The sequence below is a fragment of the Ammodytes marinus genome (genome assembly GCF_949987685.1).
Source record: "Ammodytes marinus genome assembly, chromosome: 5".
Lineage (NCBI taxonomy): Eukaryota > Metazoa > Chordata > Actinopteri > Uranoscopiformes > Ammodytidae > Ammodytes > Ammodytes marinus.
This window is the reverse complement of record NC_137234.1, coordinates 21230482-21338753: the sequence shown is the minus strand read 5'-3', so window position 1 is coordinate 21338753 and position 108272 is coordinate 21230482. Positions and strand designations below refer to the sequence as shown.

Below are 108272 nucleotides of genomic sequence, written 5' to 3'. Positions count from 1 at the left end.
TTAAATGCGTGCTATCTATTTTTTGAAGGGCGAGCCTTGTGGGAGGTGCCATTTTCTCTTTATGCCTTCTCATTGCACAATCATAAGCGGTAGGCTATCCCAGAGTGTTGCAGTCAACACAAAAGACGACTATCATGAAGTGCCGCGCAGAGCAAACTTTGTTATTTTTAGTGTCTGTTTTATTCTTCTAGCCTATGTCGCTGCAGACCTAGGCCTACAGGGTAATAACGGTAAAACTAATCAGGTTTATTTGCACAATGGCATCGGCGAGAACAATTTGCATGCATTGCTTTTAGATGTTGATCTGACTGCACTAGATGAGTACACTTTCACTTGCAGGCTATAGCCTCGTCCTCCTGTTACTATGACTGAATCCATTTTTTAAATTGACGTCACGTGTCACCTTAATCGAAGTTAGCCTTACTTTAGCAAAGAGTGGTATAAGTCATTGTGTAAAAAGTTGTGGTGAAGATGTGTTCTTTATACTTTTTTTCCAGCAATGTTTGGCAGTTTATTTGACAAATACATTTATATTACACAATTATTCAACTAATACATTTTTTGTGATTTTAGTAACAACTAACATTATTCAGCTATGTGTTTCATCACTAGCTATTTTGTCGCTATAAATAGGCTACGAATAGAAGAGATACACATTGCAGTGTAATGTCCCAATTCTGATGCATTCCTGATCATCCTGACAGCACCTGAAGTCCACACAAAGCAGCCACGCATGTGAGTCATCCATTTGCTTCAGTTCTGGCCCACTTAGAGAGCTCACGTCCAATGTCTTATTGATGAATCATGCCTCTTTTTCAGGTGCATTCAAAACAAGCAGAACATAATACAGAAGATATGCTTGAACTCCTCGGTGGATTGTTAAATATACAAGACATTTCTGAAGACTGTCCAAGCTCCAGTGAGTTCCAGATTATAGTCTTTGTTATGTTTGATTGAGATTCCCATGAGCTCAGGTAGAATACAGTCAAATTGTTATTTATGCTTTGTGTAAAAGATCAAGGTTGTTCATTATCTTACCAGGTCATGGTCTGGATCCATGGTGGAGGGTTTTCTACAGGTGCAGCTTCACTACAGTATGATGGCTCTGCCCTGGCTGCATACCAGGATGTGGTTGTGGTTGCGATCCAGTACCGCTTGGGACTTCTTGGCTTTTTCAGGTAAAAAGACTCGAGTCACTTGACACTATGTGAATGGACATAAACAATCTTTACACTGTATAACTTTGGATCTGATCCATAAAAAATATAATTTGGTCGTTTAATTGCTAATTTTAAAGTAGCTGCTAGACCACGTGTCAAACTCCAGGGCCAAATCTGGCCCCTTTCAATCTTTTATGAATTGATGAACTTGAATCGATGAAAATATGTCAGTTTTCTGAGGGCTGTAAATAGACCAATCTATGTTGCTAAATAGCATGCTAATATTGATCACTGATTGTGTCAAGTGTCTAAGGATGAATGCTAACATTATCTGGTTTCTAATGTTTGCCTTAAGTTACAGTTTAGCCCACCCTTTTCCTTTCCGATGTTGGCTTTGCATTTCATTACCAATGTAAAGTGTCATAAATAGTTAACACTGGTGCTGTGTCATGATTCCTAAAAAAAAAAATTCAAACCATGAAATGAAGTGTTTGACGCTCAAACATTTCTGGGGGAGCACCCCTTTACCCCCCACCTATAATTTGTCCCCCCAAATGTTGAAACTAAACCTAGCCTATGTACAGTATGAAGGCTATATACAATATAGTTATAGATATGTTGTTTTTACTTCTTGGATTATATAGAAAGCATGTCAGTAAACTACATGGCTGGCCCGGAGTGTGATTCTCATTTCTTTGAGTGGCCCTTTGTGAAAATGAGTTTGACACTCATGTGCTAGACTATAATTGCATGGTTTACCTAGCACCGGAGATGAGCACGCATCAGGGAACTTTGCACTCCTGGACCAGGTACAAGCTCTGAGGTGGGTCCAGCAGCACATTCACAACTTTGGAGGCAACCCTGGTTTAGTTACCATATTCGGGGAGTCCGCTGGTGGCATAAGCGTTTCCCTTCTGGTAAGGATAAATTATCAGAAAAAGCACAAAATAAAACCTCTGATTTTTCTTTTATCACTATTATATTGCTTAAAAGTTACCACTGCAGAGCCTTTTATTTTGTTTGTTGTTGCTGTTATCAACAGCTTCTCTCGCCGTTGACCTGCTTCACCGTGGCATTGCTGAGAGTGGTACTGCTGGGATAGATGTCCTAGTTTCAAATGACCCTCTACCAATGGCAAAGGTTAATTGTCAGCATTTTTATTTTTGATTGATAACATTCTTCCGTGCACATTATTGAGAATATCCCAACATGACATATTAGATTTCTCTAAATTGCCGCAATGGATCCCACATTTCTGTCCTCAGATGATCGCCAACATGTCTGGCTGTAAGTAAGTTAACTTTATTTATATAGCGCCCTTCACAGACCAGGGTCACAAGGCGCTTCACAATACACATTTTATACATACACTCAAACACCGATGGCAGTAGCTGCCATGCAAGGCGCTGTCTGAACCATCGGGAGCAATTTGGGGTTCAGTGTCTTGCCCAGGGACACTTCGACATGTGGGTAGGCGGGGAATCGAACCTCCGACCCTGCACTCCAGAGGCAAACTCCCTACCCACTTCGCCACTGCCGCCCCTGTAGCCTCGAAAGCACGGAGAAGATGGCTGACTGTATGAGAAACCTTGATTTAGAAACTATTTTGACGGAGGTGAGCGATTGTATGCAAAAATGTCTTCATTTCTGCAAGGTGTCTGTGGGTTTTTATGGCATATTTTTCTCTCAACTTGTTCTTTTACACATTTTGTTCTCTCCAGAATGTACAAATACTTTCTCCTATAAACGTTGATGGACACTTTCTGACAAAACCTGTGCCTGACCTGTACCAGAAACATGAACTTTTCACCCTACCCTTCATGACTGGCGTTACTAATGATGAAGGGGGCTGGTCAGTTCTTAATGTAAGTATATTGGCTAATTTGCTACTTAAATGTACACGATTGAAAAGCTTTGAAATGCTGTCTTTGTTTTTGCATGTTGTGCTTTTCTGACTTTCCTTAGCACATTAATCCTCCAAACTGGACCGAGGGAATGGATAGGGAGCAGGTTGTGGCCATCATGTCCACGTTTGCCACTAATGTAAGACTGACGCTGCAAGAAATGACCATATTGCTTTGTTTCATAATGCTCCAGACGCTCTGACGGATGTGTTGCACATTTTCTTCAGCCCGATCCTGCTATCAGCCTAAATGTAATGGTCGATGAATATATTGGAAGCGGTGAAAATCGTGTGAAAAACAGAGATGGCTACACAGAGGCAGTTGGAGATATAATGTTCAATATTCCAGCCATTGTGACTTCTAATGCCCACAGAGGTATGCCATCTACAGAAGAAAATGCAAATGTATACATGTACCATTATTCCAAATTTACTGTCAAACAAATGTCTGTCACCAAGATATATCACACCCACGTGTCTACTACTAGATGCAGGTGCTCCCGTATACCTCTACCAGTACCAGCACGCTCCCAAATTCCTGCAGGAAAAAAGACCAAGCTGTGTTGGTAGTGACCATGGAGATTAAATATTTGCAGTGTTTGGATTCTGCTTTACAACTACCCATGTTTCATTAGGCGGTGAGTGCGGTATAAACATCCCTATTTCAATAGACCACTAGGGATCTGGATTTTTCCATGGGTTGGGTTCCATAGTAAGTGTTTGACCAGATTACGGTTGCACATCTTTTTTTCAGATCTATGCACAAAAGAGGAGGAACAGTTGGGCCAAACCATGATGAGCTACTGGGGCAACTTTGCTCGCACCGGGTAGGAGTTTCTCATGTGTGTGTGTGTGTGTGTTTGTGTTTGTAGGTCTCCTAACGGGGATGGCCTTGCCCACTGGCAAAAGTATGGAGTGGATGAAGATTACTTGGAAATTTACCTAAAGGAGCAGTTACCTAGGAAGCACCTGAAGAAGGACCGGTTTGTCTTCATCACTCAGACCATCCCGGAGAATAATAAATAATGCGATAACAATAGTAATGATTTACCAAATTAAGAGCATTTCTTTAAACCTATACAGAGCAGCACTGTCCGTAAACTTAAAGGACTCTATGTTGCACCCCATCTCCTCCTTCTGTTGTATCAAAGTATTGTCCAACCCATCCTGCTCTACTGTTCCATCTGTTTCTTTAACATGCTCACTGTCAAAAACCAGGTCAAACTCACGTGTCACAAACATTGCTGCCAAATTAATCGGTCTCCCCACACCCACACTGTCAGAGCTCAATGTCTCACGCATCGCATTTACAATAGCACAGGACAACACTCACCCACTCAACTGCCACTTCACTGTCATGCCCTCCGGACGCAGGTACAGGTCCCTGTTGTGCCGGAGGGCTCGCTATGGCAAAAGCCTGGTGCCTGCAGCCATAGCAGCCCTCAACAAAAGGCCAAGATAAATCACCCCAGTCCCACCCTGTTTATATATCCTGTATGTATGTTTACTTTGTGTCTGTCTATTGTCTGTCGGCGTGCAGCCCATAAATGTACATGTGATGTGGAAAAGAATTTCCCCATGGGGACAATAAAGTCTAAAGCATACATTTTATGGAATTTTGATAGATTCTTTATAAAATGTATCTTCATTGAATTGACAAAGGTTTTTGGTTTTTGATTTTAGCTTTTATTTATCTCGAACAATCAACAATATTTAAAGAAAAAAAAGATAAAAACAAACATAGATAAAACATCCAATTATGTCAAAGAACAAAAATGCATTTTTATTGCAGGTTATACAAAAACCTACATAACAATACAAATTCATAGAACAACATACAACAACCAACGACAATACACTTTAACTTCATTCCATTTAATTTTTTAAGGTGTCTTTTCTGTATAGGGATATAACTGTTTTCTTTTATCTATTTTTGAACTGTAAAATATTAGGCTATGACTTTGTTTGTCTGTGTGTGTGTCATGGGGGGCATATATTCAACATAATTTTTAATTTAAGATAGCTTCAGGGAATAGTTTCATAAAATCTAAAAGCCCCTAAAGAAAAATATAAAAGTATGGTTCCTAATTCATGAAATACCCCTCTACTGTTTATTCACATATTTCATATATCTTAATAGCCTGATCAGAAGCTTGAAGCTGTTGTTCTATTGTGTCATGTTCTGCTGGTTACAATCCTACTCAATATCGTCAAAATATGTAATGAATTTTTTGTATTTCCTTCAATATAAATTTAATCACCAGTTTGATCTTGTAATTCCTTTATATTAAGCCAAGTTAAAGTATTGCTGTTAAGGTTGCTATGGAAAATAATCGATAGCTCTCCACGCAAAGGGAATGTCCATCTCCTGTAGACGTTCTGACCTGCAGGCTGCGCCATTGAGCTTTGATTTCTATGTGATCTGCTCTCATACACAGTCAGGTAGAGTTTGTTTATAGAAATATTCTGTAGGCCTACATAACTTTAGGTTAATGTTTCTGTTAAATGATTAAGGCCAAGCTCATCACAGGCCACGCCACTCACGCAGTAGGGGAGAACAAGGTAATGTGATTTATCGGGTAATGTGAGACACCCCCTGTATCTAGGCAACACATTTTTGGTCATTTGAGCATTATGTTTTCAAGCCCCTCTCATTTCCCCTTGGCCATGAAGGAGAGGACCTCATGGTGCTGTTGTAAGAATGTTTTTTTCACAAAAATATTTTTTTTGCACTTAAAAGTAAAGGTTCTTGCTGTCAACTTCATCAACTGTTGTGCCAAAGCAAATTGATTCAAGTAGAAAAATTTCTATCATACATGTTGATGAACTACCAACATATGAAACCATGTGATGATGCTAACTGAAGATTAGCCTGAATTTCTAAGAGAGGTCTTTTTTCTCAAATTGTGGTGGTGGGGTAAAGTGAGGCAGTCTGTGCCCTCTTTTAATGAATCCATCATATTTAAGGTAGCAAGAAGACTAGTTTGAATAGAGCCAATGTGGGCCGGAGGTGGGGGTTGAATGGTTGAAGGGGTGTCAGCAAGGGCATGGTTTGGCAGGTATGAATGTTGGGGACAAGAGAGTGACTTTTAACATCAATGGACTCTAAGTAATGTGTCTTTATTCAATGAATGATCCCAATAAAGCAAATGCAGAAAAGTATTAATCAAAGACTCAAAAGATGGAAAATGACAGGTGTGTCTAGTCCTGTGTTCTGGGTCCCAGACTGTTCTAGCTGGTTCTGATTGTCCTTAGCTCTGACCCCCAGTCACTAGCTGGCTCTAAGGGTCCTATGTTCTGACCCCCAGACTGTGTTTTAATCTAACTGGTTCTATCTGTCATTTAAATGTTAATTAAAACATTATGAATTATATGTTGTATTTGATCAGAGTTACTTTCAAGTGTTTAGGAAAAAATTTGCTTAATTGACCAAACCCCATGATTCTGTAACTAGTCCGACATTAGTTCTGGAATATGTGGTTTTCAAGCTAGCTGTCAGGATTCTAACTGTTACAACAAGTGTTGTTATGGTAGTTTCAGAGTGGAAAAAGTAAGTGGATCGGTGTACCCCCTTGATTTCTCTGGTCTGTCTCAGTTTACCCCTAAACTGGGGTAAAGTAAGACACAAGACAACTTTTTTTTAAACAATCATATTTTCCCTGCCATTCGTCCTGAATACATTGTGATCATTTCCATTGCTAGGGAACATCCTGAATTAATGGGAAATGTGTACATTTGACTGATAAATCATTTTAGCTTGTTTAGAGGGGAGCAAATGTAAAAAGTGTCTCACTGTACCCCACTCTCCCCTAAATCAGATTGCCTTGAAACACAGGTAGGCTACATGAGGGTGCTCTTAAAATACGATAGTCTGGCTAACCTAAAATTTGTAGGCCTATCTGTCGTGAACGCGATCAAACTCCTCCCCTCCCCCTTCCCCTCAGCAGGAGACAACAAAGTACGCGCTTGTGGTTGATACGGTTTGATCCAGCTCACAGTGTTGCTGCACACACTTGCATGAACTGAAAAACTTTCACAACAAACTTAAAGCAAAAGAAACCTATGTAGTAGGCAATGCAAAGCTATGTAGTAGTTTTGGTTACCTTATTGTAAAGTGTTACAGTCCGTAATCTTATTTAAAGGAACCTAAAACAATATCGACATGGACTGATTGATTTGGCCTGGTGGGCAGATTATACAATGGGTAGAAAATGCTTGATCATGGTGGTGGCCAGTGGAACAAGAAAGCGGAAAAGTATTCTCTTTGACCTGTTGCTGCGTTGTAAACATGGGTTGTAAAGCGGCCGAATGACGCTATCTCGTACATTTGCGTAGCCTACTATCCCGGTCAAAGTTCTGAAGAAAGGTGGTATTTCCTCAGGCTATCACAGACTGCTGCAGTCAACACAGACACGATCATCATGAACTGCCGCGCAGAGCAAACTTTGTTCTGTCTAGCGTCTGTTTTGTTCCTCTATGTCGCTGCAGACCAACACGGTAAGTAGGCTATGAAAAAACTAATCTGGTTTATTTGCACAATGGTATCAGCGAGAACAATTTCCATGCATTGATTTTAGTGCTGTTAACCTGAGTAGGAATTCCCTTGCAGGCTATTAGCATATCCCTCCTTTAACCTTCATATACAGGTGGGGTCATTTCAGACCCCAGAAGTAAACATCTAGTCACAGAGAGGTTTAATTCTATCACTCAAATTGTTCATGACTTTGTCAATAAATTCCTTCCTCGTGAACTACTACTTCTCTGCTCATTTCTGCTTTAAAAAAATTGATGTATTGGGGTCCCCAATTTGTATTTAGTTTATCTTTGCCATAGTATTGTTTTATTAACATTAAACACTGATATTCCCCTAAAACACCAATGGTTTGCACCAGTAGTTTTTGCCTGGGGGTCTCTAATGAACCCAGTCGGTGGTCCATGTATGTAAAATATGTCAGTAGGATGAGTGTTGAATGTACAGTATGTCTCATTGGACTGAATCCATTTGTTAAATTTACGTCACATGACACCTTAATCAAAGTTACCTTTCACCTATTGCGGAGAGTGGAATTAGTAATTGTGTCCAAAGGTGAAAATCTTATCCCATAGGCTAATTGTTCATTTTGCTAACTTCATTTTGATGCAGGATGACCTTGGGAATGGCTGTGGTTGTTTACTATACTCAATGTGGTGTCAAATTGACAGAAGTATCATCATTTATTTATTTGTTCTTCTTCCTTTAGAACCTTGGTCTTTATACTTGTACACATCATTTGTAATGAAGGCTGATCATATTTTACTCACCAGGTTACAGAAGGGCCAGTAGGGCTACACCTTTTGAGTTAATACGCAACTCACGATTTAGTTTTTTTTTTAAACTTTTATTCTGATCCTAACAACTTATTTCAGGATCAAATGCTCATGATAACACTTTTATGACTCAATGATTCATGACATTATAAAACTGCATTCAGTGGGTCAAAGTTGAGCCAAGGTGTAATCAGAATGGCCTTATAGCCTGGCATTTTCAAATAAGCCTAACTTGTTTTACCTGTCCAAAACCACAAGATATTCAATTTCCTCTGATAAAACAGTAAAACAACTGGCCCTAGCAAATTTTAGGAGGGAACAAGCAATGTTGTGCAGTTTATTTGACAAATACATTGATAATTACACAATTATTCTATTAATACAATTTGTGTGGTTTATGGAACAGCTAACAAATTATTCAGCTATTTGTTTCATTGCTGTATTTGAGTTACTTATACAAAAAGCATGGAAAACAGTGCTGTAAAGCAGATGTTTCACATAGCTCTACCTGGCTGAAACAAATTGACGTATCTGACACTTGTCCACTTGTATTAAAATAGTCACTTGGTTCTAAATAGGCTACACATTGAATACATCTTGCAGTGTTACATCATAATTCTGATGCATTCCTGATTATCCTGACAGCACCTGAAGTCCACACAAAGCTTGGGGCCCTGAGGGGTGAGTATTTGAGTGTAAAGGGGACAGAGACCGGGGTCCATGCCTACTTAGGCGTCCCATTTGCCAAGCCGCCCGTGGGCCCTGCTCTGAGACTGGCTGCACCTCAGCCGGTGGAAGGATGGGAAGGAGTGAGGGATGCCACCCAGCAGCCATGCATGTGAGCCATCCATTTGCTTCAGTTCTGGCCCACTCTGAGAATTCTCGTCCAATGCCTTATTGATGAATCTTGCCTCTTTTTCAGGTGCATTCAGAACAAACAGTTCACAATAGATCTGATGCAGAGCTTCATTGGAATGTTGCTGGAAATCCCAGACATTTCTGAAGACTGTCTTTACCTCAACATTTACACTCCTGCAAACAGAGCTCCCAGTGCTAAGCTCCCAGTGAGTTCCAGATTATAGTCTTTGTTTAGTTTGAGATTCCCTTGAGCTCAGGTAGAATACAGTCAAATAGTTATTTATGCTTTGTGGAAAAGATCAAGGTTTTTCTTTCATTATCTTACCAGGTCATGGTCTGGATCCATGGTGGAGGGTTTACTAGTGGTGCAGCTTCACTATATGATGGCTCTGCCCTGGCTGCATACCAGGATGTGGTTGTGGTTGCGATCCAGTACCGCTTGGGACTTCTTGGCCTTTTCAGGTAAAAAGACTCAAGTCACTTGACACTATGTGAGTGGACATACCATTTTTTACACTGTATTACTTTGGATTACTTTTGGAAAAATATAATAGTATAAAAGGGTCACTTGAATTGCTGATGTTAGAGTAGCTGCTAGACTATAATTGCATGTTTTATCCAGCACCGGAGATGAGCACGCATCAGGGAACTTTGGACTCCTGGACCAGGTACAAGCTCTGCGGTGGGTCCAGCAGCACATTCACAACTTTGGAGGCAACCCTGATTTAGTTACCATATTCGGGGAGTCCGCTGGTGGCATGAGCGTTTCTCTTCTGGTAAGGATCAATTTTCAGAAAAGGACTGAATAGAAACTCATATTTATTTTTTCTTTTATTAGCACTATTATGTTGCTTCAAATTTACCGCTGTCCACAGAATTTTTCATTGTTTTTTGTTGCTGGAATCAACAGCTTCTCTCACCGTTGACCGATGGCCTGCTCCACCATGGCATTGCTGAGAGTGGTACAGCTGCAATAGATGTAATCGGCGTAATTGACCCTCTACCAGTGGCGAAGGTTAATTGTCAGCGTGTTTATTTTTGCGTGAAACATTCTTCCGTGCACATAATTGACAATATCCCAACATGACATATTATATTTCTCTAATTTGCTGCGATGGAACCCACATTTCTGTCCTCAGATGATCGCCAACATGTCTGGCTGTAGCCTTGAAAGCACGAAGAAGATGGCTGACTGCATGAAAAACCTCGATTTAGATACTATTTTGACATTTGGGATGGTGAGATATTGTATGCGAAAATGTCTTAGTTTCTGCAAGGTTTCTTTGCAATAGTTTTGTATGGCATCTGTATTTCAACTTGTACTTTTACACATTTTGTTCTCTCCAGGATGTAGCAGTTAATTGTCCTATAAACGTTGATGGACACTTTCTGACAAAACCTGTGCCTGAGCTGTACCAGAAACATGAACTTCTCAAAGTTCCCTTCATGACTGGCGTTAATAATGATGAAGGGGGCTGGTTACTTCCTGCCGTAAGTGTAATGGCTACATTTCTACTAAAATGTACACGATTGAAGAGCTTTGCAGGTGGGGCTGTGAAACATGCTTACTTTGCTTTTGCATTTTGTGTCTGACTTTCCTTAGTTCTTTGCTCCTCCAAACTGGACCGAGGGAATGGATAAGGAGCAGGTTGTGGCTGTGATGTCCATGTTTGCCACTAATGTAAGAGTGACACTGCTAGACATTACCATATTGTTTTGTTTCATCATCCTCCAAATGCTCTGACAGATGTTTTGCACATTTTCTTCAGCCCGATGCTGCAATCGGCCAAAATTTTATGGTCGAGGAATATATTGGAAGCGGTGAAGATCGTGTGAAAAACAGAGATGGCTTCACACAAGCAGTTGGAGATATAATGTTCACTATTCCAGCCATTGTGACTTCTAATGCCCACAGAGGTATGCCATATGCATCTTCATAAGAATATGCAAATGTATCCAAGAACCATTAGAACCATTATTTGATATTTACTGTCACACTCTTTCCCAAACAAGATATAATCACACCCACATGTTTACTACTAGATTTGTTATTACGTATATTTGCTGCTTCTGGAAGTCAAAATGTCCTGCGGATCAATATAGTATCTATCTATCTTTCTAGATGCAGGTGCTCCCGTGTACCTCTACGAGTACCAGCACGCTCCCAAATTCCTGCAGGAAAAAAGACCAAGCTTTGTTGGCAGTGACCACGGAGATGAACTTTTTGCAGTCTTTGGATTCTGCTTCACAACTACCCATGTTTCATTAAGTGGTGAGTGTGGTATAAACATCCTAATTTCAATAGACCCTGAGTGTTTTGTCTTTGACGAGATTACATTTAAACATTTTTTTTAAGATGCATGCACGGAAGAGGAGGAGCAGTTGGGCAAAACCATGATGAGCTACTGGGCCAACTTTGCTCGCACAGGGTAATTCACTCTTGTAATAAGTTACAATACACATTGATATGAGACAAAGCTGTTTCAAATGTGTGTGTGTGTGTGTGTGTGTGTGTGTGTGTGTGTGTGTGTGTGTGTGTGTGTGTGTGTGTGTGTGTGTGTGTGTGTGTGTGTGTGTGTGTGTGTGTGTGTGTGTGTGTGTGTGTGTGTGTGTGTGTGTGTGTGTGTGTGTGTGTGTGTGTGTGTGTGTGTGTGTGTGTGCACACGTGCGTGTGTTCGTAGGTCTCCTAACGGGGACGGCCTTGCCCACTGGCCACAGTATGGAGTGGATGAAGAATACTTGGAAATTGACTTAAAGGAGCAGTTACCTAGGAAGCACCTGAAGAAGGACCGGTTTGTCTTCATCACTCAGACCATCCCAGAGAAGATCAAGCAACACAAAGAGAAGATGGAGCACGGTGAGCTGTAGAACGGTCACCTCTCTTGTATCTGTTCCATCAGTTTTCTTAATGATTTTGTCTTGAGCCGCAAGCAATATAAAATATTAATAATAATAATGCCAAAAAAAATGCCGTAAGACATTTGTTAAAACTGATGCGATAACAATAGTAACTAGAACTGCAAGCAGTTTTTACCGGGGGCCAAGCCTCCGACGCAACTCGTCGTCAAGCGCCGTGCCTGCCGCTCACTCCACAGAACCTGTGGATGTAAAGTTTTTGACCGTGGGATGTTCGGTGCGGGAGTTGTATAGGTATCGCTGTTTACGGATGAATTTCGCGAAAGTGCCACGGTGGAACGATGCAGCTCAATTCACAGAACAAGTGGATGTCAAGTTTTTTAATGTGCGATGTGTGGTTGGCGAGTTATGAGCAAAAGCAGATTGTCAGCCTTGACAAAATGGCGGCCGGAGCTAATTGCACAATGTAATGTCAATGGACATGCTAGCTGAGATTAGCATCCCGCCTTTTTTCTTTGATGGACAAAAAAATTATCTAATTTTATTAAAAAGTCCCTTACACATTAATATTTCTTGGCCATATTTTTTATATAGACTCGTGTATGCCCCTTGATGGTTTCCCGTGAGTTTTAAGAAAATTCCTCTGGCCAATTAGGAGATATAAAATTTCCTAATTTATGGCGCCCCCTTATGGCGAAAATGTCAAATTTTTTTATTGAACGCAATTAAGGGTAGCCCCAACATATGTCTAAAATTTGGACTTGATCCGACTTATGATTTTGGATTTATGAATTTCTACGTAAAACGTAGCTAATCAACAAATATTTAAAACGCTACCGTTTCGTTATCCATGGTCGGATCAAAATCATTTTACATGATTTCTTTCCGTGTTGGTCGGTAGATGTTCTGTGCAAAGTTGGGTGTCAATTGTGCAAAAATTGTGGGAGGAGTAGCGAAAAGTCAATTAGGAGATATAAAATTTCCTAATTTATGGCGCCCCCCTATGGCGAAATTTTCCCAATTTTTTATTGAACGCAATTAAGGGTAGCCCCAACATATGTCTAAAATTTGGACTTGATCCGATTTATGATTTTGGATTTATGAATTTCTACGTAGAACGTAGTTATCAACAAATATTTAAAACGCTACCGTTTCGTTATCGATGGTCGGATCAAAATGCTTTAGCATGATTTCTTTCCGTGTGGGTCGGTAGATGTTCTGTGCAAACTTTGGTGTCAATTGTCCAAAAATTGTGGGAGGAGTAGCGAAAAGTCAGTTTTACAGTTTTTGCGATTTTGCGAAAAATCTATAATATCGCAAATGGGCGTGGCCTATGCCAAATGATGCAGCTGACTCCAGTGCATCTGTGGATATAAAGTTTTTGACTGTGGGATGTTCGGTGTGGGAGCTATGACGTTTTCCTTGATATAGCGCCACCTAGTGGCCGGCATGTCTGAATTTTTTTGTCTGCGTAGTCCGGACGGACCTGGATCTAGTCATGCAATTGGCATGTCTGCACCCTTTACGGTTTGGGCTGTGCACGCAGTTTTAGGGGGGTAAGTATAATAATAATCCTTACAAAAACAATAGGGTTCCCTGCCCGCAGGGCTTGGGAACCGCGTTGCTCTGCAAAACGCGGTCCCAGCTCCTGCTCGGGCTTGGCCCCCTAATAATGTTCCAAATTAAGAGTTTTTGTTCTTTTTGAAACCTATACAGAGCAGCATACATTTTACGGAATTTTGATAGATTCTTTCAAAAATGTATCTCCCATCTCCATAGAACTTACAAATGTTTTTTATTAGGGGGCCAAGCCCGAGCAGGAGCTGGGACCGCGTTTTGCACAGCAACGCGGTTCCCAAGCCCTGCGGGGCTGGGAACCCTATTGTTTTAGTGGCGATTATTAGGGGGCCAAGCCCGAGCAGGAGCTGGGACCGCGTTTTGCACAGCAACGCGGTTCCCAAGCCCTGCGGGGCAGGGAACCCTATTGTTTTTGTAAGGATTGTTATTAGGGGGCCAAGCCCGAGCAGGAGCTGGGACCGCGTTTTGCACAGCAACGCGGTTCCCAAGCCCTGCGGGGCAGGGAACCCTATTGTTTTAGTGGCGATTATTAGGGGGCCAAGCCCGAGCAGGAGCTGGGACCGCGTTTTGCACAGCAACGCGGTTCCCAAGCCCTGCGGGGCAGGGAACCCTATTGTTTTTGTGGCGATTATTATTATTAGGGGGCCAAGCCCGAGCAGGAGCTGGGACCGCGTTTTGCACAGCAACGCGGTTCCCAAGCCCTGCGGGGCAGGGAACCCTATTGTTTTTGTAAGGATTATTATTATTATTTTAATTTTTCTCCGAGTAAAAGTGGTGCTGCAGCCCAAACCGTAAAGGGTTGGGACATGCCACTTGCATGACTAGTTCAGACCCCCGGCCTCCCGGCCTACAACAAAATTCAGACATGCCGGCCACTAGGTGGCGCTACAACAAAGGAAAACGCGTTTGGGGTCATAACTCCCACACCGAACGTCCCACAGTCAAAAACTTTATATCCACAGATGCACTAGAGTCAGCTGCATCATTTGGCATAGGCCACGCCCATTTGCGATATTATAGATTTTTCGCAAAATCGCAAAAACTTCAAAACATATTTTTCGCTACTCCTCCCACAATTTTTGGACAATTGACACCAAACTTTGCACAGAACATCTACCGACCCACACGGTAAAAACTTATATAAAAGACTTTTGATCCGACCATGGATAACGAAACGGTAGCGTTTTAAATATTTGTTGATTAGCTACGTTTCACGAAAAAATTCATAAATCCAAAATCATAAGTCGGATCAAGTCCAAATTTTAGACATATGTTGGGGCTACCCTTAATTGCGTTCAATAAAAAATTCGGAAATTTTCGCCATAAGGGGGCGCCATAGATTAGGAAATTTCATATCTCCTAATTGGCCAGAGGAAATTTCTTAAAACTCACGGGAAACCATCAAGGGGCATACACGAGTCTATATAAAAAATATGGCCAAGAAATATTAATGTTTAAGGGACTTTTTAATAAAATTTGATATTTTTTTTTCCGTCAAAGAAAAAAGGCGGGAATGTTAGCATGTCCATTGACATTACATTGTGCAATTAGCTCCGGCGGCCATTTTGTCAAGGCTGACAATCTGCTTTTGCTCATAACTCGCCAACCACACATCGCACATTAAAAAACTTGACATCCACTTGTTCTGTGAATTGAGCTGCATCGTTCCACCGTGGCACTTTCGCGAAATTCATCCGTAAACAGCGATACCTATACAACTCCCGCACCGAACATCCCACGGTCAAAAACTTTACATCCGCAGATTCTGCGGAGTGAGCGGCCGGCGCGGCGGTTGACGACGAGTCGCGTCGGAGGCTTGGCCCCCGGTAAAAACTGCTTGCAGTTCTAGTTAGGGGGCCAAGCCCGAGCAGGAGCTGGGACCGCGTTTTGCACAGCAACGCGGTTCCCAAGCCCTGCGGGGCAGGGAACCCTATTGTTTTTGTAAGGATTATTAGGGGGCCAAGCCCGAGCAGGAGCTGGGACCGCGTTTTGCACAGCAACGCGGTTCCCAAGCCCTGCGGGGCAGGGAACCCTATTGTTTTTGTGGCGATTATTAGGGGGCCAAGCCCGAGCAGGAGCTGGGACCGCGTTTTGCACAGCAACGCGGTTCCCAAGCCCTGCGGGGCAGGGAACCCTATTGTTTTTGTGGCGATTATTATTATTATTATTATTATTATTATTTTAATTTTTCTCCGAGTAAAAGTGGTGCTGCAGCCCAAACCGTAAAGGGTTGGGACATGCCACTTGCGTGACTAGTTCAGACCCCCGGCCTCCCGGCCTACAAAAAAATTCAGACATGCCGGCCACTAGGTGGCGCTACAACGAAGGAAAACGCGTTTGGGGTCATAACTCCCACACCGAACGTGCCACAGTCAAAAACTTTATATCCACAGATGCACTGGAGTCAGCTGCATCATTTGGCATAGGCCACGCCCATTTGCGATATTATAGATTTTTCGCAAAATCGCAAAAACTGCAAAACATATTTTTCTCTATTCCTCCCACAATTTTTGGACAATTGACACCAAAGTTTGCACAGAACATCTACCGACCCACACGGAAAAGAATCATTCGAAAGAATTTTGATCCGACCATCGATAACGAAACGGTAGCGTTTTAAATATTTGTTGATTTGCTACGTTTTACGTAAAAATTCATAAATCCAAAATCATAAGTCGGATCAAGTCCAAATTTTAGACATATATTGGGGCTACCCTTAATTGCGTTCAATAGAAAAATTGGACATTTTCGCCATAAGGGGGCGCCATAAATTAGGAAATTTCATATCTCCTAATTGGCCAGAGGAAATTTCTTAAAACTCACGGGAAACCATCAAGGGGCATACACGACTCTATATAAAAAATATGACCAAGAAATATTAATGTGTAAGGGACTTTTTAATAAAATTAGATATTTTTTTTTTCCGTCAAAGAAAAAAGGCGGGAATGTTAGCATGTCCATTGACATTACATTGTGCAATTAGCTCCGGCGGCCATTTTGTCAAGGCTGACAATCTACTTTTGCTCATAACTCGCCAACCACACATCGCACATTAAAAAACTTGACATGCACTTGTTCTGTGAATTGAGCTGCATCGTTCCACCGTGGCAGTTTCGCAAAATTCATCCATAAACAGCGATACCTATACAACTCCCGCACCGAACATCCCACGGTCAAAAACTTTACATCCACAGGTTCTGTGGAGTGAGCGGCAGGCACGGCGCTTGACGACGAGTTGCGTCGGAGGCTTGGCCCCCGGTAAAAACTGCTTGCAGTTCTAGTTATTATTATTATTATTATTTTAATTTTTCTCCGAGTAAAAGTGGTGCTGCAGCCCAAACCGTAAAGGGTTGGGACATGCCACTTGCGTGACTAGTTCAGACCCCCGGCCTCCCGGCCTACAAAAAAATTCAGACATGCCGGCCACTAGGTGGCGCTACAACGAAGGAAAACGCGTTTGGGGTCATAACTCCCACACCGAACGTCCCACAGTCAAAAACTTTATATCCACAGATGCACTGGAGTCAGCTGCATCATTTGGCATAGGCCACGCCCATTTGCGATATTATAGATTTTTCGCAGAATCGCGAAAACTGAAAAACTTATTTTTCGCTACACCTCCCACAATTTTTGGACAATTGACACCAGACTTTGCACAGAACATCGACCGACCCACACGGAAAGAAATCATTCGAAAGAATTGTGATCCGACCATGGATAACGAAACGGTAGCGTTTTAAATATTTGTTGATTAGCTACGTTTTACGAAAAAATTAATAATTCCAAAATCATAAGTCGGATCAAGTCCAAATTTTAGACATATGTTGGGGCTACCCTTAATTGAGTTCAATAAAAAAATTGGACATTTTCGCCATAAGGGGGCGCCATAAATTAGGAAATTTCATATCTCCTAATTGGCCAGAGGAAATTTCTTAAAACTCATGGGAAACCATCAAGGGGCATACACGACTCTATATAAAAAATATGGCCAACAAATATTAATGTGTAAGGGACTTTTTAATAAAATTAGATATTTTTTTTTTCCGTCAAAGAAAAAAGGCGGGAATGTTAGCATGTCCATTGACATTACATTGTGCAATTAGCTCCGGCGGCCATTTTGTCAAGGCTGACAATCTACTTTTGCTCATAACTCGCCAACCACACATCGCACATTAAAAAACTTGACATGCACTTGTTCTGTGAATTGAGCTGCATCGTTCCACCGTGGCAGTTTCGCAAAATTCATCCATAAACAGCGATACCTATACAACTCCCGCACCGAACATCCCACGGTCAAAAACTTTACATCCACAGGTTCTGTGGAGTGAGCGGCAGGCACGGCGCTTGACGACGAGTTGCGTCGGAGGCTTGGCCCCCGGTAAAAACTGCTTGCAGTTCTAGTTATTATTATTTTAATTTTTCTCCGAGTAAAAGTGGTGCTGCAGCCCAAACCGTAAAGGGTTGGGACATGGCACTTGCATGACTAGTTCAGACCCCCGGCCTCCCGGCCTACAACAAAATTCAGACATGCCGGCCACTAGGTGGCGCTACAACAAAGGAAAACGCGTTTGGGGTCATAACTCCCACACCGAACGTCCCACAGTCAAAAACTTTATATCCACAGATGCACTGGAGTCAGCTGCATCATTTGGCATAGGCCACGCCCATTTGCGATATTATAGATTTTTTTCAAAATCGCGAAAACTGCAAAACTGAGTTTTCGCTACTCCTCCCACAATTTTTGGACAATTGACACCAGACTTTGCACAGAACATCTACCGACCCACACGGAAAGAAATCATTCGAAAGAATTGTGATCCGACCATGGATAACGAAACGGTAGCGTTTTAAATATTTGTTGATTAGCTACGTTTTACGAAAAAATTAATAAATCCAAAATCATAAGTCGGATCAAGTCCAAATTTTAGACATATGTTGGGGCTACCCTTAATTGCGTTCAATAAAAAATTCGGAAATTTTCGCCATAAGGGGGCGCCATAAATTAGGAAATTTTATATCTCCTAATTGGCCAGACGAATTTTCTTAAAACTCACGGGAAAGCATCAAGGGGCATACACGAGTCTATATAAAAAATATGGCCAAGAAATAGTAATGTTTAAGGGACTTTTTAATAAAATTAGATATTTTTTTTTCCGTCAAAGAAAAAAGGCGGGAATGTTAGCATGTCCATTGACATTACATTGTGCAATTAGCTCCGGCGGCCATTTTGTCAAGGCTGACAATCTGCTTTTGCTCATAACTCGCCAACCACACATCGCACATTAAAAAACTTGACATCCACTTGTTCTGTGAATTGAGCTGCATCGTTCCACCGTTGCACTTTCGCGAAATTCATCCGTAAACAGCGATACCTATACAACTCCCGCACCGAACATCCCACGGTCAAAAACTTTACATCCACAGGTTCTGTGGAGTGAGCGGAAGGCACGGCGCTTGACGACGAGTTGCGTCGGAGGCTTGGCCCCCGGTAAAAACTGCTTGCAGTTCTAGTTATTAGGGGGCCAAGCCCGAGCAGGAGCTGGGACCGCGTTTTGCACAGCAACGCGGTTCCCAAGCCCTGCGGGGCAGGGAACCCTATTGTTTTTGTGGCGATTATTATTATTATTATTATTATTTTAATTTTTCTCCGAGTAAAAGTGGTGCTGCAGCCCAAACCGTAAAGGGTTGGGACATGCCACTTGCGTGACTAGTTCAGACCCCCGGCCTCCCGGCCTACAAAAAAATTCAGATATGCCGGCCACTAGGTGGCGCTACAACGAAGGAAAACGCGTTTGGGGTCATAACTCCCACACCGAACGTCCCACAGTCAAAAACTTTATATCCACAGATGCACTGGAGTCAGCTGCATCATTTGGCATAGGCCACGCCCATTTGCGATATTATAGATTTTTCGCAGAATCGCGAAAACTGAAAAACGTATTTTTCGCTACACCTCCCACAATTTTTGGACAATTGACACCAGACTTTGCACAGAACATCTACCGACCCACACGGAAAGAAATCATTCGAAAGAATTGTGATCCGACCATGGATAACGAAACGGTAGCGTTTTAAATATTTGTTGATTAGCTACGTTTTACGAAAAAATTAATAAATCCAAAATCATAAGTCGGATCAAGTCCAAATTTTAGACATATGTTGGGGCTACCCTTAATTGCGTTCAATAAAAAATTCGGAAATTTTCGCCATAAGGGGGCGCCATAAATTAGGAAATTTCATATCTCCTAATTGGCCAGAGGAAATTTCTTAAAACTCACAGGAAACCATCAAGGGGCATACCCAAGTCTATATAAAAAATATGGCCAAGAAATAGTAATGTTTAAGGGACTTTTTAATAAAATTAGATTTTTTTTTTTCCGTCAAAGAAAAAAGGCGGGAATGTTAGCATGTCCATTGACATTACATTGTGCAATTAGCTCCGGCGGCCATTTTGTCAAGGCTGACAATTTACTTTTGCTCATAACTCGCCAACCACACATCGCACATTAAAAAACTTGACATCCACTTGTTCTGTGAATTGAGCTGCATCGTTCCACCGTGGCAGTTTCGCGAAATTCATCCATAAACAGCGATACCTATTGACGACGAGTTGCGTCGGAGGCTTGGCCCCCGGTAAAAACTGCTTGCAGTTCTAGTTATTATTATTATTAGGGGGCCAAGCCCGAGCAGGAGCTGGGACCGCGTTTTGCACAGCAACGCGGTTCCCAAGCCCTGCGGGGCAGGGAACCCTATTGTTTTTGTAAGGATTATTATTATTATTTTAATTTTTCTCCGAGTAAAAGTGGTGCTGCAGCCCAAACCGTAAAGGGTTGGGACATGCCACTTGCATGACTAGTTCAGACCCCCGGCCCCCCGGCCTACAACAAAATTCAGACATGCCGGCCACTAGGTGGCGCTACAACGAAGGAAATTGCGTTTGGGGTCATAACTCCCACACCGAACGTCCCACAGTCAAAAACTTTATATCCACAGATGCACTGGAGTCAGCTGCATCATTTGGCATAGGCCACGCCCATTTGCGATATTATAGATTTTTCGCAAAATGGCGAAAACTGCAAAACTGACTTTTCGCTACTCCTCCCACAATTTTTGGACAATTGACACCAGACTTTGCACAGAACATCTACCGACCCACACGGAAAGAAATCATTCAAAAGAATTGTGATCCGACCATGGATAACGAAACGGTAGCGTTTTAAATATTTGTTGATTAGCTACGTTTTACGAAAAAATTAATAAATCCAAAATCATAAGTCGGATCAAGTCCAAATTTTAGACATATGTTGGGGCTACCCTTAATTGCGTTCAATAAAAAATTCGGAGAATTTCGCCATAAGGGGGCGCCATAAATTAGGAAATTTTATATCTCCTAATTGGCCTGACGAATTTTCTTAAAACTCACGGTAAACCATCAAGGGGCAAACACGAGTCTATAGAAAAAATATGGCCAAGAAATAGTAATGTTTAAGGGACTTTTTAATAAAATTAGATTTTTTTTTTTCCGTCAAAGAAAAAAGGCGGGAATGTTAGCATGTCCATTGACATTACATTGTGCAATTAGCTCCGGCGGCCATTTTGTCAAGGCTGACAATCTACTTTTGCTCATAACTCGCCAACCACACATCGCACATTAAAAAACTTGACATCCACTTGTTCTGTGAATTGAGCTGCATCGTTCCACCGTGGCACTTTCGCGAAATTCATCCGTAAACAGCGATACCTATACAACTCCCGCACCGAACATCCCACGGTCAAAAACTTTACATCCGCAGATTCCGCGGAGTGAGCGGCCGGCGCGGCGGTTGACGACGAGTTGCGTCGGAGGCTTGGCCCCCGGTAAAAACTGCTTGCAGTTCTAGTTATTATTATTATTTGTACCTCCCTAAAACTGCGTGCACAGCCCAAACCGTAAAGGGTGCAGACATGCCAATTGCATGACTAGATCCAGGTCCGCCCGGACTACGCATACGACAAAAATTCAGACATGCCGGCCACTAGGTGGCGCTACAACGAAGGAAAACGCGTTTGGGGTCATAACTCCCACACCGAACGTCCCACAGTCAAAAACTTTATATCCACATATGCACTGGAGTCATCTGCATCATTTGGCATAGGCCACGCCCATTTGCGATATTATAGATTTTTCGCAAAATCGCGAAAACTGCAAAACTGACTTTTCGCTACTCCTCCCACAATTTTTGGACAATTGACACCAACGTTTGCACAGAACATCTACCGACCCACACGGAAAAGATTTTTTCAAAAGAATTTTGATCCGACCATCGATAACGAAACGGTAGCGCTTTGAATATTTAGTAATTAGCTACGTTTTACGTAGAAATTCATAAATCCAAAATCATAAGTCGGATCAAGTCCAAATTTTAGACATATGTTGGGGCTACCCTTAATTGCGTTCAATAAAAAAATTGGACATTTTCGCCATAAGGGGGCGCCATAAATTAGGAAATTTTATATCTCCTAATTGGCCAGAGGAATTTTCTTAAAACTCACGGTAAAACATCAAGGGGCAAACACGAGTCTATAGAAAAAATATGGCCAAGAAATAGTAATGTTTAAGGGACTTTTTAATAAAATTAGATTTTTTTTTTTCCGTCAAAGAAAAAAGGCGGGAATGTTAGCATGTCCATTGACATTACATTGTGCAATTAGCTCCGGCGGCCATTTTGTCAAGGCTGACAATCTACTTTTGCTCATAACTCGCCAACCACACATCGCACATTAAAAAACTTGACATGCACTTGTTCTGTGAATTGAGCTGCATCGTTCCACCGTGGCAGTTTCGCAAAATTCATCCATAAACAGCGATACCTATACAACTCCCGCACCGAACATCCCACGGTCAAAAACTTTACATCCACAGGTTCTGTGGAGTGAGCAGCAGGCACGGCGCTTGACGACGAGTTGCGTCGGAGGCTTGGCCCCCGGTAAAAACTGCTTGCAGTTCTAGTTAGGGGGCCAAGCCCGAGTAGGGCTGGGACCGCGTTTTGCAGAGCAACGCGGTTCCCAAGCCCTGCGGGGCAGGGAACCCTATTGATCTTGTAGGGATTATTAGGGGGCCAAGCCCGAGCAGGAGCTGGGACCGCGTTTTGCACAGCAACGCGGTTCCCAAGCCCTGCGGGGCAGGGAACCCTATTGTTTTTGTGGCGATTATTATTATTATTATTATTATTTGTAGTCATCTAAAACTGCGTGCACAGCCCAAACCGTAAAGGGTGCAGACATGCCAATTGCATGACTAGATCCAGGTCCGGGCCGTGTACGCATACAAAAAAATTCAGACATGCCGGCCACTAGGTGGCGCTACAACGAAGGAAAACGCGTTTGGGGTCATAACTCCCACACCGAGCGTCCCACAGTCAAAAACTTTATATCCACAGATGCACTGGAGTCAGCTGCATCATTTGGCATAGGCCACGCCCATTTGCGATATTATAGATTTTTCGCAAAATCGCGAAAACTGCAAAACATATTTTTCGCTACTCCTCCCATAATTTTTGGACAATTGACATCAAAGTTTGCACAGAACATCTACCGACCCACACGGAAAAAAAAATTGCTAAAGCATTTTGATCCGACCATGGATAACGAAACGGTAGCGTTTTAAATATTTCTTGATTAGCTACGTTTTACGAAAAAATTCATAAATCCAAAATCAGAAGTCGGATCAAGTCCAAATTTTAGACATATGTTGGGACTACCCTTAATTGCGTTCAATAAAAAATTTGGAAATTTTCGCCATAAGGGGGCGCCATAAATTAGGAAATTTCATATCTCCTAATTGGCCAGAGGAAATTTCTTAAAACTCACGGGAAACCATCAAGGGGCATACACGAGTCTATATAAAAAATATGGCCAAGAAATATTAATGTGTAAGGGACTTTTTAATAAAATTAGATATTTTTTTATTCCATCAAAGAAAAAAGGCGGGAATGTTAGCATGTCCATTGACATTACATTGTGCAATTAGCTCCGGCGGCCATTTTGTCAAGGCTGACAATCTGCTTTTGCTCATAACTCGCCAACCACACATCGCACATTAAAAAACTTGACATCCACTTGTTCTGTGAATTGAGCTGCATCGTTCCACCGTGGGACTTTCGCGAAATTCATCCGTAAACAGCGATACCTATACAACTCCCGCACCGAACATCCCACGGTCAAAAACTTTACATCCGCAGATTCTGCGGAGTGAGCGGCCGGCGCGGCGGTTGACGACGAGTCGCGTCGGAGGCTTGGCCCCCGGTAAAAACTGCTTGCAGTTCTAGTTAGGGGGCCAAGCCCGAGTAGGGCTGGGACCGCGTTTTGCAGAGCAACGCGGTTCCCAAGCCCTGCGGGGCAGGGAACCCTATTGATCTTGTAGGGATTATTAGGGGGCCAAGCCCGAGAAGGGCTGGGACCGCGGAATGCAGAGCACCGCGGTTCCCAAGCCCTGCGGGGCAGGGAACCCTATTGTTTTTGTTGGGCCTTTTATTATTATTATTATTATTCCATGTTTAGAAGTGGTGCTGCAGCCCAAACCGTAAAGGGTTGGGACATGCCACTTGCAGCACTAGTTCAGACCCCCGGTCTCTCAGCATACAAAAAAATTCAGACATCCCAGCCACTAGGTGGCGCCACAACAAAGGAAAACGCGTTTTGGGCTATAACTTCCACACCGAAAGTCCGACAGTCAAAAACTTTACATCCACAGATGCCCACAAGTCAGCTGCATCTTTTGAGATAGGCCACGCCCATTTGCGTATATATACATTTTTCGCTACATCGCAAAAACTGTGTCAGTCACCAAAACATACTCCTCCTACAGTTTTCGCCCGATTTGGACGAAACCAAAAGCATTATGCTCTACCGACTCCCACGAGCAAAGGAAGGTCAAATAATTTTTCTATGACCATCGGAAGACCAAACGCTAGCGCTTTAAAGATTTGCGCAAATCCCTTAAAAAAAAAAAAAAAAGGGATTTTCTTGAAACTCAAGGGAGCCTATCTTTGGGCGTAACTGAGTCTATACAACAAATCTGGCCAAGAAATTCCTATGTATGCCGGACTTATTAAACAAATTAGTTTTGCACTTTCACTTCCTGTTTCGAACTATTTGGCGGGAAAATTCAAATAAGTGGAGAGGTTGACAATTTCATTTTGCTCATAACTCCCCCACCAAACATCGCACATTCAAAAACTTGACATCCACTTGTTTGGTACATTGAGCTGCATCTTCCTATCTAACGCAGTTTTGCGTATGTCATCCATAGGGGGCGCCAAAAGCAAAGAAAACGCGTTTGGCCCTATAACTTCCACACCGAACATCCCACAGTCAAAACCTTTATATCCACAGACACAAGTCAGCTGCATCTTTTGGGATAGGCCACGCCCATTTGCGGGTGGGATTTTTTTTCGCTACATCGCAAAAACTGTGTCAGTCACCAAAACACACACCTTTCGGTCTACAACTCCCAAACCCAACATCCCACATTCAAAAACGTATATAGAGTGTGTATTTTGAAGCCAACTGTGTTGCTCTACATTATATCTCCATTTAATTGTTCTCAGTGCTGTTTAACAACTAGCAAGGCCTTCATTTACTGCACAGTGCTAGCTAGGAGGTTGATAATTTTTATTTTAATAGCCAAGCAGTAGGCTAGCCTACTAAAGCTCAGGCTGCACAAATTACACCAGGTTACTACTGAACATATTTACAACATAACCCTACAGTGTAATGTAATAGAATGATTTTAACCAAAGCATCTTACATCTTCATTCTTCCAGGCAAGAATAGCTGGAGTGAGAGAGGAGAAAAATGAAAAAGGAGAAGACAATACTTCAGAGAGAAGGAAAGTCGGAGCAGAATAAAGCCACAGAAAGACAAGTGAAGGAGAAAAAGGGAAAATAAGAAATTCATGTGAGCAGAGGGTCTGCCTGAAGTCCCAGCCTAAACTACTGTATTTTTATCTACCACAATAGATTATTCAATTTGCCACTTTGTTTCATTTTTTTGTGACATGTCAAAATGCAAAGGTGATGCAGCATATCAGCCTCCCATACCACCCTGCCAACACCTCTTGTAAGTTGTGCCACAAGAGAGAAAACCATGGGGTAAATTGAGCCATAGATATATATCTCATAAACTGTAAAGCAAGACAGATCCATTACACAACCACTTATTTAAGTTCTATTTAAGGTTTATTTAAAGGAAACAATTTTCTTAAGCAAGGCCTGGCAGATCTAATGGTTTTACCTGCAGAGCTCACAATGACAAAGTCACCATCATCATCTTTCTGGCCATCTGAACTCTCATCAGTGGTGTCGTTAAGTGGAATGGAGATGTCACTCTCTTCTGACCTTTTGGTGACCAGCGTATACAGCCATGCCAATGGCACAACTCTCAGAAATGTACTTTGCACTAGTTGCTCCGCCCTTGTAGAACCAACTGCCACCTGACAAATGTGATTCCCCTTCCATTTATGCTTTTAAATCAAGGCTCAAAACCCATATGTACACCCTGGCTTTTCCTCCCCATTAACTATCTTACCTCTGCACTACTATCTTTGTTTATATGTGGATGTCTAGGCTTTGTCTTTTATTTTGGTTATTGTTATTTTACCTTCATTATTTACCTACTGAATGCACTATGTACAGCACTTTGGACAGTGCAAACTGTTATAAATGTGCTTTTAAAGAAACATTTTACTTACTTTCTTATTTATAACTCACCCCAGGCCCTCTGGCACAAATCACCCCATCCCCAGAATTTTGGATAATAAGCATGATGCAGCAGTTTAGGGCTGACATCGTGCTAACCATATAGACACAAAGTGTAGCATACTAAAGCACTAAAACATGTGTCAAATGTTTTCAAACATGTCTATAATTATTCAGACACAATAATCAAAAAACCTGGATCATGTCAATTTGACTTTGAAAGGCAAAAAAAAACAGTATGAGTTAAACGGGTGGCTCTTCTTAAACATATGGTCACATCCAATTTCTTCTACGGTTTTCTAGAAACCACTATATATATACATTTTTTTCATACAGAGTTTTGATGTATTTGTTTCATTATTTTTGTCTGTTGTGGGTTTAAAAAAAAAAAAAAAACACACACAGTGCTCCTTCTGTTTCAATAAAGTTAATTTGAATTGAATTGTAGTGATATACTGTATGTATTTAAAATTTTAACAGTGTATACATTAAAAAGACATTAAAGCTCAAGTAGTCTAATTGTGCTGAAGATAGACAATATACAATAAAATATAATTTACAAAATCATTTAAGAATATTTAATTCAGAAGGCAAAGGTTTGAAAAACGTCACTTCCTCTCCAACCGGAAGTGACGTACCGGCACTATATAAACCCCCGCGAAGCATTTTTCGAATTGATTCTGGTTTTGCCTGGCAAAGCAGAGTCTAACTGAGAGAGAGAGAGAGACACACAGACACACACAAACACACGGAGAGGAATATTTTCGAGACCAAAAGGACGAGAAGATATCCTAAAGCAGCCTGTATATCACAGGTTGTTTTCTAGAGAATCACCGATCTCATCTTTGAACGGTAAGAAAAGTTGCTAATGCTAACGTGTTTGCTATGCTAGCAGTTGCATGCGTGTTGCATGTAGGCTACGTGCACTGCAGGCAGTCTGTTATGATTAGAGTTAGCGGTTAGCATGTTCAACAGCATTGTTGTATTGGCCAAACAGCTGCCGTTTAACATTTGTATTCTTCGAATCCACTTTTAATAGGTAATTCAGTCAAATTCGCCACAAACGGGAAACTCGCCAAACTCCATTCAGAAATCTGTCTATTCAATGTGGGTTACATTGCATTTGCCAAACCCCGTCCAGAAATGTACATTACTCAATTATGTCTTTATAGTAAGGTCGGTTTTATACATTCGGCATTAATTAAAGCATCTGAAAGCATGTTAGTATATTAAATTTTAACTGTTTAAGAAATGTCCCTCAAGCTATCAGCAATGCGAGAGTGTGAGTGCACACTTCCTGTTCGTATCTGCTTCAAAATAAAAGTAAACCCACGATTGGCTATTATCGTGCTTTTAATGTGAAGGTGCACAGGAAATGATCTGTTTGCACACGCTGTACTTTACTAAAAAGAGCCGTGGCTGGCTGTGCCGCTGTCTTTTTAAAGTTCAGCTTGACATTTCAAGACTCATGTGCTCATATTTATTATTGTTTTAAATGTCCTTTTTAATTTCATGCATCTTATTTGTTGTTTGCTATTTTGTTATGAGCATGTTAGCTGTGTGTGCCATTTCAACACACTTGTTCTCCTAGTTATAGTGGTGTGTGTGTGCCTCTCCGTTTGTCTGTCTGTCTAGCTCTAGGGCAGCGTGTGTGTTTCTTCTCAACGGTGAATTGCTATGGTTAAGTGATTTTTAACGAGCGTCATGGGGCCACAGAGAGTGAGTGTGTGTGTGTGTGGTTTTGTGTAAGTTGCTTCGGCTAAAGTCTGTAGTTTTAATGCTAGCTGCAGCCGATTCTGCAGTTAAGGCATTCAGTTAAGGAACAGTTTAAGGGATTTTTAACTAATGGCATGGGGCAACTGATTCTCCGTTGTTTAACCTCTTAAATCGCCACGGTAAATGCCCATTCATTTGTCTAGATTATCTAAGAGAGTCTAAACATTCTTTAAATATACTGGACTAGAGTATCACAGTGAGGCTATACATTATGGAAAATAGCATGCATCGCGATTTCTCTTAGCTCGTGTGTGTGTGTGTGTGTGTGTGTATGTGTTAGTATTGTGTAAAGCCTGTTGGTGTGTGTGTGTGTGTGACACTGGCTTTTTTTAATGCAAATTGAACTTGTAGCTGGAACAAGTTGATTAGTATTCTGTTTTTAGAGCATGTACACTAGAGCAAGTGGTTTGTGTGAGCCTGATTTTAAGACAACAATATTTCCCATTGGTTATGCTTCCAACAGCTCGGAGGAGTTGTTACTGTGGGTTTTATTTATTTTATGTTGCCTGTTTATTTTATGTTGCCTATATATATATATATATATATATATATATATATATATATATATGCTGCCTATATGTTGTGTGTGTATATATACAGTGCCTTGCAAAAGTATTCATACCCCTTGGAATTTTCCACATTTTGTCACATTAAAACCACACACGTACATTTAATTCACTGGGATTTCATGTGATACACCAACACACAGTGGGGCATCATTGTGAAGTGGAATGAAAATTAAATATGGTTTACAAAAATATTTTAGAAATAAAAAACTGAAAAGTGTGGTGTGCATAAGTATTCAACCGCCCTGAGTCAATGCTTTGTAGAACCACCTATCGCTGCAATAACAGCTGCAAGTCTATTGGGGTATGTCTCCGCCAGCTTTGCACATCTACAGGCTGACATTTTTGCCCATTCTTCTTTGCAAAATAACTCAAGCTTCAGATTCAGCATCAGATTGGATGGAGAGCGTCTGTCAACAGCAATTTTCAAATCTTTCCAGATATTCTCAATTGTATTGAGGTCTGGACTTTGACTGGGCCATTCTAACACATGCTTTGATTTGAACCATTCCATAGTAGATCTGGCTGTATGTTTAGTCTAGTTGTCCCTCTGGAAGGTGAACCTCCACCCCAGTCTCAAGTCTTTTGCAGACTCTAACAGGATTTTCTGCCCTGTATTTGGCTCCATCCTTCTTCCCATCAACTCTGAACAGCTTCCCTATCCCTGCTGAAGAACAGGACCCCAACAGCATGAGGCTGCCACCACAATGTTTCACGGTGGGGATGGTGTGTATAGGGTGATGTGCAGTGTTAGTTTTCTGCCACACATTGCACTTTGCATTCAGGCCAAACACTTCAAGTTTGGTCTCATCTGACCAGAGCACCTTCCTCCAACACTTGCCACACGCCAGCAGGGGACACAGCATATTCAGATGAGACCAAACTTGAAGTTTTTGCCCTAAATGCAAAATGCAATGTGTGGCGGAAACTAACACAGCACATCACCCTATACACACCATCCTCACTGTGAAACATGGTGGTGGCAGCATCATGCTATGGGGATGCTTTTCTTCAGCAGGGACAGGGAAGCTGTTGAGAGTTGATGGGAAGATGGATGGAGCCAAATACAAGGCATAACACCTGTTAGAGTCTGCAAAAGACTTGAGACTGGAGTGGAGGTTCACCTTCCAGAGGGACAACTAGACTAAAAATACAGCCAGATCTACTATGGAATGGTTCAAATCAAAGCATGTGTTAGAATGGCCCAGTCAAAGTCCAGACCTCAATACAATTGAGAATCTCTGGAAGGACTTGAAAATTGCTGTTGACAGACGCTCTCCATCCAATCTGATGCTGAATCTGAAGCTGCAGCTATTTTTTAAAGAAGAATGGGCAAAAATGTCAGTCTGTAGATGGGCAAAGCTGCTGGAGACATACCCCAATAGACTTGCAGCTGTAATTGCAGCGATAGGTGGTTCTACAACGTATTGACTCAGGGGGGCTGAATACTTATGCACGCCACACTTTTCAGTTTTTTATTTCTAAAAAAAATTTAAAACCATATTTCATTTTCATTCCACTTCACAATGATGCCCCACTGTGTGTTGGTCTATCACATGAAATCCCAATAAAATAAATGTACGTGTGTGGTTTTAATGTGACAAAATGTGGAAAATTCCAGGGGGTATGAATACTTTTGCAAGGCACTGTATGTATCACACACACACCATGACCATATATATATATATATATATATATATATATATATATATATATATATATATATATATATATATATATATATATATATATATATATATATATATATATATATATATATATATATATATATATATATATATATATATATAATTAACAATTTCTAATTTTACCAGAGCCCTGTCATGGTGTGTGTGGTTTAGTATTGTGTACACTGAGACGGTGATAGATGCAGGACAGCATTCACCTCAAGAAGGCCAATGCTAGCGCTGTGTGTGTGTTCACACGTGTGTTGGTTGTCATAGGATTACGTGTGTGTGTGCAGCAATTGACCTTGGTTGAGGACGCATATTAAAAACGAATGGTTGTATTCTTATAGTCAAGTAATACTTTTTTTTGCTTTACATCATAGATGCCTCGTCTGAAGAACGCACGGCGCTCTGAGGCTTCGAAGAAGATTTGGGTTGATCGCAAGGTTGAGGACTTTTTACGTGTAGAGTCGAGGGCCTTTGTTCCACGTAAGTAAATGTGAAATGTATGCACTGTTCAATTTTTTAACCTTTTTTTTATTCCCAGCTTTTCTGGTATGCATGTTTAATTGATCTCTGCAGGTCCAACAGTTTGTAAATATTTTTTAATTGTTCCTTTTGTGTGAAATTTGTTTTAATAGCTCGTGGAACTGGGCGACGGCATGCTGTGAAGCAATGGCCGATTTCCCCCTTCACTGGGAAAAGCCATAAGTTGATTTTACCAGCTGAGTCGCCGGACAAAAAGGTAATATTGTTGTACATTTTTTTTTAAAGAAAATATTTGATATTTTGTTTTATTTAATGTTGATGTTTAAATTCCTATTTTGTTGCAGGTTGTCCTTGTTATTGGGGCTAGCCATCTGCGGGCCATTGCAGATGGCTTTGTGACGATCCCTGAGGGACGGCTGTCCTTCGGAATCATGTCCACCCCGGGAGCAGCTGCATCAGAGCTCCGAACTGAGCTCCTGAATGCGGACATCCCGATCACCCCTGATATTGTGTGCCTGATGGCCCCGTCAAACAATATCACGGCGACTCCAAGCATTGATGTTGCAGGAGACCACTTCAACCGGCTCCTGAGAACAGTCTGCGACCGTTTTCCTAAGGTAGTTTTTCTGTTGCATGTATATTATTTTGGTGTATGTTTTTAGGTAATACAGAATTACGTTTATTTCATGACAGACTATTTAAGAAACATTTATAGTGTTTAATCAAAAACCATTGTGCTTTTCAGGTGTTCGTGTTGGACTTCGTCCCGCGCATCAACACCGAGCAGGCTCCTCAGGAATTCCTGAGGCAGAGATTTCACCAAGTGGCAACCAAACATGGTATGTTAAAATACTAAAGTCACCTTTACTATCACGTGTAATATGTATAAGGTTTTAATAATTGTTTTATGCAGGTGTCAAGTATTGCCACATTGCGGAACATTTCCCGCTGGACTCCCATGGCTTGTGGAGTCGCGATGGCGTAAGTAACATTGTTATAACAAATGGCAAAAGTTACAAATTCATCCAGTCATTTTAATATAACAAAACGGTTTATCTAAAAAATGAAATATCCCTTTTGCTTTCTCATCATCAAAGATACACCTGAGTGATAATCTGGGTATGCCGGTCCTTGTGCAGTTGCTTTGGAACTTCTCCAATCAGCAGCTGGAGGCAGACACACCTCCACCCATTACACCTCCGCTTGCGGTTCCTCCCAGGTCTCCCCTGCCGGTGAGATCATTCACAACCCGGGTGGTTGTGAAGGGAGAAGTGGCTCGTCCTCCTCTTGACCCGTTCAAAGAGACAGTAGTTGGACGACGCGGCAAGGTGAGAATTATACACTTTGAAGAGTTTTAATCTTTACTCATGGGGAAAGGCTACACTTATTAAAACACATATTTGTCCCTATGTTTTTTATAGCGAAGCCAGCCTGAGGATTGGGAACTGCCTCAGGACTGGGACACACCTGACAGGAGATTCCTTCCACAGGAGGTTTGTACACTTGTTTTATAGCTGGAAGAAAGTTAAACTATAACGAGGAGTACATTCGTCGGTTCATGTAAATGCTTTGCCTATAAGATGAGAATCAAATGTCAATGCCACTTTTTTGCCTTTCATTTTATTAGGTTTGGTCACCACCTGTGGTCCTTAAGGAATGCTCTGTCGTACTGAACCCTGTACTGTTCAGTACCGAGAAGTTGGCGGCCGTCGATCTCAAATTTCCTTCCGACCTCGACAGCCTTGTGTATTCTGCCGTTGGGGACAGCAGTGGAAAGGTTATTTGTGTGATTTTAATATCATCTGTTGTTGAATGTATACATGTTTTAAAAGTGCCTGTAATTTCATATGACATGCTCATTTGTTATATCTCATTAAGTGTTATGATTTCTTTACTCTTCCTTATAATAGAAACGGAAGGTGGCACCTCGGAGAACACCAGCGCTCTCCAAAGTACGGCGGGCAAAGTCTGAGGTTGGTCATTTTTCAGTGCTTAAGCTATTTGTTTTTGGTAGAAACGGCAGCAAAATTTAACACCAATTTAAAAAGAATACTCCTACATACTGTTCATATTATGAATTCTTTTTTCAATGCTTTAATTTCTATTACTATCTAGAAAACCTCTGCTACTCCAAGGGTTGTTCCTCCCCCGTCGTGTGCCATCCACTCTGTCATTACAGTTGAACCGACCTCAGCGGACGAGCTGTCTCTGAGTGATGAAGAGTGGCCGACGCTTCATCGAGAGGTATTAATTGTAAAAGAATGTGAAAAAAATGTATCCTTCCATACATGGCTATATTGAGTGACAGGTTATTTCCTGGTACAAAATACGGCTGTGGTGGTAGATGTTTTTTGACAAGTAGATTTGATTTTCTTCACAATTCATGAAGTCTGAGGTTGGTCATTTCAGTACTTAAGCTATTTGTTTTTGGTAGAAACGGCAGCAACATTTAACACCAATTAAACACAATACTCTTACATACTGTTCATATTATGAATTCTTTTTTCAATGCTTTAATTTCTATCTACTATCTAGGTTGTGCCTCCGCGTCGTGTGCCATTGACTCGTAACAACAAGGTAATTTGGATGCACAACACACATCCATAATATGATTGCACAGATTAAATTTAAAGGGTGCAGTATGCATCTATGCTACCATTCATTTTTTTTATGTTAATATTTCATTTAGTTGGCTGCAATGGGTGACGTTGTTCCTTCCGACCTTGGAAGCCCTGTGATCTCTGACGTTTGGAGCGGCATTGCAAAGGTAATTTGTGTGATTTTAATATTAACTGTTGGTGATGCCTAGATATATTCTAAGTGCCTGTGATCTTGTATGGCATGCAATTAGATGGTAAAGATAATAACATTGATTGATTATAAATGGCATTTCTCAAAATGTAAGTTTTACAATGTATTTTCTCTTCCTTATTATAGAAACGGAAGGTAGCACATGAGACACCTGTTGTCTCTGAAAAATGGCGGGTGACCCCTGAGGTTTGTAATTGTTCAGTTATTTATGTAGTTGTTTTTTGGTAGGAACATTTCACAAGAGAGAGTCCAACATTCTGTGCATACAAGGTATTGTTTTGCCAATGATTTAATTACAATTATTGTCCAGGCATTGAAAATCCCAGCAACTGAGAAACCTTCAAAGCTGGTGCCTCCCCCCCGTCATGTGCAAGCTGCCGTTCCCACCTTTCTGGAGAGCAGTGTTTTCATGCATACAAGCAAGGTAATTAGCATACACACTCGTGATATGCTTGCACACATTCAGTTTATAGAGTTCTGCATTGAACAATACTACCATCCATGTTCTACTATAGCTTATGTTTTAGTTTGAAAAAAATTGCAACTTGATATGCCATTGGAGGAAATCTTACTTTGCCACAGGCAAAGACAAACTATATTAGAGGAACGGTTAGGAATAGAGCAATGGAGTGAGCAGCAAGAACAAATCACACAAGAATACAATAAAAATAGGTTTAAAAGTTTGGCTAACAAATTCTATTTACGTTAAAAAAATCATGTTTGTCTGCACATATTTTTGTGGTATGGAAATTTGGGTGAAAGATGGAGCATGTAAATGTTCTGTGTTTATGTTATGTTATATGTGTTGTGTACTGATTATTACAATGTTTGATGATCAGATGTTTTTACTCTGTCATTACAGTTGAACCGACCTCAGGGGGACGACCAGTCTCTGAGTGACAAGTGGCCGGTTCTTCAAATGGAGGTAATAATTGTAAAAGAATGTGAAAAAAATGTATCCTTCCATACATTGTTTAAAACGTGTAAAACCTTCTCATGCTTTCCTTGTAGTGAAAAACGGTTTTGCTCTGGTCCATGGTTGGTTACTACAACACGCATCAAATGTCTATTTCAGTCTGTTGCACAGTGTTGTCTTCACTTTTTCAAGAGAGAAAAATCCTTGGTTTTATTTTTTGCCTGGACCTGCGATGACAACTGCCACCAAAATTAATATGGATATGTTTCAATTCTAAGTGCCCTTTTTATGAATGGCTTGCGTGATCCCAATGTAAACTATTGGTTAAGGCCTTCTTTTATTGAACTTGACTATTAAGGAAACCACAGAAGAACATATTCCTCATTGTCTGTTATGTTTCCAGGAGCCATGTGATGTTGCCCCTGCCATACCACTTACAACAGGTCACGTGAGTTTTGACAACCCCGGGTGTACTAAAGGATCATTTGATCAGAGCGACGATAGATTCGGAGAAAATGCAGGCAAGCAGTGCGCGACGAATAGTATTGCGGCGATTACGACCAATGTCACAAAAAGCATTTTCAAATGGAAAAAAAAACAAGTTAATCAGGTATTAAAACAAGGTGATGGGTTGTACACAACTATGATAGGAGAAAATACCATCAGTGCAGCCAACACCACTGGCTATATTTTCATTGACGAGCTACCCAGACAGTGCGTATTAAACCGAAAACAGTTTAGTTTGGAATATTCCGATAGTTTCACCGGAGACATCGATGTTGAGGATTATGACGCTACTTTAAAAGACATAGCCATGCCTTTGGACGTTGCTGTTCAGATGGCACTGCTGGAAGCAGACACATTCTTGCTAAACGTAAAACAAAACGTATGCGCAGTTTTCAAAGAGGACTCTGCTTATGCAGTCTTTGACCCACATTCGCGTTGTACCTGGGGTTCGGTTGCACCGGATGGAACCAGCATAGTAGCGCGCTATGATACTTTGGTCGAGTTATACAACCATATCAAGAACCTCGTCAACTCCTTATACGCAGACGATCCAAATTCCCCAAACAAATCTTTCGAAGTCACAGCTGTGAAAGCTGTTCAAGTAAACGCGTCGTTATCCGCTTCTGATACCGACAGTGACTCGGATGTCTCTCTACCTTCCGTAACAGATGATACTGATCTTGCAGTAAACACAAATGTTCCCCGTGTCATTGAGGAGCCTATAGCCATCACTTCTACACGTGACGCTACTGTTGACACTGACAGTGACTCAGATGTCTGTCTAATTTCCGTAACGGATAAAACTAATCTCGCAGTAAACGCGTCTATCGCCCCTGTCACTGTGGAGCCTGTAGCCGACACTTCCACATGTGACACTAATGTAAACACCGACGATTCAGATGTCTGTTTACTTTCTGTAACAGATAGCCCTAATATCACATTCAAAGGATTGACATTAGGCGAAAAAAACAGAATCTGCACTAAACTTAGTATCGTACCTAGTTTAGATAAAAATATAGTTGTACAATCCTTTGTAATGGAACAGCCCCAACCATGCAAAACCACACCCATTGAAGGCGATGGCAATTGCTTCTTTCGCTCTCTTTCGTCAATATTTAGTGGTATAGAGAATAATCACAAGGCCTTTAGAAAGGCTGCAGTCAAGCAAATAGAAAATAATCCGCGTATTTACAGTACTTGTCTGAGACAGGAATTTTTATCCGTGGAACAATATCTCAGGGACTCAAAAATGAAATATGTTGGATCATGGGCAACAGAGTTAGAAATACAAGCTTCGGCAGATTTTCTCTGTGTCGATATTTACACTTACAGTCAAAATAAATGGATAAAGTTTACGGCGAACATTGAGCAAAATATGAGAAAAGCAATATATCTGAAACACTGCAATGAATGTCATTATGAACCAATTGCATGTGTCAAAGAAATAAACTCAATAACATGTGTTAGTTTGATTACCTTTAGTCAAATGCATCACGCAATGTCGGAAAGTGTTGTACTTTCACCACGCAAATTTACTAAGCAGGACAAAAGACATCAAATAAAAAGATATGCAGAGGATACTGAATTTAGGCAAGCGAAAATGTTAAAATCCATACAGAAATATGCAACTGACGGTGAACATAGTTTAAAAGTTAAAGCAAGTAGTGTTCAAAAGTACGCCTCAGATCCACTGTTTAAAGATAAAGTTAAAACAAGTAGTGTTCAAAAGTACGCCTCAGATCCACTGTTTAAAGATAAAGTTAAAACAAGTAGTGTTCAAAAGTACGCCTCAGATCCACTGTTTAAAGATAAAGTTAAAACGAGTAGTGTTCAAAAGTACGCCTCAGATCCACTGTTTAAAGATAAAGTTAAAGCAAGTAGTGTTCAAAAGTATGCAGACAATCCTGATCATCGTGATACAGTCATAGACTACAATATAAGCAAATATAATACTGATCCAATTTACAAGTCATCTATAGACGGGCGACGTAAACAAGGACGATCTGAAATAGCATTACAAAAGCAAAACATAGACTTTGTTATCGAGCAGTTCCAGGAAAAGGTAAAACATGGGCCAGATTACGTTTGTTGTGTCTGCCATAGATTATTGTTCGTAAATCAAGTTATTCACTGTCAAAAATCTAAATATTCAGATAAGAGTCCAGGTGTTGGTGCAATAGCAGAGAAATGCATCACTTCTAAATACCTCCACGAATGCGATGATGCATGCGATAAACAGTGCATAGTAAAGCACTCAATTGCGGGCAAACTGTGGATATGCCATAATTGTGACGGTAAAATCCGGAAAGGAACAGTTCCTCAAGAGAGTGTAGCAAATAATATGGGGTTAGATCCTATTCCCGAGGAGCTTCGCAGACTGAACTCCTTGGAACAACATTTGTGTGCCCGTAATATTCCTTTTATGCGACTATTACCCCTCCCCAAGGGGGCTCAACACAGCGTGAGTGGACCCATAACTTGCGTCCCTTCAAACTGCGAATCGGTTACTTCGGTTCTTCCTCGTTTAGAGAGTCAAGATCTAATGATCCGCATCAAATTAAAAAGAAAATTAACGTACAAGGGCCACTACGAATACCAATATGTGCACACGCAAAATATCCATCAAGCATTACAAAATTTAATATCTAACAATAAATGGTACCAAGATGTACACATTAATAATGTTTGGACAAACCCCCTAGAGAAGGATAAATGCATTCCTGAGGATGTTAACATAGCCACAGATAAAAACAAATCGGACCATATTAAAGAGGTAGCTACGACAAAAGATAATTCTGGCGAGGTAAAAGACGGTGATGTAGATGATCACATTTATGTTGGCCAGCAGTATGGAGTTCACTTGGACACCTGTCTTCAGCCCATCGATATAGCACAGGAAGTTTTAGATCAGCATTTCGACAGTGTTTTGTCAGTGGCACCTGCACAAGGTAACAGTCCCGTTAGGTTGCTGACAGATACTAGCAATGAAGCTAAGTGTTTCCCTGTTCTTTTCCCAAAGGGGACTGGAACTTTCCATGAAGATAGGCCACACAAACTGACGCTCGCTAGATATCTAAATACGAGGATACTTAATGCGGATGGTAGATTTAGCAGCAATTTAGATTATATATTTTATGCCCAGTACTTGTCTGAGGTCAATCAAGTTGTATCAAGTGTGTCTATAGCATTGCGTAAAGGCCATCATGGAGGGGAAAACATTAAAATTACATATGCCGATCTTTCAAACAAGGACTTTGTTAAAAATCTTTTAAAATGCGACATGGGTTACAAATTTTTAAAACCAATCAGGGGTACACCAGTTTTTTGGGCTGCTTGTCAAAAAGATTTGATGGCTCAGGTTCGTCAATTAGGGGTCCCGACATGGTTCTGTTCTTTTTCATCGGCAGATTTACGCTGGACAGAGCTAATGGAGGTTTTCGCAAAAACGCAAAACGTAAAAACCAATGTAAAAGACCTGGATTGGTCACAAAAATGCGGTTTACTGAAATCAAATCCCGTTACCGCCGCGAGGATGTTTGATCGAAGGTTCCACTGTTTTTTAAAAGAGGTTCTCATGTCCCCGGCCAACCCGATTGGTAAGATCGTCGATTACTTTTATCGCGTCGAGTTCCAGCAAAGAGGCTCTCCCCATACACATTGTCTGTTCTGGGTTGAGAATGCCCCCAAAATAGGCAAAAATACCGACCAAGAGGTCATAGACTTTGTTGATAAATACGTCACTTGTAGCCTTCCCCCTGAAACCGATCCCATGTTTGAGGTAGTTTCCAGTGTGCAAAAACATAGTTCCAAACATACAAAGTCTTGTAAGAAGAGAGGCACACTGTGCAGGTTTAATTTCCCACGTCCTCCTAGCAACAAAACATTCATTTGTAAAACCGAGCAAAAGCGCGAACAAACTAAAGCGGAAAAAACAAAAGCGGAAGCGGATAAACGTAAAGCAAAAGCTGTATTGGAACGAGTAAAAGAAGCGCTTTCAAATAAGGAACTGACATTTGCCACTGTAGATCAACTGTTTGATCATGTCGGAATCGATCAACAAACGTTTGAGACAGCCTACAGATTAACCACAAATAAAAATAGTGTTGTGCTCAAAAGAAATGCCTCAGACGTGTACATTAACCAATATAACAAAGATCTTTTGCGCTGTTGGAACGCTAACCTCGATATCCAATTTGTTTGTGATGCGTTTGCGTGCGTAGTGTACATAATATCGTATATTTCTAAAGCTGAACGGGAAATGGGATTATTGTTGAGGCATACCCAAAACGAAATAAATACCCACGGAAATGTAGAAGCTAAACAGGCCCTCAACAAATTGGGAAGTGTCTTCCTCCATAATAGAGACATATCCGCGCAAGAAAGTGTATACAGGGTAACAAACATGAGACTGAAAGAAGGCTCAAGAAAAGTAACTTTTGTTCCTACCGGCGATAATATCATCCGCATTTGTCAACCTCTCAATCTGATCCAAAAAAAATCACAACAAGGAGACACTTCTAAAGATCAAATCTGGATGAGTAGTATAATCGATAAATACCAAAATAGGCCCAAGTGCGCTGAATTTCAAGACATCTGTATAGCTACATTTGCGTCAAAGTACAGGGACGTATACGGAATTGAGAAGTCCAGCAGTGGTGCCATCAAATTAGACAATGGTAACGGTTTTGTTAAAGCGAGGACAAGGACAGATGTGGCAGTTGTTAGGTACGCTCGTTTTTCAGAAGTCAAAAATTCTGAAAAACACTACCAAAGCTTGTTGCAGCTGTTTTTGCCTTATTACTCTTCCGATCAGTTGAAGCCAAAACCGTACAACAGTTTTGAAGAGTTTTATAGAGCCGGTCGTATCACCAATAGTAACAATGACACCCTTTCTGTAAAAGAAGTTGTTGACCTGAACAGATCCCAATTTGAGGTTCAAGCAGAGGAGTTGGACAGATGTCGAGAAGTTGTAGAGCAAATTGGTACTCAAGAAGACGCGTGGGCAGATCTTTGTCCCGAAACAGAATTGGAGCGCGATGAAAGTTTAGACGAAAAAGCTGCCGCCAATCAACCGTCTAATAATGAGAGGGAAGACATTCCTGACTTACAATCAGACCCAGCTAGTAATGTTTCAATTGAATTTGCAGCGCTAAAAATTCCCCGATCTCAGGCTTTAAATATCATGCGCACATTAAATGACCAACAGGTCCAAATATTTTACAAAATACGAGAGTGGTGCCTCGATAAAGTCAATGGGAAAAATCCTGACCCATTTCGCGTATTTATTTCAGGAGGAGCAGGCACAGGCAAATCGCATTTAATCAAAGCTGTGTATTACGAGTCATGCAGACTGTTGGCAGGAATGTCAAGCAATCCGGATGATGCACATGTTTTACTAACGGCACCTACTGGTGTAGCGGCATATAATATTAACGCGAGCACAATACACAACAGCTTCGCTATCGGCGTTAACGTTTCCTTACCGTACCAACCTCTGCGGGAGGAAAAAATCAACACATTGCGCGCCAAACTCAAAGACTTACAAATCTTAATAATTGATGAAATTTCGATGGTTGACCATAAAATTTTAACTTATGTCCATGGCAGACTTCGGCAAATCAAGCAATGCGCAGATTTTTCCGCGTTTGGTAACGTCTCCATTATTGCCGTGGGGGACTTTTACCAGCTACCTCCAGTTAAAGGAAAACCTCTTTATAAAGAGCAGGCGGTGACTGACCTTTGGGAAAATAATTTCAAATATACTGAGTTAACAGAAATAATGCGTCAAAAAGACAGAGCCTTCGCCGAGACACTAAATCGAATTAGAACTCATAAAAAAGGGGAAAAACTTGATGTGCAAGATGAGGCCTTAATTAAACAACGTGAGACAGGCACGGGCGAATTCACAGAGGACCTTCACATTTTTGCAACAAACAGTGCAGTAGACATTCATAATGTAAATATGTTGCACAAAATAGGCTCAGATATTGTTGAAATACAGGCTCAAGATTACCAGAAAAATCCTCATACAGGACAACTTACCAAAACAAGTGCACGTAGTTTAGATAAAGCATCTTACTTAAGTAGACTGCTATGTGTGGGTCCTAAGGCTCGTGTTATGCTCATCAAAAACATAGATGTTTCCGACGGTCTTGTTAACGGAGTGTTTGGCACAGTTTGTAAAATCACACTTGATGGAAACGGCTCCTTTCCTAAAAACATTTATGTCAAATTTGACGATGACAAAATAGGCCGAAAAGCTAGAGTAAAATGTCCATGTTCAGTGCCAGAACTTAGAAATGCGACTCCAATATTTGCTGAGGAAGATAAAGTACAAAACGGTGGAGTTAGACGTCAATTTCCATTACGCCTAGCCTGGGCTTGCACAATACATAAAGTACAGGGTTTAACTTTAGATAAAGCGGTAGTCTCCTTTAAAAAAATCTTCTCAGCTGGCCAAGCGTATGTGGCCCTAAGTAGAGTAACCTCCTTAGAAAATCTCGTTATTTCAGATTTTAAAGCCACTGCAATATATTCGAGAGATGACATTAAAGACTCCATAGATAAAATGGAAACATTTATTCAGGCTCCTTTAGCTCAAACAGGTCTGACTCTCAAAGTTTGCTTGCACAACATTCAAGGGTTAAATGAACACATAGAAGACTTTAAACATGATAACAGAGTTTTGGATGCAGACATCATTGGCCTTACAGAAACATGGCTGCAACATGACACACCAGTTAAGAACATTGCAATGCCTGGGTGGACATTTCATCATAAAGTAAGATCCAATTCATACAGTAACACGGAGATGTTCCACAATTTAGCAACAGGACAGCATGGTGGAGTCGGATTCTATCACAAAGACCACATCATTTGTGACGTTCTAGATGTGCCGTGTCTTGATTTAGAAGCCATTATTTTTAATGTTCGGCCTACAAATTACAATGTTATCGTCCTGTACAGACCGCCATCTTACAACATAGGCTTGTTCAAAAATAACCTCGCGTCTGTGGTCAACCAATTGGATAAACTTTCAGGGGGTAAAATAATAATGGGGGATTTCAATGACAATGCTCTAGTTTCCAAATCTGTGGAAAACTTTATGCAGCAGCACGGTTACATCCAAATAGTTACTTCACCGACGACGGATAATGCAACACTGATCGACCACGTTTACATAAAAGACATTAATCCCGATCATGTTAAACTAAATATACTGTCGACCTACTACAGCTATCATGAATGTATTTCCCTGACATTCCAACTAGGCAGCTAGTGGTGTACTATTCCGATATTTAAATCATGTATAAAGGTTTTCCCATCAATCATGACTTTTTTTTCTACTTTAATCAAATGTATGGAACATAGTCAAATCGTAGTAAAAGATATTAATCTCGATCATGTTAAACTAAATATACTGTCTAATTACTACAGCTATCATGAATGTATTTCCCTGGCATTCCAACTAGGCAGCTAGTGGTGTACTATTCCAATATTTAAATCATGTATAAAGGTTTTCCCATCAATCATGACATTTTTTTCTACTTAAATCAAATATATGGAACATATTAAAATCGTAGTACATGTACATTTTAGCTATCTTTGATCCAGTGGCAATCCACTCCTCCTTTTTCCGTCCTCAAAGCACTGGTCAATACTGTGCATTTTTTTACTGCAGAGAGTAAAAACCCCAATGGAGACATTGGTGGGAATCTGTAAATAAAAACAAAACATAATTGTAAAGTTAAGAAAATGGGTTGTATGGCAACAATCACATGAACTTCTCCAGCCAGTGATGAATCGGCACAAGACCAAAGGTAAGATTATATTTATAACTTAAACTACTAATTCAAAAATTTCTTTTGATCAAATCTTATTACTTACTAACATGTTTTTTTTCCCAGTTTTGCCTCTCAAAATCCAACCCCACGTCCACGTCGTGAGAGGTGTCCACAGTGTTGTTTCCAGGTCCATCCAGGCCGCTGTCTGGATGGACCTGGAAACATGCTGGCCAACGGGGCTCTGGTAAAGCAAAGTCAGTCATTTATTTCTTACAGGTGGCGCTACGATGAAGGTGAAACCAGTTTGGTTTACGCATTGATGCTGGCTGAGGCTTCATCTTTTGACCAGACTTGACAGGTATGTTTGGTTTGTGACCTTCGCCTACTAACAGCAAACTTCACACATGTGTTTGTCCTATTGTTCTCAGGTTGGTTCTGCATTTTCGTTAAATTGCTCCATAATGGGGTGCCAAAAACACAAAAAGTATACATCTCCTTATCCACTTGAGCATCTTTCTCTGCGATTGTTTTGCCTTTTGGTCTATAACTCCCAAACCAAACATCCCACGTTCAAAAACTTTACATCCCCGGATTCCGTGAAGCGAGGGGCCGGCGCCGCGGACGACCACGCCCGATCCCGAGTCGCGTGGGAGGCTTGGCCCCCGTTCACAACTGCTCGCAGTTCTAGTTATTATTATTTTTCCTTACGTAAAAGTGGTGCTGCAGCCCAAACCGTAAAGGGTTGGGACATGCCACTTGCAGGGCTTATCCAGGTCCGTGCCTGGTACGCAGACAAAAAAATTCAGACATGCCAGCCACTAGGTGGCGCTACAACAATAAAAAAACATGTTTGGGGCTATAACTCCCACACCGAAAGTCCGACAGTCAAAAACTTTATATCCACAGATGCCCACAAGTCAGCTGCATCTTTTGAGATAGGCCACGCCCATTTGCGTATATATACATTTTTCGCTACATCGCGAAAACTGTGTCAGTCACCAAAACATACTCCTCCTACAGTTTTCGCCCGATTTGGACGAAACCAAAAGCATTATGCTCTACCGACTCCCACGAGCAAAAGTAAGTCAAATAATTTTTCTACGACCATCGGAAGACCAAACGGTAGCGCTTTAAAGATTTGCGAAAATCCGTTAAAAAAAAAAAAAAGAGGGATTTTCTTGAAACTCAAGGGAGACTATCATGGGGCATACCTGAGCCTATGGCAAAAATATGGGAAAGAAATTTTTATGTGGGCCGGACTTATTAAAAAAAAGAGTTTTTAATTTTTTTTGCCTGTTTTCGCCATTTTCTAAGTCTTTAGGCGGGAAAATGGGAAAATTCAAAAAAGTGTCTTTACAATGGAGAGGTTGACAATTTGATTTTGCTATAACTCCCCAACCAAACATCGCACATTCAAAAACTTGACATCCACTTGTTCGGTACATTGAGCAACATCTTTCTATCAAACACAGTTTTGCAAATGTCATCCATAGGGGGCGCCAAAACCACAAAAAGCAAAGAAAACGCGTTTGGGGCTATAACTTCCACACCAAACATCCCACAGTCAAACACTTTATATCCACAGATGCCCACAAGTCAGTTGCATCTTTCTACATAACACAGTTTTGCGAATGTCATCCATAGGGGGCACCAAAACCGCAAAAAGCAAAGAAAACGCGTTTGGGGCTATAACTCCCACGCCGAACATCCCACATTCAAAAACTTTACATCCCCGGATTCCGTGAAGCGAGGGGCCGGCGCTGCGGACGACGACGCCCGATCCCGAGTCGCGTGGGAGGCTTGGCCCCCGTTCACAACTGCTTGCAGTTCTAGTTATTATTATTTTTCTCCGCGTAAAAGTGGTGCTGCAGCCCAAACCGTAAAGGTTTGGGACATGCCACTTCCAGGACATATCCACGTCCGTACCCCGTACGCAGACAAAAAAATTCAGACATCCCAGCCACTAGGTGGCGCTACAACAAAGGAAAAGGCGTTTTGGGCTATAACTTCCGCACCGAAAGTCTGACAGTCAAAAACTTTATATCCACAGATGCCCACAAGTCAGCTGCATCTTTTGAGATAGGCCACGCCCATTTGCGTATATATACATTTATTGCTACATCGCAAAAACTGTGTCAGTCACCAAAACATACTCCTCCTACAGTTTTCTCACGATTTGGACGAAACCAAAAGCATTATGCTCTCCCGACTCCCACGAGCAAAGGAAGGTCAAATGATTTTTCTACGACCATCGGAAGACCAAACGGTAGCGCTTTAAAGATTCGCGAAAATTCCTTTAAAAAAAAAGGGGGGGGGGATTTTCTTGAAACTGAAGGGAGACTATCATGGGGCATACCTGAGCCTATGGCAAAAATATGGGCAAGAAATTCAGATGTGGGCCGGACTTATTAAAAAAAAGAGTTTTTCAATTTTTTTGCCTGTTTTCGCCATTTTCTAAGTCTTTAGGCGGGAAAATGGGAAAATTCAAAAAAGTGTCTTTACAATGGAGAGGTTGACAATTTGATTTTGCTATAACTCCCCAACCGAACATCGCACATTCAAAAACTTGACATCCACTTGTTCGGTACATTGAGCCGCATATTTCTATCTCACGTAATTTTGCGAATGTCATCCATAGGGGGCGCCAAAACCACAAAAAGCAAAGAAAACGCGTTTGGGGCTATAACTTCCACACCGAACATCCCACAGTCAAACACTTTATATCCACAGATGCCCACAAGTCAGCTGCATCTTTTGAGATAGGCCACGCCCATTTGCATATGGGATTTTCTTTCGCTACATCGCAAAAACTGTGTCAGTCACCAAAACACACTCCTCCTACAGTTTTTGTCCGATTTCGACGAAACCAAAAGCATTATGCTCTACCGACTCCCACGAGCAAATGTTGTGTAAAGAATTTTTCTACGACCATCGGAAGACCAAACGGTAGCGCTTTAAAGATTTGCACATTAGCTACCTTTAACAAAACTGCTCCTAAATCCAAAACGATTTATCCTATTAACACCAAACTTCACACATGTGTTTGTCCTATGGTTCTCAGGCTGGTTCTACTTTTTCCTTAAATTGCTCCAAAAGGGGGCGCCAAAAACACACTTGAGCATCTGTCTCTGCCATTACTTTTGCCTTTTGGTCTATAACTCCCAAACCAAACATCCCACATTCAAAAACTTTACATCCCCGGATTCCGTGAAGCGAGAGGCCGGCGCCGCGGACGACGACGCCCGATCCCGAGTCGCGTGGGAGGCTTGGCCCCCGTTCACAACTGCTTGCAGTTCTAGTTATTATTATTATTATTATTCCATGTTTAGAAGTGGTGCTGCAGCCCAAACCGTAAAGGGGTGGGACATGCCACTTGCAGCACTAGTTCAGACCCCCGGTCTCTCAGCATACAAAAAAATTCAGACATCCCAGCCACTAGGTGGCGCCACAACAAAGGAAAACGCGTTTTGGGCTATAACTTCCACACCGAAAGTCCGACAGTCAAAAACTTTACATCCACAGATGCCCACAAGTCAGCTGCATCTTTTGAGATAGGCCACGCCCATTTGCGTATATATACATTTTTCGCTACATCGCAAAAACTGTGTCAGTCACCAAAACATACTCCTCCTACAGTTTTCGCCCGATTTGGACGAAACCAAAAGCATTATGCTCTACCGACTCCCACGAGCAAAGGAAGGTCAAATAATTTTTCTACGACCATCGGAAGACCAAACGGTAGCGCTTTAAATATTTGCGAAAATTCCTTAAAAAAAAAAAAAGGGCATTTTCTTGAAACTGAAGGGAGACTATCATGGGGCATACCTGAGCCTATGGCAAAAATATGGGCAAGAAATTCCTATGTGGGCCGGACTTATTAAAAAAGAGAGTTTTTAAATTATTTTGCCTGTTTTCGCCATTTTCTAAGTCTTTAGGCGGGAAAATGGGAAAATTCAAAAAAGTGTCTTTACAATGGAGAGGTTGACAATTTGATTTTGCTATAACTCCCCAACCGAACATCGCACATTCAAAAACTTGACATCCACTTGTTTGGTACATTGAGCTGCATCTTTCTATCTAACGTAGTTTTGCGAATGTCATCCATAGGGGGCGCCAAAACCACAAAAAGCAAAGAAAACACGTTTGGGGCTATAACTCCCACACCCAACATCGCACATTCAAAAACTTTACATCTCCGGATTCCGTGAAGCGAGGGGCCGGCGCCGCGGACGACAACGCCCGATCCCGAGTCGCGTGGGAGGCTTGGCCCCCGTTCACAACTGCTTGCAGTTCTAGTTATTATTATTATACTTCGCCGCATAAAACTGTGTCCACAGCCCAAACCGTAAAGGGTTGGGACATGCCACTTGCATGACTAGTTCAGACCCCCGGCCTCTCGGCCTACAAAAAAATTCAGACATGCCGGCCACTAGGTGGCGCTACACCAAAGAAAACGCGTTTGGGGCTATAACTCCCACACCGAACGTCCCACCGTCAAAAACTTTATATCCACAGATGCACTGGAGTCAGCTGCATCATTTGGCATAGGCCACGCCCATTTGCGATATTATAGATTTTTCGCAAAATCGCGAAAACTGCAAAACATATTTTTCGCTACTCCTCCCACAATTTTTGGACAATTGACACCAGACTTTGCACAGAACATCTACCGACCCACACGGAAAGAAATCATTCGAAAGAATTGTGATCCGACCATCGATAACGAAACGGTAGCGTTTTAAATATTTGTTGATTAGCTACGTTTGACGAAAAAATTCATAAATCCAAAATCATAAGTCGGATCAAGTCCAAATTTTAGACATATGTTGGGGCTACCCTTAATTGCGTTCAATAAAAAATTTGGAGAATTTCGCCATAAGGGGGCGCCATAAATTAGGAAATTTTATATCTCCTAATTGGCCAGAGGAATTTTCTTAAAACTCACGGGAAACCATCAAGGGGCATACACGAGTCTATAGAAAAAATATGGCCAAGAAATATTAATGTTTAAGGGACTTTTTAATAAAACTAGATTTTTTTTTTTCCGTCAAAGAAAAAAGGCGGGAATGTTAGCATGTCCATTGACATTACATTGTGCAATTAGCTCCGGCGGCCATTTTGTCAAGGCTGACAATCTGCTTTTGCTCATAACTCGCCAACCAAACATCGCACAATAAAAAACTTGACATCCGCTTGTTCTGTGAATTGAGCTGCATCGTTCCACCGTGGCAGTTTCGCGAAATTCATCCATAAACAGCGATGCCTATACAACTCCCACAACGAACATCCCACGGTCAAAAACTTTACATCCACAGGTTCTGCGGAGTGAGCGGCCGGCGCGGCGGTTGACGACGAGTTGCGTCGGAGGCTTGGCCCCCGGTAAAAACTGCTTGCAGTTCTAGTTATTAGGGGGCCAAGCCCGAGCAGGAGCTGGGACCGCGTTTTGCACAGCAACGCGGTTCCCAAGCCCTGCGGGGCAGGGAACCCTATTGTTTTAGTGGCGATTATTATTATTATTCTTATTTGTCGCCGCTAGAACTGTGTCCACACCCCAAACCGTAAAGGGTGCAGACATGCCAATAGCATGACTAGATCCAGGTCCGTGAAATCTCAGCATACAAAAAAATTCAGACATGCCGGCCACTAGGTGGCGCTACAACGAAGGAAAACGCGTTTGGGGTCATAACTCCCACACCGAACGTCCCACAGTCAAAAACTTTATATCCACAGATGCACTGGAGTCAGCTGCATCATTTGGCATAGGCCACGCCCATTTGCGATATTATAGATTTTTTGCAAAATTGCGAAAACTGCAAAACTGACTTTTCGTTACTCCTCCCACAATTTTTGGACAATAGACACCAAACTTTGCACAGAACATCTACCGACCCACACGGAAATAAATCTTGCTAAAGCATTTTGATCCGACCATCGATAACGAAACGGTAGCGTTTTAAATATTTGTTGATTAGCTACGTTTTACGAAAAAATTCATAAATCCAAAATCATAACTCGGATCAAGTCCAAATTTTAGACATATGTTGGGGCTACCCTTAATTGCGTTCAATAAAAAAATTGGACATTTTCGCCATAAGGGGGCGCCATAAATTAGGAAATTTTATATCTCCTAATTGGCCAGAGGAATTTTCTTAAAACTCACGGTAAAACATCAAGGGGCAAACACGAGTCTATAGAAAAAATATGGCCAAGAAATAGTAATGTTTAAGGGACTTTTTAATAAAATTAGATTTTTTTTTTTCCGTCAAAGAAAAAAGGCGGGAATGTTAGCATGTCCATTGACATTACATTGTGCAATTAGCTCCGGCGGCCATTTTGTCAAGGCTGACAATCTACTTTTGCTCATAACTCGCCAACCACACATCGCACATTAAAAAACTTGACATGCACTTGTTCTGTGAATTGAGCTGCATCGTTCCACCGTGGCACTTTCGCAAAATTCATCCGTAAACAGCGATACCTATACAACTCCCGCACCGAACATCCCACGGTCAAAAACTTTACATCCACGGATTCCGCGAAGTGAGCGGCAGGCGCGGCGCTTGACGACGAGTTGCGTCGGAGGCTTGGCCCCCGGTAAAAACTGCTTGCAGTTCTAGTTATTATTATACTTCGCCGCATAAAACTGTGTCCACAGCCCAAACCGTAAAGGGTGCAGACATGCCAATAGCATCATTAGTTCAGACCCCCGGCCTCTCAGCCTACAAAAAAATTCAGACATGCCGGCCACTAGGTGGCGCTACAACGAAGGAAAACGCGTTTGGGGTCATAACTCCCACACCGAACGTCCCACAGTCAAAAACTTTATATCCACAGATGCACTGGAGTCAGCTGCATCATTTGGCATAGGCCACGCCCATTTGCGATATTATAGATTTTTCGCAAAATCGCGAAAACTGCAAAACTGACTTTTCGTTACTCCTCCCACAATTTCTGGACAATTGACACCAAACTTTGCACAGAACATCTACCGACCCACACGGAAAGAAATCTTGCTAAAGCATTTTGATCCGACCATGGATAACGAAACAATAGCGTTTTAAATATTTGTTGATTAGCTACGTTTTACGAAAAAATTCATAAATCCAAAATCATAAGTCGGATCAAGTCCAAATTTTAGACATATGTTGGGACTACCCTTAATTGCGTTCAATAAAAAAATTGGACATTTTCGCCATAAGGGGGCGCCATAAATTAGGAAATTTCATATCTCCTAATTGGCCAGAGGAAATTTCTTAAAACTCACGGGAAAGCATCAAGGGGCATACACGACTCTATATAAAAAATATGGCCAACAAATATTAATGTGTAAGGGACTTTTTAATAAAATTAGATATTTTTTTTTTCCGTCAAAGAAAAAAGGCGGGAATGTTAGCATGTCCATTGACATTACATTGTGCAATTAGCTCCGGCGGCCATTTTGTCAAGGATGACAATCTACTTTTGCTCATAACTCGCCAACCACACATCGCACATTAAAAAACTTGACATGCACTTGTTCTGTGAATTGAGCTGCATCGTTCCACCGTGGCAGTTTCGCAAAATTCATCCATAAACAGCGATACCTATACAACTCCCGCACCGAACATCCCACGGTCAAAAACTTTACATCCACAGGTTCTGCGGAGTGAGCGGCAGGCACGGCGCTTGACGACGAGTTGCGTCGGAGGCTTGGCCCCCGGTAAAAACTGCTTGCAGTTCTAGTTATTAGGGGGCCAAGCCCGAGCAGGAGCTGGGACCGCGTTTTGCACAGCAACGCGGTTCCCAAGCCCTGCTGGGCAGGGAACCCTATTGTTTTTGTAAGGATTTTTTTTATTATTATTATTTGTACCTCCCTAAAACTGCGTGCACAGCCCAAACCGTAAAGGGTGCAGACATGCCAATTGCATGACTAGATCCAGGTCCGTCCGGACTACGCATACAAAAGAATTCAGACATGCCGGCCACTAGGTGGCGCTACAACGAAGGAAAACGCGTTTGGGGTCATAACTCCCACACCGAACGTCCCACAGTCAAAAACTTTATATCCACATATGCACTGGAGTCAGATGCATCATTTGGCATAGGCCACGCCCATTTGCGATATTATAGATTTTTCGCAAAATCGCGAAAACTGAAAAACATATTTTTCGCTACTCCTCCCACAATTTTTGGACAATTGACACCAAAGTTTGCACAGAACATCTACCGACCCACACGGAAAAAAATCATTCGAAAGGATTTTGATCCGACCATCGATAACGAAACGGTAGCGTTTTAAATATTTGTTGATTAGCTACGTTTTACGAAAAAATTCATAAATCCAAAATCACAAGTCGGATCAAGTCCAAATTTTAGACATATGTTGGGCCTACCCTTAATTGCGTTCAATAAAAAAATTGGATATTTTCGCCATAAGGGGGCGCCATGAATTAGGAAATTTTATATCTCCTAATTGGCCAGAGGAAATTTCTTAAAACTCACGGGAAAGCATCAAGGGGCATACACGAGTCTATATAAAAAATATGGCCAAGAAATATTAATGTTTAAGGGACTTTTTAATAAATTTAAAAAAAAAAAAATCCGTCAAAGAAAAAAGGCGGGAATGTTAGCATGTCCATTGACATTACATTGTGCAATTAGCTCCGGCGGCCATTTTGTCAAGGCTGACAATCTGCTTTTGCTCATAACTCGCCAACCACACATCGCACATTAAAAAACTTGACATCCAATTGTTCTGTGAATTGAGCTGCATCGTTCCACCGTGGCACTTTCGCGAAATTCATCCGTAAACAGCGATACCTATTGACGACGAGTTGCGTCGGAGGCTTGGCCCCCGGTCAAAACTGCTTGCAGTTCTAGTTAGGGGGCCAAGCCCGAGCAGGAGCTGGGACCGCGTTTTGCACAGCAACGCGGTTCCCAAGCCCTGCGGGGCAGGGAACCCTATTGTTTTTGTGGCGATTATTATTATTATTATTATTATTAGGGGGCCAAGCCCGAGCAGGAGCTGGGACCGCGTTTTGCACAGCAACGCGGTTCCCAAGCCCTGCGGGGCAGGGAACCCTATTGTTTTTGTGGCGATTATTATTATTATTATTAGGGGGCCAAGCCCGAGCAGGAGCTGGGACCGCGTTTTGCACAGCAACGCGGTTCCCAAGCCCTGCGGGGCAGGGAACCCTATTGTTTTTGTAAGGATTATTATACTTACCCCCCTAAAACTGCGTGCACAGCCCAAACCGTAAAGGGTGCAGACATGCCAATTGCATGACTAGATCCAGGTCCGTCCGGACTACGCAGACAAAAAAATTCAGACATGCCGGCCACTAGGTGGCGCTATATCAAGGAAAACGTCATAACTCCCACACCGAACGTCCCAGAGTCAAAAACTTTATATCCACAGATGCACTGGAGTCAGCTGCATCATTTGGCATAGGCCACGCCCATTTGCGATATTATAGATTTTTCGCAAAATCGCGAAAACTGCAAAACATATTTTTCGCTACTCCTCCCATAATTTTTGGACAATTGACACCAAAGTTTGCACAGAACATCTACCGACCCACACGGAAAGAAATCATGCTAAAGCATTTTGATCCGACCATCGATAACGAAACGGTAGCGTTTTAAATATTTGTTGATAGCTACGTTCTACGTAGAAATTCATAAATCCAAAATCATAAATCGGATCAAGTCCAAATTTTAGACATATGTTGGGGCTACCCTTAATTGCGTTCAATAAAAAATTGGGAACATTTCGCCATAGGGGGGCGCCATAAATTAGGAAATTTTATATCTCCTAATTGACTTTTCGCTACTCCTCCCACAATTTTTGCACAATTGACACCCAACTTTGCACAGAACATCTACCGACCAACACGGAAAGAAATCATGTAAAATGATTTTGATCCGACCATGGATAACGAAACGGTAGCGTTTTAAATATTTGTTGATTAGCTACGTTTTACGTAGAAATTCATAAATCCAAAATCATAAGTCAGATCAAGTCCAAATTTTAGACATATGTTGGGGCTACCCTTAATTGCGTTCAATAAAAAAATCGGAAATTTTCGCCATAAGGGGGCGCCATAAATTAGGAAATTTCATATCTCCTAAATGGCCAGAGGAAATTTCTTAAAACTCACGGGAAAGCATCAAGGGGCATACACGACTCTATATAAAAAATATGGCCAACAAATATTAATGTGTAAGGGACTTTTTAATAAAATTAGATATTTTTTTTTTCCATCAAAGAAAAAAGGCGGGATGCTAATCTCAGCTAGCATGTCCATTGACATTACATTGTGCAATTAGCTCCGGCGGCCATTTTGTCAAGGCTGACAATCTGCTTTTGCTCATAACTCGCCAACCACACATCGCACATTAAAAAACTTGACATCCACTTGTTCTGTGAATTGAGCTGCATCATTCCACCGTGGCACTTTCGCGAAATTCATCCGTAAACAGCGATACCTATACAACTCCCGCACCGAACATCCCACGGTCAAAAACTTTACATCCGCGGATTCTGCGGAGTGAGCGGCCGGCGCGGCGGTTGACGACGAGTTGCGTCGGAGGCTTGGCCCCCGGTAAAAACTGCTTGCAGTTCTAGTTATTATTCTTATTTGTCGCCGCTAGAACTGTGTCCACACCCCAAACCGTAAAGGGTGCAGACATGCCAATAGCATGACTAGATCCAGGTCCGTGAAATCTCAGCATACAAAAAAATTCAGACATGCCGGCCACTAGGTGGCGCTACACCAAGGAAAACGCGTTTGGGGTCATAACTCCCACACCGAACGTCCCACAGTCAAAAACTTTATATCCACAGATGCACTGGAGTCAGCTGCATCATTTGGCATAGGCCACGCCCATTTGCGATATTATAGATTTTTCGCAAAATCGTGAAAACTGAAAAACATATTTTTCGCTACTCCTCCCACAATTTTTGGACAATTGACACCAAACTTTGCACAGAACATCTACCGACCCACACGGAAAGAAATTATCACACAGAATTTTGATCCGACCATCGATAACAAAACGGTAGCGCTTTGAATATTTGTTGATTAGCTACGTTTTACGTAGAAATTCATAAATCCAAAATCATAAATCGGATCAAGTCCAAATTCTAGACATATGTTGGGGCTACCCTTAATTGCGTTCAATAAAAAATTTGGAAATTTTCGCCATAAGGGGGCGCCATAAATTAGGAAATTTTATATCTCCTAATTGGCCAGAGGAATTTTCTTAAAACTCACGGTAAACCATCAAGGGGCATACACGAGTCTATAGAAAAAATATGGCCAAGAAATATTAATGTTTAAGGGACTTTTTAATAAAATTTGATTTATTTTTTTCCGTCAAAGAAAAAAGGCGGGAATGTTAGCATGTCCATTGACATTACATTGTGCAATTAGCTCCGGCGGCCATTTTGTCAAGGCTGACAATCTACTTTTGCTCATAACTCGCCAACCACACATCGCACATTAAAAAACTTGACATGCACTTGTTCTGTGAATTGAGCTGCATCGTTCCACCGTGGCAGTTTCGCAAAATTCATCCATAAACAGCGATACCTATACAACTCCCGCACCGAACATCCCACGGTCAAAAACTTTACATCCATAGGTTCTGTGGAGTGAGCGGCAGGCACGGCGCTTGACGACGAGTTGCGTCGGAGGCTTGGCCCCCGGTAAAAACTGCTTGCAGTTCTAGTTCTTTATTTAAATTTTATTTATCTCAAACAATCGATAATATTTAAAAGAAAAAGATACAAACACAAACATAAATAAAGCATCCAATTATATTAAAGAACAAAAAAGTATAAGTTCCAGAAGGAGCGGGCAGAAGCACAATGCTTATATATTCCTGCAACTACTTTACAATATTATATTATACAAAATAAACAAGTATATCCTGTATTTTTAATTGCAGGTCGTACAAAAACCTATATACAACAATACAACATCATACAACATCAAACAACAATACACTTTACCTATATTCCCAATTCTCATTTGTTTAAGGTGTCTTCTTTCCTGTATAAGGAAATAACAATTTTATTGTATCTATTTTTTAACTGTAAACTATTAGGGTTTGGCTTTGTTTGTGTGTGTGCGCGTGCGCATTTGTTTGTGTGTGTGGTATAGTGTGTGTGGGGAGAATGGGTGAATGTGAGCCATGGGGTAATGTGAGACACCCCCTGTATCTAGGCAATGGAACACATTTTTGGTCATGTGAGATATATGTTTTCAAGCCCCTCTCATTTCCCCTTGGTCATGAAAGAGAGGATCTCATGGTGAGGTTTTTTTCACAAAAATGTCTTTTTTGCATCTAAAAGAAAATTTTCTTGCTGCCAACTTTATCGATTGTTGTGCCAAAGCAAATTGATTCAGGTAGAGAAACTTCTATCATACATTTTGATGAACTGCCAACATATGAAACCATGTGATGATGATAACTGAAGACTAGCCTGATTTGCTGAGAGAGGTAGTTTTTTCTCAAATTGTGGCAGTAGGGTAAAGTGAGACAAATGCTGTGGGGTAAAGTGAGACAGTGTTTGTGCCCTCTTTTAATGAATCCATTATATTTGAGGTAGCAAGGTGACTAGTTTGAATAAGACAAAAGACAATGGCCCTCATTTATCAAACTTGCGTGGAAACTGGTGCAGATTCTGGCGCAAATACCTCCCTACGCAGTAAACTATACTCCACCAAGAGCTTTACAAGACAGATTTCATCTGAAGTGGGACCAAACGGCAATAAAATATCTTGGGGTATTATTACCAAAAGAAATTACAACTATTAAAAAAATTAATTATGACCCACTCCTGAATAAGATCAAATCTGACATATTAAGATGGAATTCTAACCCTTTTATGAGTTTGACTCAAAGAATAGAATCCATCAAGATGAATATTCTTCCTAGAATTTTGTTTTTGTTTCAGGCTCTCCCCGTGGAAATTTCCAAAATGCAATTCCACGACTGGGATAAAATTCTTTCGAGGTTTATTTGGCAAGGGAAAAAACCGAGAGTGCGATTCAAGACATTGCAACTCCCGAAAAAAGAAGGTGGAATGGGAGTTCCTCATTTGAGAGATTATTTTTACTCAACCCAAATTAGGCCCTTATTGAATTTATGCAATCAGGACTATAATGCAAGATGGAAGGACATTGAAAAGAGTTTAATTAAAGATTCCCCTATTCAGGCAGTCTTGGGAAATAAAGAGTCAGGCCGAATAATGGATACATTGAAAAACCCATGGCTTAAGTTTCAACTTAAAGTTTGGAATACAATCAAGACAGAATATAAATTAACGGATAAATTATGGATAATTAGGTGGAGTGCGTATGACTCTGACTTTAAACCCAATCAATTAGATCTTAGATTTAAAACATGGATAGACAAAGGGATTACAACCTTCTACTCACTTACAAAAAAAGGGCAATTGAAAGATTTCCAAACTCTAAGAAAAGACTTCTCCTTAGAGCAACAAGATTTTTTTAGGTATTTACAGTTGCGTAACTATTTTGATAAATGTAGAAAAAAAAATCCAATAGATTTGGAAGACCCGGTGCTGAAAGAAATTTTAAGGGCCTATTCAGGTGAATCTAACAAAGGTACAGTTTCTAGATTATATAAAGGTTTCTTGACAAAAAAAACATACTCTACAGAATACATAAAAAATAAATGGGAAAGAGAGGGAAACTTTGAGATGACAATAGAGGAATGGCATAACTACTGTGATTCACAATGGAAATGTACTAGTTCATACACATGGAGGGAGTTCGCATGGAAGTGCTTAGTAAGATTTTTTATTACCCCAAAACTAAAAGCCCATTACTCTGGAGGAGACTCTAAATGCTGGAGAGGCTGTGGAAATCGGGATGCAAACCATTGGCATATATTTTGGGAATGCCCAGGGTTAAAACATTTTTGGTCAGAGGTACTTAAAACAATGGAAAAAATATTCCACACGAAAATTCCTAATAACTTCGAAACATTTATTCTAGGTAAAGCTGATTTTTTTATGAGAAATATTGATAAATATTTATTTCAAATAATGATAACAGTAGCTAAGAAAAACATTACTAGACATTGGTTGCATCCCGATCCTCCCACATTAGAAGAATGGGCAGACACAATTAATGACATTTATCTGATGGAAAAAATAACCTTCTCACTTAATTTACAAATGGACAAGTTCACTAAGATATGGGAAAATTGGACTTTGTTCATGAAAAAGACGCAGACAAATTATATAGCTCCGATGGATTAAGGGAAGAAAAATCTCCCAAACCGAACCCCTACATGTGATGGATTGTTGCCCTTTTTATTTGTATTTGTTTTTGTTTGTATTCTTATTTATGTCTATTATTTCTAATCTAGAAAAAACATGCTATGTTTTTCCTATTTCTATTTTTCTTATTTATTTGATGTAAAAAATACACCCACTCTAAAAGGTGCTAGGTTATCCCCCTTCAAAAGGTGTCTTTCTTTCTTTATTTATTTATTTTTATTTTTCTCTTCTCTCTCTTTGATATATTGATATATTATTATTGTCAATGCATCCCTGTTACATTGTTCTAGAAAAGTAAAAAAAAAAAAAAACAGAAAGGGGAGTATTAAGGTTTTGCTGGTTACGATCATTGATTGTTTCACTTGTACTGTTTTTTATTTTCAGTAATCAACAACAAGAAATAACTTGTAAACAATGTTTTGATGTATGCAATACTCTATAAATAAAAAAAATAAAAAATAAAAAATACCTCCCTACGCCAGGTATCGCGTGGGATTTATCAAACAGTCGTATCTCGCCAATCTCAGCGTACGCCAGTCCATTATTGATAAATGCGGCGGCTGAAAACGATCGTATCACGCTCAAACCCCATGATTTTCTTACTAGTCCGACATTATTTTTGGAATATTTGGTTTTCTATCTAGCTGTCAGGATTCTAGCTGTTACAACAAGTGTTGTTATGGTAGTTACAGAGTGGAAAAAGTAAGTGGATCAGTGGACCCCTTGATCTCTCTGGTCTGTCTCAGTTTACCCCACAGCTAGGGTAAACTGAGACACAAGACAAGTTTTTTTAAAACAATCATATTTTCACTTCCCTTTGTCATGAATACATTCTGCTAATGCCCTTTTCTAGGAAACATCCTGAATTAATGGGAAATGTGTAAATTTGACTGATAAATCATTTCACTTAGAGGGGAGCAAATGTAAAAAGTGCCTCACATTACCCCGTTCTACCCTATATTCAGCATAATTTTGAATATAAAATAGCTTCTGGGAATAGTTTCGTGAAATCTAAAAGCCTCAAAAGGAGACCGGTAAAGCAGATGTGTCACATAGCTCTACCTGGCTGAAAACGAATTGATGTATCTGAGACTTATCCACTTGTATTAAATGAGTCACTTAGCTTTAAATAGGCTACACATTGAATATATACATCTTGCAGTGTAACATCATAATTCTGATGCATTCCTGATTATCGTGACAGCACCTGTAGTCCACACAAAGCTTGGGGGCCTGAGGGGTGAGTATTTGAGTGTAAAGGGGACAGAGGCCGGGGTCCATGCCTACTTAGGCGTCCCATTTGCCAAGCCGCCCGTGGGCCCTGCTCTTAGACTGGCTGCACCTCAGCCGGTGGAGGGATGGGAAGGAGTGAGGGATGCCACCCAGCAGCCACGCATGTGAGTCATCCGTTTGCTTAAGTTCTGGCCCACATAGAGAGCTCACGTCCAATGTCTTATTGATGAATCATGCCTCTTTTTCAGGTGCATTCAGAACAAACAGTTCACAATAGATCTGATGCAGAGCCTCATTGGAATGTTGCTGGAAGTCCCAGACATTTCTGAAGACTGTCTTTACCTCAACATTTACACTCCTGCAAACAGAGCTCCTAGTGCCAAGCTCCCAGTGAGTTCCAGATTATAGTCTTTGTTATGTTTGATTGAGATTCCCATTAGCTCAGGTAGAATACAGTCAAATAGTAATGTATGCTTTGTGTAAAAGATCAAGGTTTTTCTTTCATTATCTTACCAGGTCATGGTCTGGATCCATGGTGGAGGGTTTGGTATGGGTGCAGCTTCACTATATGATGGCTCTGCCCTGGCTGCATACCAGGATGTGGTTGTGGTTGCAATCCAGTACCGTTTGGGACTTCTTGGCTTTTTCAGGTAAAAAGACTCAAGTCACTTGACACAATGTGAGTGGACATAAACAATCTTTTAGCTGTATTACTTTGGATCTGATCTATGAAAAAATATATAATACAATTGGATCACTTGAATTGCTGATGGAAGTGTAGCTGCTAGATTATAATTGCATGGTTTATCTAGCACCGGAGATGAGCACGCATCAGGGAACTTTGGACTCCTGGACCAGGTACAAGCTCTGCGGTGGGTCCAGCAGCACATTCACAACTTTGGAGGCAACCCTGATTTAGTTACCATATTCGGGGAGTCCGCTGGTGGCATGAGCGTTTCTCTTCTGGTAAGGATCAATCTTAAGAAAAAGCACTAAATAAAACCTCAGTTTTTAATTTTTTTTCAAGCACTATTATGATGCTTCACAATTACCACAGAATCTTTCATTGTTTGTTGTTGCTGGAATCAACAGCTTCTCTCGCCGTTGACCGATGGCCTGCTCCACCATGGCATTGCTGAGAGTGGTACAGCTGCACTAGATTTACTCATCGGACTTGACCCTCTACCAGTGGCGAAGGTTAATTGTCAGCGTGTTTATTTTTGCGTGAAAACATTCTTCCGTGCACATAATTGAGAATATCCCAACATTAGATTTCTCTAATTAACTGCGATGGAACCCACATTTCTGTCCTCAGATGGTCGCCAACATGTCTGGCTGTAGCCTCGAAAGCACGGAGAAGATGGCTTACTGTATGAGAAACCTCCATTTAGATACTATTTTGACACTTGGGAAGGTGAGCTATTGTGTGCAAAAATGTCTCAGATGTGCAAGGTGTCTGTGCAATTGTTTTGTATGGCATCTGTATTTCAACTTGTACTTTAACACATTTTGTTCTCTCCAGGATGTAGCAGTTAATTGTCCTATAAACGTTGATGGACACTTTCTGACAAAACCTGTGCCTGAGCTGTACCAGAAACATGAACTACTCAAAGTTCCCTTCATGACTGGCGTTAATAATGATGAAGGGGGCTGGCTATTTCCTCGTGTAAGTGCAATGGCTAAATTTCTACTAAAATGTACATGATTGAAGAGTTTTGCAGTTGTGGCTCTGAATAATTATTTATTTGTTTTTGCATTTTGTGCTTGTCTGACTTTCCTTAGTTCTTTGCTCCTCCAAACTGGACCGAGGGAATGGATAAGGAGCAGATTGTTGCCGCGATGTCCCTGTTTGCCACCAATGTAAGACAGGCGCTGCTAGTCATTACCATATTGTTTTGTTTCATCAGCCTCCAAATGTACGGTGGCGCTGAGCATTCACCAAATAAAAAAAAGTTTCAGAGCAGGATCTCGTAATTACGAGATCTTGATCTCGTAATTACGAGATAAGGATCACCCTCTCATTCATCAATAACGATGTCTGTGTGTGTGTTTGTGTGCAGACGAGGTGAACCTAGCCATGGGAAAACGTAGGCAATAGCCTTGGTTTCCGGACTACAATGGGCCCCATAATCAATACACTTATTTTAAATATTTGTTTACTGTTCATTCATTAATCAGCGATCGCATCGGGTACTGAGGGACACACTTTCGGCTTTACGCCCGTGATCAGCTGCTGAGGTCCGACTGGGCTTTTCTCCTGAATAGTCCCAGTGACTGCATATCTGCACAAAGTTGACATGGCTATACTCATTGTCATGCCCTCCTTGTAGAAAGTTCTTATGTATTTGTATGAGTCATGGATTACACCGAGTTTAAAGACTGCATTTAATCAAAGCATTCAATAAAACTGCGTTCCGATACAGTAACAAACAGGAGGTAAAAGTGAACTAGCCCACCGGGCATTCTGATTGGATGAGGCAACACAGTACGGTGGCTCATAATGAACAAACTGCATATACAAAGTGAAAGTGTGTCCCTCATTTCCCGATGCGATCGCTGATTAATGAATGAACAGTAAACAGATATTTAAAATAATTGTATTGATTATGGGGCCCATTGTATCTAGTCCGGAAACCAAGGCTATTGCCTACGTTTTCCTATGGCTAGGTTCACCTCGTCTGCACACAAACACACACACACAGACATCGTTATTGATGAATGAGAGGGTGATCCTTATCTCGTAATTACGAGATCCTTATCTCGTAATTACGAGATCCTGCTCTGAAACTTTTTTTTATTTGGTGAATGCTCAGCGCCACCGTACAAATGCTCTGACGGATGTGTTGCACATTTTCTTCAGCCCGATGCTGCAATCGGCCAAAGTTTTATGGTTGAGGAATATATTGGAAGCGGTGAGGATCGCGTGAAAAACAGAGATGGCTTCACACAAGCAGTTGGAGATATAATGTTCACTATTCCAGCCATTGTGACTTCTAATGCCCACAGAGGTATGCCATCTACAGAAGAATATGCAAATGTATCCAAGAACCATTATTTGATATTTACTCTCACATTCCAAACTAGATATAATCACACCCACACGTTTACTAGAAGATTTGTTATTACGTATATTTGCTGCTTCTGGAAGTCAAAATGTACTTCGGGATCAATATAGTATCTATCTATCTATCTTTGTAGATGCAGGTGCTCCCGTGTACCTCTACGAGTACCAGCACACTCCCAAATTCATGCAGGAAAAAAGACCAAGCTTTGTTGGTAGTGACCACGGAGATGAACTTTTTGCAGTGTTTGGATTCTGCTTCACAACTACCCATGTTTCATTAAGTGGTGAGTGCGGTATAAGCATCGTTATTTCAATAGACCCCGAGTGTTTTGTGTTGTTTTGTGTTTGACGAGATAACTTAAAAAAAATTTTAAGATGCATGCACGGAAGAGGAGGAGCAGTTGGGCAAAACCATGATGAACTACTGGGCCAACTTTGCTCGCACAGGGTAGGAATAGGAATTACTCTCATTATAAGTTATAATACGCATTGAGATGAGACCAATTTCTTTCAAACATGTGTGTTCGTAGGTCTCCTAACGGGGACGGCCTTGCCCACTGGCCAACGTATGGAGTGGATGAAGAATACTTGGAAATTGACCTAAAGGAGCAGTTACCTAGGAAGCACTTGAAGAAGGACCGATTTGTCTTCATCACTCAGACCATCCCAGAGAAGATCAAGCAACACAAAGAGAAGATGGAGCACGGTGAGCTGTAGAACGGTCACCTCTCTTGTATCTGTTCCATCAGTTTTCTTAATGATTTTGTCTTGAGCCGCAAGCAATATAAAATATTAATAATAATAATGCAAAAAAATGCAGTGAGACATTTGTTAAAACTGATGCGATAACAATAGTAATAATGTTCCAAATTAAGAGCTTTTGTTCTTTTTGCAGCATACATTTTACTTTAAAAAATGTATCTTCATTGAACTTACAAATGTTTTTTATTTACATTTTATTTATCTCAAACAATCGATAATATTTAAAAGAAAAAGATACAAACACAAAGATAAAAAAATAAACATGCATAAAGCATCCAATTATATCAAAGAACAAAAAAGTATACGTTCCAGAAGGAGCGGGCAGATGCACAATGCTTATATATTCCTGCAACTACTTTACAATATTATATTATACAAAATAAACAAGTATATCCTGTACTTTTCTTTTTTGGGTTTTAAATTTTCCTTTTCCACAACAACAAGAACACAAACAAAGAACAACCGTCTCCGGGCTTGACCGAAATCCAAATATATCACACAAAAAAAAAAGAAAAACAATAAACTTTCTCATAAAAATGTGCACAAATAGATACGAAAAAACAAACAAAAACAGTTAAAAGAAAAAAAGGGGGGGAGGAGGGGCGGGGCTATACAGTGCAGTCCAAAAATGTTCACCACCATTAATATATCAATAGGCCTATATGTACAGTTATTCTGTCCTAGCAGTTGTGTCTACAATGGCCATAGACAGATAGCGAACGGCAAAGAATCAGGCTGGTTTATCTTCTTAAGATTTATTGAAGAGTCCAATTCTTTTATCGTAAAACTATGGAATACAAACAAAAGTATAATTACTAATGAGCCAAATATCCACATTTTATACACACGTTAGCCTGCGCACATGCAGTTTGAGCTAGCTTAATTTACACAAAGAAATATAATTAGCTAAGCTGACACAAAATAATATCTTGACAACTGTTAAATAATTGCCTACATATTCACATAGCTGTTAATGACGATATCTACCTACAATAACCAAAAGAACACTTACGGACGTATTCCGTATTCCTCCGAGGATCCGATATTCAGAACAGCCGTACAGTACTTCTCTACGGTGGCGCTGAGCATTCACCAAATAAAAAAAAGTTTCAGAGCAGGATCTCGTAATTACGAGATAAGGATCTCGTAATTACGAGATAAGGATCACCCTCTCATTCATCAATAACGATGTCTGTGTGTGTGTGTTTGTGTGCAGACGAGGTGAACCTAGCCATAGGAAAACGTAGGCAATAGCCTTGGTTTCCGGACTAGATACAATGGGCCCCATAATCAATACAATTATTTTAAATATCTGTTTACTGTTCATTCATTAATCAGCGATCGCATCGGGAAATGAGGGACACACTTTCACTTTGTATATGCAGTTTGTTCATTATGAGCCACCGTACTGTGTTGCCTCATCCAATCAGAATGCCCGGTGGGCTAGTTCACTTTTACCTCCTGTTTGTTACTGTATCGGAACGCAGTTTTATTGAATGCTTTGATTAAATGCAGTCGTTAAACTCGGTGTAATCCATGACTCATACAAACACATAAGAACTTTCTACAAGGAGGGCATGACAATGAGTATAGCCATGTCAACTTTGTGCAGATATGCAGTCACTGGGACTGTAGCGACTGCTCTCCAATAAAGGCCGCTAAGAGGCTTAATGGGCTCCAGGCAGTTACGCGTCCAAACAAATCTCCAACTCCGGTGATGGGTATAGTTTAAAGAGTTTAATAAATGAAAGGCAGAATTACAACGGATGAATGAGAACATGTAGATGGTGTTGAAAATGAACAAATAAAATATAAACTGCTGTAATGATGGTTATTTGACGTTGTTGACGATAAGTTGACGATGAGTTGACGATAAACAGAAAATAAAACAGGTGCGCCACTAACCCCCTTTGTATCCTAACCCTCGCCCGCCACAAGTGCCCCGGTATATAAACCACACCCACACCCACATGTGTCAATCAAAACGGAAGTGTTTGTAACTTTTCAAAATAAACAATTTTGGCCCCTACAATTCCGGCCCCTAATTATTATGTTTCAAATTCAAATAATAATTACACATTTGACATGACAATCAACACAGTAAATATATTTTCTTGATCTTCTTTCTTCATTATTTGTAATCCAAAGAAAGAGTGATTAGTCAAAGTCATGTCTCCAGGAACAAAGTCAAGAGGTCAAAAGTTTGTTTGGGTCAGTCAATGATCCTCTGCCTCCAGTAGTAGGCAGACTTTGTTGATGGGCCTGGTCAGAAATCCGGTCTTGGACTTGATCCGAAGCTGACGTACAAGTCCCTTTTTGTCCATCATGGTCTCCACAATCCTTCCAGTCAACCAGGAGTTGCGAGGTGCTGAATCATCCACAATGACGACGATGTCTCCTGGGGTGAAGTTGCGTCTTATGTTGGACCATTTCTGTCGTTCTTGTAGTTGGGGAAGATATTCCTTAATCCACCTTTTCCAAAATAAATCAGCCATCTGCTGTTGTCCAGGAGTAGCATTTATACGCCGACAGACAACACATTTAGACAGGATTTTTCTGATTAATGCTGTGGCACCAGGAATCCAATATTTCTGACGCAGTCTGGATAGCATATGGTTGCGACCACCATGTCCCACCTCTCCATGAATATGTCGTAGAATGAGGTCAGCAATGTGAAAGTCTTTGGCCAGAATTACAGGATGTTTAATTTCTTCTGGCATTGCTGCTCTGCTTAGGCGACCACCAACTCTTAACACATCTTTGTCCAGAATGGGGTTGAGTTTATGAATGTGGCTTGTCTTTTTAACATTCATTCCTTTCTTGAGATTCAAGATTTCATCTCCAAATCTCTTCTTTTGGCAGAAGCGGATTACCTCAATCTCTGCATTCTCCAGTTCACTGATTGTGAGACGGATTACCTGAGTGTCAAGATTTCCTTGCAAAGAGAGAACCCCACTTGCCGTTATCCTCTTCCTGATTCGGTGCAGAAGCAGTCCTTTAATTCTGAGCATCCATGCTACTGCCCTTTTCAACTGATTCCAGGATGAGAAGTAATGGATGAAGTTGGTTGTTGGATCCACTACTTCAAGTGTTATTTGAGCGGCATTTACGGTTATGCTCTTGACTTCAGAGTCCTTTGGTGAAATTGCATCCAATCCATCAGGGTTCTGAGGCCACTCTTCCTGAGGACCAAGAACAAACGGAGGTCCGTACACCCACATTTCCTTCTTTAGGAAAGCTTTAACTTTCACACCTCTGGAAGCCATGTCTGCGGGATTGTCATTTGTGTTGACATACCTCCACTGATGTTCATCTGAGGCTTTGGCAATTTCAGTCACTCTGTTAGCCACGAATGTTCGAAATCGTGTGGTCCTGTTCTTTATGTACTTGAGCACAGAGGTGCTGTCAGTCCAAAATGTAGAGTCTGCTAGTTCCATCTGCAGCTCTTTCCTCAATATTGTGTCCATTCTGCCTGCCATGGTAGCAGCAGTCAACTCCATGCGAGGGATAGTGACTGGCTTCAAAGGAGCCACTCTGGCCTTTCCCATCACAAATGCACAATGTGTTTGGCCATGGTTGTCATGCAGTAACAAATAACTCACAGTTCCATAACCATCCTGACATGCATCAGCAAAATGGTGTAGCTGGGCAGATGTTACCGTTCCGAAGTTTGTAGGTTTGAAGCATCTATTGACTTTAAAGTCTTCCAAGTTATGGAGTTCCTGAATCCAGCTCATCCATTCCTGCACAAAAGAGTCTGGTATCACATCATCCCAACCAGTCTTTTCCCGACACAATTCCTGTAGGATCCTTTTTGCAGTCAGGACTACTGGTGCCAACATTCCAAGGGGATCATATACAGAGCTGACAGTCGACAAAATCCCTCGTCTTGTCAGTGGTCTGTTTTTGAGGATGATTCTGAACTTGAAGACGTCAGACTGAACACACCATTGTACACCTAACATCCTCTCCACAGGTAATTTGTCATGGTCCAAATCCAGATCCTTCATTTCTTTTGCTCTTTCCGTTTCAGGTATGGCAGCCAATACATGACGACTATTGCTTATCCACTTGGTGAGTACAAAGCCTCCCTTGGAGCAAATGGCTCTTAACTCGTGATAAAGAGCTATTGCGTCCTCTTCTGAAGCTGCTGAAGCGAGGCAGTCATCCACATAAAAGTTGTTCAAGATGGTGTTGATAGTTTGTGGGCTGAACTGGCCAGTGTTGTCTTCAGCACATTTCCTCAGGGCAAAATTTGCACAACTTGGAGATGATGTTGCTCCAAATAAATGCACCGTCATTCTGTATTCCACCATGTTCTGACTGTAATCTCCATCAGGCCACCAGACGAACCGTAGCAGGTCCCGATCTTCCTTTGGTACTTGCACTTGGAGGAACATCGCTTCGATATCCGCAGCAATGACAACAGGTTCTTTACGGAATCTAGCTATGACTCCAATCAAGGTGCTGGTGAGGTCTGGCCCCTGTAAGAGCTGAGAGTTCAGTGAAACTCCCCGATATGTAGCTCCACAGTCGAAGACTACTCGAAGTTTTTTCTTTTGTGGATGCAAAACTCCATGGTGTGGTAGATACCATTTTCTGCCATCACTACGTTCCAAGATCCCTTCTGGTACTTTCTCTGCATAACCCTTGGATATCATGTCAGACATGAAGTTGGTGTACTCCAAGTGATAGCATGGATCTCTCGGGAAACGCCTTTTTAAGTTTAGTGTCCTCTGTTCAGCGCAGTTCTTATTGTCAGGCAAGCAGATTTTCCTGTCCTTCAATGGTAAGCCAAAGCAGTAATGTCCATTTACCAGCTTTGCAGATGCTGAAACCAACTCCAAGAACTGCTGATCTTCTTTTGAAGGTTCTTGGTCATCTTTGACACACTCAGGAAAGTCAATCTTGTACTGCTGCTCCCACTGCTCATCAAGTGTAACAACTGATATCCTGTTAACACTGATGTCTGACTGCTCCTGAGCATAATCATCTTTTCCTCCCAGAGGTCCATTAACTGTCCAGCCGAGCAATGTTTTAACGGCATACGGTCCATCTCCCACACTTCTAATGACTTGAAGTGGTTCAAGAGCCTTTGGTACATCAGAGCCAATCAGCAACTCAATCTCACAGTCCAGTTCAGGTAAGTGAATATTCTTCAAATGAGACCACTGTTTGATGTCATTTTGATGTGGGATGTTTCCTTTGTGCACAGGCATTGTCTTCTGTGTGTACACACATGGGAGATCACAGAACTCAGTGCCATTCAGTCCCGTTACCTCTAGGCCTGAAACAATGCTGGTCTCCACGACCTTCCTTTGACCCATTGTTCTCAGAAGAATATTTGATTTTCTTCCCTGGAGATTGAGTTTAGTCATTAGCCCCAATGTGCAAAATGACGCAGTGCTTCCCGGGTCAAGAAATGCATATGTATGCACTGTTGTGTTCCCCTTCTTGGCCTTTACTTTCACAGGCACTATTGAGAGTTTGCAGTTGTCTTCACCGGCCCCAGTAAGACCATTTGTCTGTACCGAGGCTATGGCTCCGATGTCGGCTTCTTCTTTTGTTGGAGATTGATGTTCGTCCATTTCGTTCCTTCTTTGGTGGATATGCAGCATCCGAGGATGCTTCAAATTGCATATGTTGCAGCTGAGTCGCTTCCTGCAGTCCTTACTCATGTGTCCCTTCTGCAGACAACCAAAGCAGGCTCCATTTTCTTTTAAGAAAGTGATTTTCTCATGATGTGCTTTCTTTTCCAATAGGAAACACACCTCCAAAGCATGTCCACCTCCACAGAACATACACCTTTTTACAGCCGGCCAACTCTCCATTTTCCTAGGTCCATTTCCATGTTTCTCATGTGCAACTGTCACAGTGGTAGCAAATGTACTTCCTTTGATTCTTGGATGCTGTGGTTTTGACATAAAACTCCTTCCATCCTTGCTTGGTGTTGGAGTGTCTCTGATGTCTCCAAACACTGGATCAGTTGCAATCCTCACTTGTTTTTCCAGGTAATTAACCAGATCCCTGAAGGTAGCTCTTTGTTTGTACCTTTCCTGAAAATCACATGCCACAGATCTCCATTTATCCCTTAGTCGATATGGCAGCTTCTTTATGATAATTAGCAGATTAGCAGACATGTTGAGCTCCTGCATGTTGTTGACATCTTCCATGGCATTGCAACATCCTCTTAGAAACAGAGTGTATGCTTGTAATGTTTTTGTGTCATCTGGTTTTATTGAAGACCATGAAAGAGCCTTCTCCATGTAGGCTGTAGCGATTTTATGCTCGTTGCCAAAGTGCTCCTGCAGTAAGGATTTTGCCTTCCTGAATCCTCTTTCTGCTGTCATATGAAGGCAGCTCCTCACCATTTCTCTAGGTTGTGCTTCTGTATACTGTTCGAGATAATAAAGACAATCTGTGGGGTTTGGGTTCTTGCTTTCGATGTTGTGTTCAAAGGATTTTATGAATGTTTGAAATTGAAGTGGGTCACCATCAAAACGACGAATCTCTTTCTTGGGCATTAAAGAGAGACACTGTTGCTGGACCATTAATGCAGTGATGTCATTTTGCTTTTCCATGATATGAATCATATTACTCTGTTCACCATTGCTTGGAGCAGGCAATGTTGTAGGTACTGTAACATGTGCATCCATAGTCAATGTATTTGACTGTACTGTCACTGGCACTGTGGGGAGAGATTGGGTTTGCGTAATGTCTCCGTCAGCAGTGGCAATCATTTGTGTTCTATTTTCATGTTGTTTCTTCACCATATATGAGTTCATACCATCTGACGCTCTTGATCTGTGGCTACGCACACCAGATCTACTTGAGGCTCTGAGAATTTTCATTTTTGCCATTGTAGCAGCAAGGTTTCCATCCAGTTCCAGTTGCTCTTTTTTCCTCCTTAGCTGCTCTTCCTGCTTCCTAAGCTGCTCTTTCTGTGCTTCTATGGCATGTTTATCTTTAAGCATTTGTTGTTGCACAATAAGAGCAGCCATTTCAGCCTCAGCCTTGATGCATGCAGATGAGGTGGTGGACAATCTTGAGCATGAAGAATGTGATTTGTGACTCCGGTTTGTAATATTTGACACACTGTCACTTGGATTTATTTCATCCTGCATGTCAGATATCGCTTTATTCTGTTGGGAAGGAATGGCAGGTTGAACATCAGAGTGTGGTATATTTCCCTTTAATTCAACAGGTGCCTCCTCTACAGTTGGAATGGGAAAGATGACTGATTGTGCAGTTAACACATCTGTAGTCACATTTCTTGCTTGCTGACAGGATCTTTCAATCTCAGAGAGCCATGTTTGAACATCATCAGTGAAGTCTGTGTTGTGTTTTATTATGCGTCCAAACCATTCATTTTGTGTTACCTTTTCCTCTTTGGGAAGTAAAACAATCACTGACTCATGTGTTGCATTTGCATTTTCATGCAGTTGTTTGAGTTCCTCCAGTTTGAATTGCACTTTCTTTGCATTTTCATCACATTTCATGAGCCCTTTCATTTCAAGTGAGAGCTCTTTCATTTTTGTCACATTAGATTGACGTTGCTTTTGAAGAGTTTCCATTTTGCAAGCCAGCGCTTTGGCTGTAAGCTTGACCGTTCTCTTCTCCGTATTTTCCATTTCATTTGCGTCACTCATTATGCGAACTTTCAATTTTCACAATTCACCAAAGCACAGAGCAACAGACACAATGCAATCCGCAATGACATTGATTCAGCCAATATGCGATTTCCACACAACAGCACAGCACAGCACAGCGGCGGCCTCAGCCCACCACGCGGTCAAATCAGCCCAAACAATTGCCGATCGCGACAACCAAGCACGCGCAACACAAGCCAAAACAAACAGTCCCCAATGGACAAAACGGCAGCCTTCCAAACTGTGTTCAACTTCAAACAAATACACAGAAGGATCAACAAACATACCGTTTCTGATGGCTGTGATGCACTGCTGTCACTCGCGCGTTACACCGCTGCTGCAACTGTCAATTGTGTCTCTGATCCAAGGCGTCCGTGGAAAAGAGTCCAATGTTGCTTAGTTCGTTCACTCCAAAACATCGAGATCCAAGCGGTAAGAGCAACGTTGAATCCCGTCCATGCCGTGGTGTTTTTGGATTGAAGTTTTCTGTTTACTAATTGTAGCGACTGCTCTCCAATAAAGGCCGCTAAGAGGCTTAATGGGCTCCAGGCAGTTACGCGTCCAAACAAATCTCCAACTCCGGTGATGGGTATAGTTTAAAGAGTTTAATAAATGAAAGGCAGAATTACAACGGATGAATGAGAACATGTAGATGGTGTTGAAAATGAACAAATAAAATATAAACTGCTGTAATGATGGTTATTTGACGTTGTTGACGATAAGTTGACGATGAGTTGACGATAAACAGAAAATAAAACAGGTGCGCCACTAACCCCCTTTGTATCCTAACCCTCGCCCGCCACAAGTGCCCCGGTATATAAACCACACCCACACCCACATGTGTCAATCAAAACGGAAGTGTTTGTAACTTTTCAAAATAAACAATTTTGGCCCCTACAGGGACTATTCAGGAGAAAAGCCCAGTCGGACCTCAGCAGCTGATCACGGGCGTAAAGCCGAAAGTGTGTCCCTCAGTACCCGATGCGATCGCTGATTAATGAATGAACAGTAAACAAATATTTAAAATAAGTGTATTGATTATGGGGCCCATTGTAGTCCGGAAACCAAGGCTATTGCCTACGTTTTCCTATGGCTAGGTTCACCTCGTCTGCACACAAACACACACACACAGACATCGTTATTGATGAATGAGAGAGGGTGATCCTTATCTCGTAATTACGAGATCCTTATCTCGTAATTACGAGATCCTTATCTCGTAATTACGAGATATTATCTCGTAATTACGAGATCCTGCTCTGAAACTTTTTTTTATTTGGTGAATGCTCAGCGCCACCGTACTTCTCCGTTTAAAACATGTTGAAACTAAACCTCATCTACTTATACAGTAACGTCATCCAAAAACATTATCTCTGTTTCGCCACTAGGCGTCGCCATTGCACCACAATTAGTGTAGTGCAGCCTAACAAAGCAGTCTCAATACAATTGAATACACATTGACATTTCTTGAACAGAACAACAGTCATGAAAAAGTTTAGGAACCCCTCTCAGCCGGCATTATAATTGACTCTGCTTTCACACGAAAAAGATAAAAGTGGTATGTCTTTAATTTACCAGGAACAGCTAAGTAATGGGATGTTTTCCAAACAAAGATTTTTTGAAAAGCAGTATTTAGTTTTATGAAATTAAATAAAATGTGAAAAACTGGCTGTGCAAAAATATGGGAACCCTTGTGGTTTTGCTGATTTTAATGCATGTAACAGCATGTAAAACTGAGGACTTTAAACACAAAATTGGTTGGATTATGTTGTTAAGCCTTGAACCTCATATAAAGGTCTGTTTAATCATGAGAAAAGGTATTTTAGGTGCCTAAATGCAAGTTGCACTTCTCTTTGACTCTCTGCAGAAGTGAGACAGAATGGGATCATCAAAACAGCTCCCAAAAGATCTTAAAAACAAAGATTATTCATTGTCATGGTTTAGGGGAAGGCTACAAGAAGCTTTCCCAAAGGTTTCAATTGTCAATTTCTACTGTAAGGAATGTTGTCAGGGAATGGAAGGACACAGGCACAGTTGCAGTTAAACCCAGGTCTAGCAGACCAAGAAAAGTACAAGAGCGGCATATGCGGCGGATTGTGAGAATGGTTGCACACAACCCACAGATCACCTCCAAAGACCTGCAAGAACATCTGGCTGCAGATGGTGTATCTGTACATGGTTCAACAATTCAGTGCAATTTGCACCAAAACATCTGTATGGCCGGGTGCTGAGAAGGAAGCCCTTTCTGCGCCCACGCCACAGATACAGTTGCTTGGAGTATGCTAAAGCTCATTTAGACAAGCCAGATTCATATTGGAAGAAAATGCTTTGGACTGATGAGACAAAAAATAAGTTATTTGGTCATTATAAAAAGTGCTTTACGTGGCGAAAGGATAAAACTGCATTCCAAGTAAAACACCTGCTACCTACTTTCAAATTTGGTGGAGGTTCAATCATGCTGTGGCCACTTCAGGGACTGGGGCCCTCGTTAAAGTGGATAGTCGGATGAATTCAACCCAGTTTCAACAGATTATTCAGGATAATGTTCAAGCATCAGTCACAAAGTTGAAGTTGCGCAGGGGTTGGATATTCCAACGTTCCCTACAGTCGAAATTGACAATTGAAACCTTTGGGAAAGCTTCTTGTAGCCTTCCCCAATTCCATGACAATGAATAATCTTTGTTTTTCAGATCTTTTGGGAGCTGCTTTGATGATCCCATTCTGTCTCACTTCAGCAGAGAGTCAAAGAGAAGTGTAACTTGCATTTAGGCACCTAAAATACCTTTTCTCATGATTAAACATACCTTTCTATGAGGTTCAAGGCTTAACAACATAATGCAACCAATTTTGTGTTTAAAGTCATCAGTTTTGCATGCTGTTACAGGCATTAACATCAGCAAAACCACAAGGGTTCCCATATTTTTGCACAGCCAGTTTTTCACATTTTATTTAATTTCATACAACTAAATACTGCTTTTCAAAAAATCTTTGTTTGGAAAACATCCCAGTACTTAGCTGTTCCTGATAAATGAAAGACATACTACTTTTATCTTTTTTTTGTGAAAGCAGAGTCAATTATATTGCCAGCTGAGAGGGGTTCCCAAACTTTTTCATATGGCTGTATATACAAAAAATACATAGATATAGATACCATTTCTATATTTTCATGGGGAGAAATAACTCTGAATCAGCAAAAAATTGCAACCGGCAGGCCAGACCATCCAGTCTAAGTTCAGTGCACCCCCATCAACGTTCCCACAATTATTACTGCACACACTATCAATCGAGAATTCCAAATGAGACCAAGATGACATGTTCAAAGGCAACCAGAGCGAAATGCAAGGGTTAAGGCTATGCAAGTTTTCGATCATACTTTGTGTGCTACCAAATTTATTTTTGTGGTACTGATTTTTTTGCATGCTAGCACCAGTGCTACCACCCAAAAAATAAGTGTACAGCTCTGGTGGGGGGGAGGGGGTCAGTCCTGGGCTAAGGCAGACAAATAATTAAAATGAGCTATGAAAGAGTCCCATTTCCTATCAAATTTACCAGCAAAGCCCCTCACAGTGAATTTTATCTTTTCAAATTTAAAAAAAAACATAACATCTTTGAGCCAGAAAAAACTGGTATGTTATAAAATAAACCATTTCATGTGAAAGAATTTCAGTCTTTCCTCAAAGAAAATATTACGTTACTTGAGTGAAGTAACTCAGATTATTCAAACTATAAAGATTAAAAGTTAAAATTTCTGTATTGGGGTTTGATGCTATTGTTTATACTCTGAGCATGTTCTGAGTGACAGTGTGTGTTATCTCAATGAGGCTGGTTCATAGTGTTTGCTGCACTGAGCCTATTTTGCAGGTGAAGTGAACTGTTCAGCTCCAGTGACTGTTGGTAGTGCAGACTGTAGTTAGAGTTATGCACATTGAGCTACAGTTGTGCCCACTGTGGTTTAGCGATCGAAAAAAACTGTAATAGAGAGGAAAGGGTAACATGAAAAAAGAGAGGAGGCACCACAATGCCTAATTTGAAAGTACATAAATAAATGGGATGTAGGTAAATTAAAATCTTTAGACAAGTCTGAAAAAGTAGCGTGTGTGTGTGTGTGTGTGTGTGTGTGTGTGTGTGTGTGTGTGTGTGTGTGTGTGTGTGTGTGTGTGTGTGTGTGTGTGTGTGTGTGCCTGTGTGTGTGCCTGTGTGTGGTATATATTCAGCATCATTTTGAACAATACACATTGATATGAGACAAACCTGTTTCAAGTGTGTGTGTGTGTGTGTGTGTGTGTGTGTGTGTGTGTGTGTGTGTGTGTGTGTGTGTGTGTGTGTGTGTGTGTGTGTGTGTGTGTGTGTGTGTGTGTGTGTGTGTGTGTGTGTGTGTGTGTGTGTGCGTGTGCGTGTGCCTGTGTGTGGTATATATTCAGCATCATTTTGAATATAAAATAACTTCTGGGAATAGTTTATTGAAATCTAAAAGCCTCAAAAGGAGACCGGTAAAGCAGATGTGTCACATAGCTCTACCTGGCTGAAAACTAATTGATGTATCTGAGACTTATCCACTTGTATTAAATGAGTCACTTAGCTTTAAATAGGCTACACATTGAATATATACATCTTGCAGTGTAACATCATAATTCTGATGCATTCCTGATTATCCTGATAGCACCTGTAGTCCACACAAAGCTTGGGGGCCTGAGGGGTGAGTATTTGAGTGTAAAGGGGACAGAGGCCGGGGTCCATGCCTACTTGGGCATCCCATTTGCCAAGCCGCCCGTGGGCCCTGCTCTTAGACTGGCTGCACCTCAGCCGGTGGAGGGATGGGAAGGAGTGAGGGATGCCACCCAGCAGCCACGCATGTGAGCCATCCATTTGCTTCAGTTCTGGCTTTGCTTCAGTTCTGGCTCACTCAGAGAATTCTCGTCCAATGCCTTATTGATGAATCATGCCTCTTTTTCAGGTGCATTCAGAACAAACAGATCACAATAGATCTGATGCAGAGCCTCGGTGGAATGTTGCTGGAAATCCCAGACATTTCTGAAGACTGTCTTTACCTCAACATTTACACTCCTGCAAACAGAGCTCCTAGTGCCAAGCTCCCAGTGAGTTCCAGATTATAGTCTTTGTTATGTTTGATTGAGATTCCCAATAGCTCAGGTAGAATACAGTCAAATTGTTATTTATGCTTTGTGTAAAAGATCAAGGTCTTTCTTTCATTATCTTACCAGGTCATGGTCTGGATCCATGGTGGAGGGTTTGCTATGGGTGCAGCTTCACTATATGATGGCTCTGCCCTGGCTGCATACCAGGATGTGGTTGTGGTTGCAATCCAGTACCGTTTGGGACTTCTTGGCTTTTTCAGGTAAAAAGACTCAAGTCACTTGACACAATGTGAGTGGACATAAACAATCTTTTAGCTGTATTACTTTGGATCTGATCTATGAAAAAATATATAATACAATTGGATCACTTGAATTGCTGATGGAAGTGTAGCTGCTAGATTATAATTGCATGGTTTATCTAGCACCGGAGATGAGCACGCATCAGGGAACTTTGGACTCCTGGACCAGGTACAAGCTCTGCGGTGGGTCCAGCAGCACATTCACAACTTTGGAGGCAACCCTGATTTAGTTACCATATTCGGGGAGTCCGCTGGTGGCATGAGCGTTTCCCTTCTGGTAAGGATCAATCGAAAAAGCACTATCAGGCCTGTATTTCCCTGTTGTTAAAAAAGGATAAAGATCCTCTAGATTGTGCATCATAACGACCAATTTCACTATTAAATACAGATGTGAAGATACTTGCTAAAATTCTCGCCCACAGATTGGAGGATGTTCTCCCCTCTATCATATCCCCCGACCAAACTGGGTTTATAAAGGGACGCCAATCATTTTATAATATCCGCCGGCTAATGAACATTTTATATTCCCCCAGAAATATTGAATCAGAATGCCTCGCTTCTATGGATGCTGAAAAAGCATTTGATAGAGTAGAATGGAATTATTTGTTTTTCACCCTTGAAAAATTCGGTTTGGGTCCTGTTTTCACTTCTTGGGTTAAATTATTATATGCATGCCCTTCTGCCTCAGTATTAACTAACAGCCGTTACTCAAGTAGTTTTGATCTGCACCGTGGGACCCGGCAGGGTTGTCCTTTGAGCCCGCTCCTTTTTGCTATTGCAATCGAACCACTTGCGATTGCCATTTGCGGTAACAAACAGATTCAGGGGATATGGAGAGGAGGAATTGAACATAAGGTATCATTATACGCCGATGACTTACTTTTGTTTGTCGCCAAGCCAGCCACCTCTTTACCGGAGGCACTTTCTGTGTTGGAGGTCTTTAGTCAGTTTTCTGGCTATAAACTTAACTTGAGTAAGAGCGAACTCTTTCCGATTAATAAAGAAGCTCTTAAACTTGATTACACAGCTCTCCCACTCAAAGTGGTGACAGATCATCTGAGTTACCTTGGGGTATGTTTTACCAGAAATTTTAAAAACCTATTTAAATCGAACTTCCTCAAATTATTGGATCAGGCGAAGCAAATATTATCGAAGTGGTCTCCTCTGGCTTTCTCTCTTATAGGTAGAATAAATTCAATTAAAATGACATTACTCCCACAGTTCCTATATCTATTCCAATGTCTCCCCATCTTTCTCCCCAAATCCTTTTTTCAGGCCCTTGACTCTTTAATGATAAATTATATTTGGAATGGTAAACACCCTCGGTTACGGAAAGTTTTTCTTCAAAGAAGGGATCCGAGAATAAATTTGACAGAATGTGGCGCCCCTTCCTAAATTATTTAAAAAAAAAACAATAACTATAGAAGAGTAGCTACTTCCCCCCCTCTTTTATTTGATTTAATTTTATTTCTTTATGTGTTTTTTTTTTGTTTTGTTTTTTCATATTGATTGTTTATTTTAGTTTCTTGTAGTGTATATTTCGTGTTGTTGGGTGTGAGGGTGGGATGTGGGTGGGGTATGTTCGGGAAAAAAAGGGGAAAAAATTTGTACTCATTGTGCTACAATTTCTTTGTTACTAACATTTAATAAAAAAACCTTTGAACGAAAGAAAAAGCACTAAATAAAACCTCATTTTTTTTTTTTTTTTTTCAAGCACTATTTTGATGCTTCACAATTACCACAGAATCTTTCATTGTTTGTTGTTGCTGGAATCAACAGCTTCTCTCACCGTTGACCGATGGCCTGCTCCACCATGGCATTGCTGAGAGTGGTACGGCTGCACTAGATTTAGTCGTCGGACTTGACCCTCTACCAGTGGCGAAGGTTAATTGTCAGCGTGTTTATTTTTGCGTGAAAACATTCTTCCATGCACATAATTGAGAATATCCCAACATTAGATTTCTCTAATTAACTGCGATGGAACCCACATTTCTGTCCTCAGATGGTCGCCAACATGTCTGGCTGTAGCCTCGAAAGCACGGAGAAGATGGCTGACTGTATGAGAAACCTCCATTTAGATACTATTTTGACACTTGGGAAGGTGAGATATTGTGTGCAAAAATGTCTCAGATCTGCAAGGTGTCTGTGCAATCGTTTTGTATGGCATCTGTATTTCAACTTGTACTTTAACACATTTTGTTCTCTCCAGGATGTAGCAGTTAATTGTCCTATAAACGTTGATGGACACTTTCTGACAAAACCTGTGCCTGAGCTGTACCAGAAACATGAACTACTCAAAGTTCCCTTCATGACTGGCGTTAATAATGATGAAGGGGGCTGGCTATTTCCTCGTGTAAGTGCAATGGCTAAATTTCTACTAAAATGTACATGATTGTAGAGTTTTGCAGTTGTGGCTCTGAATAATTATTTATTTGTTTTTGCATTTTGTGCTTGTCTGACTTTCCTTAGTTCTTAGCTCCTCCAAACTGGACCGAGGGAATGGATAAGGAGCAGATTGTTGCCGCGATGTCCCTGTTTGCCACCAATGTAAGACAGGCGCTGCTAGTCATTACCATATTGTTTTGTTTCATCAGCCTCCAAATGATCTGACGGATGTGTTGCACATTTTCTTCAGCCCGATGCTGCAATCGGCCAAAGTTTTATGGTTGAGGAATATATTGGAAGCGGTGAAGATCGTGTGAAAAACAGAGATGGCTTCACACAAGCAGTTGGAGATATAATGTTCACTATTCCAGCCATTGTGACTTCTAATGCCCACAGAGGTATGCCATCTACAGAAGAATATGCAAATGTATCCAAGAACCATTATTTGATATTTACTCTCACACTCCAAACAAGATATAATCACACCCACACGTTTACTACTAGATTTGTTATTACATATATTTGCTGCTTCTGGAAGTCAAAATGTCCTTCGGGATCAATATAGTATCTATCTATCTATCTTTCTAGATGCAGGTGCTCCCGTGTACCTCTACGAGTACCAGCACACTCCCAAATTCCTGCAGGAAAAAAGACCAAGCTTTGTTGGTAGTGACCACGGAGATGAACTTTTTGCAGTGCTTGGATTCTGCTTCACAACTACCCATGTTTCATTAAGTGGTGAGTGCGGTATAAGCATCGTTATTTCAATAGACCCCGAGTGTTTTGTGTTTGACGAGATAACTTAAACATTTTTTAAAGATGCATGCACGGAAGAGGAGGGGCAGTTGGGCAAAACCATGATGAGCTACTGGGCCAACTTTGCTCGCACCGGGTAGGAATAGGAATTACTCTCATTATAAGTTATAATACGCATTGAGATGAGACAAACTTCTTTCAAACATGTGTGTTCGTAGGTCTCCTAACGGGGACGGCCTTGCCCACTGGCCAACGTATGGAGTGGATGAAGATTACTTGGAAATTGACTTAAAGGAGCAGTTACCTAGGAAGCACCTGAAGAAGGACCGATTTGTCTTCATCACTCAGACCATCCCAGAGAAGATCAAGCAACACAAAGAGAAGATGGAGCACAGCGAGCTGTAGAACTGTCACCTCTCTTGTATCTGTTCCATCAGATTTTTTAATGATTCAGTCTTGAGCCACAAGCAGTAAATGGCAAAAAAAATGCATGACATACTTTGAGACATTTGTTAAACTCATGTTATAACAATAATAGTAGATGAAATTGAAGAGCTTTTAGTCTTATTGAATCCTATACAATGTATGACCCATTTGAGATTTTTAAAATCCATAATTGCACTTTCAAAGCTTTGCGTGTTGTTGTGGGACTTCAAACTTAATGTTGGGTGAATACTTTTTTTAGCAACTGTATATTTAACATCACATCATTTAAGGTAGACAGCTCCAGGGAATAGCTTGTTTTATTAAATCTGAAAGCCCCAAAATAAAATAAATGTATAACAAACTAAGGCTCCTAATTCATGGGATACACCTGCACTGTTTGTTCACATATTTAATATCTCATTGACAATCAGGATTACGATGAAAACTAATTAAAATCCTATGAAGCTGTTGAAACATACTATTCTATATAACATACTATTCTTTCATGTTTTGCTGGTTTAACATTTTACCTGACTCAATATTGTCCAACACTTTCATGACGCCATTAACACACACACACAAACATACTGGCCAATGGTGTGAGGGGCTAACATGGGTTATGGCCCAACTTGTAACCAAAGTTTTTCATAGGTCCACACTTTGATTTGAAAGATGATAATGGGTTACTTCAGGTGATAGTTTGATCTGACAACAGTAGTTTGTTGGCCATTATCGCACAGGACCTGTGTAAGATAATTCTGCTGTGTTTGTATTGTATTCTATTATTTATCGCCTAATCAATAATGAACTGTTGCAAAACAGCAGTGAAAGGAGATAGTCATTTTGGGTGACAGTTGAAACTGCTTTCAAACCACAGAAAACATAAACAGACTTGACCAAATGGTAATTTTCAGTTTTGTAGCTTTTTTTTTATTACTGTGAAGAGCGCTTAAGCTGAAAAGCTCCCTGAAGTCCGATGTGAGCGTTTCAATAGGTCAAACTTAGATAGTTTTTACACACAATCAGGCTTATGGCATGGGGAAAAGCACAAAGCAACATTTTCAAAGGCAAATTATTGAAATAGCTGAGTACCGAGGGCTTTCAGAAAGGACAATGTATAAAACACTAGCCTACGTACCAAATTTGAACGGAAATCAATAAAAATGAAGTCAATGACACTTTCTTCTTTTTTTGGTGTGCAAATGTAAGTAAAGCTGCAGTCTGATATAAAAAGTGCTGGCCAGTGGTTTTGAATGATTCACTATAACACTCAGAAAAGTGCACTTGGAGTAGGAAAGCAACTGGGCATCACCATCAAGCCGATAAAGCGACGTAGGCCTACAGACCCTTACTTGGTACTTTGAGATGCACTTTGAACAGTAAGTGTGTATAATAGCCTACTCAGCTAGCCAGGTCTAAAGTTCAAAATAAAAATGGAAAACCGGAGGGATTAGCTTTTGCAGGTATAAAGCCAGGTAAACGTTACGTCAGCCATTCAAACAAACAACAAAATGCAATACATTTCAAAAGGTAAGAGACGTTTCTGTTTCAGACCATAATTGTATAAGCACATAAAGTGTATAATTGACTGTGATATATATTTTCTTAATTAAATCCAGCTCATGTATTAGTAATGTCATTCTATTGCAGTACGATACATCTTTCCAATTTATATAACTTGATGAAAAGTATGACAAATGACCATGACCCAAAGCATATCACTGTTTAAGATACCGCTTAAGTTCAAAGGGCAAAAACTTATCAGTTCGCCTAAAGAAAATTAACCTATGTAGCTACAGGGTTTGATAAGACACCAAATCCTCTCTTGGAAATGGCCCTGTTGTTAAGCTCACTCACTATTGGACAAATGTATAAAACTAATGCAACTTAAAAAATGTTTCCTTACACATAAATACTTTTGTCCAGTTTTTCTCTGAGAAAAACCCCTGAGATGCTGTCTTTTTTCGTTAATCCTGATGATTTTAAAGAGAAATAACAAAAAAACGATAGAATGAAATGTTTTTTTTGTTTTTGTTTTTTTGGTCAGTTGAAATTCAAGACAGCCCGCGCGCCCCTCCCCCCTATCTCGACCAATGATTTGAAGGGACTAGGTGCTATTTTCTCAGGCTATTCCGGAGTGCTGCAGTCAACACAGACACGATCAACATGAAGTGCCGCGCAGAGCAAACTTGTTTTTGTCTAGCCTCTGTTTTGATCCTCTATGTATCTGCAGACCTACACGGTAAGTAATAGGCTATGAAAAAACTTATCTGGTTTATTTGTAGGCCTGCAATGGTATCAGCGAGAACAATTTGCATGCATTGATTTTAGCACTGTTAACCTGAGTAGGAATTCCCTTGCAGGATATGAGCATATTTCAGACCCCAGAAGTAAACATCTTGTCACAGAGGTGTTTAATTCTAGGCTATCATTCAATTTGTTCATGACTTTGTCAACCAATTTCTTCCTTGTGACCTATTATTGTTTTCTGATTCTCTTCTAATTTTTGCTTTAAAAAAAGTCTCTTTAGTCACTAAGCTTTCAATAGGCTACAAATTGAATAGATACATCTTGTAGTGTTACATCATAATTCTGATGCATTCCTGATTATCCTGACAGCACCTGAAGTCCACACAAAGCTTGGGGGCCTGAGGGGTGAGTATTTGAGTGTAAAGGGGACAGAGACCGGGGTCCATGCCTACTTAGGCGTCCCATTTGCCAAGCCGCCCGTGGGCCCTGCTCTGAGACTGGCTGCACCTCAGCCGGTGGAGAGATGGGAAGGAGTGAGGGATGCCACCCAGCAGCCACGCATGTGAGTCATCCTTTTGCTTCAGTTCTGGCCCACTCAGAGAGCTCACGTCCAATGTCTTATTGATGAATCATGCCTCTTTTTCAGGTGCATTCAGAACAAACAGTTCACAATATATCTGCCTCATTGGAATGTTGCTAGAAGAAATCCCAGACATTTCTGAAGACTGTCTTTACCTCAACATGTACACTCCTGCAAACAGAGCTCCTAGTGCTAAGCTCCCAGTGAGTTCCAGATTATAGTCTTTGTTATGTTTGATTGAGATTCCCATGAGCTCAGGTAGAACACAGTCAAACAGTAATGTATGCTTTGTGGAAAAGATCAAGGTCTTTCTTTCATTATCTTACCAGGTCATGGTCTGGATCCATGGTGGAGGGTTTACTAGTGGTGCAGCTTCACTATATGATGGCTCTGCCCTGGCTGCATACCAGGATGTGGTTGTGGTTGAGATCCAGTACCGCTTGGGACTTCTTGGCTTTTTCAGGTAAAAAGACTCGAGTCACTTGACACTATGTGAGTGGACATAAACAATCTTTAAGCTGTATTTCTTTGGATCTGATCCGTGAAAAAATATAATAAAATTGGGTAATTTTAATTGCTGGTGTTAGAGTAGCTGCTAGACTATAATTGCATGTTTTATCCAGCACCGGAGATGAGCACGCATCAGGGAACTTTGGACTCCTGGACCAGGTACAAGCTCTGCGGTGGGTCCAGCAGCACATTCACAACTTTGGAGGCAACCCTGATTTAGTTACCATATTCGGGTGGTCCACTGGTGGCATGAGCGTTTCCCTTCTGGTAAGAATCAATCTTCAGAAAGAACACTGAATAAAAACTCAATTTCTTTTCTTTTTAGCACTATTATGTTGCTTCATAGTTACAGCTGTCCACAGAATCTTTCATTGTTTTTTTGTTGCTGGAATCAACAGCTTCTCTCGCCGTTGACCGATGGCCTGCTCCACCATGGCATTGCTGAGAGTGGTACAGCTGCGATGTATTTTAAGGGCGGAATTGACCCTCTACCAATGGCAAAGGTTATTTGTCAGTGTGTTTATTTTTGCGTGAAAACATTCTTCCGTGCACATTATTGAGAATATCCCAACATGACATATTAGATTTCTCTAATTAACTGCGATGGAACCCACATTTCTGTCCTCAGATGATCGGCAATATGTCTGGCTGTAGCCTCGAAAGCACGGAGAAGATGGCTGACTGCATGAGAAACCTCGATTTTGATACTATTTTGAAATTTGGGATGGTGAGATATTGAATGCGAAAATGTCTTAGTTTCTGCAAGGTGTCTGTGCAATAGTTTTGTATGGCATCTGTATTTCAACTTGTACTTTTACACATTTTGTTCTCTCCAGGATGTAGAACTTAAATGTCCCATAAACGTTGATGGACACTTTCTGACAACCTGTGCCTGAGCTGTACCAGAAACATGAACTTCTCAAAGTTCCCTTCATGACTGGCGTTAATAATGATGAAGGGGGCTGGTTACTTCCTAACGTAAGTGTAATGGCCAAATTGAAAGTACACGATTGAAGAGCTTTGCAGGTGGGACTGTGAAAAATGCTTACTTTGTTTTTGCATTTTGTGCTGGTCTGACTTTCCTTAGTTCTTTGCTCCTCCAAACTGGACCGAGGGAATGGATCGGGAGCAGGCCGTGACCGCAATGTCAAATTTTGCCACTAATGTAAGATGACGCTGCTAGACATTACCATACTGTTTTGTTTCATCATCCTCCAAATGCTCTGCTCGTGTTGCAAATTTTCTTCAGCCTGAAACTGCAATCACCCAAAAATTATTGGTCGAGGAATATATTGGAAGCGGTGAAGATCGTGTGAAAAACAGAGATGGCTTCACAGAGGCAGTTGGAGATATAATGTTCAATATTCCAGCCATTGTGACTTCTAATGCCCACAGAGGTATGCCATCTACACACGAATATGCAAATGTATCCAAGAACCATTATTTGATATTTACTGTCACACTCCAAACTAGATATAATCACACCCATACATTTACTACTAGATTTGTTATTACGTATATTTGCTGCTTCAGGAAGTCAAAATGTCCTTCGGGATCAATATGGTATCTATCTATCTATCTTTATAGATGCAGGTGCTCCCGTGTACCTCTATGAGTACCAGCACGCTCCCAAATTCATGCAGGAAAAAAGAGCAAGCTTTGTTGGTAGTGAACACGGAGATGAACTTTTTTCAGTGTTTGGATTCTGCTTTACAACTACCCATGTTTCATTAAGTGGTGAGTGCAATCCTTATTTTAATAGGCTCAGAGTGATTTTTGTTTTGTGTTTGACAAGATTACAGTTAAAACATTTTTTTAGGTGCATGCACGGAAGAGGAGGAACAGTTGGGCAAAACCATGATGAGCTACTGGGCCAACTTTGCTCGCACCGGGTAGGAATAGGAATTTACTCTCATTATAAGTTATAATAAGCATTGAGATGAGACAAACTTCTTTCAAACATGTGTGTTCATAGTTCTCCTAACGGGGACGGCCTTGCCCACTGGCCAACGTATGGAGTGGATGAAGAATACTTGGAAATTGACTTAAAGGAGCAGTTACCTAGGAAGCACCTGAAGAAGGACCGATTTGTCTTCATCACTCAGACCATCCCAGAGAAGATCAAGCAACACAAAGAGAAGATGGAGCACAGCGAGCTGTAGAACTGTCACCTCTCTTGTATCTGTTCCATCAGTTTTTTTAATGATTCAGTCTTGAGCCACAATCAGTAAATGGCAAAAAAAATGCATGACATACTTTGAGACATTTGTTAAACTCATGTTATAACAATAATAGTAGATGAAATTGAAGAAATAGTTTTACTCTACGTAGCCTATATATATTTGACTCATTATATTGCTGCTCTGTACTCTATTGTATTCTGCATTTTTACTCTTTTAATTATCAGTTTTTTATCAGTATTTGATCTTGTTTATGTTTTGTTTAGTTTATTTTGTTGTTTTTAAAAAGCCTCCTGTGGACAGGTGTTGTAAACTAGCTTTTATGCTAACACACTGTAAACAATGCATCTGGTTCGTCCAATGACATTGTCATGTCCATGTCCAAATAAAATCTACTATACTATAAGAGCTTTTAGTCTTATTGAATCCTATACAATGTATGACCCATTTCATAATTGCACTTTCAAAGCTTTGCGTGTTGTTGTGGGACTTCAAACTTAATGTTGGGTGAATACTTTTTTTAGCAACTGTATATATAACATCACATCATTTAAGGTAGATAGCTTCAGGGAATAGCTTGTTTTATTAAATCTGAAAACCCCAACATAAAATAAATGTATAACAAACTAAGGCTCCTAATTCATGGGATACACCTGCACTGTTTGTTCACATATTTAATATCTCATTGACAATCAGGATTACAATGAAAACTAATTAAAATCCTATGAAGCTGTTGAAACATACTATTCTATATAACGTACTATTCTTTCATGTTTTGCTGGTTTAACATTTTACCTGACTCAATATTGTCCAACAATTTCATGACGCCATTAACACACACACACAAACATACTGGCCAATGGTGTGAGGGGCTAACATGGGTTATAGCCCAACTTGTAACCAAAGTTTTTCATAGGTCCACTACTTTGATTTGAAAGATGATAATGGGTTACTTCAGGTGATAGTTTGATCTGACAACAGTAGTTTGTTGGCCATTATCGCACAGGACCTGTGTAAGATAATTCTGCTGTGTTTGTATTGTATTCTATTATTTATCGCCTAATCAATAATGAACTGTTGCAAAACAGCAGTGAAAGGAGATAGTCATTTTGGGTGACAGTTGAAACTGCTTTCAAACCACAGAAAACATAAACAGACTTGACCAAATGGTAATTTTCAGTTTTGTAGCTTTTTTTTATTACTGTGAAGAGCGCTTAAGCTGAAAAGCTCCCTGAAGTCCGATGTGAGCGTTTCAATAGGTCAAACTTAGATAGTTTTTACACACAATCAGGCTTATGGCATGGGGAAAAGCACAAAGCAACATTTTCAAAGGCAAATTATTGAAATAGCTGAGTACCGAGGGCTTTCAGAAAGGAGAATGTATAAAACACTACGTACCAAATTTGAACGGAAATCAATAAAGATTAAGTCAATGACACTTTCTTCTTTTTTTTGGTGTGCAAATGTAAGTAAAGCTGCAGGCTGATATAAAAAGTGCTGGCCAGTGGTTTTGAATGATTCACTATAACACCCAGAAAAGTGCACTTGGAGTAGGAAAGCTACTGGGCATCACCATCAAGCCGATAAAGCGACGTACAGACCCTTACTTGGTACTTTGAGATGCACTTTGAACAGTAAGTGTGTATAATACTCAGCTAGCCAGGTCTAAAGTTCAAAATAAAAATGGAAAACCGGAGGGATTAGCTTTTGCAGGTATAAAGCCAGGCAAACGTTACGTCAGCCATTCAAACAAACAACAAAATGCAATACATTTCAAAAGGTAAAAGACGTTTCTGTTTCAGACCATAATTTTATAAGCACATAAAGTGTATAATTGACTGTGATATATATTTTCTTAATTAAATCCAGCTCATGTATTAGTAATGTCATTCTATTGCAGTACGATACATCTTTCCAATTTATATAACTTGATGAAAAGTATGACAAATGACCATGACCCAAAGCATATCACTGTTTAAGATACCGCTTAAGTTCAAAGGGCAAAAACTTATCAGTTCGCCTAAAGAAAATTAACCTATGTAGCTACAGGGTTTGATAAGACACCAAATCCTCTCTTGGAAATGGCCCTGTTGTTAAGCTCACTCAGTATTCTTATTGGACAAATGTATAAAACTAATGCAACTTAAAAAATGTTTCCTTACACATAAATACTTCTGTCCAGTTTTTCTCTGAGAAAAACCCCTGAGATGCTGTCTTTTTTTCGTTAATCCTGATGATTTTAAAGAGAAATAACAAAAAATTATAGAATGACATGTAAGTAAGCGATTAGAGTAAAACATGAAATGCAGCATGCAGTTCAATATGTTGGGAACTAAACTCAGGATAATACTTTTTATAGTAGAATACATTGGACACATTTGTCCTCTTCAAGCGCTACCAAGTACAGACATGGTTTTAGAATCAGAGGCACGTACAGTTTGATTCATAATAAGTGGTAAGAAATTTCATTCCTTTTTCTCCTGCAGGGAATAAATAAATAAATAATGAAAAAGAAAAAAAGGTTATCGTGACCTGTTATCATGCTGCACTGGAGATTAAGGTCATACTGAGCTGAGGTGAGGTGAGGAACGGTGCAGGTGGGCTGGAACAGAGTGATCTAACTAGCTTAATTAGACAGCAAAACCCCATTGTTGTAGCCTGGAAATCCAGACCCTGATATCTTGAACGATAGAGGGTCTGGCCACGATCAATAGTAATTTCCAACTCAAGGGGCGGCTCCTACTCGTGCATTTCAAATGCCACTGCACGCAGTTGGATAGCACTACAACCAATCAGAGCGATGCACAAAGTGACGTATTAAGCCCCGTTCGTTTAGCGAACAGCTGTTAAACTGTTGAATTAAACTTTTGCCGTGGTCGGTCGGCAAAACAGAACATTCCACTTACTTGCTAATGAAAGATTTGAGTGCCATCTTCCAAATCGTAAAGGGTCGAGGCCAAAGCAGTCTCAAACTCAAACAACATATCCGCAGCCATCTTTGATGTTTACTATCACGGCTTCGACGGCGCGTGCACGTCACTGTCGTCATCCGGTTATGTCCGCCCCAGAGCACCATACAAAGGGCTCTGGCCCGCCCATATTAGATAGAACCAATTGAAACGTGAGTCAGGATTACTGGACTTTTTGAAAAAGCTTCAATGGAGAGTGTCCAGACCAACAGGCGCAGCAAATTTAATTTGCCAGCGCCTAGTGGCAGGTCTGGAAATGCCAGGCTACCATTGTTGCTGATAAAGACAAAGATTTAGAACCGGGAGAGATCATGAGATTCCTCAATAGTAACGTAGTCGGAGAAGGACAGAGGTGATTTTGTGTAAGGTGGTTGTTATGATGCCTTGTGTTGTGGGAGGAGGCTTTAAGCATGGTGCATCAGGATGTCCAGGACTGCATGTTGCGCAGCATGGCCTCAAAGCGCTCCATGTTTGGGGCGTGAGCGTGGGCTAGCTTGTCCGTCAGGCGACTGTACAGACTGAAAGACTTCAACTCCAGCCAGATGAAACCAAAGCGGTCCTCATCAAACAGCACAAAGAGGCCAGGGGTGCGCTCTGGACTTGTGAAGCCATGCCCAGCGATTAGGCCGGTCCCATAGAAGCTGCAATGGAAGAACATCAATAATTTGATGGAGGTCATTTTCAACGGGTGAGTACAAAATATGAATTACAGGTTACGGTTAAGACTGTGGTATTTTACTTTAACAAATAATAATGTATAATATTTGAATGTTTTTTTTCCATTAAGCTTTATAGCAATCTCCTATATTGCAGAGGAATGAATTGACATAAGTCTGCATTACACATCCATCTAGAAACTGACCATCTTGAAACATATTTCAGTTTGTAGGTGCTAATCCCATCAGATGCGTTTCTTTTTTCGAGAAACCAGTGTGTTTTCTTTTAAACCAACATTTGACACACACATGTTGACAAGCATTCACCACTGACAGAGACCGATATGCCTTTTACCCTGCTGGTTATAAACTTTCACCAACAAAGCAACTTCTAATGGTGCAAACACACTGCACTCCACAAAGTCAATGTATTTGCGAGCGGTTCACGTGGCGCGGCGCGGCCGCCGCAGGAGTTGAGAATATTGAACTTTTTGCCGCCGGCCGCGCGAGATAGCCAATCAGCATTGAGCTCCTCCCGACAACACTCACTTCGGGACGACGGACAGAGGAAATTAAGATGGATGAAAACATAATAGTCACAGTTTGCTCCCATAAGTTCTGTGAATAACCTATGTGTCTGTTGCCTGCTGTGTACAGCTATCAGTTTTGCTTTATGAACCAAGTTAAGGTAAGCTTGGGTAAAGCACCATCAGCACAGCAGACTGGTGCTCTCAGCACCGGTTAGCACCAGCGCCAGCATATCCCGGCGGCGGACACAATATGACCCAATATGATCACGCGGCGCGGAACCTGCGATTCGCGCGGCCGACCGCCGCGCCGCGGAGTGCAGTGTGTTCGCACCTTAACAGCTCAGGAACAATAGGCACATTGTGTCTAACATCACTGTTACCACGGCAAAGACAACTACAATCAATCCACCTGTATACTGTAGAATTTTCATGGTTAGCACTTTCCACACCCTTTCAGCCGCAGTCTTACCATTTCCTGCAGGTGCGAGGGTACACCTCGTTGCGAGCCATAACCCCCAGGGGCAGGACAAAGGGCTGGGCTTCAGTTGGATTGGTGGTGGTGGTGCTGCTGGAGCCAGGCTGGCAGCTGTCTGAACTGGCGCCATGGTCCGCCTCCGGCCCTTCAGCTGCGCAGACTCCACCAGGCTCTGCTGCACCACTGACTGGGGCAGAGGCGGCCTTGGCCTGTTGTTGGGCTTCTCTCTCTACCTCCTGGTGTACCCCCAGTACCAGCCGGGACAGCTCCTCTATGTTGCGCTGTTGCTCCAAGTCTGGCAGCACCACAGGCCGTCTCAGGTCCACATCCAAAGTCAGTTGCCCCGCAGGAACATTGGGGTCTCCCTGGAGGGAAGTAGGGAAAAATAATAGTCAGTACCAATAGCAGATGAGTTTGATGGTTAATGTTATACAAACATGCGGTCATTTTAAAATTCAGAAGGCCCTTGTAAGTAAAAGCTTCATTGATGATTGACAGAGACCTAGAGGACATTTACAGGATATTAAATGATTAACAGGAAATCAGTCTTTCCACAGAAAATGGACCCAAGCACTAAAATTCTCTTTAGACAAGTGCACAATCTGATTATTTTTACACTCACGGTGAGCTTGGTGGCTCTGGCATATGCCTCGTGGAAGCTGAGCATGACGATCTCCAAGCCGTGGCTGCCGTAGGTGCCTTTGAAGAGGCCCGGCAACAGCAGGTCAGTGGACCTCAAAGGAGGGAGGTAGATCCTCCGGTACGTCAAGCAGTTACTGTCAAAAAGAAAAAAATGCTTTACCAGAAAGCATTCATCTACAAATGAAAACAGAACCATGTCTTAAGATAACAAGCCATTCTCGTCATGATTCTTTAAACCCATAAGAACTACTGAAGCCGATACACTAATTGACAGCAAGGATTGCAGCTGCATAGAAAGTGCAATGTAAGGAAGAGACTCGTACTCGTATTGACTGGTATAAATGAACTTCATTAGGATGAGCTCTTGCATGTGCTCATGGAAGATTTCTTCCAGTGTCCGGCCCCATTCTTCCTCCAACCATGTCCTGAACTCCTAGTGCACACACACAAATAAAATAATGTGTTATAACAGAACATTATCAAAGTATGAGGGCTTTAAAACGAGACAATTGGATCATTATAACAGGCCATGAACAGGTTGCACACAGCAACAGTGACTTGATTTTACCCACCTCCTGTCTGCCCCCTGGCATGCGGTGATGATCAGTCTGGTTACATTTAGTTGAAAATTCATCCCTCTTCCCAGTCTAAAAATGACAGAATATGACGCACATTAAAAAGGACGACCTGCTTTCTTTTGCTGATTTGAAGTAGACTCAGTCATTTGTGTCGACAAGTATCCCAAATTATGTAGGAGCTAATGTGTCTGGTGCACAGAGCAGCTTTTGTGGCGTGTGAGCCCTCACCTGTATGTCTCCTTTGTGGGGACCCTTGTGTCCGTACATACACTCCACGTTGGCCTTCTGGCTCTCCCACATGTGGATACGGAAGAGCGGCCTTCTCCTCATGGGATCCTCCACACGAGGGTCGTGAGGTGGCAAATACATCCAGCCAATGATGAAGAGCCCGTCCACCTGCGTTGAAAATCGCTTTTAATCATTTATCAGCCAAGTAAATTACAATCGTTGTTCCTCATCTGAATGCTATAACGTCTTGACTGAGACACACTACTTGCCTCAACGTTGAGCAATCCACCATAAGGCCCTATGTCAGGCTGCCATAGGCCCAAGATATGTCTGTATGGGTAAAGCACTGCAACACAAGAGCACACCATCACACTATTTTGATCAGTTTCTTCAGTGTTAGAATCATGCTTTACTGTAAACTACACTGTGCGTGGTTAAATAACAAAACAGCACAAAAGGAGGAGTAAAAACCCACACTCAATTTTTTTCATTCCGTCTGACGGGATGGAATGAAGCGTAAACTGACCACATTCATTCCTGTCAGTCTAAACAGCAAACAAAGCACACCACATTACCCAACCTCCCATTGGAGGAGTAGGACTACTGTGAAGGCAAACAGTGCAGAGGAAATCTATTGAACACATTTACAGTTCACACACAGGATGCATAACACTGTTGCAACTGTTTGCTCCACAAATATAATCAATAAGAGTCCCGCTCACACAACCCCTCATGCTGCAGTCATCAACTTTGAAGGCCCTTGTACATACAGTGTGTGTACACGTCTCTATAGTCCATGTGCTCGTAGTCCGGAAGGAGCTTCATAAAGCGCCCTGACTTCACACGTGGGTTGACACCTGGACAGGCACAACACAAGCATGTGTAGTGCAGCCACGCACCAACGTGGGCCGAAGCCAGCGCAGTTTCTAGCCATTGTAAGAAACAGGCCCACAATAATCTATTTAAAGAGCCAACAGGTGTCACCAGTATGTTTCTGCTAATAAACAAATGGTGTGAAAAAATATTTGTCTTAAAGCAAGTAATTGCTCAGACTGTTTCTCCCATCTGCAGCAAAAAGCAGTTGACACCTATTCCACATATACACAAGAAATACAATAGGGTGCAAATGGTAAATGACCTAATGGTGCAGGAATGAGGCAAATATATGAATCAGTTCATGGGGTTAACAGACAAGAGCATTTCAATCAGCAGTCAAACTCACGTTTAACATACAGGTCCCGGCTGGATGCTCCTCCTAACTCCATCTTCCTCAGATCCTCCTTCATACCAAACTCTTCGGGGAGAAGAAAGAGATGGATTAACATTTTATTTCATATATTAAGCCTATTTGAATACATAAACCACTCTGACATAATGCTTTCACTGTAAAAATGAGGGCGGCTGAACAGGATATTTGGATAGTCAGCATACACAGATGTAATCCTCAAGATTCCTTTGAACATACAGCTGAGACAAGAAAAAATGTAACCGATCACCTGTGTAGGGCCCCATACGTTTTTATATACCTGGAGAACTTTTTCACACAACATCCCTTCATGTCTTGCTATTTTTGGTCTGTTGCACAGGAGTGAGCAGAACTGTGTTTATCCATTGACAATCCACTTTTCATGTGATTCATCAGAAAACAATATTATAGGCTACCTTCCCCAATAATGGTGTCGAATCACATTTTCCATTTAAAAAATATATTTAATAAAATTTAAAAAAAAATGTTTTACTGGAGTATGCTTAATTGTCTTATTGTTTCAGCAGTGTTATATCACAAGTAGTACACATACACATTACATAGTATGTGTTTCGTATTAAGTACATTTTATTAGACATTTGATCCCCTGACATAACAACATGGTCAAAATATGGCCCCAAAAGGTCCAGCCCTGCTGCAGCAACTGGCACAGAAAGGCTGAGAGGCCTTCCGAGTTCTGTTGTTGTTTTCAACAGCAGTGCCTATAGAGAAGCGAGTGGGTTAATGGGAATGTCCCTTTAGCTTCCTGCACGGATCAATAAACATGCTTTTTAGGTGAACACATTCACCAATGACCAAGATCTCGGCACCGAGCCTGACACAAATAACCTGTCGACAAGAAGGAATCTCGTAGGCTATAATCTGATCAACATATTAAGTGACCCCACGGTTTGTTTAGCATGCTGGCTAAGTTTAAATTATATTCATGTCCAGAAATCGCTATATTTACCTGCCATGCACCGCCTTCTCCAGATGGTTTCAGTGTTGAGTATTTGTCTGAATTTTTTGCAGACGAGGCCGACGTTCGGTAGCGCTGTTCCGGGGAGAAGGGAGAATATTTCCACTAGAAGCTCAGGCGGTAACTCCACTAATGACTGCGGGTGTGGAGGTCCCGTGCTTGTGGGATCCAGAAAGCTTCTTCTGTTGACATGACCGCTGCCATATTCACAAGCGTCGCTCGGCCCTGCAGTGGCGACACCGCTCTCCGGGCCTCTTCCGACGACGACGTCGCCTTGCTTCTGGCCCACGATCCGCTCCTCTTCCTCCTCGTCCATGTCGGAATCGCTACCCTGAACCTGCTGGTTCTGCCGCTGTCGCCTGCGGCACCTCCGCGACTGACCCACTCCGCAGAGCCTGGCACAAACAGCCATCCGGAGCCTCACCAAACAGGCAACATTACATCACTACAACACATCGATCAGCTGCAGTCGTCTGGCTCAACTCCTCCTCTCCTCGCGAGCATGGGCAGGGACGTTTCTTCCGTCACGTCGTGACGTGTGTGCAGAGCGTTGCAACGTAACAGTAGTCGCAAATATGTTTATGCTGCCTACCCATATTATCTATGTGCATACCCAATAGGCCTACCATCTACCTTTCTTTATGTCCATGCTCTCTATACTATACGTGCATGTGCAAACCCCATTGCTGACATGCAGGAGGAAAATAAGCCTGGAACAGTTTGCTGTCCATCAACCAGTCTATTTTTGGGTCCAGAGCTGTAGGAAGTCATGTAGGCCCACAATTTCTTGCATAACACATCATAGCATATCATAAGGTGGAAAAGCTGTTGGAAGGGAAAGGCAAAACAAAATAAAGATTATTTTCTTGTTTTATCGAAGCAGTTGCATCATGCACATTAAATCAAATGGTTGTAATCAACTCGCAGTAGGAATCAGTCGGTGGTGGGAGTAGCTTTATTACTCTGATAAGAAAAAAATGCAGAGGCTATCAATTGAAGCCTAATAGCATATAAATAGTCTAGCTAGGCTACAGCCTACACACAGAAAAAAAACCCATTGTTAATTCTAATCCAGTTCTGGTCAATCATACCCAGTAGCCTACTGGCCTTGGTAGGTGCAACGAAAGTTGATCCGTCGTCACTCTTGGTAGTGGGGCGGCGCGGCATTCGTCACATCTTGGTAGATTTTTGGTAGCGATAGGCAAACATGATTGGCTCTCACACGATTATTTTCGTTTGACCGACAGGTCAGAGGAGGCTTACCAATATGGCAATTAGAAATAACTAGCGTCGGGCTCGGCCTTTCTATTTCTCGGGTGAATCACAATAGGTCCATAGCGATACATCGCTCCTAACTAGCTAGAGTAGCGTTAGCAGTTACTTAAGATGTATACCCTTCCTCCATATTAAATGTCCACATAAGTCAGAATGTACAATAGGAACTAAATCAGTAGCCTACCGGCTACTTTTTACCTTTGAAACTTTCCTTTTATTAGGTCTATGTTCATTTCTCCGAATCTCCGTTGACAGAATGCAAAAGGATAACGCCCACCTCATGATATAGCCCCTATCATTTGTAACAGATAGGGTTCTGCGTTGTGTATTTTTTTTATCATAGTTGAGGCACACACAGGAGTTGAGCATGGAGGATGTAGGCCTATTCCTTTTAAGAGACGAAAAACACGGTCACAAACAATCCACAGAATCACTCTCCACTCAGCTCCGAACATCAGTGCTCATTGTATCTTGATAGCGATAGCAACTGTGATTGGTCAAATGAGGGGTGATTGGCCGTCAATAATCTTGGTAGCGGGGAGGCATTTGATTGGTCATATGTTGGTAGAATTCTTGGTAGCGATAAGCAAGATGATTGGCTCTCGCATGACGGATCCGACGGGCGACAGAGAAATTGAAGAGTGCAGGTTCGAGCCCTACCACTGTCGTACATTAACTGTGAAGGGTTAGGTATTAGTGAGGCTGGTGTTGCCATGTGAGGATAATTTAGCCTACTGTATTTTCTTGCATGTAGGCTATCAATAATGAACTGTAGTGTTTTACCAGTATTTTACTTTGTTTTCAATAGCCTTTACCCATTACCCAAATATTCACTCCCAGGTGTTATTTCAGTTTTGTGTTCATTGTTTAGGTGTTGGTGTTCCTTGAAGGTGCAATGTAACTGTGGGTGTGTCAGAGAAGTGAACATTTTCTAAATTATTCTCATAAACAAACTTCGCTCTCAGCAAAATTGGATCGTATGTAAAAAAAATATTCTAGTCTTATGTTTGGTTCCAGGTTCCTCAAAATATTTTGTTTTGATTTATGCTGATATAATTATTACATAGGCCTACTAATAATTAAATGTAGAGTAATGTTTTGTAAACTAACTTCAGGCTCTGCAAATGTAAACAAATCCCCCTCTTCTGGAACTACATTGTGCACCTTAAATGTAGACCCACTTCTAAGCAAATACCAGGAAAATAAAAACGTATGTGACGTAACCTATTATGTCAGTACATGATTATTCCTGGATTTACCTGTAATGTGTAAAGGGTACCTAAAAAGGAATTTTCTGTTTAGCCAGCCACCTATAATACAGCTTTCATACTCCCATTTCGAATATCGATCCATGATTTCAATTATTTCACTGTAGTCACAGCAACGCCGACTACTCACAGCAACTTGAATGTGGGCAAACATTACGTCTATTTTATAATAGCACCAGTTTTGAAATAGATATTGGTTTTGCTTGCCAGGACAAAAGCGAACGAGCTAGCCAGGAGTCGAACCTAGAATCTTCTGATCCGTAGTCAGACGCGTTATCCATTGCGCCAAGGAAATAGCGTGTTTGTCTCACAATTCTACCATCTTATACTCGCCGCACGGTGGTTCGACTCTGGTGTCGCCCAAAGATACTTTCAATTCAGACTAATCAAACATGATTGATTATACTTCATAATTACGTATAATCGCAAAACAAACATTACTGTTATTCATAATAAGCACCTCAATCCATTCTATTCAAATGCTTTTACCTTTGCCTACCGTTCCCTTATGTCTCGTTCCTCGTTGCCGGTCGTCGCTGTGTTCACTAATACAACTAAACCATGCCGGTGTATTTGGTGCCCGTTTTATTAAAGCATTAAGAGGCCATGTTAACAGTGATTATGGAGACGTTAATATCACTGTAAAACATGGCGTCTAAGTGATCATATTCATTATAAATGCTGTCCAAGCAATAATAATTAATACTGTCTGTTGTGCTTTATTTGTTATGCACGATCGCATTTTGTGCTTTGTATTTAAATTCCATACAATTGATTATAAAAAGCATTGACAATTATTAGGAAATAATTCATCACCATTGTGATTAAGAAGCTGGCATTATGATAAAGGGTATATTAACTTGATGCAGAGATCTGAAATGTTTTGTATGAGGTGTATTGTATTTGAATAAACAACATTTGTATCGTACAAACAACATTTGTATTGAGTCATATTAATACAACTTTATTATAAATAAGTAACACATTTGCGAATGAAAAAAACACACACACACACACACACACACACACAGTAAAACAATGTAGGCCTAATTGAACAGAAAATGTAAAAACAAATGTATACACTGTATACACTGTATACATACTATATACAGGGCCGACGGACTGCGGGGGAAAGTTTTTTTTAACAAACTCAATGTGGGGCCCCAATCTTCGAAGGCCCTGAACAATGCCATTCCAAAAAAAGATATAATTGACCCTTGCAAGGAGAGCAGGGGCCTGCGCATGACTAAGGCATGTATGCGGAAGAGTAAGCAGGAGCAAGCCGACATTGGATTGAGCTGGTGGCGAAAATAAACGCAGCGATGTTTCTATGGGGATATTTATCTGTACAGAAAAAAGTGCTGGCAAAGCTAGAATAGTTTAAGACTCCACATCACTGTGGCAACACAACCTCTATCAGCTCAGACAGCACAGAGAAAAGTCTGATGAATACATGAGAGTGATGGTGGCCCCTGCAAGTTTCAGTAAGTTTACAGAAGTGCCACACTGTTACTGACTTTGAAATGCATTTAGACATTTTAAGGGGAAAACACATTGTATTTATTATTTCAACAATTGAGTTATTTGTAGAACAGCATGCTAGTGTAGGCCAACAAGATTTATTTTCTGAATTTTCAATGCTGCTTTATTTTTATGTTTTAAATTTGGAAAGACATGTTCCAAAACGACCAATAACCTCTGTATTTAAAAATAAATCAAGCAAGCTAATAATAACCATTAATGAATTATAGGCTATCACATCACAGTAGGCCTATAGTCCACAATAATCACACCCCCCATCCATAAAGGAACTTTAAAAAGTTGAATTTGCACTTGATGTCCATACACATGTGTATGGTCTATTATTTGTATTTAGTGTGTCTGCATAGTATTGCACCAAAACAGTAGAAGTTTTCTTTAATTGTGCTTTGTACTGTCTGCATGTTTGCCCAACATTTTTACATGCACATGGCAAACAGAATTGCACAACTGTAAGGTCAGTGTCTGTTGTATTTTTGTATTCAAATAAACAGTTGTTTATTTCTAAAGTGCGCATTGGCATCGTCGAGCAAAATACCCCCAAAATGTTCGCCTGCGACCCTGGCCAGTGACCACCTTCACTAAGACCTTTTCTGGGGGAAACACTGGTAAAAGTAATAATTTGGTCATTCATCAAATAATATATATTGTGGAGTTGTCTGGCTCAGGGAGCCATGTGTACTTTGTGTAGGGGCCCAGAATTTGGTGCTACACCCCTGACTATATACATACTATATACGTTTAAGGTGGAGCTCCTTTTTTCCCCCCATAACCCTTGGCTTCAAGTGCAGCCCTCCACTCAGCCAGGGTAATGGTGGCTGAGGCCTGGCAGTACCAGTTGCCAAAGTACTGTTGGTGGGTGGCAGGGTCCCGCTCCCTCTGACACCGACGGCATTCAATGGTGGCACTCCTCCTGGTATACTTCCTCCTCTTGTGGCCAGTCTTCTCCTCCTCTATTTTTTTTTTTCGATAGAGGCTGGTGGTGTATGGCACATCTACAGATGCTCCTGCAGGCTGTAATGCAGGCAGGTGAAGTTGAGGCACAGACCAGAGGGGTTGAGGCACAGACCAGAGGGGTTGAGGCACAGACCAGAGGGGTTGAGGCACAGCCATTAAGGGTTGGGGCACAGCCAGGAGGGGTGTGGACAGCAGAGGCGGGATGAATGGAGGTGTGGGAAACACAGGTGTGGGGGTCTGGCTTTGAGGCTCGAGGGCTGCCAGGAACGGTGGCCTCTGAGGAGCAGAAGGAGAGTCCACTCTCTTTTTTATCTTTAACTTTGCCGTCCCTGCAGTGTCAGGGGGCAGAACAAATACGTGGGAATATGCCACGCTACTTTGAGGCATACACGGTTTGCCTTTCCGCTGAACAGCAGGAGGCAGGCTCTCAGGGTTAACAGTGGTAGACTGCGGCAGACAGATCCCTTGCTCGAGAACAAGCTTCTCCTGTCCTCTTTCCCGTTTGCAGTACCTACAAATATAAAAGTGTTGTTTTTTTTGTATATCAAGCAATATATACCTACACAGAAAATAGCACAGGTTCTATGTTAATACGTTGTTAACTCACCAACTCGAGATTGTTGCCGTATTAACGACCGGGAGCTGTATTGAGGTCCTCTCCATCACTGTGGCGTTGCTTAAAACAACCTGACGGATGTGGAGGTACGCTTTTGTAATCAGGCCCCAGCGCTCGTGTCGTACCCCATTAATCCGCCTCGGTCCACGGTACTCCTCGCAGAGTTGGATGAAGAGGGCCTCACACACTCGATTGCAGTCCGGCCACTGTGCTGGGCTTCTCCCTCCTGCAAAGCTTCTGCAAAAGTATTGGTTGCATTAGTGTAGTGCAAGACATGATGTTATAGCATGCAGCATTGTCATGCTTGCTCAGAAAAACATACGTACCGCTTTGTGCTCTCCACACCAGGCGCAACCGCCTTTTTGGTCACCCTGAACCTGCCATGTGGTATGGTGTTTTGGTAGCGTGGAGGGTACACCGTGTGACCCTTGTCAAAGTCTGCCAAGCACTCCCACAGGGAAATTATTTTGGCAGCCTCCTCCCTTGACAGGGCGAGACTGTGGTCTTTAAATGTTAATAAAAAAGCAGTCAAGTCCTGCACTGCTTGAAAGCCCTCAACATTGTCAGGTCCAACCGAGTCCTAGAATTACAGAGCGATTAAAATCAAGTATGCATTTTAAATTGTAAAATATTAAATCCATATTAAGTAAGTAAACATAGAACTTTAAATATGTTTATGAAGTTTACAATGTTTTCAAAAACATAAACCTACATCATGACTGGTGGAGCCCTGAGCTGATGTTGAAGGCTGTTCTTCGACCAAGCCCTGTGTGTGATGCTGGAGAGCTAAATTAGAAGAAATTAAAGTTAAGAGAGAGAAAGAGAACATGTGTGAATATGAAGTCAGATGAAATGAACATCATAAGGATCTTACTTCCTATTAATCAGGGCACTCCATATAGATTTGTTATAGTAATGTTTCATATTAATCACAATAATTGTTACCTTTGAAACTTCAATAAAAACTTACCACTATGAATAGGGGCAACCGTAAAAGCTGCAGCGAGTGCAGCTGGCAGAGCAGTGGCTTGACGGGTGGCTGCAGGTACAGCTGGCAGAGCAGTGACTGCAGGTACAGCTGGCAGAGCAGTGACTGCAGGTACAGCTGGCAGAGCAGTGACTGCAGGTACAGATGGCAGAGCAGTGACTGCAGGTACAGCTGGCAGAGCAGTGACTGCAGGTACAGATGGCAGAGCAGTGACTGCAGGTACAGGTACAGCTGGCAGAGCAGAAGCTGCAGGTTGACGGGCAGAGGGCAGAGCAGTGACTGCAGGTACAGCTGGCAGAGCAGTAGCCGGAGGTACAGCTGGAGGGGTGACCTGTTGTGGAGGCCATATTGTCTCCAGGGTTGGGACAGTTGGATCCTCCATGTCACATGGCTCCAAAGAAGACTCCCCCTCTGCAACAGTGATGTCTTCTGTCTGCAGTGTCACTAAGGCCAACTTGTAGTCCTCCATCACTGCATTGTTTTGGCTGTATAGGTATTCTATACCTATAAGCTCTCCTGCAACAATAAAAAAAATGGTCATAAGTGATTGAACTGCCAAAAATCTTTTTAAAAATAACAATTTACTACATACATACCAGTGTATTTTCGTGGGGCCGTGTACTCCACCAGTTTCCTCCCAAGCACCTCCTCTGACAACTGGTTGGCAGCCTGCTTTAGAACTCCACTGTATGAGTGAGGCCCCTCGGTCCCCTCTGCTGTCACGGTCCTGTCCTCATTCCACCTGAATAGACCATCAACCAGGTATGCCTGGAAGAAGGTGTCACTTGCCAGGGTTCCTGAAAAATATTGAATATTTGCATTGTGATATTTGAATTGTGAGTCCTTGCATGCAATACTTATTATTACATTACAATTATTATGGAAAGTAACCTAACAGTAAACTATTTACCTGGGATGAATCGATTCATGTGGAGATGGAAACTTTCCAATGAGGTGGATCCCCTGGCACAGCGGTACGTAGGAAGTACATGACCAGCCTTCTTCACTGTCCCAGTCTTAGTGTATAACTGGAAACCTGGAGGGTCCTGGAGGCAGGGAAGGTGTTTTTCCTGGGCCTTCCAGATTTCCGCCATCTTTGCTGTGTTGATTAGAGGCACACCAAGGGTATTGCAACCCTTCTCTCCAGAGTATGCCTCTATCAGGTCCTTCAGCAGGACACCCATCTCCCCACTTTCCCGGACAGCTCTCCTGCAGTGAAGCATTGTCTCAGCCTTTGTGATGTGGCGTGTGACATCTGCCTCTGTGGGACGCATGCGGCTTGCTTCCAGCTCTGCCCGCTTGGCAGCTTTGAGCCGCTGCAGGTCGCTCTGATCCCACACGAAGATGCAGCGGGAGAGTTGGGCCATGAAGCTGGTGTAGAGGGCATGAGAGTCTGTGGTGCAACCGCTGGCAAATCTCCTCATGAAGTGCCAGATGTCCAACCGGACCTTCATGCCTGGCCATGCACCAAAGATCTTGAAGAGGTGAGAGTTCCCACAGCAGTCCCGGTCCACATACAGGATCTCTGGAGGTGGCACACCAGCATCCTTGTAACGCCTCACAAGCCCCTCTGCCATCTTCATCAGGCCCCAGCCCTCACTTGCTGTGAGCACAGATATGATGATATGTCCATGCTCATTCCCAACATTGGTGGCCCAAGAAGCTGTAGACCGTGCCTGACCAGCTAGCTTCTTCACAATCTTCTTTGTGGAGTCCATCTTGAGGACCTGTCCAAAGAGTGAGGTGATTGAAGCCTTAACTTCCTCCAGTCTGCCAAGGACATCCTGGGCGTACACCTGCATCAACCAGCGATGTTTTGGCACTGCAGGCATAGCTGGCAAGTCCGGTAGTGGCACTGGCAAAATCAGCCCAGAGGAGACTGCACGCGCAACTCCTCTGTACGCGGTGAGGAACTGAATTTGATTCCCCAGCCAGCTCTCTGCATGCTGCTCCTCCAGCTGTTTTTGAAGCTGGCTGCTGCTGTTCCCCAGTCCCCGCTGACGCATCATGCGCACAACCTGCATGTCGCACCCCAGCTTGAAAGTCAGCAGACATGGGAACTGCAGGCGGTGGCCAATGTCTAGCTGAGAGACGACGTTGTGGCTCCAGCTGATGACCTTCTTGTTGCAGCTCTTACACGCAAGGTATTCGCCTACCATGTAGTAAGAGCTGCTGACACCAACCACCAGCCTGACCCTCTGGTGGAGTCCCGCAGAGGTGAGCTCTGACTTCCCACAGGCTGGATGTGGACACATCAGTCGCACACGCCACAGCTTCCTGGGCATCCACAGGAACAGAGGGTGCCCAAAGAACTGCTCCATCAATGGCATCGCACCGGATGTCAGCGACTGCCGAGGTGGATACCACCACATTTTATCCACCTTGTCGTTGTCAAGCTCTGGCTGACCCAAGTGTGACCACCGGAACAGAGCCTTCGATATCCAGCGCTGGTCAACCTCTGGCAGGGCGGGGATCCAACCAGCAGGAAGGCAAATTCTGCTCTCTGTTAAGCAGAAATTATGGAATTAATAATTATATATGATAAACCACACTATCTTCATTTTGATTATATTCAAGTATGCTAAATTCAAATTTGTATTAATGACTGTAATCATGTTATGACATACATTACATACATTTCTTTTTTACAGCAAGAGGAGAGAGAGAGAGAGAGAGAGAGAGAGAGAGAGAGAGAGAGAGAGAGAGAGAGAGGGTGAGAGATAAAATAAAAAATAAAACTTACGTGATGTGTCGGGCTCCACCTCTGCGGCCGCCTGCAAGAGCTCACTGTCAGTTGGCTCATGCCCTCTGACTGTTCCAGCAGACAATGCCTCAAAGGTTCCAGCAGGTGGCAGGGCAGGAACAGCTAAAAAAGAATGAGATCAATACAGTGTACATTAAAAATATGAAAACATGTATAACTCAGTACAACACAAAAGTATATTTTATTGTTGCATACTTACATGGCTGAAACCTTGGTGCTGTAAAGAGCCTCTTTACAGCTTTGGCGATAGCCTGGGGGGACTGGCCTCTCCCTCTCCCTGACACCAAGGCTCGTAGGGAAGACATATGCACTGGAGATGGTCTTGGAGATACAGCAGGTGCTGCGTTGACAGCAACCTGCAAAGAGGCTGAAGGCTGCTGGGATGTGGATGCGGCCTGTGTAGGGGCAGAAGCAGTTGTGGCAGTTTGGCTCTGAATTTTGGCGTTTACTTCCTTCTTGACCCGGATGGCATAGCGGCCAGCAGGAAATTGAGAAACGTACTTTGCCAAAAGCCTCTTATTAACCAGATTGTTTGGTGAATCAGAGCCACCGGACTCCGCAGACATGGACGCCACCACATAGCCTGCGTACCCCAGAGCGTTCTCTGCCAGCCATTTAAATGTTTGGCCCCTGTAAGCGCCAAACTGAAGCTCATGCTGGCCCAGCACATGCTCCTCGTTGTTAGGGTCACCACCTTTATGCCCAACAGCATCCCTTGCAGACTCTTTCACCTTGTCAGGTGAAAGAGGTCTGGTCCATGGCCTTCTCTCCGCCTTCACCTTCTTGGCCTCATCGGAGTCGAAAAGGCTGACACAGCCATCCCCTTTCTTCCTGAATTTAGGATCCATTTCGTATTCTGAAAGTGGAGAAAATAATAAAGTAAGAAATCTCCCATTACAGAGACACAGTCAACAAACAACATCAATCTTCTCGGTTCATAAAAGTGTTAGACTTCTGACATAATCCAGTAATAATGTGTATTATACATTGTGATTAATCATTAAAGTTATAAAGCCTATTTTGAGAGAAAATGAGACGTAATATACTATTATAATATATATTAAAGAAAAGTGTATTCAATCAAACAAACAGAAGCTTCATATTCAATCCCTAAGACATGAAGAGGACTCTTGTTACATTCTGGCCCATCAGGTGAGGGAGGGGGGAGAGGCACAGAGAGGTGTAAGACAATAAAATAAGTGTAGTGGGGGGATGGGACATTTTGTGGGAACCTTTGGCCCTCATTACAGCCCAAGCAGTCTCTCAAATAATGTGTAATATACATGTAGTTTAATCATTGACGTTTTATATCACTTCATATTTTAAGAACGAAGGAAGAACATACTAAAATTACTTAAACTGCTGGGGAAATAGTAATAGCCGGCTTATAATGAGCAGACTAGGCAGACAGACCACAGACCGCTATATTGAAGGGAAAACAGAATGTTGTAGACTTGACATAAAATTTTTTCAACTTGTTAATTTAAGTCTATGTCATTACTATGTAAGCCTATGTCATACACAACATCGGTGTAATGATAAGCCTACTCATATATGGTAATATAAGTCATTGCCAACGTCTGACTCCTGTTCAGTTTGATGGACTTTCCGCCGGTGATACTGTCGCTACACATCGCTATACGTTATGCCTTCTAACCATAGATAGTATTATAACTAGCTAGTAGCTACCGGCGGTTGGTTAGTTAAGTTACCGTGTAAAACGTTTTTCGTATTAAATTTCCACATAAGTTAGTCCTAGTTGTCATGGAGGAAACTTTTTCATTCATCAATACTGGTGACTTACCGTGTGTAAAACTTGATAATATTCTAACTAGCTCAGTGGCGGGCCGTGCCTTTTACGTCCCGAAAATCAAACCGCTTAATAAATAATAGTAGCTACCGGCGGTTGGTTTGTTAAGTAACCGTGTAAAACGTTTTTCGTATTAAATTTCCACATAAGTTAGTCCTAGTTGTCATGGAGGAAACTTTTTCATTCATCAATACAGGTGACTCTCAGTGGCGGGCCGTGCCTTTTACGTCCCGAAAATCAAACCGCTTAATAAATAATAGTAGCTACCGGCGGTTGGTTTGTTAAGTAACCGTGTAAAACGTTTTTCGTATTAAATTTCCACATAAGTTAGTCCTAGTTGTCATGGAGGAAACTTTTTCATTCATCAATACAGGTGACTCAGTGGCGGGCCGTGCCTTTTACGTCCCGAAAATCAAACCGCTTAATAAATAATAGTAGCTACCGGCGGTTGGTTTGTTAAGTAACCGTGTAAAACGTTTTTCGTATTAAATTTCCACATAAGTTAGTCCTAGTTGTCATGGAGGAAACTTTTTCATTCATCAATACAGGTGACTTACCGTGTGTAAAACTTGCTCTGGTTGGTAAAATTCCGCTGCTGTGGTCTCTCTCCGTCAACAACACTGACAAGGCTAAAGCCCGCCTTCGACACAGCAGGGAGGCATCTGATTGGCCTCTCGTAGCAGGGAGGCATCTCATTGGCCAATTCCTGGTAGATATCGTGGTAGCAGTAAGCAATCTGATTGGCTCTCGCGTGACGGCTCAGCTCGACTGACAAGCGACCGGGAGCGCCAAGGAAATAGCGTGTTTGTCTCACAATTCTACCATCTTATACTCGCCGCACGGTGGTTCGACTCTGGTGTCGCCCAAAGATACTTTCAATTCAGACTAATCAAACATGATTGATTATACTTCATAATTACGTATAATCGCAAAACAAACATTACTGTTATTCATAATAAGCACCTCAATCCATTCTATTCAAATGCTTTTACCTTTGCCTACCGTTCCCTTATGTCTCGTTCCTCGTTGCCGGTCGTCGCTGTGTTCACTAATACAACTAAACCATGCCGGTGTATTTGGTGCCCGTTTTATTAAAGCATTAAGAGGCCATGTTAACAGTGATTATGGAGACGTTAATATCACTGTAAAACATGGCGTCTAAGTGATCATATTCATTATAAATGCTGTCCAAGCAATAATAATTAATACTGTCTGTTGTGCTTTATTTGTTATGCACGATCGCATTTTGTGCTTTGTATTTAAATTCCATACAATTGATTATAAAAAGCATTGACAATTATTAGGAAATAATTCATCACCATTGTGATTAAGAAGCTGGCATTATGATAAAGGGTATATTAACTTGATGCAGAGATCTGAAATGTTTTGTATGAGGTGTATTGTATTTGAATAAACAACATTTGTATCGTACAAACAACATTTGTATTGAGTCATATTAATACAACTTTATTATAAATAAGTAACACATTTGCGAATGAAAAAAACACACACACACACACACACACACACACAGTAAAACAATGTAGGCCTAATTGAACAGAAAATGTAAAAACAAATGTATACACTGTATACACTGTATACATACTATATACAGGGCCGACGGACTGCGGGGGAAAGTTTTTTTTAACAAACTCAATGTGGGGCCCCAATCTTCGAAGGCCCTGAACAATGCCATTCCAAAAAAAGATATAATTGACCCTTGCAAGGAGAGCAGGGGCCTGCGCATGACTAAGGCATGTATGCGGAAGAGTAAGCAGGAGCAAGCCGACATTGGATTGAGCTGGTGGCGAAAATAAACGCAGCGATGTTTCTATGGGGATATTTATCTGTACAGAAAAAAGTGCTGGCAAAGCTAGAATAGTTTAAGACTCCACATCACTGTGGCAACACAACCTCTATCAGCTCAGACAGCACAGAGAAAAGTCTGATGAATACATGAGAGTGATGGTGGCCCCTGCAAGTTTCAGTAAGTTTACAGAAGTGCCACACTGTTACTGACTTTGAAATGCATTTAGACATTTTAAGGGGAAAACACATTGTATTTATTATTTCAACAATTGAGTTATTTGTAGAACAGCATGCTAGTGTAGGCCAACAAGATTTATTTTCTGAATTTTCAATGCTGCTTTATTTTTATGTTTTAAATTTGGAAAGACATGTTCCAAAACGACCAATAACCTCTGTATTTAAAAATAAATCAAGCAAGCTAATAATAACCATTAATGAATTATAGGCTATCACATCACAGTAGGCCTATAGTCCACAATAATCACACCCCCCATCCATAAAGGAACTTTAAAAAGTTGAATTTGCACTTGATGTCCATACACATGTGTATGGTCTATTATTTGTATTTAGTGTGTCTGCATAGTATTGCACCAAAACAGTAGAAGTTTTCTTTAATTGTGCTTTGTACTGTCTGCATGTTTGCCCAACATTTTTACATGCACATGGCAAACAGAATTGCACAACTGTAAGGTCAGTGTCTGTTGTATTTTTGTATTCAAATAAACAGTTGTTTATTTCTAAAGTGCGCATTGGCATCGTCGAGCAAAATACCCCCAAAATGTTCGCCTGCGACCCTGGCCAGTGACCACCTTCACTAAGACCTTTTCTGGGGGAAACACTGGTAAAAGTAATAATTTGGTCATTCATCAAATAATATATATTGTGGAGTTGTCTGGCTCAGGGAGCCATGTGTACTTTGTGTAGGGGCCCAGAATTTGGTGCTACACCCCTGACTATATACATACTATATACGTTTAAGGTGGAGCTCCTTTTTTCCCCCCATAACCCTTGGCTTCAAGTGCAGCCCTCCACTCAGCCAGGGTAATGGTGGCTGAGGCCTGGCAGTACCAGTTGCCAAAGTACTGTTGGTGGGTGGCAGGGTCCCGCTCCCTCTGACACCGACGGCATTCAATGGTGGCACTCCTCCTGGTATACTTCCTCCTCTTGTGGCCAGTCTTCTCCTCCTCTATTTTTTTTTTTCGATAGAGGCTGGTGGTGTATGGCACATCTACAGATGCTCCTGCAGGCTGTAATGCAGGCAGGTGAAGTTGAGGCACAGACCAGAGGGGTTGAGGCACAGACCAGAGGGGTTGAGGCACAGACCAGAGGGGTTGAGGCACAGCCATTAAGGGTTGGGGCACAGCCAGGAGGGGTGTGGACAGCAGAGGCGGGATGAATGGAGGTGTGGGAAACACAGGTGTGGGGGTCTGGCTTTGAGGCTCGAGGGCTGCCAGGAACGGTGGCCTCTGAGGAGCAGAAGGAGAGTCCACTCTCTTTTTTATCTTTAACTTTGCCGTCCCTGCAGTGTCAGGGGGCAGAACAAATACGTGGGAATATGCCACGCTACTTTGAGGCATACACGGTTTGCCTTTCCGCTGAACAGCAGGAGGCAGGCTCTCAGGGTTAACAGTGGTAGACTGCGGCAGACAGATCCCTTGCTCGAGAACAAGCTTCTCCTGTCCTCTTTCCCGTTTGCAGTACCTACAAATATAAAAGTGTTGTTTTTTTTGTATATCAAGCAATATATACCTACACAGAAAATAGCACAGGTTCTATGTTAATACGTTGTTAACTCACCAACTCGAGATTGTTGCCGTATTAACGACCGGGAGCTGTATTGAGGTCCTCTCCATCACTGTGGCGTTGCTTAAAACAACCTGACGGATGTGGAGGTACGCTTTTGTAATCAGGCCCCAGCGCTCGTGTCGTACCCCATTAATCCGCCTCGGTCCACGGTACTCCTCGCAGAGTTGGATGAAGAGGGCCTCACACACTCGATTGCAGTCCGGCCACTGTGCTGGGCTTCTCCCTCCTGCAAAGCTTCTGCAAAAGTATTGGTTGCATTAGTGTAGTGCAAGACATGATGTTATAGCATGCAGCATTGTCATGCTTGCTCAGAAAAACATACGTACCGCTTTGTGCTCTCCACACCAGGCGCAACCGCCTTTTTGGTCACCCTGAACCTGCCATGTGGTATGGTGTTTTGGTAGCGTGGAGGGTACACCGTGTGACCCTTGTCAAAGTCTGCCAAGCACTCCCACAGGGAAATTATTTTGGCAGCCTCCTCCCTTGACAGGGCGAGACTGTGGTCTTTAAATGTTAATAAAAAAGCAGTCAAGTCCTGCACTGCTTGAAAGCCCTCAACATTGTCAGGTCCAACCGAGTCCTAGAATTACAGAGCGATTAAAATCAAGTATGCATTTTAAATTGTAAAATATTAAATCCATATTAAGTAAGTAAACATAGAACTTTAAATATGTTTATGAAGTTTACAATGTTTTCAAAAACATAAACCTACATCATG

At 41.6% G+C, this 108272-nt stretch overlaps 2 protein-coding genes and 2 pseudogenes across 5 annotated transcripts; 3 read left to right on the top strand and 1 right to left on the bottom strand.

Annotated features, from left to right (window-relative positions):
• The first annotated feature begins 884 nt into the window (after positions 1-884).
• LOC307250557 (fatty acyl-CoA hydrolase precursor, medium chain-like) lies at positions 885-4394 on the top strand (annotated as a pseudogene). Its single transcript has 12 exons — positions 885-919; positions 1042-1178; positions 1924-2077; positions 2203-2300; positions 2426-2451; positions 2709-2775; positions 2882-3025; positions 3126-3203; positions 3292-3439; positions 3552-3701; positions 3818-3890; positions 3936-4394. The product of its transcript is annotated as a fatty acyl-CoA hydrolase precursor, medium chain-like (transcript).
• Positions 4395-7474: 3080 nt separating this feature from the next.
• Positions 7475-79197, top strand: ces2b (carboxylesterase 2b). Its single transcript, XM_080027415.1, has 37 exons — positions 7475-7560; positions 9016-9208; positions 9293-9434; positions 9497-9690; positions 9851-10004; positions 10139-10243; positions 10368-10466; positions 10576-10719; positions 10832-10909; positions 10998-11145; positions 11351-11500; positions 11585-11657; positions 11910-12085; positions 58437-58629; positions 58714-58855; positions 58982-59115; positions 59278-59431; positions 59558-59662; positions 59781-59879; positions 59988-60131; positions 60248-60325; positions 61326-61473; positions 61664-61813; positions 61905-61977; positions 62060-62235; positions 74598-74790; positions 74892-75033; positions 75160-75293; positions 75456-75609; positions 77112-77216; positions 77335-77433; positions 77542-77685; positions 77802-77879; positions 77968-78115; positions 78306-78455; positions 78537-78609; positions 78692-79197. The coding sequence occupies exons 1-37, from the start codon at positions 7485-7487 to the stop codon at positions 78876-78878; spliced, it is 4935 nt and encodes a 1644-aa protein (XP_079883541.1). The 5' UTR covers positions 7475-7484; the 3' UTR covers positions 78879-79197.
• Positions 79198-81037: 1840 nt separating this feature from the next.
• Positions 81038-84618, top strand: LOC307250312 (pyrethroid hydrolase Ces2e-like; annotated as a pseudogene). Its single transcript, XR_013845606.1, has 13 exons — positions 81038-81141; positions 81519-81711; positions 81796-81932; positions 82059-82192; positions 82353-82506; positions 82638-82742; positions 82868-82966; positions 83076-83217; positions 83327-83404; positions 83489-83636; positions 83827-83976; positions 84059-84131; positions 84215-84618. The product of XR_013845606.1 is annotated as a pyrethroid hydrolase Ces2e-like (transcript).
• Positions 84619-85604: 986 nt separating this feature from the next.
• Positions 85605-93173, bottom strand: fbxo31 (F-box protein 31). Of its 2 annotated transcripts, XM_080028576.1 has the most exons (9): positions 92714-93173; positions 91720-91791; positions 90767-90843; positions 90498-90665; positions 90264-90338; positions 90015-90124; positions 89672-89825; positions 89044-89414; positions 85605-88029 (listed from the first exon to the last, which is right to left on the bottom strand). In XM_080028576.1, exons 1-9 carry the CDS (start codon positions 93132-93134, stop codon positions 87807-87809), a joined length of 1671 nt encoding a protein of 556 aa, XP_079884702.1. In that variant the 5' UTR covers positions 93135-93173; the 3' UTR covers positions 85605-87806. The 2 variants fall into 2 exon arrangements, with proteins under 2 accessions (XP_079884702.1, XP_079884703.1); XM_080028577.1 differs by lacking the exons at positions 91720-91791; positions 92714-93173 and adding an exon at positions 91268-91320.
• Between the last annotated feature and the right edge of the window lie 15099 nt (positions 93174-108272).

Bases quoted from the DNA above. Each gene is read 5' to 3' on its own strand.
- fbxo31 (XM_080028576.1), bottom strand. From the start codon at position 93,134: ATGGCTGTTTGTGCCAGGCTCTGCGGAGTGGGTCAGTCGCGGAGGTGC. The intron at 91,792-92,713 runs GTAAATATAGCG...TTCTCCCCGAAG, and splicing joins GAGAAGGCGGTGCATGGCAG to AGTTTGGTATGAAGGAGGAT. The intron at 89,826-90,014 runs GTACGAGTCTCT...TCTTTTTGACAG, and splicing joins ATTTATACCAGTCAATACGA to TAACTGCTTGACGTACCGGA.
- ces2b (XM_080027415.1), top strand. From the start codon at position 7,485: ATGAACTGCCGCGCAGAGCAAACTTTGTTCTGTCTAGCGTCTGTTTTG. The intron at 10,467-10,575 runs GTGAGATATTGT...TGTTCTCTCCAG, and splicing joins CTATTTTGACATTTGGGATG to GATGTAGCAGTTAATTGTCC. The intron at 62,236-74,597 runs GTGAGCTGTAGA...TTATCCTGATAG, and splicing joins CAAAGAGAAGATGGAGCACG to CACCTGTAGTCCACACAAAG.